We start from the raw sequence: 144179 nt of genomic DNA on the forward strand, positions 1-144179 counted from the left end.
AAAAAAAAAAAAAAAAAAAAGAATCTAGTGGCTACTTTAATCTAGTGCTTAAAGCTACTTTACCACAGTATTACAGAAAATCTAGAAGTAACATTTTGTTAAAACCAGGTCCCCAGTACATAAAACAGAGAGTAAACACAGTGCAGGATAAAGACTGACTTTAGGAAAAAGAGTTACTGCTGATGTCATTTCTCTAACAGTCGTCAGACTTTTCTATGAGAAGGCCAGAGGCTCACACTTGTATACACAACGTGCAGGTGCAGGGAAGACCAAGGAAAGCAGCTATCCAATTTTTTACAAAGCCATACAGAGACAAGTTCAAGGAAAAAGCTTTAAGAGTTATTTTCACAATCTGTATGTGAAGACAATTCGCAATGCTGCCACTCAACCCTACGTTGTTAACAACTGTTAACCTATGTTAACATCAAGGTTGGTTTTGTTTTTGTTTTCTACTTTTTTAAACAGAGTCTTGCACAGACTCTGTCGCCCAGGCTGGGAGTGCAGTGGCACGATCTCAGCTCACTGCAACCTTCACCTCCAGGCAGGGTTCAAGCTATTCTTCTGCCTCAGCCTCCTGAGTAGCTGGGATTACAGGCGTGCACCACCACACCTGGCTGGCTTTTTTGTATTTTTAGTAGAGACGGGGTTTCACCATATTGGCCAGGCTGGTCTCGAACTCCTGACCTTGTGATCCATCCACCTTGGCATCCCAAAGTCCTGGGATTACAATAGGCACAAGTCACTGCGCCCAGCCCAACATAAAGGTTTTTAAAAGACTTTGTCCTTTCACATTATAATGTGCTTCAGTAATTCCAACATAGAAACAGACAATTTTAAATGTATATATAATCTTCTTACCCTATTAAGGATTTTAGGTAGTTTGTGTGGTACATAAAGCTCTTAACTTTCCCCCCAGAAAGCATAAATTGAAAATAATGAGAAAGAGGATGGTAAAAGCAGAGCCAGGAGTAAGCCTATGCACTCACTGAACAGTCAATGTAAAAAAACAAATGCACAGCAAGGCCCGGTACTTTTGTGTCACCTCAGAGCTGGACAGGGACTGACGCACCACTTGGACCAGTGCCCTCACTAAAAAATTAAGTAGCAGCCGGGCGTGGTGGCTCACGCCTGTTAATCTCAGCACTTTGGGAGGCGGGAAGTGGGTGGATCACCTGAGGTCAGGAGTTTGAGACCAGCCTCAACATGGAGAAACCCTGTCTCTACTGAAAATACAAAACTAGCTGGGTGTGGTGGTGTATGCCTGTAATCCCAGCTACTCGGGAGGCTGAGGCAGGAGAATTGCTTGAACCTGGGATGCGGAGGATGCGGTGAGCCGAGATCGCGCCATTGCACTCCAGACTGGGCAACAAGAGTGAAACTCTGTCTCAAAAAAATAACAACAACAACAATAAACAAAAATAAATAAATAAGCAGAAAGAATGCCAATGTCATGTTTAGGCAAACTTATGTGCCATGACATTTTTCAAAAACCGCCTGCTACTTGGTTTACCAACATCAATCATAAGGGAAGACAGAGACTCTAGAAATGGCTGGAGAAGTAACTTAAAGACTCAAATTGATTCTCTCAACTCCACATGCTGCCTAAAAACTTACAAGTACATGACACAGAACAAACCAATTACTATAAAAATTAAGTATAAGATTGTAGATTATGAGCAAAAGAAATCTAGGCTTTTTAAGTCTCCTGTGTAAAAAAAATAGGTTTATGAAGATACTACTTTCATGATATATTGAAAGTGTCTTTAAAATATAAAGTTATCTAGCTAGGTGCCATGACTCACGCCTATAATCTCAGCACTTTGGGAGGCTGAGGAGGGTGGATCGCTTGAGCCCAGCAGTTCGAGACCAGCCTTGGCAACATGGCTGAAATCCTGTCTCTACCAAAAATACAAAGATTAGCCAGTCCCATAACCCAGTCTCAAAATAAATAAGCAAATGAATATACTTAAAAATTAAAGTATCTATATTCTTGTGATGAAAAATTTTTTAAATTTCTTCAGCATACTTTCTCTCCAAAAAGACATCGTTTATTTACTTTTTTTAGTTATGGAAAAAAATTTTTTTTAAGTTCCAGGATACATGAGCAGAACGTGCAGGTTTGTTACATAGGTATACATATGCTATGGTGGAGACATTTATTTTTTAAGCACAAAAACAATTTTGGGTTTTAATTCCTAGCATACAGAGACACAGATGCCTACATTCTAATGACTAATATAAAACCTTTTATTTGGCAATTTGGAAATAAACACTTTTTAGATATTAACTTATGAAATACGGTTACAGAAAATTATTCACAGAAAATATTACACTATAGATGGATTACTCAAATCACTCCAATGAAGTAATTTACTTGAGGTGTTCATAAAGCAGCTCAGAGTCTGGGCACAAAAGAGAGATCTGAGTCTTCATTCCTCTGTAATCCTGCATGAGATACTCAATCTCTGCCCCTTCCTCAGAAGACTGTTAAGAACAAAATAAAATAGCGTGGAAAGTGTTTGGCAAGGTACTTATTAAGCATTTATGAATGCTTTATTAGTATCAAATGCTTTTGTCATCACAGAGTTTAATTGTACCAAGAAACAAAAATTCTCCAACAGAGTGATGACTGCTTTAAATAGGGGAGTTGATTCATTCGTTTACAAATACTAGTCATCAACTTTCAAACTTAACTTTGTTATATTTTTGGAGCAATAGTTACAGAGCTGTACCCGTGACAGATACCACAGACAGACAATGAATAATCTACCTTCAGCAAGGAAGGTCAGAAAATCCAGACTCAAGAGGGGCACCTGTGCTTCTCAATGGCTCATCTCCTCCCTAAACTACAGACTTCTTCCACCAAAGCTGGAGTAGACCCTGTCTTCAGTCCACCTCAGTAACCTCCACGGTCTTGGGGCATAGACACTGCACTGACACAAACCTAGAAGGCCGGTGTCCCACAGCCCAAGTTTGCACTCATCTCTCACCAAGTATCAACCATTCTCCCAAAAGCAGGTAAATATCCTGGACTTAAGCACAAGATCCTTTGGCCAAAATGAATTGGGAAACATTAAAAAAAAACAAAAACAAAAAAACCACTAATTAAAACATGCCATAAATTCCACTTTTTACCTCATTGATTAAAATAATCAAGAAAGATAAAACATACATAGGTGTTAATATTAGGATGGTGCAAAAGCAACTGCATATTTTGCCATACAAGCAATGGTAAAACTGCTATTACTTTTGCACGAGCCTATATTACTTTCATTTTTTTATATCTTAGCATTGAGAAATAGTGATTTTTCACTATAGAATCCCATTGTTTATTATTTAAATATGAGTCAAAGCATTGTAAGAAATATTCAAAGCAAGAATAGATATGAAAGTATAAAATACACATTATTTAATTCTATTTAAAAGAATTTTCTTTAAGTTTAAGATCTTGTAAAGTTGAATTTTATCAATGTCAAACTGCAAACTTCAATATTTAATATATGTGTGATATTGATGATTGCCTCCTCTTCTTTCAGGTATTATTGAATGTTATCAATCAAATAAAAATTCTATTTCTTTCTGTTTCTATGCATATCTGACATTTACATGTGGTGAAAAGGTTACTTGGCCCAAAAACTTCTCAGAATCAAGTTTAACACATCACAATTTGCTCGTGAGCACAAACTTTACAGTCAGGAGTTGCACATAAAGGGTTTATTTTAAATGTTTTAAGGATAAGATAGAGTTACATCATAATTATAAAAATTACTTACAGAATTAACAGATTTATATTGTGTATACTTCTAAATGCAGAGAACAGGGAACTGTCTACACATTGTATAAAATAAAATTAAAATTAAAAATGAATTCAAGCTTGAAAGATGAGGTCATTTACCTAATTTTAAAATGTGAACACGAAGACCTCTGACCTGTACACATTCATTCCAACTGCACTAATGATGGAAAACACAAAGAGCGCAGCATTTCCAAGGAACCACAGACATTTCAACCATAATTATTTTGTTATAATAATTGTTCCTGTTTTGTCTTTGGAGAACTTTCATTTTTTTAAGACAATCAGCTTAAGAGTGTTTTCAGGCACTACAATTTGTGACAATCGGAACAGTCTTCTAATGGGTCTACAGTGTTCAGAGATTCAAGCCCAATGCACTTCGTGGTTTGGCACATAAAACGATAAAAGAAACGAAATCTGATTTAGAAGTAACTGTGATTTTTTTTTTAAGAAAACACAGTCCCTTCAAATGCTGCATGACATTTACAACTGGAAAATCACCTTCTGTTGGCACATTTGCTTCACCAGTGCATTTTTATCCTACAACCACTAAAACGGCACAGTAAGCAAATATACAGGAAACTGAAAACAAATAAAAATAAAGAAAACAAAAAAACCTAAATATCTTTAACATGCAATTTTAGTCAGTTACATTGAACATTCTACTTAGAATAGAGCATGCAAAAAAGGATGGTCTGCTTTTAAGATTTTTTTCTGAAGTTTACGTGGCAGCCTGACATCACACACGCACGCACACACAATACAATACTAGAGCAGGTAAATGAGAAAGGCCGATAAATTTTATACATAGATTCATGTCTTGTGTTGTCACAAGTCCCATGATACTTTTGGAAATTAATGTTGAATTCCTGGAACAAGGAACCAACATTCAGATACCAGAAAAATGCAAGCAATGCATGCAGATCTGACACGTGAGCCTAAAATGAAGCCCAAGATACAAGGGCTTGGGAGCAGAATTAGTCATAGCGTCATTAAGTGTGGTATAAGCCACCAAAAGAAAGACAGAACGGGGGAAAATGGGGAGAGAAAAAAAAAAATCTTCCCTTTCCCTCAGCCCTAAAGGCAATAAATGGAACAATGATTAAACTCATCGTCATCATCACCATCATCATGTTGCATTCATCTAGAAACTGGGAGACCATGTGGTATAAAAAAAGTCATTAAAGTTGCTTGCAGAAAAACCACAATGCAAGTCATTAAGTAATGCTAGAAATGTCTCAATTGACCCAACCCTCAAGATACTTCAAAATGAACTTTATTTTTCCACCCAAAGTGACCGAGCCAAGTTCTGCACAGTCCGTGCATGCTGGACACACTTGCAAACTCCTGCGCTGTAATGTCAGTCTGGACTCTGGGAGCCAGGCTCAGCTTCGAGATTTACATGCAGGGACTCGTAAAGTCAACAGGAAAACACATAGCAGATCTGCAGAATAATACCTGTTCACACACGAGAAGCACCTATGACTTGGGTATCACAACTGCTTTCAGAAGCTTGTCCCTGGCTGCCCACAGTGAAGCACCAGGGACAGAGCGACTGCAGCTGTGGACAGAAAACTGAGGTACTGTGTTTACATGGTGAGTGGTCGTTACCATCCAACAGCACAAGGCACAAAAAATGGGCATCAAGCAAACCATGCATAACGAGGCCTGGAAACCATCAAGAACAGCCACAAAAGAGGTCACTCGGACCTCTGATTCAAACTTTTGGTGTCTGAGTGATAAGCATGCACGTTTAGGCTCTGCCCAAATATCAGGGAGGATTTCCAATCTCCACAAGAGACTGGTTTCACATATGGCCTTTCTCCTGGTTGTCAAACCACCAGGGTTCCTCCAAAACAAAGTGAGAGCAGCTGTTTTGCTGATCAACCAATCACACTAGCAGTTCTATTTCAGTTTAAAACAACCTTGCAGGAATAAACCACATAAAGACTCCGTGGCTAAGGGCTGCTATTACTTACACCCACCAAGCGAACACAAACGGCTGGCTCTTTCTTCTATGGTAACGCATCACTGACATGCAAACCCCAAGGGGCCACTGAATGGAATGAATCCACATTAACAGCACACCTGGAGCAGGAACATGCACCCCACAAGGTGTCAGAAGACTAAGCTGCTATTTGTCTAGACATTCTTTGCGAGGAAAAGCCAGGGGGTAGGGGAAAGGGGTGGGTTGAAAGTTTCTGACCATAATCATACATTAGCAATAATAGTAATAAAAATTTAAAAGTCCCAGAGAGCTTGTTAGAAGGCAACAATGCCACTCAAAACTTATACTTCCAACATAAAAGCATTGTATTCTTCCAGAAACTTACCAAAAACACACAAACCAGTGATGTATTGTTGCCTTTTAAATTCACGTACTGAAATCCAGATTACTGATTTGTACACAATGTACCACATGTGCTGTCCAAAATACACCTACATTACACTGTGTGGAACAAGGACCTGGGCTTTGCTAAAAAGAATTTATGATTAAAATGTAACCAAAAAAAAAAATTCAAAGCTTAGAATTAAAGGTAGCCTTTTACCCAGATTTTTCACCAGATTGTAAAATTCTAATGAGTCATTAACTGTTCACAAGTAATTCATATTTGGACTTATGGTTTAAGGGCTCCAGATTGAAAAGGTGCTCTGAACTTCTGATTTTTTGAAACAAGCTGAAATGTTCCCATATGCTTCCTGTGCCCAAAGTTTAATTTGAAATAAAGAGCAGTAATATCATAACCATGACTGACTTGGGTAAAGCTCTCCTGTTAAACTCAAGAAAATTATGTCACCCCCATACTAATAATCCACAAAGAAAAGACTGCCAGTGGGGTGTGTGGGGTGTGTGTGTGTGTGTGTACACATGTATCTGTGTGTATATATTATATATGTATACACACATATAGATATAGGTAGATACAGATACATATATCTCAAAAAAGGCAATAACGAAAACATCAAACTATGCTTGCATTGTGGCGGCAGAATAACAGGGTTAAGGTGAGGGGGAAAATGGTTAAGATCTATTACAATTTTAAATGACTATGATACTAGCTTAACTTTTACCAAACTTGCCTGTAACTCCCCTCCAAATAGACAAGACTTCTTTTAAAAGAAAGGGGTTCTCCTTACACAAAATGCTTTGTGTTCACATCAATCTGTACTATTCAGAACAAAACCAGTTCTGCTGGCAGAGATTGTGGGTTCGCAGGGACATTTAAGCTTTCATTAAACTGGAAAGCAATCAAGTCTTTATGTCTACAAATAATACATTTCATAGTTCCACAAATTTGGCAGAGTTTGTGATGACATCTAGGATGTTTTCACCAAATCGTAGACATAAATATGGAAATCATCATCAAACTTGATGAAATAGACGGAGGGCTTGGCTTCTACTTGATGAATGACCATGCCAGTCCTTTTGGAGCCATCTTCTTTGGCATATTCCACTTGTTTGCCTACCAGGCTGTCCACAACTTCTCCTGGTTCCCTTTCTGCTGGAGGTGAATCATCTATATTTAAAAAAAAAAAAGAGAGAGAGAGAGAAAAAATTTCTAAATCAATTTTTAGATATAAATCAACTCACATATTTATTTTCATAACTTAAAAAAAAAAATTTAAATACTCTGAATTCAGGATTATCTAGACCAGGAGTCAGCAAACATTTTCGTAAAAGACAAGGCAGTAAATATTTCAGGGTTAGGGGCATATGGTCTCTGTCCCAAGTGCTGAACTCTGCCACTGCAGCACGAAAGCAGCCACGGATGATATGCATATACACAGATGTGGCTGTGTTTCAATACAACCTTTTCTCATAGTTTGCCGACCCCCATCTAGATATATGAACAATTTTAAAAATCATAACCAAAAATTCATTTGGTCCATGTTTAATTTGTAGCTGTAATTAAATGAAAATAAGTTTGAGTGGCTTTGAAATATAATTTGAAAGCAGACAATTCCTACAGGGATTACTGAGAATATGGTACATATTTAAAACGCCTAAGTACCATTGGTTTACTCTGAATCCTTAAAGCCTCTTCTCCCTCAACTTCACTGCATTTCACATCATCTTCCTAACTCAGTTCCAAAATTTAAGTTTTCCATGCTTTAAAATTGGTACTGAATGAACTTCAGCCCAGGACAAGTACAGGGGAATCTGAGGATGGCCCAGGCATCTGTACTGCCTAAAAGGTCCCCAAGATTAATGTACTGCTTCTGGCCTCTAAGAAAACACACAGCAACAGCAAATCATCACCACCAACAACAAAAAACAAAGTACAAGAAAAAAAGACAGGGGGCTTGCTAGGCAGTTACAATTCTATTTTAAGAAACTGCATGGGTTCTGAAAAACTCAAAGCTCTTTTCCTCACAGTAGCAGGTGGCCTTCAGGTAGGGAAACCAGAGGCTCCAGCTACATAAGAGAGTCCACGTTATCCTGGCACAATTGGTAGCAATGCCATTTTACTCTCACAGGTATCCTGGTGTGGACCACACAACGTACATGTATTAACAGTAGTCTGCCTCTTTGGTTACAATAAAATTCTCTCACTGAATGACAATCCAAAAACTGCTACTGTGATCTCTGGTACTAAGAGTCACAAGCAATAAAAATAAAACATCTGAGCATAATCAGTTCTTTATATAAGCTGAACTCTTTTCTTTAAAAATTATCTTCCCTTAAGCAGTATCATCATACTGTCATATTTTTATGGCACTTTCATGTTTACAAAGGAATTTCAAATACACGATCGCACATAAATTTTATAGTAACTGAGCTAATCAAGGGGGTCATGTAGAGGCCTGGTTTAGCATCAGAGTTGGTACTCGAACAAGACCCTTTCAGAACTCATTAGATCAGAGCACCACCACTGTTTCTAAAGGTAAATACGCTTCCACAGCATGTACACGCGCGCACACACACACACAAATGTAAGTTTGGAGAATTAACGGAGAGGGAAGATCAAAAAATGGTTAGGAAAAGTGATGGAGAACTGCAGACACCCTTGCATTTCCTATGATTAGGTTAACAGTACTTACTCTATCCATAGAAAATATTCAAGTTACCTCATAAAGGACAGAGAGATGCTTTTTAAAGAAATGTTCTCATGACAAATTCCTGAGTATATAATTTGAATTACCCCTGTATAACAAATGTACACAATTTTTTTTTTTTCTTTTTGAGACGGAGTCTTGCTCTTGTTGCCCAGGCTGGAGTGAAGCGGTATGATCTTGACTCACTGCAACCTCCACCTCCCGGGTTCAAGCGATTCTTCTGCCTCAACCTCCCAAGTAGCTGGGACTACAGGCGCCCGCCACCATACTCGGCTAATTTTTTTATTTTTAGTAGAAACCAGGTTTCACCATATTGACCAGGCTGGCCTCGAACTCCTGACCTCAGGTGATCTGCCCGCCTTGGCCTCCCAAAGTGCTGGGATTACAGGCATGAGCCACAATGCCCAGCCCCAAAATTTTAAAAATATGTATCAAAGAAGTAGAAATTCAAGGCCAGATGAGAAAATTAGTACATTAACTAACTTCTTCATGGGAAGAATTTTTTAAAAAAAAGAAATAGAAATGACTGACACATGGCTAATGTATGCAGAGGGCGTATCAGTTACATCTGTCCAAGGCCAGATATTCATGTGTTTGAAGAAAGGCCACTGAGTAGTTTTTAAAGGAACAAACTTATCCAAAAGCGAAATTAAGAAAACAATTCAATTCATATGTATAATAGCATCAAAAAGGATAAAATCCTTCGAAGTAAATTTAATAAAAGAAATGCGGGGCCAGGCGCAGTGGCTCACACCTGTAATCCCAGCATTTTGCAAGGCCGAGGCAGGAGGATCACAAGGTCAGGAGATTGAGACCATGCTGGCCAATATGGTGAAACCCCATCTCTACTAAAACTACAAAAATTAGATGGGTGTGGTGGTGCATGCCTGTAATCCCAGCTACTTGGGAGGCTAAGGCAGGAGAACTGCTTCAACCTGGGAGTCAGAGGTTGCAGTAAGCCAAGACTGTGCCACTGCTCACCAGCCTGGCGACAGAACAAGACTCCATCTCAAAATAAATAAATAAATAAAAAGTGGCCAGGCACGGTGGCTCAACCTGTAATCCCAGCACTTTGGGAGGCCGAGGTGGGTGGATCACCTGAGGTCAGGAGTTCAAGACCAGCCTGGTCAACATGGTGAAACCTCGTCTCTACTAAAAATACAAACATGAGCTAGGCGAGGTGGTGTGTGCCTGTAATCCCATCTACCCGGGAGGCTGAGGAAGGAGAATCGCTGGAACCTGAGAGGCAGAGGCGGCAGTAAGTGAGATCAAGCCACTGCACTTCCAGCCTGGCTGACAAGAAGACTCTGTCTCAGATAAAAGGAAAAAAGGGGAAAGCGCAAGTGAAAGGAAAGGAGAAAGGAAAAAGAAATGCAATGTTTTCAAAATATTGTTGAAATCAATCCACCAATCAATGAAAAAACACCCCATGCTCATGGATTAGAAGACTTGTAAAGTCTTGTTAACATTGTTAAGAGGGCAATACTCTTCAAACTGATCCACAGATTCAACACAGTCCCTATCAGAATCCCAGGGGACTTCTTTGTTCTGACAAGTTGATTCTAAAATTCATATGAAACTGCAAGGGACCCAGAATAGCCAAAACAATCCTGAAAAAGAAAGCAGGGGCCGGGTGTAGTGGCTTACACCTGTAATTCCAGCACTTTGGGAGACTGAGGCAGGCAGATCACTTCACTCCAGGAGTTCGAGACCAGCCTAGCCAACATGGCAAAACCCCATCTCTACAAAAAATACTAGAGTTCGCCAAATGTGGTGGCACATGTCTGTAATTCCAGTTCCTTGGGAGGCGGAGGTTGCAATGAGCTGAGATCGTGCCACTGTACTCCAGCCTGAGCAACAGAGTGCAACTGTCTCAAAAAAAAAAAAAAGGAGGAAAAAAAAAAGCAGGACTCAAACTCTGTCAACTGATTTTTTTTTTTTTTTTTTTGAGACGGAGTCTCGCTCTGTTGCCCAGGATGTAGCGCAATGGTGTGGTCTCGGCTCACTGCAACCTCCGCTTCCCAGGTTCAAGCGATTCTCCTGCCTCAGTCTCCCAAGTAGCTGGGATTACAGGTGCCTGCCACCATGCCTGGCTAATTTTTAGTAGAGATGGGGTTTCCCCGTGTTGCCCAGGCTGGTCTCGAACTCCTGACCTTGTCATCCACCCGCCTGGCGTCCCAAAGTGCGGGGATTACAGGAGTGAGCCACTGCGCAACAAGGATGCCAAAACCATTCAATGGGGGAAAGAATAGTCTTTGCAAAAAATAGTGCTTGGACAACTAGATAGGCAGTCACAAGCAAAAAAAAAAATGAAGTTGGACCCTTACCTTGAACCACAAACAAAAATTAACTTGAAAATGCATCAAAGGCCTGTAAGTAAGAGCTAAAACTATAAAAACTCTTAGAAGAAAACAAGGGTAAATCTTTATGACCCCAGATTTGGCAAATGATTCTTAGGACACAAAAAGCATACTCAGCAAGAGAAAATGTAACTTGGACTTCAAAGTTTAAAACTTCTGTGCAAAGATCATCATCAAGAAAGTAAAAACAGCCCATGGAATGGGAGAAAATATTTGCAACATGTATCTGATAAAGGTCTTATATTTTAAAAATTGTCACAATGCAATAATGAAAGACAGATAACTCAATTTAAAAATGGGCAGGGGATATGAATAGACACTTCACCACAGATGATATAAAAAGGGCCAATAGGGCCGGGCGTGGTGGCTCAAGCCTGTAATCCCAGCACTTTGGGAGGCCGAGACGGGCGGATCACAAGGTCAGGAGATCGAGACCATCCTGGCTAACACGGTGAAACCCCGTCTCTACTAAAAAATACAAAAAACTAGCCGGGCGAGGTGGCGGGCGCCTGTAGTCCCAGCTACCCGGGAGGCTAAGGCAGGAGAATGGCATGAACCGGGGAGATGGAGCTTGCAGTGAGCCAGGATCCGGCCACTGCACTACAGCCTGGGCGACAGAGTGAGACTCCGTCTCAAAAACAAACAAAAAAAAGGGCCAATAGGCCGGGCATGGTGGCTCACATCTGTAATTCCAGCCCTTTGGGAAGCCAAGGTGGGTGGATCCTTTGAGGCCAGGAGTTCGAGAGGAGCCTGGCCAATATGGTGAAACCCCATCTCTACTAAAAATACAAAAATTATCTGGGCATTGTGGCACGCACCTATAGTCCCAGCTACTTGGGAGGCTGAGGCAGGAGAATGGCTTGAACCCAGGAGGCGGAGGCTGCCAGTAAGCTGAGATCACGCCAATGCACTCCAGCCTGGGAAACAGAGCCAAGACTCTATCTCAAAAAAAAAAAAAAAAAAATTTTTTTTTTTTTTGTTTAAAGGGCCAATAAGCATAATGAAAGATGCTTAACATCATTACTCATCAGGCAAATGCAAATCAAAGCCACAATGAAATACCACTTCACATCCACTAGGATGGCAAGAATCAAAGTCAGGTAACAGTAAGAGTTGGTGAGAATGTGGATAAATCAGAACTCTCATAACACTGCTGTTGGAAATGTAAAATGGTCTTTTCGTTTTTAAAATTAGCCTTGCAGTTCCCCCAAACAATTAAACATAAAGTTACCATTACGACCCAGCGATTCCACTCCTAGGTATGTACCCAAAAGAAATAAAACATGTCCATACAGAAACTTGTACACACATGTTTACAGCAGCATTATTCATAAAAACCAAGAGGTGGGGAAACAACTCAGATGTCCTTTACTGGATGAATGGCTAATCAAAATGTAGTATACCCATACAATGCAATTGTATTTGGCCATGAAAAGGAATGAAGTACTGATATATGCTACAGCGTGAATGAAATCTCAAAACATGCTAAGGGAAAGAAGCTAGCACAAAGGACCTCACACCATATAGTCCATTCACAGGAAAGTCCGTCCTCTAACAGGGAAACTGACACATCAAGCATTACTGGTTGCTTAAGGCTAGGGGGTTGGAGGAATAAAGGACTGACAGCTAATAGATACAAGGTTTTTTTTTTTTTTTGAGACGGAGTCTCGCTCTGTCGCCCAAACTGGAGTGCAGTGGCCGGATCTCAGACCACTGCAACCTCCACCTTTCGGGTTCACGCCATTCTCCTGCCTCAGCCTCCAGAGTAGCTGGGACTACAGGCGCCCGCCACCTCGCCCGGCTAGTTTTTTGTATTTTTTAGTAGAGACGGGGTTTCACCGTGTTAGCCAGGATGGTCTCAATCTCCTGACCTTGTGATCCGCCTGGCTCGGCCTCCCAAAGTGCTGGGATTACAGGCTTGAGCCACCGCGCCCGGCCGATACAAGGTTTTCTTTTGAGGTGATGAAAATGTTCTAAAATCGACTGTGGTGAGGACTGTACATATCTGTGCATATATTAAAAAGTACAGAATTGTACATTTTAAATGGACTAATTATATGGACTAATATAGCCGTAATGGCTCACACCTGTAATCCTAATACTTTGGGAGACCAAGGCTGGCAGACTGCCTGAGCTCAGGAGTTTCAGACCACCCTGGCCAACATGGTGAAACCCATCTCTACTAAAATACAAAACAAAACAAACAAACAAACAAAAATTAGCCAGGTGTGGTGGCTGGTGCTTGTAGTCCCAGCCACTTAGGAGGCTGGGGCAGGAGACTCGCTTGAGCTGGGGTGGCAGAGGCTGCAGTGAGCCAAAACCACACCATTGCACTCCAGCCTGAGCAACAGGGCAAGACTCTGTCTCCAAATTAAATAAATAAATAAATAAACAAACAAACAAATAAATAAATAACACAATATAGCTTTTCTAGGCCTAACGAAATTAGCCCAGGTCACATCCTCTTCTACCTTACCTGTGCAAACGGACTAGTTGTGGAAATAGCTAATCATCTGTCTAAACACTGACTCTGTACTCCAGTTGCTACTGAAAAGTTCTCCCAATTAACTGTTTTCTGAAATCGATGTTCTCTAAATCAGGAGTCCCGGACACCTGGGCCACGCTGCACAGCAGATGGTGAGCAGTGGCCAAGAGAGCACTGCACCTGAGCTCTGCCTCCTGACAGACCAGCAGGGACATCAGATTCTCATAGGAGCATAAACCTTACTGTGAACTACGCATGTCAAGAATCTAGGTTGTGTGTTCCTTATGGGAAATCTAACGCCTTCAAAACCACCATCTCCACACCCAACACCCCCAATCCACGGAAAACTGTCTTCCACGAAACTGGTTCCTGGTGACAAAAAGGCTGAAGATTGCTGCTCTGAAGTTCAAGTATTTACAGATGAAATCATCAACGTCTTGGGGTTAGCTTCAAAATAATTGCATTGGGGGGATTAACAGATAAAACTAGACAAGCAATGAGACAATAACCGTTAAAGCTGAGCAGGGGTACACGGGGACGTATTTTACTGGTCCCTATTCCATCATGTTTTTAAATAAAAGCAATAAGTAATATGTAGTAGTGTTAATTATAAAAAAAACTTGTATCTTATTATAGAAGTCAAGCAGAACTGATTATCAAATATTTTCTTATCTAAAATTCATGACAACTGGATGAAAAATTTCAAAGGCTGTCTTTGTGCATGACTAAAAGAATAATCATATATCCAGAAATAAAAATGTATCTGCAAAAGAGCCAATCAAATATCTTGCACTAAAGTCCAAATCCCTTCTAATTACCAAAACTAAAAGTTGCCAATATATACTTACTGGAATCAGGCATAATGCGAAGGTCGCCTTCTTTGTAATCATCTAGGAGTTGGTACATGTACAAGACAGGGTCCTTCTCATAGGTAATGTAAAACCACGTGTTCATGACAGGTGCACGTGCTAAGACCATTCCCCTCCACTCATCTTTAGAACCATCCTCTGTCTCAAACATATGTTCCACTGCTTTGCCAATCATTGTGTCTGCCAAGTGTGCATCGCTGATTCGAGATGTTGCTGGGGATTTAAAAAAAAACAAAAAACAAAAAAAAAGTTGACAAAGCGTTTCACTGATTACCGACTATGAAGACTGAATCTACGAAAGGCGGCTACCTGAAATTTTGTCCATGCAATGTATTAGCAAGCATCAGAATCTGGGAAAGCTTTAAAAAGTACAAAAAACCAAAGACAAACTACTGGGCCCCAGCTCACAGATGGATTCAACAGGAATAGAAGTATTTTGTCCCAAGTTGGTTAATTGAAAAAAATATGATTTTTAAAAAAATTTTTCTGGACTCATCTGCTCTTGGTTCTGTACCCAAATCAAAAGTTTTAACTGTTCATTCAAGGTACAAAATATTTTTTGCTACTGTTTACTTAACAGTTAAATTTTGAGATAATTTCAGACTTACAGAAGAATTGCAAAAACAGTAGAGTTCCTGTATACAGTTCACTTTGCTTCTCCTGTATTAGCATCTTATGTAACCACAGAACGTTTATTTAAAACTTAGAAATTAACCTATTCAAGGCACAGAGGTTTTTTTTTTTTTTATTTTAAAGAAATTGGTGTTTGTTTTCCTTCAGTCTTATTTCCATTTTTTATTAAGGCATAGGTTTTTACTCTCTTGCTCCTACAATCTTATTCTTCGCTGCAACCAAAGTAATCACTGTGTCACTGATACCACATTGTGTGATTTAAAATGTTCCCATGCCTTTCCTTCATAATTTGAAAAACAACCAAACTGCTCACCATGGCCCCCAAGCCCTAAGCCATCACGCCTCTGCCCTCAAGTTTTCCCATCTTCCTCCTCATTGCTCATGCCTTCTCTACTCGGCTCTTCTTCCTCTCCCATTAGGACACACTCTCCTCTGCCTGACGGCTCTTCCCCACATCTTCAGAAGGCCGGTTACTTTTGGGGTTCTCCTCACCAACAAGGTAGCCCCACAAATCCCAGTCACATTACCCAATTTTACCTCTTAGTAACATTCACCATGATCTAAAGTTACCCCATTTTATGCATTTGTGTACTTGTTAGCTGCCTGTATATCTCAATGAAAGCAGAGACCTTCCCTTTCTTGTTTTATACCTAGATCATAGGAGGTCAGTATTTTGTATGATTTAATCAGATGCCCCATATTGGGAGCTCAGGTCTCTGAAATGATAGATTAACAGTCCTAGCCCTTAATACTTTTCTAATGAGGTGAAAATTATCACCTTCATCTTTTTAACACTGGAAAAACTATGAAGGATCCTATTGGTTTTAAGATTTCTCCAGTCCACAATTTTAGATAACTGTCTTTATACAAAATTAAAAGAATTTTCCTAAAAAAAAAAAAAACAAAAAGCAAAAAACAATTAGCGACAGGCACGGTGGCTCACACCTATAATCCTAGCACTTTGGGAGTCCAAGGCGGGCTAATCACTCAAGCCCAGAAGTTTGAGGCAAGCCTGGGCAACATGACCAAACCCCATCTCTACCAAAAAAACAAAAAGTGAGCCAGGTGTGGTGGTGCAGGCCCCTAGTCCCAGCTACTCAGGAGGCCCAGGTGATGAATCACCTAAACCCAGAAGTCCAGGCTGCAGTGAGACAAGGTGGCGCCACTGCACTCCAGCCTGGGCTACGGAAGTGAGGCCCGGTCTTAACAACAACAAAAAAAACCAGTTAGCACTCCTATTTTCCTCATTCAACGAGTTCTATTTCTGTTAAATCAAAAGAAACAAAAAAGTTAGATTTTATTGATAAATGTATCACTATTCAATTTTATCAGCATACCCTAAACACACATGCTTGGTTTTCTTTAAGTATGCAGTAATAATAAAAAATTACATAGAATTCCCCCCATGTACGATACTAAAAAACCCCCACTAGTTTCTTAGGGCCAGTAGATCTCAGACTACTAGATCTCAGAACTCCATTGCATTCTTAAAAATTACTGGCTGGGCACAGTGGCTCACACCTATAATCCCAGCACTTTGATTCCCAGGCAGGAGGACTGCTTGAGGCCAGGAGTTTGAGACCAGCCTGGGCAACATAATGAGATTTCATCTCTACAAAAAGTTAAAAATTAGCAGGGTACTGTGGTGCGCGCCTGTAGTCCCAGCAACTCGGGAGACTGAGGCAGGAGGACTGCTTGAGCCCAAGGTGTGGAGACAGCAGTGAGCCCTGATCATACCACTATACTCCAGCCTGGGTGACAAAGTGAGATCTTGTCTCTAAAAAAACAATTAAAACATAAATAGAAATTACTACACACCTAAAAAACCATCTGTTTACATAGATAATGCCTACCAATATTTACTACTTCAGAAAATAAAAAACATAGAAACATTTAAAAATACCTACATATCAATGTATTTTAAATTAAAAATAACTATTTCCTATCAAAAGATAGTAAGAAGAGTGGCTTAATTTTTACATTTTTGCAAATCTCCTAATGTCTAGGTTTTAAAAAGAACAAGCAGATTCTCATATCTGCTTTAGCACTCAATCTGTTATGATCTGCTCTTTCGGTTCATGTATAAAATCCAGCCTCTCAAAGATATGATACTGAAAAGAGTATTCTAATTGTCTTTCAGATAATTCTAAATATTCTTATATGAAACTACAAAAGTCAACAGTTAGCTCCTTAAAGGTTAGTTACAACGCAGAATCTGAAACCATTAATAAATTTGTCATACTGTTACATTAAAACTCATGTCTCCAGAACATATAAAGAACTCCCACAACTCAACAAAAATCAAATAACCTAATTAAAAAATGGTCAAAGGACGTGAGTATTTCCCCAAAGATGATTTACAAGTGGCCAACAAGCACATAAAAAGATGTTCAACATCACTAATCATCAGAGAAACAGAAATCAAAACAAAATGAGGTATCATATCACACCCATCAGGATGACCACTATGACAAAAACAGTAAATAACAACTGCTGACTAAGGGATGGAGAACTGAAAACCTTGTGTACTGTAGGCAGGACTGGAAAATAGTACAACTGCTGTGGAAAACAGTATGGTAGTTCCACCTAAGAAATTAGAATTACGACATTAAAATTAAAATTATAATTACCATATGATCCAGCAATCCCACTCCTGTGCCTATATCCAAAAAAACTGAAAGCAGGATCTCAAAGATATACCTGCATATCCATGTTTACAGTAGCGCTAGTCACCATTTTACATGGTACAATTTTACATTCTACCAAGAGGCAGAAACAATCCAAATGTCCATTAATGGGTGAACAGATAAACAAACTGTGGTATATAGATACAATGCAATGTTCTTTCCAGCCTTAAAAAGAAAGGAAATCCTGTCACACATTACAACATGAACGAACTTTGAGGACATTATGCTAAGTGAAATAAGTTATTCACAAAACAAATACTGTGTGATGCTACTTCTATGAGATATCTAGAGTAGTCAAATTCATAGAGACAGAGTGTAGAATAGTGGTTGCCAGGGGCTGGGAATGGGAGGAAAGGCATGTTGTTTTGTTTAATAGGTAGAGAGCTTCAGATTTGTAAGATGAAGAAGTTCTGGAGATCTGTTTCAACGATGTAAATGTACGTAACACACTACTGAACTGTACACTTAAAAATGGTTAGGACAATAAATTTTATGCTATGTGGTTTTTTTTACAATTAAAAAAAGTAGTTAGTCTTGTACTTAGAATAGCTCTTTCACCAGTGCATGATCTGGTACCATGCACTGTTCATAAAGAAAATACTGTGCTCACTAAGTTATGCAAATATTCCAAATATATAGTGGGAAACTCCACTGTGTAACTGAGAAATAAAAGAGAGTGAAAAGCATGAATTACAGCTTAACCATCTGAAAATATTTCTGACCTTGCAAATCTCCTGAATGGGCTTCAGAGAACCCAAGGGTCCCCAGACCTTGCTTTGGGAACCACTGCTCTGTGACATCACATGCATTCTGGCTGACTGACTTTTTCCTCCAACTTTAGCTTAAGAAAAACATAATTTTAATTATACTCTAATGTACTGTCTGAAGCAATTGCTTCCTATGTAAAACGTAAGTGAAGAGCAAGTAATTTTTTAGACTAAAGTAGGTTGACGCCAAAGTAACTGCTGTTTTCGCCATTACTTTCAATGTCAAAAACCGCAATTACTTTTGCACCAATCTAATACGATAAATACTAAAATCAATAGCAACTATTAGCTGAATGAGGCACATACATCGCTGATTTACATAAAAGCTCTTAGATTTCTTTTTATATTGCTTTACTGTTTACAAAATCACTATTGTTGGAAACTGAGATAATCCCAAACTATGAACAACATGGAACCCTTAGTCCCATCACCAGATACTTGTATAGTTTCTATCCTTCGATGACAAAAGGACCAACAATCACAGGTCACGCAGCAATATGCAGGAACCTTCAAGTGAGCTACCTGTCATCTCAGAGGGGCAGAGACTAAAATTCTGCTGTTAAGATTCTTAATATGTTAAAGTTTCTTATGTGGGAAATGGATTAATGCCATGATCAAAAAGAAATGTAGGATGTGCATCAAGAGGAAGAGCAGGGGTTCAGTTACACTTAAGAAGAGATGAGAATGTTGAAAATAACAAAGACTTAATATCACTTTTAGGAGTAATAAGAAATATTTACACTTAACGAAAGATTTCTTTGAAAACCGAACCATATTTATACAGATGAGTAAAGATTTAGCAGTTGATATCTAAAGAGAAGATTAACAAAATAACTTGCTACTAAGGCAGAATTAACTTCCTAAGGAAACTCATTATATCCCAGGGACACAATGGCACAGTCTGAAGAAAAACAAAGCGAGGAGACTGAACTAATTTCTTCCTGTGACAATTTGATCCCAAAATTCCTACCTAGATATGCTGAAGCTTTATTATTTAATGGTATAGACTTTTAAAGACAATTCTAAAACTACAAACCAATATTTTAAACAAGAGCAGCATCACTGTAATAAGAAAATATTTCAAAATAAATGCTTCAAAAAAAGTAGTATTAGTTTGGGTGTATCCCACCCTACTAATAAAATCAGTAATTTATTATTTACCTTAGACCTTATGCCTTAAGGAACACTTGCAAGGCAAAACTGACATTGCAAGACATTTAAAAAGAACCATTCATTTCCACAAACATTCTTCAGTCAAGTTCTGTGTATAATAAAGATCACGTTTTGGTTGCTTAAATTTTGGCTCAAAGTCCAATTATCATTTACATTGTAGACAATCAAAGATACACTTTCACAGAAAGATTCTAAAAGAAATGCACAGCATTCTCTTATCTTTTGTATCTGATGAGATTAACACACAGGATATTTGAGCTACTGATAACCTTACCCATCAGAGTCCAGAAAACAGTGAGCAAAAATGTTAAAAATAACCATATTATAAATTATTAGGTGGCAAACTTCTTGGGGGGAAAATACACATCTCTATATCCCTCACACAGTTCCTTGAACTGCTTTGGATCAATTTTTGTGGTTTTCAGTGATTTAATATAATGTTTATCAAGAGGGGTGCTTGTGTTCCAATAAAAGTGAAGTATTAATAATGTAAAATAATTAAAAAAGCATCCATTTCAATATCATTTTTAAAGCATAAAATGCACAAATTATAAAAAGAACTTACCAACTCTATCAGGGAGGACTTCAAGCGCAGAAACTCTTTCATCTTTATTAAGTTCTAGTCCATAAACACAGTCAAATCCATCGTATTTTATAAGATACAAAGAAGGATTTACAGGCACCTGGTCCAGAACGGTTCCTTTCCACTGGGTAACAGGGCCATTCCCCTCTTTCCACCCATGCTGAATCCTGCAGCCTACGATGTTCCGCCGGGGCTGGGAAACAGGTTTGCTCGGACCCACACTGCTCCGATGTTTTCTGTATTCACACATATACACACATAAGGTATTATCTCAAAAGTATGCATGCCTAGAGCTAACATAACCACTGGCTAGCATGATCTCATTACAGATGGTCCCAACATATGTACAAACTCATGTTTGCCACATTCCTGCTTCAGGTGACTCAAGGTGGTTATCTTCCAGCCCGTACCAGTGGTGGTGAGTGTGTAACATGGTATGTTAGTAATACGAGCTTGTTGTGCACTTCAACTGTGTATAGGCAGAAAAAACTACTAGTCAATAGCAACTTAAGCCCTACCATTAAGCATCAAGTTATCCGCTTTCTGAGTTTATTTTAATTCAATCAACTCATAATTACCCAAGTTAATTAAAGAAGGACTGATCCATGAAATACATGTTATCAATAATCACACAGGTATATAGCTTTATATAATATCCACTTCAAATTAAAAAGAAATGTATAACTATTCAATCTCACCCATTCCCATGCCCAAATAATTCTGCCTGTACAGGCTTAACTAATAAAAATAAACTAGACAATTTTCTATTAAACTGAGGTCCAGACTAGCTTATATCAATGCACTACAGAAACATTACTTGTCTAGGAAACACATAATCTTAAAACTGAAGTTTATAACAAACAATGTAATATTACAAATTATTGAAACATCAAACTACTTTTTTTCTGGTTTATTATTAGCAACTGAAAAATCTACAGAGAAGGTTTATAAATAATACACCTGGCTCTTGATACCAGGAAAAAATCTTCATTTCACCTTGAAACCTTGGATTCTTGGATGCAAGCTGAAGGCCAAAACCAAGACAACAGATGCTGATACATGCCGAGAATGAAAAGAGCTGAAAGGAATTCCGTTCCCACAGTTTTATGGGTATAAAGCTCTCATTTCGTACACTATGAATAAAAGTGACTAACATCTGATATATAACACAAACAAGTTTTAAGGAAACAATTTATTGTAGGTTGTAATAGTTAAAACTAAAATTACGTATTTTCTAAATAATTTACTCTAGACTGGTAACATAAAGTTAGCTAAGTCAGAGGGGAACAGGCTATGAGAGACAATAAGGAGTACTCGCCGCAGAAGGGAAGCTTCTCGCCTGGGGTGAAAAACTAAGCAAGGAGATCTGAACCTAACCAAGGAGACTGGGAAGGAGATTCACAAGGCTAAGTGCAAGACTGTAAGGCCAGAAAACTCAGGTCTGCCTAAGCCCCTCGGGACTGTGCGAAAACCCAGCAAATCTTCCTTCCAGAAAGACAAAGCCCCTCTGAGTACACAATCCTCACTGAGCAGGACAGGACCACAGGGTAAGGAAAGCAGGATTCAGGCAGAAATGAGGGTGGCAGGTCTCAGAAAGTATGACAGAGGTGGCTACATAGAGAGGTCTTAAGCTAGGAAAGCTTTCCTGGAATCCTCTCGTTTACACGGGTCTGGAAGCATCACAGTTGGACAACATACGAAAGTATTTTGAGGAGGAAAGAGACTAACAATGGGACAGATGTTCTGACAGGCGGGAGCAGGCCTCAAAAACAGGCTCGTGAAGTAGATGAAAACTACTATCCAACACTGAGCAAATGACAGAAGCCACAAAAGAGAAACTGTGATGATTAATTTTATGTGTCAACTTAACTGTGCCACAGAGTGCCCAGATGAAACCCTGTTCGCGGGTGTGTCCGTGCATTTATATCAGCAGACTGAACAAAGAAGATGTCCTCACCAATGTGGGTGGCCATAATCCATTCTGTCAAGGGCTTCAATAGAACAAAAGGTAGAGGAGGGAGGAATTTACCCCTTTTTCTTCCTGCTGGCCTGCCGGAGCTGGGACATCAGTCTTCTCCTGCCCTTGGACTGGAACTGACAGCACTGGGTCCCCTGGTTCTAGGCCTGCAGACTGAATTCCCCTTCCAGCTTTCCTGAGGCTTGGGTTACAGATAGCACTCCATGAGACTTCTCAGCTTTCAAAATAGCATAAGCCAATTTCCTCATAATAAATCTCCTTCATATTTTATCTATTTCCCAACGGTCCTATTTCCCTGAAGAACTCTAACATAAGAACATATATCAGAAACGGGAAAGATGAGAAATGAGATCGCTAGAAAAGATGAGAAATGAGATCGCTAGAAAAGATGAGAAATGAGATCGCTAGAAAAGATGAGAAATGAGATCGCTAGACAAGATGTGAGAACTACCAGACAAAGAATAATTTGAAAATTTTTTTTCAGAAATTAAGACTAGAAGAACATGAGAAGAAACAGACACCATGGGAGCATATGAGGAAAGTGGATGATGAAAAGGGGACAGATGTGGACAAAAGCAAAAAGAATTAAGAGATAGTAACAAATATTCCAACTTCTGTATAATAGAAGAGCCTAAAAACTAAAATCAAAGTTCACAGAAGAGAGTACTAAAAACCGTAATTCAAGAAAACTTTCCTGAAACAAAACACTTGAACATACAAATGCACCCCATAGGAAAACCCAGAATGACTGGCGCTAAGGCATACCCAAGTCAAATAAACGAATTTTAAAGAAAACAACACCCTTTGGGCATTTACACAAAAGGACCAAATCATGTGTAAGGGACAGACTCAGAATTTGACAGCAACACTCTATGCCAGAAGGCAACAGAGTAACAAACTTAAGGTTCTCAAGGAAAAGAAAATGTGAGCCAAGGATTTGTTCATCAGCCAAGAATGCACACTGACCTTCGAGTATGAAGGCCTCCAACAAAACTGTAATGAACATGTCAGAAGGCAGGGGATACTGTTTTTATCAAGTTACATGACAATGAGCTTCAGATAATCAAGGAACTCACAGAGAAGGTTCAGCACTGAGAGGAAGCAATGAACACATTTAACTGTACAACAAATGGTGACAAGGAGAGACAATAGTGTGTAACCGTTATCTGTTCTGATATTTCAAATTTAACACAACTCTCAAAAACAGGAGGAAAGAATATGTAAAGTAGAATAAGTATAGTGAGTGCCTTATAAAACTTAGATCAAAAAAATAATTTAAATTAGGATTGTAGAGAGAAAGGAGATGACAAAGAGCTAAATTCAGTATTGTTCACAGTAAGGAACATATATATATATATATATAACATAAAAATAAATAGTCTGTAACTTTACTACTCAGAGATAGAAGAAAGTTGATTTCTAGACAACTGCATAATCTCTAGGAATATACAATAACATCCAATTGGCCTCTTCAGGAAAACAGCTGGTGAAGGAGATTATATTTCCACTTTAGAATACAAGAATCTTTTGTAGTAATACTTTTTTTCTTAAACTGACAACCAGTTACATATCTTCTTTTGATTTCTAAGCAGAAAATCCAATGAGTTACTCTCTGTACAGGATCGGGCTTTCTTCATATTTAGCGCTAAGGTTAGTTCCCAAACCTCGCTAAGGATAGAATTCAGTCATGTGTCCTATTTTGTAATTTACACAGACATTCCATGATTACTACCAAAATTATAAACAAATACAGCATCTTCATTCATATGGTAGTTAACTTTGTGTGTCAAATTTGGTTACACCACAGTACTCAGATATGTGGTCAAACACTACTCTAGATGTCTCTGTGAAAGCATTTTTTAGCTGGAATGAACATTTGCATCGCAGACTATGAGCACCAGCAGACTGCCCTCATAATGTAGGTGGACCTCATCCAAGAAAAAAACTGGCCTCCCCAGAGAAGGGAGGAATTCTGCCTCCAGACTGGCTGTTCATGCTGCAGCTTCAACTCTTCCCTGGGTCTCTAGATGGCTGGCTATCCTGCAGATTTTGAACTTGTTCAGTCTCCCCAATTGCATTAGCCAATTCCTTAACATAAATCTTCCCTGCTTCCCTCCCCATGTGTTTCTTTCTCTCTCTCTCTCTCTCGAGGCATGAAATTTTCTACCCTTGATTTTCAAGAAAACCAACATAAACGTGACCTATGACAGCAGAATTTTTTGTTGCTGCTGCTCCCTCCTACACTTGTTAGCAGCATTCCTCTGCAAATGGGAATTATCTGCAGTCGCTTCTGATAATGGCTAGAATCACATGTCAGAATAAGCAGTTTTTGTACTAGACACCTCCAAGGAGCAAATAAGGTCTCCTCCCTCTTGAGCATTACACAAAGCGCTTGCATCTTGCCAGTCCCCCTCCTCAAACCGGACTGGGGTCCTTCAATTCTGAGGATGCATATTCCTCTTTTGAATTGATTTTATTTCCTCATCTTCTTATTAAGAGTTACCTTTTGCTGTAGTAAATGATACCATGAGTCTCATACTTAACATTTTGTTCTGTGTTGTCTACCTGTCTTCTGTTTTCCTCACTTTCCTCTCTTCCTATATCTGTGCCGCTAGAATGATTGAAGTTTCTTTTCACTAAAGCCTCTAATGCAAATGACGTATCTTATTTCTAGTCTTCCAGCAATTATCTTTAATGTTCCACACATTATACCTAAACTTTCATTTTTCTATTACAATCTGTGATTAATCAAAACCTATACTTTTCATCCCCCAACCAAAGCAACACTAAAACCAAACAAGAAAAAGTCCTTAGTAAAAGAAGAAAAACTTAAAACCTTACCTGGCTAATTCTACTGCATTGCTGAAATGTAGACTTTTCTTCCACACTGATATTTTTCATTTTGCTACTATAACTCTTTAATTTAGAAACAAGAAAGGTTTTTTGGTGGCTTTTGGCGTAGTATTTTCATTTTTTTCTCATGTATATTCTGTCTTTCTAGATACATCCTCTGGTAATTCTTTCAGGTAAAGTTCAGAAATACCAACTTGCTAGATTTTTTGCAAGCCTCAAATTATTATTTTGCCCTCATCCCTGAATTGCCTATGTATACAAATCAGGTTCAAAATCTTTTTCCCCTCAGTACTTTGAGAGACAAAAAAACTTTCACTGTCTTTTGTAATCCAGAATTACAGACGATAGAAACCAATATGATCCTTGTGTTCCTTTGAGGGGCAATTTTCTCTTCAAGGTATTTTATTGTTATTATTTTTGGAGGGAGTCTCACTCAGTCACCCAGGCTGGAGTATAGCGGCGCAATCTCAGCTCACTGCAACCTCCACCTCCCAGGTTCACATGATTCTCATGCCTCAGCCTCGCTCGTAGCTAGGATTACAGGTGTGCACCACCACACCCGGCTAATTTTTGCATTTTTAGTAAAGACAGGGTTTCACCATGTTGGTCAGGCTGGCTCAAACTCCTGGCCTCAAGTAATCCACCCCACCTCAGTATCCCAAAGTGCTGGGTCTTCAAAGAGTTTTAGAATTTTCTTTGTTCCTAGATTCGAAAATGTCACAAAGACTTGAGACGTGTTTGTAATCACCCCTCACAAGAAGTTGGTCAATCTAAAGACAGCAGAGCAAAATTTTCACCCATATGTAGTCTGGATTATTCTCCTCCTCCAACCCCTTTTGGACTGTCATTAGACAAATGCTAGCACTTTTAGATCAATCCTCCATGATTCAACTGCCCTCTCATATTTTTCATCTTGAAGAAATCTTTAGCTCAATTGTTAGTGAATTAAGTAAACTCTACTTTCAGCCTATTGAATATCTTGCATAGTATTTTTAACGTCTAAAACCTAGTTCTTTGTCATCATACCTCGAATGGTTTTTCTTCTCAATAAACATGCTTTCTGATATCTAAGTTTCATTTTTCCCTGATTCTTCTAGTAACTCTTTAGGACCAGGTCTCCTCTGTTTTCTACACATACATGGTGATTCCTGGCTTGTACTTCTGTTTTGACTAGTGACAGTCTTTTATGTGTTTCGTGCTCTAAGATGGCTCATGATTCTTGGTGTTCGTATTTGTAGATGCAAGTCAAGATGAAGTGGCATTTGTAGATACAACGTATGTCTTCAGGTCAAGTCAGACTCTCTGGCCTCTGAGCAGTAAATGCAGGTTCTGATGAGAGAAGCCACGACCCTCGTAGCTACACAGAGGCTAAGAAGTGACAGGTATCTTTAGGTCAGGAGGAGGTAAGCTGAGCATCTTCTGTTCTAATGTCAATTCTGTACAATCAATTTCCTTACCCTTTTAATATTTGGTGACTGTACCCAACCCATTCTATCTCTGATCCTGGCAGTAATCTGAACCTAGTTTATTTACTTTTTGGCACCAGAGTTCCTCAGTGGAGTCTTGACATAAATTTGTTGCTATCTGCTTGAGATCTAGAAACTTCTTAGTGCTCTGGTCTGCCAGCAGATGACCTTTTTATATTAACAGTAACAAAAACTTAGAATTTTGATAATTTCATCATAATTTTACTACAAATTATGATGAAGTACTATTTTCTATCTGTGTATAAAATGAATAAAACCTTTCTAGTGATTATTTTGGCAATATCTGTCCAAAGTCTTACCATTTGGAGTTTCCATTGTTCCAGTGAGTCCACATCTACAAACTTATCAAAAGAAAATAGTAACGGATGTGCACAAAGATATTACTAACGGGGGAAACTAAACATATAAAATGTTTAACAATAGGCCCCATTAATTTAAAAGTTCAGAGCGTATCTCTATGATGAACTATATACATATTAAAAATCATGAAAAAGAATTTAATTTTAAAGAAATGGGGTCTTGCTATGCTGCCCAAATTGTCCTCAAACTCCTGGGCTCAAGCAATCCTCTTGCTTTGGCCTCCCAACTAGCTGGAACTACGTAGGGGTGCCTGCCACCATGCCCAGCTAATTTTTAATTTTTTGTACAGACAGGGTCTCACTATGTTGCCCAGCCTGGTCTCAAACTCTGGGGCTCAAGCAATCCTCCCACATTGGCCTCCCAAAGTGCTGGGATTAGAAGTGTGAAACACTGTACCCAGTCTTAAAAACTTTTCATTTTAAAAACCCACAGGTGTAAAACATATGGCCACATGAAAAATTTTTATACACAATCCTTACAGGTATGTAGGAAGAAGTTTTTAAAAATATACATTAAATCATTAACAATCTCTGGGAGATGGCATTATAAATAAGTTTTCTTCCTCCCTGTTTACCTGTTTTCAAAATTTTCTACAACTTTTCACTTTTGCAGCCACATAAAACACAATTGTTTTTTCCGAGACGGCATTTCACTCTTGTTGCCCCAGCTGAAGTGCAATGGCGCGATCTCAGCTCACCACAACCTCTGTCTCCCGGGTTCAAGCAATTCTCCTGCCTCAGCCTCCCAAGCAGCTGGGATTACAGGCATGTGCCACCACGCCCGGCTAATTGTGTATTTTTAGTAGAGATGTCATGTTGATCAGGCTGGTCTCAAACTCCTGACCTCAGGTCATCCGCCAGCCCTGGCCTCCTGAAGTGCTGGGATTACAGGTGTGAGCCACCGTGCCCGGCAAATCACAATTTTTAATTACTGCTACATTCATGCAATGTGTATACTAATTCGGCAAGAAATTTATATAAAAACAGACTTGCATATTTTAAGGATGGCAATTTCTACATTTATTTCTATTGCCTTTTTGTGATTCAAGAGCAATTCTTCTTTCAGAATGTAACTTTTGTCGTTTCCAAAAGAAGGATTAAAGAATATCTGTTATAGATACTATTTCTGTCCAATTTTTTTAATGAATAACTACATTTGACTGAAAAGGCAAAGGAAACAAGGGTAATTTTCCCCTCAAGGCTGAAGGCAAAAAACGAGTTATTTAATAATATACTAATTGTTAAATCTGGAGTCCAGCTTTCCAATTATGGGACCTTGAACGCACAAGCTGTTGAGCAGCCAAAGTTCACAAGGCAGAGTGTTTAAACAAACCGAGACTGTGCTCACCGCTAAGAGCACTGAACTATGGAAGCCGTTAACAAATTTATTTCAGTTCTTCCAACTAGTACCTACTTGAAGACAGGTTTAGATACACTAACAATATCTGATATTTGATGTAGATTACTGAAGCTAGGTGAGGAATGCCAAGATTTATGATATACTACTATATATTTTTCTGTATATTTAAAATCTCCCACAGTAAAAAGTTATTTATATATGGAACAATTTCCTAAAAGATATTTTAATTTCTTATCACTTATTAGTTCTAAAAAATAATTTAAAAAAACTATTAATAACAAAAGTTAAAGCTTACTTACATGAGCTGAAATAGTGTATATAAAAGCAAACTACTAGGAATTACTAGAAAGGAAATAAAATGACCAAATACCCTTTGGTCATATCTGGATCATTCAGTCTAAGAATATCCCAAATAGAGTAAACTGATTAGCAACTTAAATGTGATTTAAAATGAAGGTTCTTTGAATATAGTGATTTTAATTTAAATACTCTCTGGATATATATATTGTTAAAAGCCCTTCAGTCTGTTATATTTTCTTGGAAAAGGTGTAAAATATTCTTACTCTCATTTATCAGTTACTAACATCCCCTCACAGGGCAATACTGTAAAACAAGTATCAAGATACTTCATTCAACCCGGGACATCTTGAAATGCAGTCAGAATTAAACATCTATAACCTCTTTTATTGTTTCATAACTCCAGAAGCTATTTCTTGAAACAATTCAAGAAAAAAATAAAGTGATTGAAAGGTATTTAGCATCATTAGGGATAAGCTGGTATCAGTGTAACGGCTAAAAACACTTTTCTTGTACTTTCAATGTGAGTAAATGGTGAATAATTACACAGCACTACAACCACCTTTCACTGCTATAATTTTGTGTACTAATTTCCAACCACAATTTAACTTAATTCTCCAACGTGCTTAAGATACCATTCCAGGGCGGGCACAGTGGCTCACGTTTGTAATCCCAGCACTTTGGAAGGCCGGGTGGGTGGATCACCTGAGGTTGTGGGTTCGAGACCAGCCTGACCAACATGGAAAAACCCTGTCTCTACTAAAAATATAAAATTAGCCGGGCGTGGTGACACATGCCTGTAATCCCAGCTACTCAGGAGGCTGACGCAGAAGAATCCCTTGAACCAGAAGGCGGAGGCTGCAGTGAGCCGAGATCATGCCATTGCACTCCAGTCTGGGCAACAAGAGCAAAACTCTGTCTCAGGGGGAAAAAAAAAAAAAAACCATTCCAACAACGATTTAGGCCAGTGCTTCTCAAATTTCAGCATGCATGTGAATCATCTGGAGATCCTCTAATGAGACTCTCCAAACCAGCCCCCAAAGCCTCTTGGATTCAGCAGCCTGAAGAGGAACCAAAGAATTCCTATAAGCTCCCAAGTGCCGAACTGATGCTGCAGTCAATTCACGAACCACACCTTGGGTAGCACTGATTTAGAACATATGTGTTCATGTTCCCAAAAAAGTAAACTGAGATTGTAGGAAACATTATGTACTCTTCTCAATACTTCAAAGTACCATCACTTTGTGCTGAAGTCTTGTGTTGAAAAACCTGTTTAGGAGTGCAAAAGGCTTACTGGGGAAAAAATAAGACAAATAAAGAAATGGAAAGGAAAGGAAAGAAAAAAGACCTTTCATCTTTTTACCTAGACTCCCTTAATGCCTTGAATTAATTCCTATTCCTAATCAGCATTTAAATATCTAATCTTGCTGGCCAATATTTACAGACATCATACATGTTAAATTTTCAACAATCACAATTCTACCACATACCTGTAAATGCCTGTCATACACTGTATACTAGGTTGTAAGAATTAATTACTGATACTCTTGGTCTATTTGGTATTGTTATAAAGCAATTCTCCTACTCTGGGCTACGGTAGATTTTAGAAGAAAAGACCGGTTAAATCAAGATAACTTTCTTTTTGCAAGATGCAAACCAGAAAGAGAGGGAAAAACCTGCTTTGCTGGTAACTGTTATTCAATAAAAGTTCTATGCCAAGTACTGACATTTCCCAGATTAAAATGTCAACAATAAAACAAGATAGATCCTAAAAAAGTCAGTTCTCCATCCACATTAGCATGGTTCCTTTCACTACTTTGTCTACACACTGTGTACTCTGGGAATACCAGAGATGTCCACGACAAACATTCCAACAGCTTTAGGGCCTCCAAGTGCTACTCTCATTGCTGGCATGAATGACTTACTGCAAGGAGATTAAAAAGCATTCAATGTTCTGACCAACTTAAGACTGTAAACACCATGGTGCACATAGATGCCCACACCAAGAGTTACCCAGTCTTCATGTTCACGACTGAAATAACCAATTTCTGAGAAGAGAAAGCAAAACGTGCAGTTCAGTAAATATGGCATGGTACTTAATAACATGGGCTCTGGAATCAGACTGTCCTATTTGAGTCCTAGCTCAATCACCTACTAGCTGCATGACCTTGGACAGGTTACTTAATGCCTTCATGCATCAGTCTCCTCATCTGCAATAAGGGGTCATAGTTCCTACTTGACAGGGCTATCATGAAAACTACATGAGAACACACCAGGGACAAGGTGGAGTACAACGACATTTTTGCCAGTGACTAGTATTTGTGTCTTATAAAATGGGAGGGAAAAAAATCCCTGGAAATACCTCTATTTAGTGTTTAGCAGATTCTAGTCCACTTTCTAAGTTGGTGAAAAATATACCAAAATCCAATCACCCCTTTCAACAGGTAGCATGGAATGGAAATCTATTCCCTATTCAAATTGCAGGATGGGGGAGGGAATTTACATTGGAAAACTGAAAAGAAGTAATAAATTTGTCTTAGACACTCCCCAACTATATTTTCCCTCCAAGATGTACTTTTAGGCTGGGCACAGTGGCTCACGCCTATAATCCCAGCCCTTTGGGAAGCTGAGGTAGGTGGATCACCTACCTGGCCAACACGGTGAAACCCCGTCTATACTAAAAATTCAAAAATTAGCTGGGCGTGATGTGGCTCGCCTGTGGTCTCAACTACTTAGGAAGCTAAGGCAGGAGAACCAGTTGAACCTAGGAGGTGGAGGTTGCAGTGAACCAAGATTGCAACATTGCACTCCAGCCTAAGCAACAGAGCAAGACTCCGTTTCAAAAAAAAAAAAAAAAAAAACCAGATGTACTTTTACTGCAAATGTTTGTCCCAAATCATGGACAGCCCAGAAAGGTGTATCCACCAGTTCCACCCAAAACACTGCAAGGTGCTCGGCCTATAGGAAAAAAACAAGATTGCTTCTATTTTCTTAAAAAACAAAAACCCAGCTACATAATGTTTCCTGTGTGGTCTCAGTACTTCACACCAGACTCCCTGAACCTTCCTAACACCTTCAGGGACAGGTGCTACTGCTCACTCAGTGCAGTTCTGTGACTCTTCCCTCAAGCAATCAGAGGTTCTTTCTCGGCCCCCCAATACTGACTTGAGAAGAGACAGAAGGGGTGGCCACCGTCACTGAGCCCCAGTGTCCCAGTGTCAAGCCAGGTGGCCCTTATTCCTTGCAACTCCCGTGAGTCAAAAGTGGAGAAAGTGAAGGGGAGAGGGATGCTATAGTTCTGTGTTTTTCTATATTTGATTTTCATAAAAATTGCATTTTAGAAAGGAATCTATGCTAAAAAGCTGCAAACCCCATTGTTCCAGTTCAATACCTTGATTTTAGACAGGATTAAGCCAACCTTAGATACATTAAGGAACTTCCACAGGCCTAACAGCCAAACTCCATCAGGCTTCCTAACTCGCCTGGGAGAGCCTGCCTCCCCACCAGGCAGCCTCTTCAAAGCTCCATGCAGCCATCCCTGCTCACTCCATGTGAAAAACATTAATAATCATCATTCATGAATGTGGAAACTTCTGTTTCAGCCTTTCCTTCTACCCATCTTCAGATTCACACTGAGAATAGGAAAACAGGACTCACAACTTTTCCTTTCAGTTTCTCCCTTTTGCTAGAGAGTAATATGCTCAAGGCTTCCAGTCTTCAAGACAAGTATGTATGCCTGTGAAAGCACTAAATCAAGGTCCCCATATGTGGAACATATAGGATGAGAGACTTTTTCAGTTACTATGCATATGAACTTCAGGTGTTTCGAATCAAACCTATGAATTAATGAACAGTATTGCCTATTAGGATGAGGCAGATGGAATCTTACTGCACAAATAACACGCCCAAGAGCTCAAACCTATTAATATCTGAAATCCTAAGTAAATGAACTTTTAATCATAGATGATTAGAAAATATGGAAAAATGATTAGAACGCACATTAATATTCTAAAAGCCTTTAACTTAATTTGCAAAATCTATTTTGAATGAACTGTTCTGGTCTTGCAAAGTTAAGGTTTAACTTGCCTTTGTTCCCATTGTATTTAAGTTTTTCATCATTACCTAATATTTATGGCTTACATTTGTTTTTATTGTTATGCTTTATTTGTGGCAAGACACAGCTTAGCATTTATAGTAATGACATGATAATGAGCAGAAACATATCACTGGATATGGCAAAACCATGAAGATGATGAGCACATGGATAAAATTCGAGAAACTATTAAACCTCAGAGATACAAGAACTTACATAGCTTACCTCCACATTTTTACTTTCCAGGTAGTTTCTTACGCTAAATATTACAAATATTTGTATTATGTATCATGTACACATTTTGGAGACTTTTGTTTGGTCCAATCACTAACAGTTACTGAAGGGCATTCATCTAGCCCTTCCCTGATAGCCAAGAGGCCTCACATCCTCCTCAGCTATTACAGTGTGGTGTCTAAGGGGCATACACTTTCAATACCAATATTTTGGGGAAAAAATGTTTTAAAGAGTGCCTCACATGGTGCTAGGGTCAAGGAGTGTCTTCTCCATATTTAATCATCTATGACTAAGAGTCTTACAATCAGAACAGATTGTTAGAGTGACATTTCCAGTTTGTAATGGCATAGTCACCAGTATAGGCTAGATAGTTGTGAAATCAATTATATATAATAAAGTAAAAGTGAATATTATAATTGAAGACATTAACAGAATCTTAATTTTCTTTTTTGGATGTAACTATGTCACACACAAAAAAAATTTAGGGAAAAAAGTGGCTTCTGTAAGCTGGTATTTATAGAATTTAGGATTGAGAACACATTGTCGGTTTAAATACATGGCTACTGCATTATCTTTTAACATGGATATGCTTTCCCTAAATTCATAAGCTTTTCCTTCATATAAAAATGCTATAAAACAGTGAGCGTGTGACCACACGTTAGGCAGGCGCTCCCAGCATAAGACATGGTCTCTGCCCAAAAGGAACTCCTTGTCAAACAGTGGACCAAGACCAGGAGAGAAAGCCTGCACACAAGGCCCACACAGGCATTACAAGGAGAGAAGAGGGAGAGGTTCACCATGCACCTGCCACATTTATTACAACAGTTTTCCTTCCATTGGCCCAGTTCCCATTAAACTGGAGATAGATCATGTCCCAAAGGCTTTTAAAGGCTGAAGGGTAGAAATGGCACACTTCAGCCAGACCAAGGGGAAGGGAACAGACAGAGAAGATGACTACATACTATTCCTCATCGCACACTACATCTCCTGTGAGCTAGGAAGCCCTCGATCACAGGGGAGGGGGCCTTACCTAGGTGATCTTGTATGCTGCGTAACAAAAGGTCACAAAACACTATTCTAGAACCAGTTTCAGAACTGCTTACTTGTGAGATGTCCTCTTCTTCATCATGTTGGCAGATACTCCAGCATGGCCTGTAAGAGAGATGCATATACAGTCGATGAAAACCAGATTTAAGAATACCTCAGAACGCAGGAAATCTTAACTTCTGAAAAACTGCTATACAGAACATGAAAAGACACCATTACCAGCAAACATGTAAGAAAGCCATTTGTTTACTGAACTTTTAAAAAGGAGATACACACAAGAGATTCTTGAAAGACAAAATAGCAGAGGCAACAGTTCTCTACCCCCTCAAATCAGCCATAAAAGCACAAAACCAGAATTGCATGGACAAGAACTACAAGAAAAACTAAGTGTCAGTCTGGTGTGGAGGCTCATCCCTGTAATCCCAGCACTCTGAGAGGCCAAGGCAAGAGGGTGGCTGAGGCCAGGAGTTTGAGACAGGCCTGGGTAACATAGCAAGACCTTGTCTCTACAAAAAAAAAAAAGAATGAGCCAGGTGTAGTGGTGCGCACCTGTGGTCTTAGACACTCAGGAGGCTGAGGTGTGGGGAACACTTGAGCCCAGGAAGTCGAGGTTGCAGTGAGCTGTGTTTGTGCCACTGCAGTCCAGTCTGGGTGACAGAGCAAGACCTTGTCTCAAAAAAACAAAAACAAACAAACAAAAAAACCTAACCGGGCACAGTGGCTCAGGCCTGTAATTCCAACACTTTGGGAGGCCAAGTTGGGTCGATTACCTGAAGTCAGGAGTTTGAGACCAGTCTGGCCAAGATGGTGAAACCCTGTCTCTCCTAAAAATACAAAAATTAGCCAGGCGTGGTGGTGTATGCCTGTAATCCAGCTACTTGGGAGGCTGAGGTGGGAGGACTGCTTAAAGCCAGGAGGCAGAGAGGTTGCAGTGAGCCAAGACTGCACTACTGCACTCCAGCCTGAGCAACAGAGTGAGACCCCGTCTCAAAAAAACAAAACAAGACTAACTGACAATCCTAGCCATAAAGTCCTAAATGGTACAGAACTGTCTTACTGTCATAAACAACTGAAAAACAGGATGAAATATATGAAACACCTGGTTTCAGATGCTGGCCGACAGGCAGCACAGATGTGTGGGATCTGGGAGCAGAAAACACACATGGGGAACCCTGCACAGGCCCTGACCTCATTCCTGGAAGCAATTTTTGGGCATGGTGTATGAAGGGGGAACCAAGAACACTACCCTTTTACCATGTCGTGAGTCAGTCTGGAGTTGGGAAGGGTGGGCTGGCTGGAATTTGTGGAACGACACGTGGGCAAGAAGGGATCTACTCAGAAGGGAAGCTCAAAAAGTCTGCATTTGAGGGTGGATGTCTTAAGTCTTTGGCTAACACAAATCTGCACATAATTCTGAGAAGTCACAAAGGGACAGTTGTCCAGATTCCATCGTCACCTCTTAACACTTGGGGCAATCAATAAAAATGGCAACCGATGGCCCTCACTAGGAACTATGAGGAAGCCTGGAACAAAACCTCAGCACCTGCTTACCAAAATAGACTCCAATACTCTCTAAAGGGCATCAACAAAGTCCCAACACTCAACAACACGAGGTTTCAAACGTTCAACACCAACAACAATTATTAGACACAAAAAAATTAGCAGATTGTAATTACATCATCGAGTTGGCTATGAGTGAAATAAAGTATTTAGCAGGCAAGGACATTGAGAACATTAATAAATATGTTAAAATATTTAAAGGAAAATAAAAATACTTAAAATACAAAATGGAAAATATAAAGAAAACAAATGAAATTAGTGAAAAACACACAATCTGAAATTAAAAACTCACTGAATGTGAGATACAAAGATCGGTGACTTTGACACACAGCAATACAAACTACTCAAAATAGCACACAAAGAAAAACCTGGAAGAAAATGAGCACAACCTCAGTGACCTTTAGGACAATATCAACTGGCCTAACACATAGGAAAGCAGAATCCAAGACAAAGAGTAGAGAGAGGAGTGAGGGGAAAATATAATGGTAGAAAGTTGTCCAGATGTGATAAAATGCATATAACCACAGGGCTAACAAGCTCAGCAAAGCCCAAGTAAGATCAAAAACAAAGGAAACCACACCAAGGCACTTCTTCATCAAATTTCTAAAAACCACTGATACAAATAATTTTTTTTAAATAGCTAAAGAACAGAAGATACATTAAATATAGGAAAACAAAAATAAAACTGGCTCCAAAATTGATGTCAGAAACAACGTAAGTCTGAAGACAGTGGAATAAATCTTTAAGGTACTAAAAAATAAGCAAACCAGGCTGGTGCAGTGGCTCACGCCTGTAATCCCAGTACTTTGGGAGACTGAGGGGGGCGAATCACATGAGGTCAGGAGTTCAAGACCAGCCTGGCTAACACAGTGAAACCCTGTTCTCTACTAAAAATACAAAAAATTAGCTGGGTGTGGTGGCGCACGCCTGTAATCCCACCTACTCGGGAGGCTGAGGCAGGAGAATCGCTTGAACCCAGGAGGCGGAGGTTGCAGTAAGCCAATATTGTGTCACTGCACTCCAGCTTGGGCAAGAAGAGCAAAACTCTGTCCAAAACAAAAAAGCAAACCAGCTTACCTATGGACTTAAAATGCTATATTCAGCAAAAAATACCTTCTACTTGCAACACATTGATAATTAAACTAAATGGAAAGGGAAAAGCCAAACAAATTAGCTTCAAGACAAACAATGTTACCACAAATCAAAGGACAATTCCAAATTCTAAAAGAGTGAATTAATTAAAAAGCCATAATAATCTTAAATGCATATGAACTCAATTACAGAGTACTGAAACACATGAAGTAAATCTGACAGAAAGACAAAGACATATCCATAATTATACTTAATTATACAACTCTCTTCTCTCAGCAGTTGATATAACAAGTGGATAGGAAAATCAGAAAGATTATCATGAATATGCCAATCAAAAAAATAGAAAAATTTAAAAGAAAATCAAAAGGAATATAGAAGACCTGAACAATCTGAACAACCAACCTTACTTAGTAAAGAATACTAAACCATTAACACCAAAATAGTTTTCCAAGTTCACATGGAAACATTCACTCAGATACATACTTCTGAATCATACAGGTCTCAGGCGGAGCATGGTGGCTCACATCTGTAATCCAGCACTTTAGGAGAGGCCAAGGTGGGCGGATCACTTGAGGTCAGGATTTTAAGACCAGCCTGGCCAACATGGTGAAACGCTGTCTCTACCAAAAATACAAGGGGGAAAAAAAGAAAAAAAAAAGCCAGGCATGGTGGTGGGCACCTGTAATTCCAGCTAAGGCAGGAGAATCGCTTGAAACTGAGACGTGGAGGTTGCAGTGAGCCAAGATCACGCCACTGCACTCCAGCCCAGAGCACGACTCCATCTCAAAACAACAATAACAACAACAACAATAATAATAATAATAAAAGTCTCAACATGTTTAAGACAATACAATCTGAAATCAAAGTTTATAGTTCTTCCATGGAGACTAAAACTGGGAGATGGGCTGACTGCCAAGAACCGCTCTGCCCACTTCACCCAGCATGTTCATACGCATTGAGACGTGGACAGAAGCTCAATAATAGCTAATGGGTGAAGAATTAAGCATGTGATGGCCTCAAACAGTGAAGACAAGATACAGACTGAAAGCAGGAGCAAGTCTACCTGAAGCATCCCTGGAACATGTCTAGTCTTAGAGTAGACAAGGATGGAAGGAGGTAAGAAATGAAAAAAAGAGAAGTAAAAGTAAAAAGTCTTTCAAGAGCTATTAGAATTGCACCAGGTGTCAAGAATCCTTTTCAATCCCCAACATACACACAACCCCACACTGGATGTACTGAGTGCTGGGTTCTAGGAAAGGGTGCCTCAAATGCTAAACATCCCCCTATGTCCCCAGAGTCAACACTTCCATTTAGAAGAAACGGAATTTTGCTATTTATCACTCAAGAAAAGGTAAGCCATTCATAATCAAAGAATTGAGAAAAATGAAAGTGAGCAGCACCACTATCCTTGAAATGATCTGAGATCTAAAATGATTATAAAGAATTGGCATCTCCAAGGAAACTGAAGATATTATAATAACAGAATGGGAACAAGAGTCTATGAAAAGGGAAAGCAGCTCCTAAAAATTAAAAAATAAATAAAGAGAATCTGGCATTTAAAAAGCTTGCAAGTTAACTAATTTGTCCATAAAAAGTTAAACAAACTAAAAAAAGCAACAACTTCTTAGACTAGTTAGCGAACTAAGGTCACAAGACAAACTGTCCGCAAAACTGGAGAGACAGGCAGAGACAGAGAATCACAACTTACTAGATCAGAAACCTCCACACAGGAACCAGGGCCATGGTAAGAAAAACCTAAACTGCAACTGACATTGCTGGAGAATCAGCATAGGCAAGTCTGACAAAAACTTCAGGGGTTGGGGGCTGTCTTAAGAGGACCCCACACTTTCCTGAATTTTTCCTCTACAAGCTGGAGAAGCTGGTCAAGCCATCCTGTCCCACAAGGGGTGGGGAGGGGGAGACTGAGAAGCACAAGCAAAGGTCACAACCCAGGGGTACAAGCCTCAAGAAAAGATTGACAGGCAATCATAGAGTCGACTCCAGACTGCTTCCCCTCCCCAGTACACCTCACCACCACCCTGCTAAAGACCTATTATTACCACAGCTCCTCTTACCCAGACATCATGTGCGCCTTTCAACAAGAAATCACAGGCTTATTGAAATGCAAAAAGTAGTATTAAGAGACAAAACTAGCATCAGAACCAGACTCAACTAGGCAGGGAATTACCAACTAGGTCTGTTAATTCCACCCAGACCAGGAATTTAAATGAACTATGATTAATATGCTCAAGTCACTAACGAGTAATATAGACAACATGAAAGAATAGATGGACAATATATACAGAAATGGAACTTCTAATAATCAAAGAAAGCTATGAATAAACACTTTAACAAAAGCCAAGAATGCCTTTCAGATACAGGCTTATTAGTAGACTGGACAGGACGAACCAAAGAACGTCTGAGTTTAAAGGCATGTTAATAGGAACTTCCAAAACTGAAAAGCAGAGAAAAACCCCTGAATATCCAAGAACTATGGGACAAGTACAAAAGGCATAACTTACACATTATGGAAATACAAGTAGGTAAAGGAAGAAAGGAACAGAAGCAATGTAAAGCAAAGACTGGGGTTTTTTTTTTTTTGAGTCTTGCTCTGTCGCCCAGCCTGGAGGGCAGTGGTACCATCTTGGCTCACTGCAACCTCTGCCTCCCAGGTTCAAGCGATTCTCCTGCCTCAGCCTCCCAAGTAGCTGGGACTACAGGCATGTGCCACCCCAGCTAATTTTTGTATTCTTAGAAGAGATGGGGTTTCACCATGGTGGTCAGGCTGGTCTCGGCCTCCCAAAGTGCTGGGATTACAGGCGTGAGCCACCACGCCCGGCCAAGACTGAGATTTCCCAGAAATTAATGCCAGACACCAAACCACAAATCCAGGAAGCTCAGAGAATGCCAAGCCGAATAAATGGCAGAAAAAAACTACACCAAAGAGTATCATATTCAAACTGCAGAAAAATCAAAGGTAAAGAAAAAAAAAAAAATCTTCGCTGGGCATGGTGGCTCACATCTGTAATCCCACTGCTTTGGGAGGCCGAGGTAGGTGGATCACTTGAGGTCAGGAGTTTGAGACCCACCTGGCCAAGAAGGTGAAAATCCATCTCTATAAAAATACAAAAATTAACCAGTACTTCCAGTTACTCAGGAGGCTACAGCAGGAGAACTGCTTGAACCAGGGAGGCAGAGGTTGCAGTGAGCTGGAATCAGGCCACTGCATTCCAGCCCAGGTGACAGAGCAAGACTGTCTCAAAAAAAAAAAAAAAAGAAAAGAAAAAGAAAAACATCTTGAAAGAAACCACCTTACCACAGAGGAATAAAGAATTATATAAGACTTCTCCTCAGAAGCCATGCAAAACAAGAAGATAGTAGAGGGAACTATTTAAAGTGTTGAGAGGAAAAAAACTACTAAACTACAGTTTTATATCCTGCAGTATATCCTGCAGAATTACTTCAAGGGAAGGAGAAATAAAATACTTTCTCAGACAAACAAAAAGTGATGAAATTTTTCACCAGCAGACCTGCCTTGTAAGAAATGTTAAAAAGAAGGTCTTTAGAAAGAAGGAGGCCTGGTGCGGTGGCTCAAGCCTGTAATCCCAGCACTTTGGGAGGCCGAGACGGGCGGATCACGAGGTCAGGAGATCAAGATGATCCTGGCTAACATGGTGAAACTCCATCTCTACTAAGAACACAAAAAATTTAGCCGGGTGTGGTGACAGGCGCTTGTAGTCCCAGCTACTCGGGAGGCTGAGGCAGGAGAATGGTTTGAACCCGGGAGGCAGAGCTTACAGTAAGCCCAGATGGCGCCACCGCACTCCAGCCTGGGCGAGGGAGCGAGACTCTGCCTCAAAGAAAAAAAAAACAGAAGGAAAATTTAGCTGGGTGTGGTGGCAAGCGCCTGTAATCCTAGCTACTTGGGAGGCTGACGCAGGAGAATTGCTTGAACCCGGGAGGCGGAGGTTGCAGTGAGCTGAGATCGCACCACTGCACTCCAGGCTGGGCAACAAAGCAAGACTCCATCACTCCATCTTTTAAAAAAAAAAAAAAGAAGGAAAATATAGGTCAGAAGCTCAGATCTATATAAAGGAAGGAAGAACATTAATGAAGAAATAAGTGAAAATAATATAATAACATACAATATACAATTACAATAAAAACATATTTATAATAAAAATAGAATATAAAAACATTTTTTCAGACAGGGTCTCACTACTCTGTCACCCAGGCTGGAGTGCACTGATGTGATTATGGCTCATTGCAACCTCAACCTCTCAAGACTCAAGTAGTCCTCCCACGTAGCTGGGACTATAGGAATGCACCATCATGCCTAGCCAAATTTTTTTTATTTTTCGTAGAAATGGTGTCTCACTATATTGCCCAGACTGGTCTCGAACTCCTGGGCTCAAGTGATCCTCCCACTTAGGCCTTCCAAAAGGCTGGGATTATAGGCATGAGCCACAGAACACTGGCCTGGCCTATTTTTCTTAATCGAGCAACAATGTACGTACACACACACACACACACACGCGCGCGCGCGCACAAAATGAATGGCAGTGATGATGATACAACCAGACTAGAGAGAGAATTAGGAATACAGCCATCCCTCGGTATCTATGGGGGACTGGTACTAGGACCCCCTTCGACACCAAACTCCAAGGATGCCCAAGTCCCTTATATAAAATGGTGTAGTATTTGCATCTAACATAGGCACATCCCCTCCCATATACTTTAAATCATCTCCAGATTACTAATAATGCCAAATACAAAAGCTATGTAAATCATTGTTACAATGCATCATTTAGAAAAAAATGACAATAATGTACTTGTTTACAGTATAGGCATAATGATATTTTTCTGGATATTTTCAATGTGTGTTTGGTTAAATCCACAGATGTAAAACCCACAGATGCAGAGGGCCAACTAAATTTTATCATTATAAGGTACAAGGCACTACCCCTAAAGCAATATAATGTTATTTCAAAGTAGGTTTGGGGAGGGGGAGTTTTGTTTTGTTTTGTTTTTTTAAGAAAAAAAAAAACGGGGAGAGGAGGGGAGGGAAAAGGGAAGAAAGGGAGGGAGAAAGAAATGGAGAGGCCAGGCGCGGTGTCATGCCTGTAATCTCAGCACTTTGGGAGGCCGAAGCAGGTGGATTACCTGAGGTTGGGAGTTCAAGACCAGCCTGGCCAACATGGTGAAACCCCATCTCTACAAAAATACAGAAAGTAGCTGGGCATGGTGGCGTGCACCCTATAGTCCCAGCTACTGGGGAGGCTGAGGCAAGAGAATTGCTTGAACCCGGGTGGTGGAGGTTGCAGTGAGCTGAGACCACGCCACTGCACTCCAGCCTGGGCGACAGAGCGAGACTCCATCTCAGGTAAAAAAAAAAAAAAAAGACAGGTAGAAAGGAAGTGAGAGAGAAAAAGAGACACAGAGAAAGAAAAGAAAGAAAGTAGACTTGGATTACTTGTAAATGTATATTGTGAACTACAAGGCAATCACTAAAAAAGTTTAAAAACTTAACTGGCTGGGCACGGTGGCTCACGCCCGTAATCCCAGCGCTTTGGGAGACCAAGGTGGATGGATCGCTTGAGCTCAGGAGTCCAAGACCAGCCTTTGTAACATGATGAAACTCTGTCTCTATTTTTAAAAAAATTTTTTAAATTAACAAAAAAATCCTTGATATGCTAAGAAATGGAAAAAAAGTGGAATAATATAAAACGCTCAATTAAAACCACAGAAGGCAAAAAAAGGAAAAAAGGACAAGGGCAAAGAATAGACAACAGTATCATAAATATGACACGGTATTACTCCACCTACATAAATAATCATTTTCTATGTTACTGATCTAAATATACCAATTAAGACAGACTCAGAGTGGATCAAAAACAAGATGCAACTTCATGCTAGATACAAGACATCCACTTTAACTATAAATACACACACATTTAAAGTAAATGGATGAAGAAAAGATACAGCTTGCTACCAATAATCAAAAGGAAGTGGGAAGGTATATTAATTTTAGAGAAAGCAGAGTTTGGAGGAAGAAAAGTTATCAAAGATAAAGAGGGGCATTACATAAAACAAAGGTGTCAACTCTCCAAGAAAACAGAACAATCCTTAACGTGCATGTGCCTAAAAATGGGGCATCAAAATATGTGAGGAAGAAAACTGACAGAACCATAGGAAGAGACAGATTAACTCCACTAAAGGTTGAGTATCTCTTATTCAAAATGCTTGGGGCCAGAAGTGTTTCACATTTCAGAATATCTGCATATGAAATGAGGTATCTTGGGAATGGGACCCAAGTTTAAACACAAAATTTGTTTCATATAAACCTTCTATATACCCCTTGAAAATAATTCTATGTAATATTTTAAATAATTTTGTGCATGAAACAAAGTTTATACTCATTAAAGTATCAACCAAAGGTGTCACTAGCTCAACCCATGTGGACAATCTGTTTGTTATCATCATCATTCCTGACACTGAATTTATATGCTACCAACAGCAACCATTCTCTTACACTAATTCACATACAAGTTCTTAACAGGAAAAAATATAGCACTCCATTAACACAGTGAAAAAATAATGTGTTCAGGATACCTAAGCAGCACAGTAGCAGCGCCAGAATACCTATGTCAGCTATTAACAGCAACAACAAACAACAGCTTGCCTTTACTCTCCACCTACAACACTGTGTTTTGTGTGTTTTATTTTTTTAGGTGAGAAAAAATATTAGAAGCAGTTGAGGCACCAGAAAGTGGGTCCTTAGGAATGAGCAAGCATTCTACTGGATGGTTTTTCAAAGTGTTTCCTCTAGTCAGCTGCCTCATGAACAAGTTTTTATCTTAAGTTTCTCTTTGATAGTATAAATTGACATGGTTTCTTGCTGTATTACAAATGCACCCTGCTTCTAGTCCTCCAATAAGCCCATCACACGTTTTCCCCATGTCGTCAACAGGCACTTTTTCTTTAGTATTAATGTCATCTTCATCATCCAATTGTGGAATCATGTGAGTTACTCAAAAAGTTTCAGATTTTGAAGTATTCTGGATATTAGGTTTTTGGATTAGGGATGCCCAATCTATATTATGGTTATGGACTTCAACATCCTTCATCAATAATGGACAGATCCAGAAGACATAAAATCAGTAAGAATATGGATGAACTCAACAAGCACCATCAAATCTGACTACAGATCAAATCTAATCTATATATTTGATCTATAGTCAAATCTAGAGACTACTTCACACCCAACTGCAGCAGAATACAAACTCTCTCAAGTTCACATGGAAAAAACACACCAAAACAGACCACATTATGAACTGTAAAACACAGCTTCACAAATTTTTAAAAATACAAATCATATAGTATATGCTGTCATACGACGATGGAATTAATCTAGAAATCAGTAACAGAGAGATGCCTGAAAAATCTCAAAATACATGGAGATTAAACAACACATTTCTAAGCACATGGGTCAAAGAAGAAACTGCAAGAGAAATTTAAATATATTTTGAAGTAAGTGAAAATGAAAACATAACTTAACCAACATTCAGCAAAAGCAGTGCTTACAGAGAAATTTACAGCAATTAATGCATTAATTTATAGCAATTAATAATCTTTTCTTTTTTTTGAGACAGTGTCTCGCTCTGTGGCCCAGGCTGGAGTGCAGTGGCATGATGTTGATGCGCTGCAACTTCCACCTCCCAGATTCAAGTGATTCTCCTTCCTCAGCCTCCTGAGTAGCTGGGATTACAGGTGCACATCACCACGCCCAGCTAATTTTTCTATTTTTAGTAGAGACAAGGTTTCACCATGTTGGCCAGGCTGGTCTTGAACTCACCTCTGTCTCCCTTAGCCTCCCAAAGTGCTGGGATTACAGGCTTGAGTCACCATGCCCAGCCAAAGAAAGATCTAAAGTCAATAATCTAAGCTTCTTAGGAAGCTAGAAAAAGAATCCACGGTGAGGAGAGGAAAATCAAATTATAAAATTATAAAATCAATTTTTTAATAAATAAAATTACAAAAATTAGAGCAGAAATCACTACAGTTGAAAATCAAAATCAACAGAGAAAAATCAATGAAACCAAAAGTTAGTTGCTTGTGGAAATGCAAAATGGTACAGCTGCTCTGGAAGACAGTTTGGCAATTTCTTGCAAAGTAAACATACTTTTAACCGTAAACCAGGAGTTGTGCTCCTTGATATTTATCCAAGCATTGAAAATATCCCTACACAAAAATCTGCACAAAGATATATATAGCAGCTTCATTGATTTTGTTGTGTTGGTTCCTTTTTTTTTTTCTTGAGACAGGGTCTCACTCTGTTGCCCAGGCTGGATGAAGTGTGGTAGCATGATCAGTGCTCACTACAGCTTCTCCCTCCTTGGCTCAAGCCATCCTCCCGCCTCAGCCTTCCAACTGGCTGGGACCACAGGTGTGAGCCATGGTGCCCCACGACTTTTTGTATTTTTTGTACAGATAGGGTTTTGCCATGTTGCCCAGGCTGATCTAGAATTCCCAGGCTCAACAGATCAGCCTACCTCGACCTCCCAAAATACTAGGATTACAGGTGTGAGCCACCACCCCAGGCCTATAGCAGCTTTATTCATAACTGCCACAATTTGGAAGCAACCAAGATGTTTCTTCAGTAGGTGAATGGATAAACTGGTGCATCCAAACAGTAAAATATTATTTGGTGCTAAAAAGAAATGAACTATCAAGTCATAAAAAGACACAGAGTAAATTTATGTACATATTAATTACTAAGTGAACAAATCCAATCTAAAAAGACTCCATACTGTATGATTCCAACTGTATGCCGTTATTCTGGAAAAGACAAAACCAGGGAAACAATAAAAAATCAGCACTTGCCAGGGGTTAAAGGTGAGAGAGAAGAACAATGGGAAAACAAGGGATTTTCAGGGTAGTGAAACACCAAGAATGAACCTTAATGTAAACTATGGACTTTGGGTGATAATGACACATCAATGGAGGTTCATCAACTTTAACAAATATACCACTCTGTGGGAGGTGGGGCGGGGATGGGGGAGGGTATGCTGCAAATTTGTGAGGGAAAGGAATATATGGGAACTCTGTTATTTTCCTGAGTACTTAAAACTGCTCTAAAAAAAAAAAAGTCCGTTATCTCTTTGCAACTCTAAAACTGTATCAAGCAAGATCATAAGTTTAAAAACTGTTAGTCTAGACTTATTCTTCTGTCATCAACGCTGAGCTAGAAAGTCAGGCGCTGTGGGGCACATCTGTGGTCCCAAGCTACTCAGGTGGCTGAGACAGGAGGATCACCTGAACCCAGGAGCTTAAGTCCAGCCTGGGCAATACAGTTAGACTCCTTCTCTTTAAAACAAACAAAACTGGGCCAGAAAACAATAAGACAAGAGAGTAGTATTGTCAATATTGAAGCAAAATGATTTTGAACTCTGAACTTCATACCTGGTTATTAACTGACAGTATACACATTTCTATACACATATGGGCTAAAAATTATATTTCATATACATCTTCTTTGGAAGTTACTGAAGGATACATTTCAGGAAATAAGAAAAGTAACATAAACACATAGGATCTGAGAAACCATAGATATAACCTAGAAGAGCAGAAGGTTCCAGCAAGACTTATGTGATATAGGCTGACAGACCCATTCAGGTGGGAGAGAGACACCAGGGACTCGAGACAGGCTGTTTCCAAGAAACTGATTCCACGCAACGTAAGTGTAAGAAGGTAAATGACCCCTATCACAGATTAAAGGTTAATAACTGATGTAAAAAAAGTTTATGCAAGTAATGAAGAAAAATAGATGTAATATCAGAGAAAGAAAGGCCAAGTAGGCCCTTACAAGCCAAGATCACAAATAAAACTGTACAGAGACATCGTTTCTCACCCACAAGACAGACAAAACCACATATTTGACAACATATGTCACTGGCAAGACTGTGAGAAGACAGAAACTCTTTACATATTTTATTACTGGTAAGAATGCAAAATGGGCCTGGCACCACGGCCCACAAAGCTCAGGAGCTCAAGAACAGCCTAGTCAACATGGTAAAACCCCATCTCTACAAAAAATACAAAAATTAGCAGGGCGTGGTGGCACATGCCTGTAGTCCCAGCTACTTGGAGGCTGACGTTGAAGAATCGCTTGAGCCCAGGAGGTTGAGGCTGCAGTGAACCCTGACCATGCCACTGCTCTCCAGCCTGGGTGACAGAATGAGATCCCATCTCCAAAAAAGAAAAAAAAAAAGAATGCAAAATAATACAGAATTGATGGAGGAGAATCTGGTGAGCTCTCACAAAATTATACATGAATTGAAGATTTGACTCAATTCTATTTCCAGAAATTTATCCAGTGACACAACACCAAGACACACTGACAAAGGTAAGCTTTTTTTTTTTTTTTTGAGCTGGAGTCTCACACTTCACCCAGGCTGCAGTGCAGTGGTGCGATCTTGGCTCACTGCAACCTCCACCTCCCAGGTTCAGGTGATTCTCCTGCCTAGCCTTCCAAGTAGCTGGGATTACAGGCACCCACCACCATGCCCAGCTAATTTTTGCATTTTCAGTAGTCATGGGGTTTTGTCATGTTGGCCAGGCTGGTCTCAAACTCCTGACCTCAAGTGATCCACCCGCCTCAGCCTCCCAGCGTATTGGGATTACAGGTGTGAGCCACTCCGCCCAGCCCATTGTAGCTATTATCTGTAAGAGCGGAAGAGTAGAAACAACTCACATGTCCAGTAATAACGGATACCAAATGAATATGGTACAGCCACACAATGAAGTACTATTCATCTGTAAAAAACAATGAGGAAGAGCTCTACATACTGCTAGAGTGGTCACCAACACACACTGTTAAGCAGAAAAAGTAAAGAACAGTAAGTTAATGGGTACTTATTAACTGGATACTGTTATCAGTTTGTCACTAAAAGGGGAGTTATATCACCCATCATTGACTTCCCAGTGGAAAACAGAAGATCTTTTAATATATAGCTTTATTATATCTATTTGTTAAAGAAAACAGAATCGTAATTTATAAAATAAACTATTCTATGACTCTAAAACAGTTAAACGATACTAAACCATAATATGCAAGAAACAAAATACAACCAAAACTGTTTAACAGAGACTTACTCAGGCACATGTTCCAAAATAAGACCAACTGTTTTAAATGAACTTTGTGTACACTCAGATGCTCCAATGATAAAGACCAATGTCTGATCCAGCAGCTCATCTGGATCAGAAATTCTAAACCAATCCCCATCTATATCATACTTCCTGACTTCCAACCCTATGACTCACTCCTCCCCTTGAGTTCTCACTTAACTATTGATAAGTTCTTGGAAACTGAAACTTTACACAAAACAACATAAAGCAGGTCCTCGAACACTGTCAGTTCAATGTTCAAAGCTGTTTCCTTGTAACACTGGAAAAACTGGTTTTGTTTTCCTTAAAGTCACAGTTTGCAAGAACTTATGGACAACATTAAGTGAGGACTTACCATATCTTTCTTTCTTTGAAAATTTCACTGAGAGTCCACCAAGGTGATACTCTCCTTGTTGCTCACTCAGCTTTGTATGACAGACAGTCGTCTCTGGGGATGCAACAGGTAAAGAAATATGACTACATAAACTTAAAAGAGAAATAAGAAAATATGAGAGATGAGTGATCATCATCTATGGAGGACATGTGATAATCCATCTCCAAAGAAAACACTTCACAGACTCCCCAGTAAGGCAGGAGAGGTCCAGGCAACAAGAGCCATTTCCTCGCAGACAGCTTGCCATCATCCTGGTGCCTTCCTAGAGGAACATCCTAGGATCAATAGACTCAAGGAAAGCCTCCAAATGAAACAGAAACTAATAGCAGAGACACAAAGAAACTCATAAGCAACAAGGCTAATACTAGAAAGGCTATTTAAAAAGCAATTTATCAGCAGGCACAGTGATTCATGCCTGTAGTTGCAGTACTTAGGGAGACCAAGGCCAGTGGATCACTTGAGCTCATGAGTTCAAGACCAGCCTGCACAACATGGCAAAACCCCATCTGTACAAAAAATACAAAAATTAGCAGGGTGTGGGGGCACTCACGCCTGTAGTCCCAGCTACTCAGGAGACTGAGGTGGGAGGATCTCTTGAGCCTCAGAGGTTGAGGCTGCAATGAGCCAAGATCATGCTACTGTGCTCCAGACTGGGTGACACAGCGAGACCCTCTCTCAAAACAAACAAAAAATAATTTATATCCCCAGAAACATAAGCTACTTGTATCTATGAAATAAACAAGTATGAGAATAAAAAAGCTGGGTGCAGTGGTACATGTGCCTATATTCCCAGCTACTTGAAAAGCTGAGATGGGATGATCTCTTGAGCCCAACAGTTTGAAACCAGCCTAGGTAAAAGCAAAAGGGGGAGGAAGAGGGAAGGCATTTAGAAATTAAGTTGCTGACTGAAATAAAAACACAAAACAAAACAGAAAAGGTGGGAAAATATAAAGTCAATAAGCTTCCTCAGAGAATGGGAAAACGTGCCGGGTGCAGTGGTTCACGCCTGTAATCCCAACACTTTGGGAAGCCAAGGCAGATGGATCACAAGGTCAGGAGTTTGAGACCAGCCTGGTCAACATAGTGAAACCCCAACTCTACTGAAATAAAAAAAAAATAACAAAAAAACAGCTGGGCATGGTGGCATGCACCTGTAATCCCAGTTACTCAGGAGGCTAAGGCAGGAGAACAACTTAACGGGGGAGGCAGAGGTTACAGTGAGCCAAGATCGTACCACTGCACTCCAGCCTGGGTGACAGAACAAGACTCTGTCTCAAAGAAAAAAGGGGGAAAAAAAACAAAAAAGAAAAAAGGAGCCAGGGTGGCTCAAGCCTGTAATCCCAGCACTTTGGGAGGCAGAGGCGGATGGATCATCTGAGGTCAGGAGTTCGAGACCAGCCTGGGCAACATGGTGAAACCCTGTACTCTACTAAAAACACAAAAAAGTTAGCCGGGTGTGGTGGTGCATGCCTATAATCCCAGCTACTCGGGAGACTGAGGCAGCAGAATCGCTTGATCCTGGGTTTCGGTGAGCCAAGATCGTGCCATTGCACTCCAGCCTGGGCAACAAAAGCAAAACTCCATCTCAAAAAAACAAAAAAAGAAAGAAAAAATGTATCATAAAAGGAAAATACTGCAACCTTTGCTAAAATACTAAAAATGGAGGTTAACACCAGTGGAAAACATGTGAAAAGAATTTTTTACCATATACCTGAATAGTACTTGTTACCCAATGTCATTAGGCATAAACTGCGACTTAGCAACCAATTAAATTTCAACATAATTATAGATAAACATAAGTTATTTTCAAAATAGAAATTCCTGATATGGTGAATGAGATAAAGAAAATATAAAATTATTACTTTCAAATGTTTCCTCAATCATTCACTCTCTATGTTAAAGACAGGTACTGGGGGTCATGGCAGATGTTGGAAGTTGCCTACCCAATCTATTTACCACTGTAGCAGTTTTAAAACACAGCCACAAATTCTTTGCTACTTCTCCCATCAAGTATAGTGCCTATGCTCCCTCCCTGGAAACCTGGTGAGCCTTTGTGACTGCCTCAATGAATAGAATGCAGTAGAAGTGAACCTGTGTAAGTTCCAATACCAGATTAAGGCCATACAGCTATAACAGTTTCTCTTAGGGATACTATCTGGAAGCCTCCTTTAAAGGTCCCCGCAAGAAAAGAGATGCCCCAGGAGGCCAGGCGGCTAAAGCTCCAGGCTATTTAAGTTCTATCAGCCTATGTGGGTGAAGAAACCTGCCTGAGGGCATAGCTGAGTCACCTAATCAACTCTAAAATGCCTACCTGGGCTTCTTGTTGCCTGAGATAAAACCATTTCATTTGCAAACAGACACATTGGTAACTGATACAGGGACTTAAAAGCAGCAGAGCATTTGCCTATGCTAACAGGAAGAATTATTAAGACTCTATTTTACAAACAATACGGATCCCAGGGTCAGCAATCTCTCCAAAATAGGGTATACTTCTGTAATACTGTGAAATATATATATTTGGCCTTCCTCCTCCTCTTGACTTACAGCTTCCAATACCCTTGGAAACTCCAGAGTGGTAAGTGTCTTCCGTTTGCTAATGGGATAACCAGAGACAGCTTCAGGATGGCAACTGGTCTCTAGTAGGACCAAGGAATGACTTGAGGATCAGAACTTTCAACCACCCATTGTTACAGGACAGGGGCTGAAGGCTGAGTTGATCATCAATGACCACTGATGTAATCAATCATGCCTACACAATGAAGCTTCCATAAAAACCCCAAAAGACAGGGTTTAGAAGAGCTTCCAGATGGCGCAACACTATCTGGAGGTTCCTGGAGGGTGGTAGATGCGCCAATGCCCCTTTCTGCATGCCTTGCCCTGTGCATCTCTCCTCCTTCCATCTGGCTGTTCATCTGTATCCTTCGTAATATCCTTTATAATAAACTGGTAAAAGTTAAGTGTTTCACTGAGTTCTGTGACTTGCTCTAGCAAATTAATTGAGCCCAGGAACAGGGCTGTGGAAACTCCAATTTACAGCTGTTCAGTCCAGAAGTTCCAGAGGCCCAGATATGCACTTGAACTGGCATCAGAAGGAAGGAGCGGTCTTGTGGAACTGAGCCCTCAACCTGTGAGATTTGATGCTGTCTCCAGGTGGACAGTATCAGAACTGGATTGACGTGAAATGGTCTGCTGCAGAATTGCCTGGTTGCTGATGGGAAGCAACTCTTCCCCTTCGCACATATGGGTGACCAGAGGTACTGTGTTGTATTGAATTACATAAGAGAATAGGTGGAGGTCGGGCACAGTGGCTCATAAGTGTAATCCCAACACTATGGGAGGCTGAGGCAGGAGGACCGCTTGAGCCCAGGAGTTCAAGACCAGCCTGGGCAACACTGCGAAACCCCGTCTCTACAAAAAAATCAGCCAGGCTTGATGGCACACACCTGTGGTCCCAGCCAGTCGGGAGGCTGATGCAGAAGGACCGCCTGAGCTCAGGAGTTCAAGGCCACAGTGAGCTCTAATCGAACCACCATACTCCAGCCCATGTGAGAGAGAGGGACCCTGTCTCTTAAAAAAAGAGAGAGAGAATAGATAGGAAAAAGCACTTTGGTTTGTTTTTCTTTATCTTCTTACACAACATTAAAAAATAAACTCACGGTCTCTTATGCTAAAATATCTAACACGCCAACTAGGATTTACACAGAACCTATTTTGTCTTTACGCCTATGCCATATGCTATTTAAAAAAAACTAAACAATAAGAAAATTTCAGATCAAAGTACTTGTTAGGATGAACAATCTCCCCCTTAAAAAAATAAAGTCTCTTGGTTTAGTTCCTTCAGTTACTTCTACCATACTACACTTCACTTTACTCAGCCTGCTAGGTTTCTCACAAGATGACTTCAATATCGATAAAGAAAATAGCAATGTTCACAGCCATGAAGAACGATGAAATCATGTCTTTTGCAGCAACAAGGATGCAGCTAGAGGCCATTATCCTAAGTGAACTAATGTAGAAAGAGAAAATCAAATATTGCATATTCTCACTCATAAGTTGGAGCTAAATCTTGGGTTCATGTGGACATAAATATGGAAACTATCAATACTGGGGACTCCAAAGGGAAGGAGGGATGTAGTAAGGGCTGAAAAACTTCCTGCTGGAACTAATGTATATTCACTATCTGGGTGACAGGATCAATAGAAGCCCAAACCCCAGCACCATACAATATACCCTTGTAATAAACCTGAACACGGACCTCCGAATCTAAAATAAAAATGGAAATTTAAAAAAAGAAAGAATGTTGAATCTCGAATGCTGTATGCTTACATAATATGAACTTTGGAAAAGGAATTACTATTTCAAATGACAGAGACCTAGGAGGTTTCACAAGTCAATAAACACCTGACAGCAATGTTTTCAATTAATGAGAAGAAATAAAAGTATCTTATTCTAAACATTATGATCAATAATAATACTATTAAAAGTGCCAGGCAACTACCTAAACATTTGACTCACATCTCATTTAGTCCTTAACCCCAATAGGTACATTAATAGTCCTATTTTTTGGCCAGGCGCGGTGGCTCACGCCTGTAATCCCTGCACTTTGGGAGGCCAAGGCAGGAGAATTACTTGAGGTCAGGAGTTCAAGACTGGCCTGGCCAACATGGTGAAACCCCATCTCTACTAAAAATACAAAAAATTGGCCAGGCATGGAGGTGCATGCCTGTAATCCCAGCTACTGGGGAGACCGAGGCAGCAGAATCGCTTGAACCCAGGAGGCAGAGGTTGCAGATCGCCTGGAGCCAACATTGCCTAAGCGACAGAGCGAGACTCCATCTCAAAAAAAAGCAAAAGAAAAAAAAAGTCCCATTTTTTTAGATGAGAAAAACTAAGGCTCAAGAAGACTAAGAAATGTATCCATCTTTATACAGCTAATAAGGGCTAGGATTCTGAATAAGCTCTCATATACCTTAAACGTCAGTCATCACCAACCCAAATTAATCTTACTGACAAATATTAAATACTTAAATTAATATTATCTTTGTAAAACAGAATCTAAAATAAAGACAAGGGGTACTTAGAGATCTTAATTCTTGTGGTTTTTCTACAATGGAACTCCCAATACTATAGTAAATAAATAGAAGAAATTGTTCTAAATCACTTACGTTTGTGCTATTAATAATAATTTTTATTTATTTATTTATTTTTTTTTATTTTTTTTTCTGAGACGGAGTCCCACTCTGTCGCCCAGGCTGGAGTGCAGTGGCCGGATCTCAGCTCACTGCAAGCTCCGCCTCCCGGATTCCCGCCATTCTCCTGCCTCAGCCTCCTGAGTAGCTGGGACTACAGGCGCCCGCCACCTCGCCCGGCTAGTTTTTTGTATTTTTTAGTAGAGACAGGGTTTCACCGTGTTAGCCAGGATGGTCTCGATCTCCTGACCTCGTGATCCGCCCGTCTCGGCCTCCCAAAGTGCTGGGATTACAGGCTTGAGCCACCGCGCCCGGCCAATAATAATTTTTATAGAATAATTCTGATTCATTTGTCAAAGAACCCTAAAACGTTACGACAGACTTTTTTCAACATTCAAATGTATGTCTGAAATGAAGAAGAATGCTTTTCAAGTCCCAAAGAAAGTGTGACTTAGCTATTTTACAGGGTATCCTATAAGATTTTGTTTATCTTTATTGGGGGGGTACACTAAAAATCAGGCAAAGACTAACTTCTATTCGAGTTATACTAGCTATGTGCCACAAAAATAAGATTAATGTAATTTTTATTAAAATTTCCATACCAGTAAACTTCTTTCAAATAAACACAAGAACTTCCAAGTTTATCTTTCTTCCTTAAAGCTGCTCCAACTCATGTCACCTCACTTTAACTCTTTCGAAAAGAACTCCTTTTACTATAATCCTATTAACAGATATTTACAATTCACTTGCTAAATTTACTAGACATTTACAACCTGCTAGAAGATTATACAGAAATTTCATGTGACTACTTCCCTTTCAAGAAACTTAAATCTGCTTAATATATGCATATGTGTATAACATACTAGAAATGAGTTTTTCACTAGCTATTATGTGAAAGTACCCAATTTTACACTTGTCTGAAATGTATTATATTAAAATATCTATTTAAGTATGTGTAGAACCGCAATGCCTACCTGCATCAGCTCTGGACCGCTGGCCAGGTGTCTTTCCGAATGGGGTCTTCATTCATCTGTATTTAAGTGAGCAGCAGAGCTGCTGGACTAGGGTGAAAATTCAATATTCTCCAATTTGAAACTTTTCACAGAATGTTAGTGTTTTCGTTAATCCACCATCCAAGTGTCTCTTTTACAAGTCCAGCAAAAATACGTGAAATCACAAGCACTCTGTAAAATAGTGAAACAGTTCATTACTAGAGTATCAAGAGAGCAAAATTATGCCTAGTGAGCCATTAAACATAAAATTGTAAGCAAAAGTATTAGCTAAAGTGCATTTTGTCCCAAAGCAATTAACTTTATTTCCTAAGACCTGGGTTCTTAGGACATGACAAAGTAGAAAGGAGAAAAAGAGGTTGATAAACTCTTTAAAAAAAGAAGCCTGGGACATGTGCAAGACCCAAAAGTGAAGTTCTTCCAAGATCAACTGGAATACAATACAGCTGCTGTCTGGCATCCCCATTATTATCCTAAAGCATCCTGCTGCTAGAAACCAGAAAAGGGTGGATGCCGGGATTTCACAGAAGATTTAGACAGCATGGCCCACCTCTCTAACGGAACACCAAGAACCAGAGTATGGGGGTGGGAGACGGGGGTGTGAGGTCACTGGGCAGGCAGAGTAGAAGGACAGCATAGGGGCAGCACAGGAAATCATGTTCAAGACAGAGTAACAGCAAGGCTGAAGATCAGTAGGCCAGGGTCTTGGGCAAGAGAAAGAATTCTAGCCAAACACGTCTCTACGTTTCCCTTTCCGCTCACAAGCTTCCAGAAACTAAAGAAGATCCAGGAATTTCAGAGGAGTCTCAAAGAAAGTTTCTCACCCATGCAAATGCCAAAGTCATTTTATGGAAGCAGTGTTATCTTTGATTTATTTTTATTATTATTTTTTTGAGACTGAATCTCGCTCTGTCGCCAGACTGGGATCAATCTTGGCTCACTGCAACCTCTGCCTCCCGGGTTCAAGCAATTCTCCTGCCTCAGCCTCCGAAGTAGCTGGGACTACAGGCATGCACCACCACGCCCAAATAATTTTTGTATTTTTAGTAGAGATGGGATTTCACCATGTTGGTCAGGATGGTCTCGATCTCCAGACCTCGTCATCCACCCACCTCGGCCTCCCAAAGTGCTGGCATTACAGACATGAGCCACTGCGCCCGGCCAGTAGCAGTGTATCTTTTTAACCAAATTTAGTTCCTAGAGATATAGCAGGTCTGTCTCAACACTCAATGATCTAGAGAGACTAGGCCTAAGATGAAGGCTATCAGGACAACTGGTTGCTTACTTGCCTTTCCCTGAGAGCATATCCAGCTGCCACATCAAATCTCATATCCCTCTTTTCCCTCATTCAACTCTCTTCCCACTCAGACCTGTCGAATGGGCCCCTATCACTCTCTTCCCCCAGCCTATCCAAACCTCTCCAGAAGGTAAAGTCGTTCTTCAGTAAAGTGCAGTCTACTTTGACCTACCACCAATAGCTCCCCCAAAAGACGGTTGTATTTCTCAACGCATACCCTGGCACAATCTCTCCTACTCCAATCCTCACCCTAGAAGCACATGTCGTAACACTAGTCATAATAGTTATTCCTTTTTGTTACTTTTCTACCCGTTAATCTTCCACCAGTCATCTGCACACATTTGTTGAAGATTATGTTATCGGCTTTACTTCTTTTTTTTTTTTTTTTTTTTTTTGAGACGGAGTCTCGCGCTGTCACCCAGGCTGGAGTGCTGTGGCCGGATCTCAGCTCACTGCAAGCTCTATCGGCTTTACTTCTTTTCCTCCATAATTCTCATCAACATTCTTGGCAACCTCAACGTCCACACATGTGATTCATTCAACCTCCCCTCTGGCTCTTAGACACCCTCCCTTTAAACCACTTACCCTGCACTTCATCTATGCTCACAGTCCCAACATAGACCTTTTTATCAACAGTAACTGCAATAACCCCAAAACCTTTATTTCAAGTATCTCATACTCAAAACCATCTCTGATCATTCCAGTTTTCTTACACTGACACTCCCATTCCAACAATTCTTTGATGCAACCAGTACCAATCTACAGCTTTACTGTTTTTCCAGTATAGCATTACCTCCCTCAGGGACTAACTTCCCTCATTACTCTGCTTAGATTTTCATGGATGGTCAATCACATTATGATGATTATTATTCCACTGCTTTTCTCAATTCTCTTACCCTTCTCTTCTTGTCACTGTAGTATGGCAAAACCCTAACCCACATCCCCTGCTAGAGTGATTACAACGTAAAGTGGTTAAATGTGGATGAAAAACATACACAAATTTCACTTCAAATTTGTAATCTCATATCTCAAGTGAGCATTCAACAATACTAACCACAGCCTCAGCAGATAGGCTTGCTACTGGCTAAGAAAACAGAAGCAAAGAGAACTACTCAACTACTCATAACCTCCCCACCAAATTGACTGATCAGTACCCTTTGTCTCCGTAATAAAAGATGCACTATCTCTGAGCCATGTTCAACCATGTTACTTGCCTAATCAATCCCATCCTTTTTCTCTGTATACATTTACCACTAGCATAGTTCCATCAGCATACAACACATGATGTAAAGGCCAGGCGCAGTGACACCTGTAAACACAACACGTTGGGAGGCCAAAGTAGGCAGATCAACTGGAGCTCAAGAGTTCGAGACCAGCCTGGCCAACATGGTGAAATCCTGTCTCTACAAAAAACAAACAAAAAAAATTAGCCAAACGTGGTGGCGTATGCCCTTAGTCCCAGCTACTCAAGACGTTGAGGCAGGAGAATCACTTGAACCCGGGAGGCAGAGGTTGTAGTGAGCCAAGATTACACCACTGCACTCCAGCCTGGGTGACAGAGTGAGACCCCATCTCAAAAAATTACAATAGATAAGATCAAGAGCTTTTTATAAAAAAAAAAAAAAAAAAAATCATGATGTAGGCTGGGCACAGTGGTTCACGCCTGTAATCCCAGCACTTTGGGAGACCAAGGCGGGCGGATCCGGATCACCTGAGGCCAGGAGTTTGAGACCCGCTCTCTACTAAAAATAAAAAAATGAGCCAGGTTTGGCGGTGCACACTTTTAATCCCAGCTACTTAGGAGGCTGAGGGAGGAGAACCGCTTGAACTCAGGAGGCAGAGGTTAGAGTGAGCCAAGAATGTATCACTGCACTACAGCCTGGGTGACAGAGCAAGGCTCTGTCCCAAAAACAAAAAAAAAACCCATAATGTAGTATTTCCCAATTTTAAAAAACCATGACTCCCTTTCTGTGCTCTTTAGAGAACGACTTCAAAGATTAAGAAAAAAAAATTTGTTTGAGATTACAGGCATGAGCCACTGCGCCTGGCCAAATTAAAGAAATTTTTAAACTACATAAAATCAATTTATCCTAACAAATTTATTCAATCAAATGAGAATTTTAACTTACTGATATTCTGAAGTGTGCACCTTTCCATCAGATTTAAGCTTATCTTAGCAATATTTTCTGCTGCTTTCCACTTCATTAAAATTTCAAGTTGAACTTAATAAACTAAAAATTTAAGACAGGAGTTGAAGGAAGAGTTGCAGTGGGGGAATGATACAAGGTGGCTATTTAAATAACATTAGAATGCAAAACTCCAGATAAGAGCCCTTCCCTCGGCTGGGTGTGGTGGCTCACGCATGCAATCCCAGCATTTTGGGAGGCTGAGGTGGACGATCACCTGAGGTCAGGAGTTCAAGACCAGCCGGGCCAACATAGTAAAACTCAGTCTCCTCTAAAAATACAAAAATTAGCCGAGAATGGTAGTGGGCACCTGTAATCCCAGCTACTCAGGAGGCTGAGGCAGGAGAATCGCCTGAACCCGGGAGGTGGAGGTTGCAGTGAGCTAAAATGGTGCCACTGCACTCCAGCCTGGGCGACAGAGCAAGACTTCATTTCAAAAAAAAGGTCCTTCCCTCATGATGAGAGGTAGTCTAAAAAATAATAATAAAATAATGACCCTGGTTTTGTTTTAACAGCTGCCACGTAAGGCTTTCAAAATTCAGATGAACTAGAGCTTTCCTAAAACAAATCCCACTCTCCTTTGACTGGAAAAGGCTAAACTTAATTTGCTCAGGTTTGTTTAAAGGTATACCATATCTTTACCTCAAGTTATTCTACTAAGTGATTAACTTCGTAGATGAAAACTGAAGGAAACAAAAAAAATTTAGGCTCAGAGTTAGCATTATTTCTAGGTTAGCAGAACCTTCAAGTGTTATGGAAAATATTGTCAAATGGTGCTTAATTATAAGACCATTAAGAAGAAGGTCTTGCATTCAGAGAGACCCATCAATAGTTACTAAAACCATCAGGAGAAAGGCTGCTGGAGAACAATAACTGTATGGTATCAAAGGATCGCTCCATAAGTTACCTGTTAATTATAAAGGGGAAAATGTTGTTGCTTTACAATAGAGCAATGTTGACCCTTCACTACAATAGAATGGAAAGATAAAACAATTTGGCATCATTAAAAGGGAATCAACTTCCCTTTATCCACTTCGTAATGTGGTATGACAAAGCAGACTACATCACTTATAAAATACTCTTGTTTTACCTCCAGGTGAAGTGTGGCAATATATTAAAAAAAAAATCTAGTCAAGCTTTTAGATCGAATTTCTAGTTTATATGAAATACAGGTGATGCAGAAGCAACTTAGACCAACACCATGAGGAAACAGACAAATTAGTAAAGTGGACTTTGCACATGAAAAGTGGGCCATACTCTTCAAAAAGTCAGTGTCAAAAAAGAAAAATGGTAGACATACTGCCCTAGACTAAAAGAGACTAAAGCCTCAACAATAAGACACAATGAATAAACCACATGGTTTGGTTGGGGGTTGGGGGGATGGCAAAAGCTACAAAAGACACTTAAGGCCAGGCACAATGGCTCCCGCCTGTAATCCTAATCCTTTGGAAGGCTGAGTGGTGGATCACTTGAACCCAGGAGTTCAAGTGATCAACACAGTAAAGATAGCGGGGTGTGGTGATGCACATCTGTAGTACCAGTTACCAGCTACTCAGGAGGCTGAGGTAGGAGGATCACATGAGACCAGGAAGTCAAGGCTGCAGTGAGCCATGATCGAGCCCAGGCAACTGAGGCCCTGTATCCAAAAAAACAACAACAACAACAACACACACACACACACATTTAAGACAACTGGGGAAATTTAAATGCAGACTAAATATTAGATATTGTAAGATTATCGTTGAATTTTAAAAGCACAAGGACATTGTGGTTATGCCTGAGAATGTATTCTTTGGAAACACATGCTGAAATGCCTATAAGAGGTAGACTTGCAATTTCTGTAAGTTAACTTCAAATAATTCAGGGAAAGAAAAGAGTACATACATGAGGGTTAACATAAGTATCAAAAGACAAAATTACAATAATGTGGTTTAAGGATCTTAAACAGCTTTATTTGCAATTCTAGAATCAAGCAACGCTTTGTTCCATAAAATAGAATGAGCATTCCAGTGAGCAGAGTAGAGGCTACATGTACCGACACAACAGGCCTGAAGAAAGCATGAACAAAGAACTGTGAAAATAATTGAAAATCAAATCTGCTGGAAGTTTTTTAATTATTTTCAGCCTTAAAGAAATGTGATAATGGGACCTGAGTCACATGACAGGCAGCTTGAGTCCTCTGATTATAGATCAGCCTTTTACCTACACTGTTTTGTAAAATGTTGGAAAAGACTAATGGGCTCCAGAGAAGACCCCCATCCCTCTAAACTTAATCTTCACTGTAGATTAACTTCCTTCTCTTACACAAAGACACTAAGATGGAATGTTAAATAAACTCTTTTAATTTGGAAAAGGAAAAGAACTGTAACTAATCAAATTGCTATAACTCATAAACCAACCTTGTATGGAAAATGTGGCAATCCTGTTAAACTTGTTTTCTGCCTAAATAAGCAAGACCTTCAACTTTTCGGCTTCAGAGGACTGGCTGGCTCTATTCCTCTGGATTCTGTGTTACCCAGTTGGCTGCTCTCAGTTTTGCATTTGAGTAAAACTCTTGTTTGTTTTTTTGTTTTGTATTGCTTTGTTTTTTTGAGACGGGGTCTTGCTCTGTTGCTCAGGCTGGAGTGCAATGGCACGATCTCAGCTCACTGCAACCTCTGCGTCCCGGATTCAAGCTCTTCTCCTGCCTCAGCCTTCCGAGTAGCTGGGATTACAGGCATGCACCACCACATCTGGATAATTGTGTAATTTTAGTAGAGACGAGGCTTCTCCATGTTAGTCAGGCTGGTCTCAAACTCCCGACCTCAGGTGATCCGCCCACCTCAGCCTCCCAAAATGCTGGGATTACAGGCATGAGCCATCGTGCCCAGCCTGAATAAAACTCTTTTAAACTTGACTGTGATCCTTTTGATTATTTCAGGACGGCAGAACAAAAAGCAGATTGGTCATTTCAAAGTTACTTTCCTTGTAAGGAAGGAATGAAAAAACAGGACAATAGAGAAATAACTGATTGGGAACTGCATTATCATGCCAACTGGAACTGTCTGGTTTGAGAAATTAAGGCTATTCCTCTCTCCTGATTTCTGGGAAGGTCCAATAACACCTCAGTTTGGTAGTCTGGAACCATGAGTGGCTCCATTTAGATTTTAGTCTGGTCTATTGTGGCCTAGTGCAGGAGATTAGCTCAAAATAATGGCACCACCTACAATTTTTAACCAACACGAACATGGCAAAATCTTTTTTAATGTAGGTGAAGAGCATATTAGTGTTCACTAATGTTATTCTTTGTACTTTTATTTCAGTTCAAACTTCTTAGAAATTAAGAGAAAAAAGATGCTGGATTTTCCTTTGCTAAGTCTATCTTCATTAAATATAGTTAAGTACTGTTATAAAGTTTCAATGCCGCAAAATAAATAGCACTCGAATCTAAAATTTTCTTTTTCTTCTTCTCAGCAAGGCAATTTACTCCCATAGAAGGGTGCGCCCTCACAGATGGAGCAATGGCAAGCATGCTACCCGGACAAGGGAGGGGAAGGGGTTCTTATTCCTCATGTACGTGGCCCCTCCTGCTGTGTCGTTCCCCTATTGGCTAGGGTTAGACCACACAGGCTAAACTATTTCCAATTGGTTAATTTAAAGAGAGTGACGGGGTGAGTGGTTTGTCAGGAAAAATGGTTATGGCAGAGCAGGAAATCAGAACGAGTCAGGGCAGAGAATGAGTCAGGGCAGAGAATGAGTCAAGGCAGAGAATGAGTCAGGGTGGAGCAGGTAATCAGAATGAGGGTGGGAAAGGTTGCTTTAAGAGGAAGTTAATTTTAAAAGCAGAAGGCTGGCCGGGCGCGGTGGCTCAAGCCTGTAATCCCAGCACTTTGGGAGGCCGAGACGGGCGGATCACGAGGTCAGAAGATCAGACCATCCTGGCTAACATGGTGAAACCCCGTCTCTACTAAAAATACAAAAAACTAGCCGGGCGACGTGGCGGGCGCTGTAGTCCCAGCTACTCGGGAGGCTGAGGCAGGAGAATGGCGTGAACCGGGGAGGTGGAGCTTGCAGTGAGCTGAGATCCGGCCACTGCACTCCAGCCTGGGCGGCAGAGCGAGACTCCGTCTCAAAAAAATAAATAAATAAATAAAAGCAGAAGGCAAAGAACTGAACATACTGACATTGATTCTTTGAGGAGAAATTCAGAACTCCTATCTAACAGTATCCAGGCCTGTAATTTTTCTAATCTTAAATATGTGTCATGAACTTAAATTCTGACACTCAAAATTCTCATTCTATAATAATCTCAAAGGAGATCAAAAAATTCTCCAACTACTTACCAGAAAAATGACCGTTCACTGAGCACTCTCTATGTGCCATGCACTCCTCACAACCGTGAGGAGGATACGTACTATAACTATTCTATCTTGGAAACTGAAAAACTGCAGCACAGACATTAAAGTAACTTGGTCAAGGTCACACAGACTGCAACTAGCATTGTCAGGATACACTTCCTATTTAAAAAGAAACAGATTGCTTCAATAAAGGAATATGGTATCACGAAATCAATGACCATGTATTGTCTCCAAAAAGGCTAAAACATCAACATTTCAACATTTCAGATATAAAAGCAGTAATCTCAGGAAGTAGAGTCATATCAAAGTATTTGTTGCCTGTTGCTATCACTGAACAGTGTTATTTATAAAGAAAATAGATTCCTAAAACTATTTACGCAAAAATACTAACTTCCCAAAGCTTAACACCAGGACCACTAATGAAAAAGTATACAGGAGCACTAATAGTGAAACATGTCAAGCCCAAACTGAAGCTTGGGCTGTCAACAAGTTGTCTTAAAACTGCTGTCTCGATATGTAACAAGATCTAAAAAAAAAGAAAAAAATGGTTGTCACGCAAGGTTAAACATGTGAAGAAACATATACTTTGTTCTTCCATTTCCTGGCACCCAAATTCCTAAAACTCTAGGAATACCAGTGTCTTTTTTATGCTAATGAGATGAATGATGTCTGATGGCTTCTGGACAGCCTCAGGAAGTGGCTTGATTGCCAGGGGAACCTGCCAGTGGTGAGAGGGCTGGAACTTTCAGCCCTACCCTGGGAAGGGAGGCGGGTAGCGCAGAGGGCTAAAAGCTAAGTTGATCACTAGTGGGCAATGACATAATCAATCATGCCGGCTTACTGAAGATTACCAAAAAACCCTAAAGGACAGGTGCAGAGAAACTTAAGGTTAGTGAACACATGGAAGTACTGGGAGGGTGATGAGCCCAGAGTAGGCAGGGGAGTTCCACACTCCTCCTTTGCCTTATGTATCTCTCTTCCATCTGGCTGTTCCTGAGTTGTATTCTTTATTATAAAATGGTAATCTAGCAAATACACTGTTTTCCTGAGTTCTGTGAGTGATTCTAGCAAACCTGAAGGAGGAATCACAGGAGCCTCCAATTTATAGCTAGTGTGTCAGAAGCACATAATATAACCTGGACTTGGCTGGGGCATGGTGGCTCATGCCTGTAATCCCAGCACTTTGCAGGCCAAGGCCAGCAGAACACTTGAGGTCAGGAGTTCAAGACCAGCCTGGCCAACACGGTGAAACCCTGTCTCTACTAAAAATACAAAAATTAGCTGGGTGTGGTGGCACACACCTGTAGTCTCAGCTGCTGGGGAGGCTGAGAGGAAAACTGCTTGAACCCAGGAGGCGGAGGTTGCAGTGGACCGAGACGAGACCACACCACTGTACTCCAGCCTGGGCAACAGAGTGAGAACTCCATCTCACAAAAAATAAGTAAGTAAATAAATAAAATGAATAACCTGGACTTGGGATTGGCATGAGAAGTGGGAGCAGTCTGGTGGGATGTGATGCTATTTCCCAGTGGATACTCTCAGAATTAAGTTAAACTGTAGGACAACCCACTGGAGTCATCAGAGAAAATGAGACATAGACAATGTAGAGAAAACCCACACACATTTGATCACAGAAGTGTTGTGCTAAATACGAGTATAGAGAATAAGAATTTGTTTTTCCTTTAAAACATAGTGGGGATTACATGTATTATCACAAACATACAAAAAAATTAGCTAAAATCTGAATACAGGACATAGATATTAGATATGAAGGGCTAATTAGCTTTCTTAAATATGGTATGCAGTTACAAAGAATAAAAACCTTACTCTAAGAAGTGTCATGATGTTTGCAATTTAATGAGACTTTCAAATGGTTCAATAGCAAAAAACAGAGCAAAATGTAAGCAAATTAAAATATTGATATTGGGTATACAGGTTGGGTCACTGTGCTATAGTTCCAACTTTTCTATTTGTAGAAAATTTCATTTACAGCCAGGTGCAGTGGCTCACACGTGTAATCCCAGCATTTTGGGAGGCCGAGGCAGGCAGATCACCTGAAGTTGGGAGTTCGAGACTAGCCTGACCAACATGAAAAAACCCCGTCTCTATTAAAATACAAAATTAGCCAGGTGTGGTGACGCACGTGTAATCCCAGATACTCAGGAGGCTGAGGCAGAAGAATCTCTTGAACTCAGGAGGCAGAGGTTGCAGCGAGCCGAGATCACGCCACTGCACTCCAACCTGGGCAACAAAAGCGAAACGCCATCTCAAAAAATAAAAAAAGAAAAAGAAAGAAAATTTCATTTAAAAAGCTTGGGGAAAAAACAGCAGGGGAAAGGACTAAGTTTAGACCTAGCAGCAGCATCACAAGAGTTTACCAGTTAAGTTTGTAACTAAGACATCATTATTAAAAGTAGACAAATGCCAGATGTGGTGGTATGCATCTGTAGTTCCAGTTTGGGAGGCTGAGGTGGGAAGATCCCATGAACCAAAGAATTTGATGCTGCAGAGAGCTATGATCAAGCCACACTGCACTCCAGCCTAGATGACAGAATGAGACCCCATCTCTAAAAATAAACAAATAAAACAAAAATAGGGTAAGAAAGGATGGTTTAGCAGAAAAGGAATTTAAAAACATAAAGAGGAAAAGACAGCAAAATATCTGCAATTCCTGAATGTAGATGCTGAGTACAGGTATTAACTGCCTGTTTCAACTTTTCTACGTTTGAAACGTTTCACAACAAAAATTTAAGGGTCAATGGTTTTAGGTTTCATAGTTCTGGAAAGAAAAAACACTCAAAGCACAACTCAAAACCTTCCTAGGTAACTACAAGAATGTATTAGATATTCTTGGGCCGGGCGCAGTGGCTCATGCCTGTAATCGCAGTACTTTGGAAGGCCAAGGCGGGCAGATCACAAGGTCAGGAGATCAAGACCATCCTGGCTAATGTGGTGAAACCCCATCTCTACTAAAAAAAAAAAAAAAAAAATTAGCCAGGCATGGTGGCGGGCACCTGCAGTCCCAGCTACTCAGGAGACTGAGGCAGGAGAATGGCGTGAACCCGGGAGGCAGCGCTTTCAGTGAGCTGAGGATGCGCCACTGCACTCCGGCCTGGGCGACAGAGCGAGACTCTGTCTCAAAAAAAAAAAAAAGTTATTAGATATTCTCATTTAAAATGTTACAATGGGCAGGGAGGGGCTCACACCTGTAATCCCAACTTTGTAAGACCAAAGTGGGAAGGTCATTTGAGCCCAGGAATTCCAGACCTTCCTGGGCTACACAGTGAGACCTCATCTCTGTAAAAAATTTTTTAAAAAATTAGCCAAGTGAGGTGGTGCACGCCTGTAGTCCCAGCTAACTGGGAGGCTGGGGTGGGAGGATCACTTAAGCCTGAGAAACAGAGGTTGCAGTGAGCCAGGATGGCACCACTGCACCGGGTGACAGAGCAAGACCTTTCTCAAAAAAGAAATGTTACAATGGATGAAACCTAAGGATGATGTTCTAGGGGCCTATGGTGTAGGTTCTGCCTTTAGCTGAAACTTCAAAGATTAAAATAAAGGGCTCAATCCTTACAAAGTATTGCTAATTACACAATGTTCAGCAACTTAAGGATCCTGGCAAAGCAGCTATCATATATACCAAGTAGATATCTTAAGGCCTTCAGAGCCCAAATTCTCCTATCAATATAAAAATTATTAGGCCAGGCGCGGTGGCTCACACCTGTAATCCCAGCACTTTGGGAGGCTGAGGCAGGCGGATCACAAGGTCAGGAGATCGAGACCATCCTGGCTAACATGGTGAAACCCCGTCTCTACTAAAAATACAAAAAATTAGCCAGGTGGCCGGGCGTGGTGGCTCAAGCCTGTAATCCCAGCACTTTGGGAGGCCGAGACGGGTGGATCACGAGGTCAGGAGATCGAGACCATCCTGGCTAACCTGGTGAAACCCCGTCTCTACTAAAAAATACAAAAAATTAGCCGGGCGAGGTGGAGGGCGCCTGTAGTCCCAGCTACTCGGGAGGCTGAGGCAGGAGAATGGCGTAAACCTGGGAGGCGGAGCTTGCAGTGAGCTGAGATCCGGCCACTGCACTCCAGCCTGGGTGACAGAGCGAGACTCCGTCTCAAAAAAAAAAAAAAAAATTAGCCAGGTGTGGTGGCGGACGCCTGTAGTCCCAGCTACTCAGGAGGCTAAGGCAGGAAAATTGCCTGAACCCAGGTGGTGGAGGTTGCAGTGAGCCGAGATCACGCCACTGCACTTCATTCAGCCTGGGTGACAGAGCGAGAATCCATCTCAAAAAAAAAATTATTAAACACCCTAAACCACTAAACATCTAAACACCAAGTTTTAATACAAGTGTAATACATGGTCAACATTTATAAGGACCATGGATTTGGACAGGAGAAAAATTTTATCTTCATCTTTCCTAACCTCTACCTGAAGTACAGCAGTTCCTTCTATCATGAATGTAAACAAACCACAGTATCAGTAGTACTTCCAACTTCTCAACAATAGAAATCACATATATTTCCATCCCATTGAATTTGTTGTAGCTCAAAACACCATTTAAGCTCATCAACTGACACTTGACTAGACTTGCCACCAGAACAGACAGAGCACAGACTCTTCTCATGCAGGCGCTCAGGCACAGCTCAGGTCAGCCATGTGCTTATCACTAGGCCTGGTCCTTACGCATCAAATTGAAAGCAGAATTGCTGACTGTGGTATAACAAAGAGCTTGGATGGCCTTTGTCCCAGCTCCAGTTGGTGCCCTTTAAATCCCTGAAATGTCCTGAGAGGGACAGGGCATCTCTGTGATTCACGGTGAGCACCTAGTTTATACTTAACAAGATGTCTCAGGATGTGGGGCTGGGGAGCTGGCCAAACCAGAAAGACCAATCATGGCATCAGAAGGCTGGGGCTCTGAGCCCCAGGATGGCAGCCCCAAGTCCAGAGAAGGGAGCTAGAAATTGAGTTCAAGTTCAAGGCCAATGATTCAATGGATCATGCTGATGTAATTAAGCACCAATAACTCTGGACACAGAGGCTCATGTGAGCTTTCCTGGTTAATACTCTGTGTGTATAGTCACACATGGAGACACCGAGATGATCCACCCTGTCTCCATAGGAGGATATGAACACTTCACATCTGGGACGTTCCCAGACACCATCCTATATGTCACTTCTGATGGTTGGTCCTAAGTTGCATTTTTTTTGCTACAATAAACTGTCAGTACTGGACTTTCTTGAGTTTTGTGAGTCATCCTAAGTGAATTATCAAGCTTGAGTGTGACAGAAACCTCCACATTTGTACTCAGTCAGAAATAAAAGTAACACAGGAGCCCCTCAAATTTGCAGCTGGTGTCCAAAGTGAGAGGGCAGTCTTGTGGAAACCTATTAACTTTGATCTAAGTCGAAATGTATTGCAATGATACATTCCCCATCAACAATTATTTGTTGATGAATATATAAAAGGAGATAAGCCAAAGACCACCACACAACTGATTTTTATTAAACATCAAAACCTTAATTTTGGCCCAGTGCAGTGGCTCACACCTGTAGAGTGTGAGGCCTTGGGAGGCCAACACTTTAGGAGGCCAAGGCAGGCAGACTGCTTGAGGTCAGGAGTTTGAGACCAGCCTGGCCAAAATGGTGAAACCCCGTCTCTACTAAAAAATTAGCCAGATGTGGTGGTGCACACCTGTAGTCCCAGCTACTCGGGAGGCTGAGGTACAAGAATCGCTTGAACCTGGGAGGCTGAGGTTGCAGTATGCCAAAATCGCACCACTGCACTCCAGCCTGGGCAACACAGGGAGACTGCCTTTAAAAAAAAAAAATACGGCCGGGCGCAGTGGCTCATGCCTGTAATCTTAGCACTTTGCAAGGCCAAGGCGGGCGAATCACGAGATCAGGAGATTGAGACCATCCTGGCTAACACGGTGAAACCCCGTCTCTACTAAAAACACAAAAAATTAGCCGGGCATGGTGGCGGGCGCCTGTAGTCCCAGCTACTCGGGAGGCTGAGGCAGGAGAATGGCGTTAAGTAAACCCAGGAGGCGGAGCTTGCAGTGAGCTGAGGCTGTGCCACTGCACTCCAGCCTGGGCGACAGAGTGATACTCCATCTCCAAAAAAAAACCACCTTGGCCAGACAAGTGGCTCACGCCTGTAATTCCAAGACTTTAGGAGGCCAAGGCAGATCACCTGATATCAGGAGTTTGAGACTAGCCTGGCCAACATGGTAAAACCCCATCTCTACAAAAATTAGCCAGATGTGGTGGTGTGCACCTATAGAGCCAGCTACTTAGGAGGCGGAGGCAGGACGCTTGAACCTGGGAGCCTGAGGCTGCAGTGAGCCAAGATCACACTACTGCACTCTAGCCTGAGAGACAGAGCAAAACTCCATCTCAAAAAAAAAACAAAAAAACCCTTAATTTTAATATCTTAAAAAACAAAATCTGAATTATCTATGTATCAACAATATTGTCTTGTCACTTCAATTACTGACAAAGAGGCCTGGTGCGGTGGCTCACGCCTGTAATCCCAGGCTGAGGCAGGCGGATCACGAGGTCAGGAGTTCGAGACCAGCCTGGCCAACACAGTGAAACCCCATCTCTACTAAAAATATAAAAATTACCCAGGTGTGGTGGCATGCACCTGTAGGCCCAGCCACTAGGGAGGCTGAAGCGGGAGAATCACTTGAACCCGGGAGGTGGAGGTTGCAGTGAGCTGAGACTGTCCCATCTGAACTCCAGCCTGGGTGACAGAGCGAGACTGTCTTTAAAAAAAAAAAAAAAATTACTGACAAAGACGTCAGTCTTCTGTTTAACAGGGTAATAATATTTGTATAACTGTTTAAGTATAATTGGTTTCTGTTGTGATCCTGTGTATTTCATTCATTGTGTTCAGAAAGATTCTGAAAAGGCATCGATAGGTTTCATAAAACTGGCAAACGGTCCATGGCACAACCCTAAGTGCCCAAAACTATGGACAACAAGCAGTCTCTCTGGGTCTCTGATGGGTTTCTGAAGGTCACCCGCAAGGATCAATGTAAATGGCCAACTCTTGGTAATAATGGACTGGTAATTTAAACAATCCTCCCAACACAGCTACAAAATTAAAGTAAAATTTACACGGACATCCCTTGTAAAAACTATCAGAAACCAGAGTTTCTTAGAGAAACAGCCGATGCCAGATGAAGAGAAGGATATTAGAGGAGCTTGAAATATCCTGTCATACCAGAAGCAAGAAAGCTCTATCAGCGACTGCTGGAATTATGTTAAGGAAACAAACGGGGTTGTTTTGAACTATTTTCTTGGCTTCTGCATGTAACTGAAAGCTACCATGAGAAAAAGTTGAAAACAGGCCAGGCACAGTGGTTCACACCTGTAATCCCAGCACTTTGGAAGGCAAGGGAGGGAAGATTGCTTGAGCCCAGGCATTCAAGACCAGCCTCAGGAACATAGGGTGATCTCATCTCCACTAAAATTTTAAAAAATTAGGCACGGCCATGCATGCCTGTAGCCCCAGCTACTAGGGAGGCTGACACAGAAGGACAGCTTGAGCCCAGGAGGCCAAGGCTGCAGTAAGCCAAGATCATGCAACTGCACTCTAGCCTGGGTGACAAAATGCGATCTTGTCTCCAAAAAAAAAGCTTTCTGCCCATGGATGACACTGAAGCATCATTCAAGTCTCTCTTCTCCATGCCATCATGTCTAAGTTACAGTCTCCTAAAGAGCCCCAACAGCTGAGGAAGCTCTTCACTGGAGGGCTGAGCTTTGAAACAACGGATGAGAGTCTGAGGAGCCATTCTGAGCAATGGGGGATGCTCACGGGCGTGTGGTAATGAGAGATTCCAAACACCAAGCTCTCCAGGGGCTTTGGGTTTGTCATATGTGCCACTGTGGAGGAGGTGGATGCAGCCACGAATGCAAGGCCACACAAGGTGGATGGAAGAGTTGTGGAACCAAAGAGACCTGTCTCAAGAGAAGATTCTCAAAGATCAGGTGCCCACTTAACTGTGAAAAAGACATTTGTTGGTGGCATTAAAGAGGACACTAAAAAACATCACCTAAGAGATCATTTTGAACAGTTCTGAAAAACTGAAGTGACTGAAATCATGACTGACCGAGGCAGTGGCAAAAAAAGGGACTCTGCCTTCGTAACCTTTGGCGACCATGACCCCGAGGATAAGGCTGTCATTCAGAAACACCACACTGTGAATGGCCACAGCTGTGAAGTTAGGAAAGCCCTGTCAAAGCAAGAGATGGCTAGGGCTTCATCCAGCCAAAGAAGCGAAGTGGTTCTGGAAACTTTGGTGGTGGTCATGGAGGTGGTTTCGGTGGGAAGGACAACTTTGGTCATGGAGGAAACTTCAGTGGTCGTGGTGGTTTTGGTGGCAGTGGGGATGGCTATAATGGATTTGGTCATGATGGAAGCAATTTTGGAGGTGGTGGAAGCTACAATGATTTTGGCAATTACAACAATCAGTCTTCAAATGTTGGACCCGTGAAGGGAAGAAACGTTGGAGGCAGAAGCTCTGGCCCCTATGGTGGTGGAGGCCAATACTTTGCCAAACCACGAAACCAAGGTGGCTATGGCGGTTCCAGTAGCAGCAGGAGCTATGGCCGTGGCAGAAGATTTTAAGTAGGAAACAAAGCTTGGCAAGGAAGGAGAGTCAGAGAAGTGACAGGGAAGCTACAGGTTACAACAGATTTGTGAATTCAGCAAAGCACAGTGGTGGCAGGGCCTAGATGCTACAAAGAAGACATGTTTTAGACAAATACTCGTGTATGGGCAAAAAACTCGAAGACTGTATTTGTGACTAATTGTATAACAGGTGATTTTAGTTTCTGTTCTGTGGAAAGTGTAAAGCATTCCAACAGAGGGTTTTAATGAAGTTGTTTTGTTTGTTTGTTTGCACCCATGCTGTTGATTGCTAAATGTAATAGTGTGATCGTGATGCTGAATAAATGTCTTTAAAAAACAAAAAAGTTGCACACACACACTAAATATATGCATGAAAGCATCAAATAACTTGGAAGATAGTAAGGTAAGAGAGAGGCAGGATCTAAAAAGGCAAACCCTACATTTATAACCACTTTGGTCACTGAGAGCAACTGCCAAGGACCAGCTGAGAACCTGACAGCTTGGTAAGATTAGGAGAAAAGAATTAAAATTCAGAAAATACCACAGGGGTTTACAGGGGGACTGGTAAACTCATCTCCCTTTGAGTTGGAATCCTGAATAGCTGCACTTAGGAAGTGAGGGAAAGGGAAGCAGCCAGGCTCTAAGACGTGTAGCTCAACTGCAACTTATCTTTATCCCCAAAACTGAACCAAGGTGATCCCAAACTGCCTATTCCCTAAGATGCCTGAGGTAGAAAGAAGCATAAATCTTCTCTAGATATATCATCCTAGACCCCATATTATTCAAATGATATTTAACATGTTATCTACTAGATGTGCACATGTGTGTACGTGTACACACACACACACACACACACAGAGCCAACAAGGAGAAAAAAATGAAAAACCAGCAGGAAAAAAAAAGAAAAAAGAAAAGCAGGCCGGGCACAGTGGCTCACGCCTGTAACCCCAGCACTTTGGGAGGCCGAGGTGGGCAGATCACCTGAGGCCAAGAGTTAGAGACCAGCCTGACCAACATGGAAAAACCTCATTTCTTTTTTTTTTTTTTTTGAGACGGAGTCTCGCTCTGTCGCCCAGGCTGGAGTGCAGTGGCCGGATCTCAGCTCACTGCAAGCTCCGCCTCCCGGGTTTACGCCATTCTCTCGCCTCAGCCTCCCGAGTAGCTGGGACTACAGGCGCCCGCCACCACGCCCGGCTAGTTTTTTTTTTGTATTTTTTAGTAGAGACGGGGTTTCACAGTGTTAGCCAGGATGGTCTTGATCTCCTGACCTCGTGATCCGCCCGTCTCGGCCTCCCAAAGTGCTGGGATTACAGGCTTGAGCCACCGCGCCCGGCCGAAAAACCCCATTTCTACTAAAAATACAAAATTAGCAAAAAATTAGCTGGGCTTGGTGGCACATGCCTGTAATCCCAGTTGCTTGAGAGGCTGAATCAGGAGAACCTCTTGGACCCGGGAGGCGGAGGATGCGGTGAGCCGAGATCACGCCATTGCACTCCAGCCTGGGCAACAAGAGCAAAAATCCCTCTCAAAACACAAACACAAACACACACACACACACACAAAAGGGCTGGGCACGATGGCCATGCCTGTAATCCCAGCACTTTCGGAGGCCAAGGCAGGTGGATCACAAGGTTGGGAGTTCAAGACCAGTCTGCCCAACATGGTGAAACCCTGCCTGTCTGTATAAAAGCTACAAAACATAGCCAGGCATCGGGTGGCCCGGGCCTGTGGTACCAGCTGCTCAAGAGGCTGAGGTAGGAGGATCATTTGAGCCTGGGAGGTCGAGGCTGCAGTGAGTCGAGGTCGTACAACTGCACTCCAGCCTGGGTGACAGAGTAAGACTCTTGTCTCAAAAAAAAAAAGAAAGAGAGAGGGAATGATTCCAGTCACAGGAATGAATTTTAAAACTGACAGTGTACGTCTTACATAAAAAAAAAAAAAAAAAAAGGAAAACTGAAGATACAATTCAATAGCTTCTTTTTAATTAAAAAAAATTAGAGATGAGGTCTCACTATGTTGCCCAGAGTGGTCTCGAACTCCTGAGCTCAAGTAATCCTCTCGCCGTGGCCATCCAAAGTGCTGGGATTATAGATGTGAGCCACTGCACCTGGCCACAATTCAATAGCTTATTTTAACACTTAGAAGAAAACTGACAACTTAGAATTCCGTACACACCAAAAGTATCCTTCAAAGGGGAAGATCGGGCCGGTGGCTCACACCTGTAATCCCAGGACTTTGGGAGGTCGAGCGGATGGATCACTAGGGATCAAGAGTTCAACACCAGCCTGGGCAATATGACAAAACCCTGTCTATACTAAAAATACCAAAAAAATTAGCCAAGCATGGTGGCACACACCTGTAGTCCCAGCTATTCGGGAGGCTGAGGCAGGTGAATGGCTTGAACTGGGAGGCAGAGTTTGCAGCGAGCCGAGATCACGCCACTGCACTCAAGCCTGGGCAACAGAATGAGACTCCATCTTTTTTTTTTTTTTTTAAAGGAAGATCAATTTGAGGCATGTCTAGACTAACACATACTCAGGAAATTCACTACCAGAAGTTACACAAAAGGTGGGAAGCATAAAGGATGTTCTTCAGGCAGAAGAAAATGTTCCAAGATGGAGGATCTAGTTAGGAAATGAAAAAGATAAATTCTGTGGGTAAATCTAAATGGTTATTGAAAACACAAATTAATCACATCAAGATAAAATACAGACAGAATTAAAACCACAATAATGACAATGTGAATAAAAATGAGCTCAACAGACTATCCAGGAGAGGAGGAGAATATCAAATAATATTAGACTTTGATAGTAAAAGATTCATGTTTAAGTAACTTCCAAGTTAGAACAGCAGAACAAACATAAAAAAATAGCATCTAAAACAAGGCAAGAAAGGACAGGAAAAGGTACAAAACAGGCTTGACAGGTAGAAAGTACTTACTAAGAGATTTGAACCTAAATGTCGGTTACTTTGTCAAATGCCAATAGACAGATGCTGTAATCACAAGAAACACACAAGATTTTTAAAAATTCTAGTATATACTGACTGGGCATGGTGGCTCACGCCTGAAATCCCAGCACTCTGGGAGGCCGAGGCAGGTGGATCACAAGGTCAGGAGATGGAGACCATCCTGGCTAACACAGTAAAACCCCGTCTCTACTAAAAATACCAAAAAAATTAGCCAGGCATGTGGCGGGCACCTGTAGTCCCAGCTACTCGGGAGGCTGAGGTGGGAGAATGGCGTTGACACGGGAGGTGGAGCTTGCAGTGAGCTGAGATTGCACCACTGAACTCCAGCCTGGGCGACAGAGCGAGACTCCAACTCAAGAAAAAAAATAATAATAATTCTAGTATGTATTGTTGGCAAGAGAATCTTTCAAGACGTAAGTACAGTCATGCCCCATACAGTATCGTTTCAGTCAACAATGGATCACATATACAACGGTAGTCCCATAAGATTATAACAGAGCCAAGCACAATGGCTCACACCTGTAACCCCAGCACTTTGGGAGGCCAAGGTGGGCAAATCACTTCAGTCCAAGGGATGGAGACCAGACTAGGCAACGTGGCAAAAACCCATCTCTACACACACACACACACATGCCAGGCATAGTGGCAGACACCTGTAGTCACAATTACTAGGGAGACCGTGAGGATCACTTAAACCCAGGAGGCAGAGGCTACAGTTAGCCAAGATCGCACCACTGCACTCCAGCCTTGGCCACAGAGTGAGACCCTGTTTCAAAAAAAAAAAAATTATAATGGAGCTAAAAAATTCCTATTGTCTAGTATTTCATAGCCATTTGTGGTGATGCTGGTGTAAACAAACCCACTGTGCTGCAAACAAAACTACTGTGTTCAAAATCATATTACAGTACAGGCCAGGCATGGTGGCTCACGCTTGTAATCCCAGCACTTTGGGAAGCTGAGGTGGATGGATCGCCTGAGGTCAGGAGTTCAAGTCCAGCCTGGCCAACATGGCAAAACCCTGTCTCTATTTAAAAAAAAAAAAAAATGAGCCAGGCATGGTGGCAGGCGCCTATAATCCCAGCTACTCAGGAGGCTGAGGCAGGAGAATCGCTTGAACCCGGGAGGTGGAGGCTGCAGTGAGACGAGGTCACGCCATTGCACTCCAGCCTGGGTAATGAGGGCGAAACTCCATCTTGGTGTGAGGGGTAGGGGGAGTACAGTACAGGGCGGCCACGGTGGCTCACGTCTGTAATCCCAGCACTTTGGGAGGCCAAGGTGGGTGGATCACGAGGTCAGGAGTTCAAGACCAGCCTGACCAACATAGTGAAAACCCATCTCTACTAAAAATACAAAATAGCCGGGGATGGTGGCACATACCTGTAATCCCAGCTACTTGGGAGGCTGAGGCAGGAGAATTGCTTGAACCCAGGAGGTACAGGTTGCTGTGAGCCTAGATCGTGCCACTGCACTCCAGCCTGGGAGACAGAGCGAGACCCCGTCTCAAAAAAAAAAAGTATAGTACAATTATGTACAGTACATAGTACTTGACAATAAACAACTATGTCACTGGTTTATGTATTAACTATATGTTTAATCATTAGTTTAGACTGTACTCATACTTACTTAAAAAAAAAAAAGTTCAGTGTAAAACAGCCTCTGGCAGGTCCTTCAGGAGGTACTCCAGAAGAAAGCACTGTTATCACAGATGACAACTCCAAATGTGTTATTGCACCTGAAGACCTTTCACTGTGACAAGGTGCCGAGCTGGAAGACAGTGATACAGACGATCTTGAGTATTCGTTTTCTTTTTTTTTTTTTTGAGACAAAGTCTTACTCTCTTGTCCCCCAGGCTGGAGCGCAATGGCACGATCTCGGCTTACTGAAACCTCTGCCTTCCGGGTTCAAGCGATTCTCCTGCCTCAGCCTCCCGAGTACCTGGGATTACAGGTGCCTGCCACCACACCCGGTTACTTTTTGTATTTTTAGTAGAGATGGGGTTTCACCATGTTGGCCAGGATGGTCTCGAACTCCTGACCTCAGGTGATCCGCCTGCCTCGGCCTCCTGAAGTGCTGGGATTACAGGCATGAACCACCATGCCCGGCAAAGTATCTTAGCTTTTAACAAAAAGTTTAAAAAGTAAAAACAAAAGTAATACATTTTTAAAATAGAAAAGGCTTACAAAATAACAATACAGAGGAAGAATTTCTATACATCTGTACAATATGTTTGTGTTTTAAGCTAAGTACTGTAAGAATCAAGAAATTTAAAAATTATGAAGTTAATAAAGTAAAAAAGCTACACAGTTTCTAATATAGATGCAAGAAAAAAGTGTCTTCGCTGTCTGAGTGCAGTAGCAAAGACTAGATTGAAGAACTGGGGGGGTAGGCCGGGTGCAGTGGCTCACACCTGTGATCTCAGCACTTTGTGAGGCCGAGGCGGGTGGATCACGAGGTCAGGAGATTGAGACCATCCTGGCTAACATGGTGAAACCCCGTCTCTACTAAAAACACAAAACTTAGCCAGGCATGGTGGCGGGCACCTGTAGTCCCAGCTACTGGGGAAGCTGAGGCAGGAGAACTGTGTGAACCCAGGAGGCGGAGCTTGCAGTGAGCCGAGATAGCGCCACTGCACTCCAGCCCGGGCGACAGAGCAAGACTTCGTCTCAAAAAAAAAAAAAAAAGAATTGCGGGGATAGGGAAGAGTAAGCTAACGTTAATTTATTATTGAAGAAAATTTTTTTCTATAAATTTAATGTAGCCTAACTGTACAGGGTTTATACACCGTCTACAATAGTGCACAATAATGTCCTAGGCCTTCACATTCACTCACCACTCACTCACCCAGAGCAACTTACAATCCTGCAAGCTCCATTCATGGTAAGTGGTCTATACAGTTGTACCATTTCTGTATCTTTTATACCATGTTTTCACTGTACTTTCTCTGTGTTTACATACATAATTACTTACACCATTGTGTTCCAACTGTCTACAATATTCAGTTCAGTCACATACTATACAGGTTTGTAACCTAGGAGCAAATAGGCTTATACCATTTAGCCTAAGTGTGTCAAAGGCTACACCATCTAAGTTTTGTGCAAATACATGCTCTAATGCTCACCTAATAATGCATTTCTCAGAACATACTCTCATCATTAAGCAACACATGCTTGAAAAATAAGTAAGACTGAAATTAAAGAGTAAAAAAGGATATACCCTGCACATACTAACCAAAGGAAAACTCTACAGCAACATTAATATCAAGCTAAATAAACTTTACCTCTAATAATACTTCTCCCTTAAAAAGAACGCTTAATAGTGGTTTTCTATTTTTTCCCCGCTTTGGAGACAGGGTCTTACTCTGTCACCCAGGCTAAGTGCAGTAGTAAGATCAGGGCTTCTGAGTGCATCCTTCATCTCCCAGGCTCAAGTGATCCACCCACATCACCTTCTCGAGTGGCTGGGACTACAGGTGTGTGCCACCACACACAGCTAATTTTTTTTTTAATTTTCTGTAGAGATGACGTCTTGCTATGTTGCCCAGGCTGGTCTCAAACTCAAGACTCAACTGATCCTCCCGCCTCAAGCCTCCCAAACTGCTAGGATTACAGGCATTAGCCATCACACCCAGCCAATAGCGATTTTAAAAGACCTGGTTGATATACAGCTCTAAATACCAATGCATCTAAGAACATACCCTCATACTATGACAATGTATAAAGCACAAAGTATTGGAGCTAAGGAGAAACTGACAAATGCAAAATCAAAGTATTTATATATCTCTTTCAATAACCAATAGAACAAGCTGAAAAGCTTCTGCACAACAAAGCAAACAAATGACAGAGTGAAGAGACAACCTGTTGAATGGGAAATGATGTGTGCAAACTATTCATGACAAAGGACTAAAATCCATAATATGCAACGAGCTCAAATAATCAACAATTTAAAAAAAACAAATAGGCCAGGAGCGGTGGCTCAAGCCTGTAATCCCAGCACTTTGGGAGGCCGAGACGGGCGGATCACGAGGTCAGGAGATCGAGACCATTCTGGCTAACCTGGTGAAACCCCGTCTCCACTAAAAAATACAAAAAATTAGCCGTGCGAGGTGGCAGGCGCCTGTAGTCCCAGCTACTCGGGAGGCTGAGGCAGGAGAATGGCGTGAACCCGGGAGGCGGAGCTTGCAGTGAGCTGAGATCTGGCCACTGCACTCCAGCCCGGGCGACAGAGCGAGACTCCGTCTCAAAAAAAAAACAAAAAACAAAAAACAAAAACAAATAATCCCACTAAAAAGTGGGCAAAGGCCATCAAAAAACATACAAATGGCCAAATGATATACGAAAAAATGCTCACATCAGTAATCACCAGGTAAATGCAAATCAAAACTACAATGAGATAGCACCTTATCAATTAGGATAACTATTATCAAAAACACTAACAACAGACGCTGGCAAGGATGTGGAGAAAAGGGAATTCTTACACATTGGGAATGGAAATTAGTAAACCTATTACGAAAAACAGTACAGAAATTTCTCAAAACACTAAAAATAGAACTACTACATGATCCAGCAATCCCACTATTGGCTACTTATCCAAAGGAAAAGAAATTAGTATATCAAAGGGATACGAACACTCACCTGTTTATCACAGCACTATTTACAAAAGCAAAGATACAGAATCAACCCAAGTATCCATCGATGAGCAGAGAGATAAAGAAAACGTGGCATATAAACACAATGGAATGCTATTCAGCCAGAAAGAAAAATGAAATCATGTTTGCAGCAACATGGATGAAGCTGGAGGTCATTATGTTAAGTGAAATAAGCCAGGCCAGGCATAGAAAGACAAATACCATATGTTCTCACAAATACATGGGAGCTAAAAAAAAAAAAGTTAACCTCATGGAAATAGAGAAAACAATGACAGGTATCAGAGGCTGGGAAGGGATGGGGGGTGAGGAAGACAGGTTGGTTAATGGGTACAAACATACAGTTAGAAAGTTCTAATGTTCTATAGCAGAGTAGGGTCACCATAGTTAGCAAATATATACCGTATATTTCAAAGTAGCTGAAAGAGAAGGCTTGAAATGTTACCAGCACACAGAAATTATATATACTCAGCCAGGCACAGTAGTTCACACCTGCAATCCCAGCACTTTGGGAGGCTGAGGCAGGTGGATCACTGAGGTCAGGGGATCCAGACCAGCCTGGCCAACATGGTGAAACCCTGTCTCTACTAAAAATACAAAAATTAGCCCAGCATGGTGGCACACACCTGTAATCCCAGCTTACTCAGGAGGCTGAGGCGGGAGAATTGCTTGAACCCAGGAGCCAGGAGGTTCCAGCAAGCCGAGATCGCACCACCACACTCCAGCCTGGGCAACAGAGTGAGACTCCGTCTCAAAAACAAAAAAAGATAAATACTCAAGGTGATGGATGCTCCAGGTACCCTGACTTGATCATTATACATTCTATGCATGTAACAAGTATTCATATGTATCCCATAAAGATGTAAAATATTACGCAATAAAAGGAAAAGATAGGAATTTAGCAATGTATTTCTATGCAAAGGCTTAAAACATATAACATTTCAACATAAGCGAGAACGTACAGTTCCACAATTTGTGTCTCTCGTTAAATGTTACATTTTTCGTGTAATAAAGTAGGCCCTTGGCCCTCTTATCCCTTGAATTCCACATCTGTGGATTCAACTAACCTCAGATTTTAAAAATCTGGGGGAAAAATGGTTTCATCTGTACCAAACACAAACTTTTTTCCTTGTAGTTATTCCCTGAACAATACAGTATAACCATTTGTATAGCATTTACACTGTATTACATACTGTGAGTAATTCAGAGATTAAAGTATACAGAAAGATGTGCATAGATTATATGCAAATACTACACCATTTTATATAAGAAACTTGAGCATCCATGGATTTTGGTATCCAAGCGGGGCGGGGGGTGGGGGGTGAGGAGTAGGTCCTGGAACCAATTCCCTAATATGGAGGGATGGCTGTATGAATTTTTTTTTCCTATCAAACTCTTATTGTTAACAGTGGCAGAATATTCCAGTGTATGTATATGATGGTCATTTACTCTGTCTTAACTCCATTATTGGACAGTTGTTTCTGATTTTTCTCAATTACAAACACTGATACAATGAAAAACCTTACACATACATATTTGTATACTGTCCAAGTTTACCTATACAATAAAATCCTAGCAGTGCAACTGCTGGATCAAAAGAGTACATACATTTTAAATTCTGTTTTAGTGTAGCTATCCTCCAAAGAGGTCCTAGCAAAGTACAGTTTCACCAAAGATGCAAGTTATTTATTTAAGGGCTATGCATTTAGGTGAACCTTTCCTTATGAACTAATATTTTATTAGTCTCGCTCTGCTGCCCAGGCTGGCTCACTGCATTTAGGTGAACCTTTCCTTATGAACTAATATTTTATTAGTCTTGCTTTGTTGCCCAGGCTGGCTCACTGCAGCCTCAACTTTCCCAGCTCAACTGATCCTCCCACTTCAGCCTCCCACGTAAATGAAACTACAGGCACAAGCCACCACATCCAGCTAATTATTCTTTTTTTTTTCTTGAGGCGGAGTCTCACTCTGTCACCCCAGCTGGAATGCAGTGGCGCGATCTTCGCTCACTGCAACCTCTGCCTCCTGGGCTCAAGCAATTCTCCTGCTTCAGCCTGCCAAGTAGCTGGGATTAAGGCATGGGCCATGATGTCCGGTTAATTTTTATATTTTTAGTAGAGATGGGGTATCGCCATGTTGGCCAGGCTGGTCTCAAATTCCTGACCTCAGGTGATCCGCCTGCCTTGGCCTCCCAAAGTGCTGGGATTACAGGTATTAGCCACCATGCCAGGCCAAATATACACTCTCATACAAGGTGAGTGCCTGTTTCTCGTTAGGTGGGAAAAAATCTAATTGAGGCATCACGCCTTGTGGGATGGGCCTCAGCCAATCAATCCAACTGTTAAGAGCCCTTTCTAACCCCTTGAACTATAACACTGAATCCAGAACCTCTACTTAGTGAGCCCGTATCAATAAATTCTGCCTGACCCAACTTAATGTTCCTTCCTCTAAAATACTACATTCCTAAGCTCCATTGCCACAAATACTCCTCCAGGCTCCTGACTATATAGTGGCAAAACCACACAGTCTTTCGGAGTGTAGCATACCTTTCTCATGGGTCACCTCACTCTCCGGGGCCTGCTGCCAACTAAAGTCCAGTCACAGATCCACAAGAAAGAAGGATTACAGGGCAGATTATCAGAAAGACAGTACCGTGCAGAGCAACTACCCAAAGGGAGGCCAATTACAGGTTTTTCAGGCAAACGGAGATTAAGTTCCTCTGAAAAGGGTTGGAAACGCTGCTTCTCTGGCAAAGGTAGCAGAGCAGCATTTAAGGATTGAAGGTTTCCAGCTTAAACAGACTCTGACCATATGCCTCCAATCCAATTTTCAGGATTCCATTCCTACCAATCAATGATCTCACCCACAAATTGGGAATTACATTTGCATTTTTAGAGCAGCCACAGAAAACTTTAGGTCCCTTGCATGCAACCCGAGCTAAAAATTCAAAAGCCTGAGCTCATCATTCTGTTTTGTCTGGTTTGAACTTGGCTAAGCTGAACTATATTCCCCCAAATTTCCCTTCCGTCTCCTTGCATGGCTCACAGAGATTCTTGTGCAGCAGGTGAAGGGTGCAGGAGATGAAGCAACCACCCTGCAGCCTGCACACACTGTTGCTGCTCATCTTCTGACTCACCCCATTCATGTGAGGCAGTGGTTGGCCAAGAATCACAGCTGCATCCACTCCACCTTCCTCTGGGTTCTCCTTAAGCTTCTCTGCTCCTGGGCTACATGTACCAAGGATCCAACTCTTACAGGGCACCCACACAAGCAGGAACAAAGGCAACTAGAACTAGCATGGTTTCCATGTACCTTGCCTGTGGCTTCCTGTGTCATCTTCTTCCCCACTTCACATCCGTCGTTCTTTCTCAAACGACTGCCCTGTGGACTTCAAACTCCAGCATCAAGCACAAAGACAACAGCCTAATAGAAACTGCTTAGCCAGCTTCTACACTGTGTGAACTCAAGTCACTGTAACACATGCCTTAATACATACACAGACATATTTCATATATGTTTTTCTTTATCCATCCTAGTGGTTTCATTTTTCTAAACCTTATGAGGTCCTGAAAAAAAATTACAATTGCAAATCAACAAGGCCAGGTTCAGTGGCTCACGCCTGTAATCCTAGCACTTTGGGAGGCCAAGGCAGGTGGATCACCTGAGGTCAGGAGTTTGAGACCAGCCTGACCAACATGGAGAAACTCCGTCTCTACTAAAAATACAAAATTAGCCGGTGTGGTGGTACATGCCTGTAGTCCCAGCTACTCAGGAGGCTGACGCAGGAGAATCGCTTGATCCCAGGAGGCGGAGGTTGTAGTGAGCCAACAATGCGCCACTGCACTCCAGCCTGGGCAACAAGAGCGAAACTCCCTCTCAAAATAAATAAATAAAAGTCAACAAACTGTTACTTAATAATCACTGTATGACAAATACCTGTGCAGCAGACAAGACATTTAACCAACTGGACAGCCTTAATTTCCTTATGATTGAATTCTAGCTACTGCACAGGGTAGCTTGAGTCCTTACAATCCAGACATTGAGCTAGATACCAGAAAAGTAATTACGGGCAAAAACAGGAACGGTTCTGCTTTCATGAAACTCAGCCTTTGTGGGAAAACTAAAATTAATTAAATCACACAAACTAATATAACACTGTAATTCTGATAAGCACCAAAAGGACTTGACTGCAGAAGGGTCAAGAAAAAACTTCAAGAACTTCCGATAGCCGGGCACGGTGGCTCATGCCTGTAATCCCAGCACTTTGGGAGGCTGAGGCAGGTAGATAGCTTGAGTCCAGGAGCTCAAGACCAGCCTGGGCAACAAGGCAAAATCCTGTCTCTACTAAAAATACCACAATAAACTAGCCAGGCATGGTGGCACATGCCATAGTCTCAGCTATTCAGGAGGCTGAGATGGGAAGATCACCTGAGCCCAGGGAGGTCGAGGCTGCAATGAGCCAAAACTGTGCCACCGCACTATAGCCTAAGCAATAGGAGTGAGACCTTGTCTCAAAAAAACAACTTCAGGCCGGGCACGGTGGCTCACACCTGTAATCTCAGCACTTTGGGAGGCAGAGGAGGGCAGATCACTTGAGGTCAGGAGATGGAAACCAGCCTGGCCAACACGGTGAAACCCTCTCTACTAAAAATACAAAAAATTAGCCGGGCGCCGTGGCAGGCACCTGTGGTCCCAGCTACTCAGGAAGCTGAGGCAGAAGAATCGCTTTAACCGGGAGGTGGAGGTTGCAGTGAGCCGAGATCGCACCACTGCACTCCAGCCTGGGCAACAGACTCCATCTCAAAAAAAAAAAAAAAATTAGCCAGGCGTGGTGGCACACACCTGTAGTCCCAGCTACTTGGGAGACTGAGGACGGAGAATCGCTAGAACCTGGGAAGCGGAGGCTGCAGTGAGCTGAGATCACACCACTGCACTTCAGCGTGGGCAACAGAGCAAGACTCTGTCTAGAAAAAGAAAAAAGAAAACTTCAGGCAACCGATGCTTGTTGGAGTGGGTGATGAATATCAGTATACTCCAATCTCTTTATCTTACGAAAATTTGCAAGCATGCACACAGAAAATTTCATTAAAAAGTGATGCTTGAGCCAAACTCTAAAGACCAAGAATAACTGTTAACAAAGAAAGGCATTCCAGGCAGAAGAAAAGAACAAGTGCCAAGATTCCTGGTGGAGAAGATGGAGGAGAAGATTCCAGGAGAAAGAAGGAGGCCCCATACAGCTGGAGCAAAGAAAGCAAGGGGGAAACTAGTACAAGATGAGGCTGAGGCCCAAAAGTAATTAGTCATGCACCACCTAATGACATTTCTGTCAACAACAGACCCATAAATCAGTGGATCCATATCATGAGGCTGTTTTAAGCTAAGTGCTATTTAAAAAGACAAAAAGTTAAAAAAAAAAAAAAGTTTAAAAACTTGTTAAAAACTTACAGTAAGCCAGGGTCAATTACTGAAGAAACTGTTTTTATAAATTTAGTGTAGACTAACTGTAGTGTTTACATACAGTCTACAGTAGTGAACAGTAATATTCTAGGCCTTCACATTCACTCACCACTCACTCACAGACTCAACCCAGTGCAACTTCCAGTCCTGCCAGCTCCATTCATGCTAAACGCCCTACACAGGCATTCCATTTATCTTTTATACCATGTTTCTACTGTACTTTCTCTGTGCTTAGATATGTTTAGATATATAAATACTTACCACTGTGTTCCAACAGTCTATAGTATTCAGTTCAGTCACATAATGTACAGGTTTGTAGCCTAGGAGCATTAAGCCGTACTATATAGCCTAGGTGCCAGTAGGTTGTCCCATATAGGTCTCTGTAAGTACACTCTATGAGGTACACAATGAGGTTCTCTGAATGTATCCCCATTGTTAAGGGATGTAAAACTATATGTACACCAAATATATGTATACTCTTGAGGCTACTTTATAAATTTTTGTCCTTAAGGCACTGGAAAGCCATTCGGAGTTTTGTTTTGTTTTGTTTTCTGACACGGAGTCTCACTCTGTTGACCAGTCTGGAGAGCAGGGGCGTGATCTCAGCTCATTGCAGCCTCCACCTCCCAGGTTCAAGCAATTCTCCTGCCTCAGCCTCCTGAGTAACTGAGATTATAGGCATGCACTACCACGCCTGGCTAATTTTTGTATTTTTAGTAGAGATGGAGTTTCACCATGTTGGCCAGGCTGGTCTCAAACTTCTGGCTTCAGGTAATCCGCCCACCTCAGCCTCCCAAAGTGCTGGCATTACAGGTGTGAACCACCATGCCTGCCCGGCCACCATTTAGAGTTTTAAGTAAAAGGCTGACATGGTAAGATCTGCCTTTTAAAATGTAATTTTTTTTTTTTTTTTGAGATGGAGTCTCACTCTGTCACCCAGGCTGGAGTACAACAGGGTGATCTTGGCTCACTGCAAGCTCCGCCTCCCAAGGTTCAAGTGATTCTCATCAGGAGTAGCTGGGATTACAGGCGCATGCCACCATGCCTGGCTAATTTTTGTATTCTTAGTAGAGATGGGTTTTTGTTGTTGTTGTTGTTTTTGAGATGGAGTCTCCCTCTGTCGCCCAGGCTGGAGTGCAGTGGCGCAATCTCAGCTCACAGTCTCTGCATCCCGGTTTAAGCGGTTTTCTTGCCTCAGCCTCCCGAGTAGCTGGGATTACAGGCACGCGCCACCACATCCGGCTAATTTTTGTATTTTTAGTAGAGATGGGGTATCACCATGTTGGTCAGGCTGTTCTCGAACTCCTGACCTCATGATCCACCCACCTCAGCCTCCCAAAGTGCTGGGATTACAGGCATGAGCCACCACACCCAGCCTGAAAATGTTATTTTTTAAGGCTGTATTGGTGCCTGACGCCTGTAATCCCAAGATTTTGGGAAGCCCAGGTGAAAGGACTGCTTGGGGTCAGGAGTTCAAGATCATCCTGGGCAACACTGTGAGACCTCATCTCTACAAAAAAAAAGTTTTAAAAAGAAAATATAACTGTTTTGCCACTAACAAAATCACAAATGTGTTTACCTTTCACCCCACAATCTATCTAAAAGCTGTAAGTGCACAAATACAAAACATTATACCCACAAGGTTATTCATTGCTGCAATATTTATAACAGCCAAGAGAACATAAACAACCCAAATGTTCATCAATAGGAGATGAGTTGCAAGCACAAAAGAATGCACTTCTACGAAGCGATCTCCAGAATATATTAAAATAAAGCAGAGCAGTGTGCATAGAATGCTGCCTATTGTGTAAGAAAGGGAAATAAAAATATACACATACACTTACATTTGCAAAAATGAAATATCATAAGAATAAAGCAGAAACAACTGGGGCAGGAGAGAAATTAGTGGAGAGACAGAATTAAAATGAAGCTGTGAACATAATTTTTTAACACTGATCGGATTTTTTAACTACATAAATATTCACATAAATGTTCTACATGTTAAAAAATAACATTAAATGAAAAACTAAAGCAATTCTTAAAGGAAGAATTTCAGGCAAACAAACCAAATTAATTATCAAACACAGAATCAGAGAAATGCTTTTCAAATGGCCTTACAAATCAGAATGTCAACTGTACATGCTTATGTGGATACATTTTAAGAACAAAAAGAACCATAACCAAACATAAACCTAGAGTTGCTTGTTATTAGTGTTATTTTCAAACTACTAACAACTCTGTGATGTTAAATTCGAACTGGAAATACCAATATAAAAATCAAAATCTGTATGTTTTCCATGGCTGTCCTATAAAAGCATGGGCATCCTAACAGCAAGAACATATAACAATTTAGATTTTTGTATCTAAATTCTACTGCTCAATAAAACAAGCTGCAAGAAACGGCTGATAGGTATTTGGCAGGAAAAGCACAAAGTGAACCTCAGACTTCTCGTTTCAGAAAGCAAGAAAAGCTTCAGAGATTACGTGTCACATCAAAGCAAAGAGAACTAGGTTGAAAGGACCTCAACACGTCCAAGTTGTGACAAGTTACGGAAAAACAGTGAGTATCTGATTAAAACACATTGGATAAGGCCAGATGTGGTGGCTCACGCCTATAATCCCAGCACTTTGGGAGGCTGAGGTGGGAGGATTACTTGAGATCAGGAGTTTGAGACCAGGTGGACCAACAAGGTAAAACCCCGTCTTATGAAAAACACAAAAAATTAGCCAGGTATGGTGGTGCATGCCTGTAATCCCAGCTGCTTGGGAGGCTGAGCCAGGAGAATAGCTTGAACCCAGGAGGCGGAGGTTATAGTAAGCCAAGGTCCCACCACTGCACTCCAGCCTGGGTGACAGAGCAAGACTCTCTCTCAAAACTAAAAACACAAAAACACACACTGCATGCATAAAAACTCATGGGTCTACAATGACGCTCAAGAGAGAAAGAAAAAAGAAAGTAATTCAAACCCCTACCTCCAAAAAAAAAAAAAAAAATCAGGCCAGGCGAAGTGACTGACACCCGTAATCCCAGCACTTTGGGAGGCCGAGGTGGGCGCATCACGATGTCAAGACATCGAGGCCATCCTGGCCAACATGGTGAAACCCCCATCCATACTAAAAATACAAAAATTAGCTGGTTGTGGTGGCGCATGCCTGTAGATCCAGCTATTAAGAGGCTGAGGCAGGAGAATCGCTTGAATCCAGGAGGCGGAGGTTGCAGTGAGCCAAGATTGCTCCACTGCACTCCAGCCTGGCGACAGAGCGAGATTTCGCCTCAAAAAAAAAAAAACCCCAAAGTACGAAAAAGGACATTCTTTTCTCTCCTTGTGGCCTGTGTCAGGTTAAGTAATAGTAATTCACACATATGATGTGTTAAATAATTTAAAGACAGGCCCAAGCATAAACAACTACAAAGAAACATAATCTAGTTTTTAAAAAAAATCTGCCTATTTTGTTAACATGCTACTATAATCTAACATCTCAAATGGTATAAAGATGCCTTACTAGTCTTTTCATCTATTCTCTCAACCTTTGGATAAAATATTCACATTGAATAAATCCTTCCTCCTCCCCTCCCTTCAGGGGGAAAAAAAAAAGCACATTTAACAGAACATTAAATATTCTGAGTTCAGACCAATACCCCATGTCTCAAATGACTTCACCAGCTTCTCTAACAGACTAGACTCTGGAGATTAAAGATCCTACGCAGGCAAATTCCTCTAACTCACCTTTCAAACTGTTCTAAAACACAGGTCCAATCCTGTCCCTGCCTTTCAATGGCTTCCCCCTACCTATAAATTCAACACCAACCACCTTAATGTTATATGCAGAATTTAAAATGTGGCCCCCAAATTCACCCCTAGACAGATCAGCCGTAGGAAAGAAACTACAGGTGGTGTAGGCAGTGGTGACATCATCATCAATATCAACTGGGCATTTACTGTATACCAGGAGCCTATGAATCATTTTACTTCATTTAAGCTCACCCCAATGAGATAGGTGTTCTCGGCCCCTGCTATTCGTAAACACACTCACAAAAGAGGATAGAAGATAGATAGTAGGTAGGTAGGTAGGAAGGAAATAGAAAAAGAAAGATGAGGGAGGGAGGGAGGGAGGGAAGGGAGGGAGGGAGGGAGGGAAGGAAGGAAGGAAGGAAGAAGGAAGGAAGGAAGGAAGGAAGGAAGGAAGGAAAAAAGATTAGAGAAAAGAAGGGGCTAACTTTTGGCTGGGAATGAAATCCCCGATGGCCATCTTTAACTCCTAGCCTCTGCTTCTGCTTTCCTGTCCATCCAGATGTCTTTCCTCTCCCATTCTGATATTCTGTAGAATCACCTTCTCTTCCCAGATACCCTTCAGCACAGAATTCCCTCATTATATGCATGTGTATCTCCTCTATCAGACTATAAAGTCTGTAAGGATACATCTGTGTTTATATATTTAGCCAAACATGACTTGTTCTATAAAAGGGTTTATGGCAATTTTAAGGTCATGAATAGGTTCCCAGTAAAGGTGTAATTTAAAATTAAATTGGACTGAATACTGATGCACAACTAAGCCAACTGTTTACTTCACATTAAAAAAAATGCTAACAACTACAGCAAAGTTCAAAAGCAGAAAGGAGAAGGAAATCAACATCTACTGGCGTCAGCTGCTGTATTTCAGGAACTGTACTGAAAACTCTATAAATCCATTTCACGTAATTCTCAGAACAGACTTACACCATAGGTTTTATCCCAGTTTATAGTTAAGGAATTGAAGGTTTTAAAAGGCTTTGCGGGTTGGCTCTTTCACCATTATTTGCTGGAGTTTGGGTTTGCAGGCTTTCTGGATCATATATTTCTTTCCAGGCTACCTTGCAGCAATTTGTGAACTGGCATCACTTTCCGCTGGGTCCCAAAGATCCAGGAAGAGCTTAGTGCTGTTGACTAGACCTCGGATGGACCCACCACAAAAGTTTAACCCAACCTTGACCCCAGAATCTTCACAAATGCTCACTGAAGAAAATTCCCAGGACGACTCAGGGGCCTTTCTTCTGCTCAGAGATGTCAATAAAGAACTTTAGTAACATGACTTTCAACCCTAGGACCTTCCCTTCTACCAGAAGATTCATTCCAAAAACTGGATAGGAGAGAAACAACCTTCCAGCACACCAGAGATGGCTTGCCTTAGGAGGAGAAGAACACCGCTATCTACGCAGAAAGAACTTCCAGGACACCAGAGATGGCTTGCCTTAGGAGGAGAAGAACACCGCTATCTACGCAGAAAGAACTTCCAGGACACCAGAGATGGCTTGCCTTAGGAGGAGAAGAACACCGCTATCTACGCAGAAAGAACTTCCAGCACACCAGAGATGGCTTGCCTTAGGAGGAGAAGAACACCGCTATCTACGCAGAAAGAACTTCCAGCACACCAGAGATGGCTTGCCTTAGGAGGAGAAGAACACCGCTATCTACGCAGAAAGAACTTCCAGCACACCAGAGATGGCTTGCCTTAGGAGGAGAAGAACACTGCTATCTATGCAGAAAGAAAGTATGGTAAAATTGAGATACCTGTTACTCAACAGATGTTCTTGGCTTGAAAAACAACTAGACACCGGGCCAAAGGGAGAATTCAGAATGAATCAAGAAGGCAACCATTCAAATGAGCTGCAGTTTCTGTATCACAGATAGCCTGAGAATGCTAGAACAGGGAATCATGACACCAAGCCAATTCAACCATAAACTGTCATTCTTGTACTTTTTTTCTTGCTGATAATTCTATGCATTCGGTTGAGAAACCTACACTATGCTAGAACAGCCTGTATACCAGTAATTTTGATGAAGAGTTCTGTAATTTTTTTGGTGTATTTTCATTTCTGCCATGATACCAGTAATTTATAAGAGATCCATGTAGCTTGAATGCATTTGAGTAACTTCAACATACTTTAGCTCTCCTCTCTGATGTGACCCAAAGAGCCAGTAGGTCCTAAATGTCCTTTGTGTGTCAGAAGCCTGAAGTCAGTGAGATGAAGTCCAACATCAAGAATTTAGGTAAAGCAATTTGTGGGGCAAGAATGTAAAGAAAACACTGGGTAGTTTGGCAAGAGCATAATTATTGAATTTTCTGGTTTTCAAAAATGTGAACTCCAATAAAAGGATCTTCAATGTGCTATTTTTGCAATTTTCAGTAACAAATGTGTGTATAGAGAAAATAAAACTGACATATTCGAGTAGCTTTAAAAAAAAACTTTTTTTTAAAAAAAGGCTGCACGATGAATCAGTTATGTGGCTTTGGACCAGTAAGGAGTCAATTTCAACCCAGATTGTTCTGACTTGGAAGGCCATTGTGACTCCATGTCGAACTCCAGACTACACTGTTTTCACAATACCATAATATCTTCTAAACTGAACAAAATACTTGCACGAAATAGTTGATTCTCTTCTTCCAGTTTCTTTTCATTCATGGAAAGGGAAAGAAGACACACTGAATTAAACGTCCAGCAAATGTAAATACAGTATTAACATTTAAATGCTTTCTCAGCAAATATTTTAAAGGATAAACCAAAAGAATTGTATATCGAACATACTAGAAAAAAGATGCTAGCAATTAAGGAGTGCAACCAGTAACGTTATAACTAAGTGCAATCAGGTAAGTCACTCGGAAGTGAAAACCACCTAAATTTCTGTCAATAAAAACCAAATTAATAACTCTCATCAATATGATAGCCAAATTTGAGACACTACCCACAAAATGCAGAGGGGCACACATTAGCCACATCAATATTGTGATCCCTCAGTCCACAAGGCAGACATACAATTATCTGAGATACACTGTAAGGACACCAATGACCAACATATGGCATCGCAATGGCTGTTCCAGGGAACATCCATTTTCACTGTTCCCTGGATTTCAGGCATAAAAAGATGACTGAAGACATATACTGGCCCTTTTGCCTTGACCCAATTCATAACCATTGTAAAAGTAACCATTTCGCTACTCAAAAGATTATAAAGAAATTCTATTTTTCGTAAGAATCTACGATCTACTAGCATACACATACTGTACCTTAATATATAATTATCAAATCTGATAACGAACGTTCTGCAAATTACCAGCTACTACAATATTTTGGTGTTTGCCTTTTAACTAAAGCTGGGGGGGAGTAGGGAGGTTGGAAGAACACTCATTTTACTTGCCCTTTCCAAAATTTCACTTCAAAAGAGTGTTTAAAAACTCAGTATGTCCAGATATAAATCTCCAAGCTTAATTTTCACTGCTTAACAAAAGCGATGTAGAAAGCAATTACTGTACCCTCCATCAATCCTTTCGGATTGCATAGAATTCCTTCCAGAAAATTCCAAAAGAAAAAAAGTTAGACAGGTATTTGCGTTTTGGTGCGTAAGTCGTCTTTGGCACACGTCACGTAGCGTGAAATCCTTTAAGACGTTTAAATGTTCCTGGTATTGTTTTGTGATGAACGTGATAAAATAGTCAAACAATCCATATTTACCAAGAGTAAAAACACTTCCACCACGCACGGAAAATCTCTCCAAAACACAAAATCTGATTCAAAAATTATAAATAAAAAGAGAATAAATGTAAAAGCAAATGCATAAACAAACTTCGAAATGCGTATGCGATGACATTACTGAAGCCATTACTCAAAACGAACCTCTGTAAAATCGAGAACGCACAATCAATGCAATAAGATGCTCGAGAAAGCCAAACCCGAGGCGCTGCGCAGTTCCCGCATCACACAATTCATTTCAACACATTCCTTGACGAATACATCCAAGGTCACTCACGATGCCTCGAGAGGAGAGTGCCTGTCTCTCTCCAGAGCACGCAACCCATTCGCCGCGCCCCCACGGAGGGCGGCGAGGAGACGGGCGCATCAGGAAAGGGGCTGCGCGGGCGCGAGGACTGGCCGGTGGGCGTTCCGGCGCCGCGGAAACCCGCGCATCCGCGGAGCCTGCAACTTGCAAGGTCCGCGGCCATCCCCCCGGGCCTGGGAGGGGTGGCCCGAAGGCAGGCCCGCGTCCCCGGGGTGACCCGACCCGCCGCGCCGGGGTCCCGCCCCTCCCCCCGCCCCGCCTCCGTCGCCGGCCCGGGATTATGCAACGCTCCCCCTCCCCGCCCGCATTCTGGCGCAGCGCCCCCTCCCCGCGCCCGACTGCGCAGCGCCGCCGCCCCCCGCCCGCGGGCCTCCCCGCCCGGCTCCAAACAAAGCGCGCGCTAAGGGGCCAGCGGCGGCCGGGAAACTGGGGACGGGAGGGTGGCGGCCATGTTGGCGGGGGGCGGCGGAGATGGGGGGACTGAGGAGTGGGGGCCGGCGAACAAAGGAGCGCGCGCCCGCCCGGAGGCCCAGGCCCGCCCCGCCCGGGTCCCCGCCGTGGCCCGGCCGGCAGGGGGCGCTGTGCGGGCGCCGCCCGCTGGACAATGCTCCGCCGGGCCCCGCGCGGGCCGCGCTCACCTGCGCCCCCGGGCAGGCCGCCGCACCCCTGGCCCGCCGGCAGCCCGCACCCCCTCACGACCCACGCCCGCCCTGCGCGGGCCTCACCTGCTGGCCGCCTAGGCTGCAGTCCACAGGCCCACAGGTTCCGTCGTCTCTCGTTCGCGCTCCCGCCGGCCCCAGCCCGAGCCAGACGGCGCCTCCCCGCCCCCGCTCCCTCGCCGCGGATGCCGCCCGCCCCCCAGCAGCCAGGGCGCACGCGCACTGCGCCCGCCGAACTGCGACGGCCGCGCCGCCCCGGCGCCTGGCGCCGACGGCGGACTGCGCAGGCGCAGTGGGGCGAGGCGGGGCCGGCGGGGGCGGGGCCCGGTCCCTCTCACCTGGCTGGCGGCAGGGCGGGGCCCGAGACCGGGAATGCCAGGTGCGCGAGGTGAATGGGCGGTGGCAGGCGCGCGGAGCCCAGGCGCCTGAGGGGGCGCAACTTCTCCCGGAAGGCACGCAGCCTCAGAAGGACTTCGTTTTTGCGCAGTAGGACGTTGAAGAAAGGACAAGCCCCCTTTGTCCTGGCACGTAAGCCGCAAGTGGTCCTGAGTAGTGCACACCGCGAAGACTGAGGAAGCTGGATCACAGGGCTGGGCCGTGAGCCCTGAACCTTGGAGAACGCCGCATTACTGCTCCAGCGCGCCGGTTCAGGACCGCGGGACGCGAGCCCTTTAAAAGGATGGATTTGCTTCCTGTGACTCCCTGGAAGAGATGTCTTCACCACCGCACTGCGTAGAGGCCGGCGTCGTCGCCCGCTCACCTCGCTTGCTGCCTCCCCGCACAAAGCCCAGCCCAGGTAGCTCAGGTTAGCTGGAGCCCCGGAGCCTCACCTACAAATACCTGGCCTGGCCTAGGTTGTGTGGGGACGGGATGTGGCTTCTGCAAGCCCAGAAACCTGTTTCCACTCCCCCACCAGAAATGGAAGTCACCCAGCTCTACTCGCAAGGTTAGGAGCCAAAAATTCCCATGATCGCACGCGAATTCATTTGACTTCCGTTTCAGTTAAGATGCTTTTTCAGCATTTTGTTGCTTGTTTGCAGGAGAAGGGAGAGAGGTAGCGTCAAGAATAGTTTTTACTCCTGCAGAGTCGAGTGCAGGACTTGAAGGCTGAGTTCAGGCGCTCTCCCCTCCCCGCTAGCCCCGTGTCCTGGAGCAGGTCACTGACCCGGTTCCTCGAGTGCGACAGCGCAGCCTCATCGTAATAAACCGCCTCCCAAAGCGTTGTCAGATCAAATTTCAGAACATGTTATTGGAAAGCACCTTAAACACTCTAAACTGCAGCACAATTACTAGCAATACTCTTTGGGGTTTGACTGGCACCTTTTCTTCCAAATAAGATTGATAGATGCCTACTCAAACAAATTGAAGTGCTTGTCTCAGATGACACACTTGGCAGGCATGGGACGTTCACAGGCCAACTAGAGGGCTAATTTCAATACTGAGATATAAAAGTGTATCGCTGTACTTACAGTTCCCAAGTGTTGAGAAATTACTCATTTGTGTATTTAATGTCTTTTTTGTGTGTTTGTTTAGACGGAGTTTCGCTCTGTTTCCAAGGCTACGGTGCAGTGGCATGATCTCGGCCCACTGCAACCTCTGCTTCTTGGGTTCAAGCAATCCTCATACCTCAGCCTCTCGAGTTGCTGGGATTACAGGCGCGCACCACCATATCCAGCTAATTTTTAAAAATATTTTTAGTAGAGACGGTATTTTGCCATGTTGGCCAGGCTGGTCTCAAACTCCTGGCCTCAAGCAATCCGCTGGCCACAGCCTCCTAAAGTGCTAGGATTACAGGCGTGAGCCACCATGCCAGGCCTGTTGAATGTCTTATAGTGGGATTATCTCAGAAACAGAGGGATGGGAAGAAGGTAGGTGCCAAAAAGTCTGCTGGTTGGAAGAGTTCATCTCGTTGGTGAGACCCCTGGGTTTCTCCACCTCAGCACTGTTGGCTTTGGGGATGGGGTAATCCTTTCGTGTGGGGTCGGTTCCATGCTTTGTAGGATGTTTTAGGGCATCCCTGGCCTCCACACGCTCCTCCAAAATTTACAGAAAACGTCTTCAAAGTCAAATATGTTGCCCCACCTCCATCTCCATCCCCCAACCCCTGATTTAAAATGTGCCACTAGTAATGATCACATTGGGAGCTGTTGAGAATACGCAGGACTGTGGCTTACACCTGTAATCCCAACACTTTGGGAGACTGAGGCTGGAGGATGGCTTGAGCCCAGGAGTTCGAGACCAGCCTGGGCAACATAGCAAGACCTCAACTCTAAATTAAAGTAAATAAAATTTTAAAAAATTTTACAAAGGCTAAGAACAGTGGCTCACACCTGTAATCCCAGCACTTTGGGAGGCTGAGGCAAGTGGATCACTTGAGGTCAGGTGTTTGAGACCAGCCTGGCCAACACAGTGAAACCCTATCTCAGCTAAAAAGACAAAAATTAGCCAGGTGTGGTGGTGCATGACTGTAATCCCAGCTGCTCCAGAGGCTGAGGCAGGAGAATTGCTTGAACCCAGGAGGCAGGGGTTGCAGTGAGCCGAGACTGTGCCACTGCACTCCAGCCTGGGTGACAGAGTCAGACTCCATCTCAAAAAAAAAAAAAGAGAGAATACACAGCATTGTGGCTTATGCCTGTAGTCCCAGCACTTTGGGAGGCCAAGGTTGGGAGGATGGCTTGAGCCCAGGAGTTCAAGACCAGCCTGGGCAACATAGCAAGACCCCAACTCTACAATAAGTAAATAAAATGTTTTAAAATTTTAAAAAGGCCAGCCGGGTGCGATGGCTCACGCTTGTAATCCCAACACTTTGCGGGGGGCCGAGGCAGGCAGATCACTTGAGGTCAGGAGTTCAAGACCAGCCTGGCCAATGTGGTGAAACCCCATTTCTACTAAAAATAAAAAAATTAGCCAGCCATGGTGGCAGGCACCAGTAATCCCAGCTACCTGGGAGGCTGAGGCAGGAGAATTGCTTGAACCCAGGATGCAGGGGTTGCAGTGAGCCGAGATTACACCGCTGCACTCCAGCCTGGGCATCAGAGTGAGACTCTGTCTCAAAAAAAAATTTAAAGTAAAAAAAAAAGAATGCACAGTCCAGTAATGTCACCCAGACCTATATCAGCCAAGGTCATACTCCAGAGGAGTACTTATCTCAACTGCATCTAAGGCCTTGCTAATTAGCTCATTAGAATGTCACAAATGGGTTTTTATATTACCCATGTATAACTGCCAAAAATGTTTAAGTGAATCAAGTTGGGAAAAAAAATAAGAAAAATCCAGGTTGGAAGACACTCAGCAAAACAATTTCCCTGCACTGCAGTCTTCAAAAATTCAAGCTAGGGAATTGATCTAGACAAATAACAACTGGGTCAGTCCATCGAGTGACCCCTGATGCAGCACTGCATTGAAGGCAAAAAAGTTGTGAGAGAGATTTGAGGGACAACTGAGAAACTTTGTTGTTATATATGGACTATATAGTAGGCAGTATTGTGTCATCATTAGATTTTTCGGTGTGATAATGCCTGTTTACAAGAATGTCCTAGTTCTTAGGATGTTAGTGCTGAATCATTAGGTAAGAGTCCTGATGGCTACAGCTGACATATAAATGCCTCAGAGACTGATGTATTTTATATGGAGGTAAAGCAAATGTAACAAACTGTTAATAGTTGGTGGATCTAAGTGATGAGTCTAGGTGGGTTCACTGTGCAGTTTTTTTCAACTTTTCTGGAAAACAAACTTGAAAATAAAAAATTGGAAAAATAGAATTCAAGTTAATTTATGAATTTCTAGGATACTAAGACACATTGATTCAACTTGCCAGGCAGCTCCTGCTGTCCTCCAACTTGCTAATGAAATATTTTGAGAACTTACATGTATAGCAAATTTCTTTCATTTTGCTTTTGTTATATTTTGGAGAAGGGGTCTTGCTATTTCGCCCAGGTCTGCTTGAACTCTCCATCATTCACCTTGGCTTCCTGAATAGCTGGAGCTGCAAGCATGCACCACCAGCCCTGGCATATAGCTAATCTCTTTACAGTTTCTCAACCATACTCAACTTCTAAGATTGGATCAGAGGTTCTACATACGTTTTTCCTCCTATAGCAAGCTTATTAAATACAAATTGGCATGTTAAAAACCTTGGCCGGCTGGGCGCAGTGGCTGATGCCTGTAATCCCAACACTTTGGGAGGCAGAGGTGGGCAGATCACCTGAGGTCAGGAGTTAGAGAGACCAGCCTGGCCAACGTGGTGAAACCCCTTCTCTACTAAAAATACAAAAAAATTAGCTAGGTGTGGTAGCGGGTGCCTGTAATCCCAGCCACTCAGGAGACAGAAGAATCGCTTGAACCTGGGAGGCAGAGGTTGCAGTGAGCCGAGATTGCGCCATTGCACTCCAGCCTGGGCAACAAGAGCGAAACTCCATCTCAAAAATAAATAAATAAATAAAAGCCTTGGCCTATACTAGGTGTATGTCTCTTTTACTTCTGGGTTCCTGGGCTCCTACTTGGGAGGATTTCTGCCCTGAGTATGAGTATACTTGTGATTTGGAGTGGAAGAAGGAAGAGATACCAAAGGCATGAGGGGTGGTTAATATCTACAGTGAACCTTGATATGTTCACCCCACTGGCATTGATGTAATAATTGGGAACTGACCCTAGGGATCCTTTTCAAATTAGTATATTTATTATAGAATTATTCAACACAGCAAAAAGTATTCAGTATCCAGTATATACCCCAAGCCCATGGATAATTATTTGATTGGCTTAACGTCTAGGTGGGTGAGCTTGAAGATCCACCTTTAGGAAAGGATGCTGTCTCCCCAGTGCTTGCGTGTGTCATACGCAGATTGGTCAGGCAGCGGTCATCCAGCTAGGACTGCTCAGGTTCTCCCACTGAGTGAATAGTAACATGTTGGCCCTCAATATGAGGGCTTGAGGTTCATGCTGGCTCTCCCACTCACACTCGTAGCTATAGATTTATGGATGTGCTGATTAGGCAACTCTAAATGCTATGGTTTGAATGTTTACCTCCTCCAAACTCATGTTGAAATTCAGTCCCCAATGTGGCAATATTGAGAGGTGGGGCTTTTAAGAGGAATAGTCCATACATGGATTAGTGGATTAATGGGTTGTTGTGAAAGTGGAACTGATGGTTTTATAAGAGGAAGAGAGACCTGAGCTAGCAAGTGAGCTCACTCAGCCCCTTCTCCATGTGATGCCCTGCACAGCCTCAGGACTCTGCAGAGAGTCCCCACTAGCAAGAAGGCCCTCTTGAGCTTGGACTTCCCAGCCTCCATAACTGTAAGAAATAAATTTCCCTTGTGGCTGGGCATGGTGTCTCATGCCTATAATACCAGCACTTTGGGAGGCAAAGGAGGGCGGATCACCTGAAGTCAGGGGTTAGAGACTAACCTGGCCAACACGGTGAAGCCCCGTCTCTACTGAAAATATAAAAATTATCTGGGCATGGTGGCACGTGCCTGTAGTCCCAGCTATTTGGGAGTCTGAGGCACAAGAATTGCTTGAACGTGGGAGGTGGAGGTTGCAGTGAGTCAAGATCATGCCACTGCACTCCAGCCTAGGCAGCAAAGTGAAACTGTATCTCAAAAAAAAAAGAAATTCCCTTTCTTTATAATTACCCAGTTTCAAGCAACAGATAATACACTAAGACACCTAACATGTGAATCCTGATAAGATGGTGGCCTCACTGAGACAGAGGCAGCTCTTCTGTGTTGGATGTGATGAGGCACTGGGGCCGAATCTCTGAGAGCCACAACTGATACAGGCTCTACATGAGGAAGTGTGGAGTCCATCCAGGCTGTCGGGCAGAACCGAAGTGACCAGCACCTGCCTAGATGGTCAGCATTAGGACCAGAGGAGGGGAACAAACAAGGAAAGCACAGAGATGGGGCAGAAACAAACTGAGCACACACAGCCCTGCTGGGAGCCTCTCCGGGTGTTGCCTGCTCACCTGGGTTCCAGGAGGCTGGCAAGGATGGGAGCATGCTCCATGCCTCCTCTAGTGCTCTATCACATATCATAGTCTTGTAAGCTCCCAGAGCATACATCCTTTCCTCTATTCTGTGCTGTATCTCCACTGCCTGGACAAAAGTCTGGTGAGAGTAGGGGGTCAATAAAGACACTAAAGGGTGGGCACTGTGGCTCACCCCTGTAATCCCACCACTTTGGGAGGCCTAGGCAGGAGGATTGCTTGAACCCAGGAGTTCCATACCAGCTTGGGCAAGTTCCAGAACGGCTCAGGGCTTATTGACAGTTTAGAGCCTGCGGATGGCTTCCCCATGTTCGTGCTACAACTTCAATACAGAAGTTATTCTTCCATGGGAAGTAATTGGTTTAAAAAAAAATAAAACTGGGTGGTCTCTGAAGGAGCCACCCCCAGTCCTAGGTCCAGCCCCATCCTCTGACCCTTTCTCCCACCATCCTGTCACCTTGCTAGAGTGTGAGTCTTGAATGGTGGGGGCCTGTTTAGTTTACTTCTCAGGAACCCTCAGACTACTGGACTCCACACCAAAGCTTCTTCCTGATAAAGAAAAATATCAGACAAGATAAGTTTAACGGAGTTTCTTTGACCAAAGAACAATTCACCATCATGCAACCCTCAGAACAAGAAGAGATTTCAAGCGCTCGTCTCTGCAATGTGGGCAGTGAGTATTTTGGATGGATATGTTGAGAGTAAACCTTTAAGAGATTTATTCTTAGCCAAATATGAGTGACCATGGCCTGTGACACCGCCCTCAGATGGTCCTGATGTTAGATATGAATTCTAAATTTATTTTCAAACAATCAGTATGTCAGTATGTTCAATTCTTTGCCTTCTACTTTTAAAATTAACTTTCTCATAAATCAACCTTTTTGGATTACCTGCTCCACCCTGACTCATTCCGTTTACCTGCTCTGTCATAACCATTTTTCCTGCCAAACCCCTCACCCCGTCACTCTCTTTAAATTAGCCAGTCAGAATTAATTTATCCTGTGCCCTCTAACCCTAGCCAATAAAGGAACGACACAGCAGCAGAGGCCATGTGCGTCAGGGATAAGAACCCCTTCCCCTCCCTTGTCCAAGTGTGCGCTCACCATTGCTCCATCTGTGAGGGTGCACCCTTCTATAGAAGTATCTTGCCTTGCTGAGAATTAAAAGAAAATTTTATATTCGAGTGCTATTTTTTTTGTGGCACCAAAACTTTATTTATAACACTGAGAACATGCGCCCAAGGTGGTCGGGGCACAGCTTGATTTTATATTATTTTATGGAGGCCTGAGACATCAATCAAATACATTTAAGAAATACATTGGTTTGGTTCTGAAAGACAGGAGAACTCAAAGAGGGGGCTACCAGGCTATAGGTAAATTTAAACATTTTCTGATGAACAATTGGTTGAGTTTATCTGAAGACCTGGGATCAGTAGAAGGGAAATGGTCAGGTTAAGATAAAGGATTGTGGAGACCAAGTTTTATTGTGCAGAGGAAGCTCTCAGATAGTAGACTTCAGAGAGAGCAGATTGTGAAATGTTTCTTATTGGACCTAAAAGGGTGCCTGGTACTTAGTTGATTTATCTCCTGGATCTGGAAAGGGAGAAAGGTTAAAAATAAATAAATAAATGGGGGAAAGGGGATTCTCTGTAGAATGTGGATGTTTCCCCTAAGACATGGCTTTGCAGGGCCATTTCAAGATACGGCCGAGAAACATGATTTGGGGTAAAGTATTTTGATTTTCTTCCATGTTACGCCGGAGTCAGATTGGAAAGTAAGTCACAATATACAAGGTTAAATAAAACCTATCTGATATGATTTGTAGGGCATGATTCCCCAGACCCCTTAGATAGGAATTTTGGCAAGATAAAAAAAAAAAATCAGAGCTTAGTCCTTAGGTAAAAGGATGAAGAAAGCAGAAACAAAGAACAAAAAAGCAAATTGGTAGGTTCAAAGTTGCTTTCCGTATAAGGGTTAAAGCAGAAGAGACTCCCTTATCAAGCCAGCTAAAGCTGGCCTGTTTGGGAATTTGACTTTTCTCTCTCTCTCTCTCTATTTTCTCTCTCTCTTTCCAACCCCCCCCTCCCGATTTCTCAGGTCAGCTAACTTAGTTTCAGTTTGGTGACATCAAACTTTAACAGGAGGGACTCCATCTTGGATTGGTTTGTTAGCGCTGGTGCAGGAGCTCAGTGGAGATCAATGGCCTCCTAGGAATGTTATTTACATTCCTATTAAAGGGAGAATTAAAGGGAGAGGAAGCCAATGGTGGAGTTCAGCACACGCCACCTCAAAACATGTCTGTAGGAGACCAGTATATGCCATTCCAAATATGCCTCTTTGACATAAGATTACTTTAAACTGATTATTTTGGGAAACAACAGACACAGGAGAAACTGAAAACAGTCAACAGTTATCCTTTTGTAAGGGAAACTTATTCTGTAAAGAAAATCTGCGGCCGGGCGCGGTGGCTCAAGCCTGTAATCCCAGCACTTTGGGAGGCCGAGACGGGCGGATCACGAGGTCAGGAGATGGAGACCATCCTGGCTAACACGGTGAAACCCCGTCTCTACTAAAAATACAAAAAATTAGCCGGGCGAGGTGGCGGGCGCCTGTAGTCCCAGCTACTCGGGGGGCTGAGGCAGGAGAATGGCGTAAACCCGGGAGGCGGAGCTTGCAGTGAGCTGAGATCCGGCCACTGCACTCCAGTCCGGGCGGCAGAGCGAGACTCCGCCTCAAAAGAAAAAAAAAAAAAAAAGAAAATCTGCATTTGTAATGGTGCTTTCCTCTCTGTACCAGGAAGACAAGGATGACTAAATCATTGCAAATCTTTTTTTTTTTTTTTTTTTGAGATGGAGTCTTGCTCATCACCCAGGCTGGAGTGCGGTGGCGTGATCTCGGCTCACTGCAACCTCCACCTCCCGGGTTCACGCCATTCTCCTGTCTCAGCCTCCCAAGTAGCTGGGACTACAGATGCCTGCCAACGCGCCCGGCTAATTTTTTGTATTTTTAGCAGAGATGGGGTTTCACCGTCTTAGCCAGGATAGTCTCGATCTCCTGACCTTGTGATCCACCCGCCTCGGCCTCCCAAAGTGCTGGGATTACAGGCGTGAGCCACCGCGCCCGGCCAGCAAATTCTTATTTTATTTTATTTTATGTTTTTGAGACAGAGTTTCGCTCTTGTTGCCCAGGCTGTAGTGCAGTGGCGCTATCTTGGCTCACCGCAACCTCCCCTTCCTGGGTTCAAGTGATTCTCCTGCCTCAGCCTCCCGAGTAGCTGGGCTTACAGGCATGTGCCACCACACCCAGCTAATTTTGTGTTTCATTTTGTTTTTTTTTTTAAGTAGAGACAGGGTTTCTCCATGTTGGTCAGGGTGATCTCAAACTCCCGACCTCAGGTGGGCCACCCGCCTCAGCCTCCCAAAGTGCTGGGATTACATGTGTGAGCCACCATGCCCAGCCTTGGAAACTCTTATTAATGCAAAAAACACAAGCTCAATCTGCATCACAAACCTGGCTTTTGTTTACCCTGTACCTCTTGGCCAGGTGGTCCTAGCAGAGGATGAGGGTGGTCTGGCCCACACCTTTCATTATTTGTGTCAGGGAATGATGGTAGGGAAGTCTGAAGCTACCTCTTTGAGATCTACTCTTGAGATTGTCTCATTTCTCTGAGTTATCTCCCATGTATTTATAAGGTAGTCATGTCAATAAAGTTGTTTGCTTTTCTCTTGTTAATCTGTCTTTTGTTCTAGCAGTCCATCTCAGCGAAGAACTCAGAGAGGGTTGAGGGAAAATATTTTTTTTTTTCTCCCCCAAACTAGCCTGCCACTGGAAGCCAGACAGCAGTGGGACTACAAGGGGCAAAGAGAACCCAGGAACTGTGTCTCTTGGAAGGCATCCCCTCTCCAGACTAATTTATACTGTGGCTTCATGCCATGCTCCTGGAGCCTCAGCAAAATCACAAATTGTAGTGCCATGCCCTTCCAGGCTTCTCTCAAACCACTGTCCCTGTCTGTATAAAGAAAACCAGAGGCCGGGCACGGTGGCTCACGCCTGTAATCCCAGCACTTTGGGAGGCCGAGGAGGGCGGATCACCTGAGGTCAGGAGTTCGAGACCAGCCTAACCAACACGGAGAAACCTCGTCTCTACTAAAAGTACAAAGTTAGCCGGGTGTGGTGGCGCATGCCTGTAATCCCAGCTACTCGGGAGGCTGAAGCAGGAGAATCGCTTGAACCCAGGAGGCGAAGGTTGCAGTGAGCCGAGATCGCGCCATTGTACTCCAGCCTGGGTGACAAGAGCAACACTCCACGTCAAAAAAAAAAAAAGAAAGAAAGAAAAGAAAACCAAAACAGCCCTTCCATTCCCTAGTTCAGCAGATACCATTGTTCATTAGCCTCTGGAGGGGGCACAAAGTCTGTATCCACAAGAACATTTACACATCACAGGGTTGGGGAGCAGGGAGACATCACATGGTACTCAGGAAATGTTTACTCAGTGGAGGACTTGAAGAGAGAAACAGCAGGAGCAGAGTTCAGCCATCTGGTCAACTTACCAGGCTTCTTTCCATTTCCCTTGGCTGATTCCCCACCTCCCTATAGGTCATTTTCTGCACAGCAGGCAAATAAATGCTTTTGAATATCACCTCCTCAGAGAAGCCTCCCCTGACCACCTGCACAAGTAGATTGCCCACTATTACTCTCTTTTACTTACACCTTTGTTGTTTCCACTTGTAGCATAGATCCCTTTTTGTAATTGCATAGATATCAATTTGTTTACTTGTGTATCCTCTGTTCTCCTAGCCCATTATAAAGTCCAGAGGGAACAACAAACTCTGTTTTCATTATCAGTATACTCCTAGAGCACAGTAAGGGTTCAACAACTGTTAATTATGAATAAATGCATGACATGGTCTGGGAATACCTGGTCATGTGGATTTATTAGGACACGGGTTGTGAAGCGCCAGGATATTGCGGAAATTTAAACTCTCATTGCCCATTCTTACAGAGTTATGTCAAGGATCAAAATAAGTTATATACAGAACTACACTTTTATAAAGGAGTTTCACCATACAGTTGGAAACCATTTAAGTTGTTCGGTCAGGTTTGTGGGGTAAACTTTGCTGAGTTAATCTGGTGCTATCTAGAGAAAATGGAGAGGAGGAATTTTGAGATATAGGAGACCATGTAGAAGACTGTAATAAACTTTTGGGGACAGGATTTGACCTGATGGAGTGCTCATGAAAAGGATAGTATAATAATTGTCAGGCTGGGTGCAATGTTTCACCCATTTAAGATGGTGAAACCCCGTCTCTACTACAAATACAAAAATTAGCCAGGTGTGGTGGCGGGTGCCTGCAATTCCAGCCACTCAGGAGGCTGAGGCAGGAGAATCCCTTGAACTCAGGAGGCAGAGGTTGCATTAAGCCGAGATAGCGCCACTGCACTCCAGCCTGGGTGTCAACAGTGAAACTCCGTCCCAATAATAATAATAATAATAATTGGCAACAGCAAGTATACTGGGTACTTGAAGATCACAGATAATTATTTTATTGGGGAGTGGGATGATGGTGACATTATGGTTATGTTGAGAAGGAAGGTATTTTATAAATGTATAACCACCTAAAAGGTTCACCTTGCCTGCTGGCTAGACAGAGCCAATTTAAAGAGTAATTCGCACAGAGCCATACGGAGATGGGAATTTTATTATTACTCAAATCGGTCTCCCCAGGCATTCGGGGATCAGAGTGGGGTTTTTTTGTTTGTTTTTAAGACGGAGTTTCGCTCTTGTCATCCAGGTTGGAGTGCAATGGTGCGATCTCGGCTCACCGCAACCTCCGCCTCCCAGGTTCAAGCTATTCTTCCGCCTCAGCCTCCCAAGTTGCTGGGACTACAGGTGTGCACCACCACACCCGACTAATTTTTGTATTTTTAGTAGAGATGGGGTTTCACCATCTTGGCCAGGCTGATCTCTAACTCCTGACCTCGTTATCCACCCGCCTTGGCCTCCCAAAGTGCTGGGATTACAGGTGTGAGCTATCGTGCCTGGCCAGGGATCAGAGTTTTTAAGGATAATTTGATGAGTGAGGGGTGGCGCCAGTGATTCGGGAGTGCTGATTGGGTCGGAGATGAAATCATAAGCTGTCCTCTTGTGCTGAGTCAGTTTCTGAATGGAGGCCACAAAATCAGATGAGCCAGTTGATCAATTTGGGTAGTGCCAGCTGGTCCATCAAGTGCAGAGTATACAAAATGTCTCAAGCAGTGATCTTAGGTTTTACAATGGTGTTGTTATCCCCAGCAGCAATTTGCGGAGGATCAGAATCTTGTAGACTCCAGCTGCATGACTCCTAAACCATAATTTCTAATCTTTTGAATAATTTGTTAGTTCTACGAAGACAGTCTAGTTCCCAGGCAAGAAGGGAGTTTGTTTTGGGAAAGAGCTGTTAACATCTTTGCTTTGTAGGCCGGGCGCGGTGGCTCAAGCCTGTAATCCCAGCACTTTGGGAGGCCGAGACCATTCTGGCTAACATGGTGAAACCCCGTCTCTACTAAAAAAAAAAAAAAATGCAAAAAACTAGCCGGGCGAGGTGGCGGGCGCCTGTAGTCCCAGCTACTCGGGAGGCTGAGGCAGGAGAATGGCGTAAACCCGGGAGGCGGAGCTTGCAGTGAGCAGAGATGGCGCCACCGCACTCCAGCCTGGGCAACAGAGCAAGACTCTGTCTCAAAAAAAAAAAAAAAAAAAAATCTTTGCTTCAAACTCTAAACTAAGTTATTCCCAAAGTTAGTTCAGCCTACCCCCAGGGATGAACAAGGACAGCTTGGAAGTTAGAACCATTAGGTTAGATCTCTTTTACTGCCTCAGTTATACTTTTGCAATGGTGGTTTCAGAATTCTGAAGAAAAGGTATGAGTATTTGTCTTAATAGATACCACACCTACACAATGATATCATCTACACAATGATATCAAAATTTTAGATCTTTGCCAATTTAGTAGGTGAATTTATCATATCCTGTGGTAATCTGGATTTGCATTTATCTTATTATTATAGGAGAAGTTGATCTCTTTTCATATATTTAAAAGTAATTTGTTCCTAAGGAATCCACTAAAAAAACTCTTAGAACTAACAGTCTGGGCACAGTGGCTCATGCCTGTAATCCCAGCACTTTCGGAGGCCAAGGCAGGTGAATCACCTGAGGTCAGGAGTTTGAAACCAGCCTGACTGACATGGAGAAACCGTGTCTCTACTAAAAATACAAAATTAGCTGTGTGTGGTGGCGCATGCCTGTAATCCCAGCTACTCAGGAGGCTGAAGCAGGAGAATGGCTTGAACCCAGGAGGTGGAGGTTGTGGTGAGCCAAGATAGTGCCATTGCACTCCAGCCTGGGCAAGAAGAGCGAAACTCTGTCTCAAAAACAAAACAAAACAAAACCTCTTAGAACTAATAAATGAGTTCAACAAGGTTTTAGGATATATGATCAATATACAAAAATCAGTTGTATTTCTATACAGTAGCAATGAACAAACTGAAAATGAAATTAAGAATTCTACTTATAACAGATTCCAAAAGAATAAAATAATGTTGAAGGCAATTAAAGGCCAAAATAAGTTAAAAAGCATCCTATGTTCATGAATTGAAAGACAAATTCATGGAGACAAATTATATTGACACCTAGGACTGGGGGGAATGGGGAATTGAGGGGTGATGGCTAAGGAGTGCGCGATTTCTGAAACTGCTTTTGCAAAATCACTTAAATGGTTATCCGACATTAATCCAGAGGTCACAAGATTAGCAACTTCCCCAATTATTCCTGTAAATAACATCACTATTGTAGAGCCTAAGATTGGCCTTTTGAAATGTCTTTCCAGGGTTCGCATTTTTTACTACTAGATGGCCCCACCCAGGCCCATGACTCAGCCAGTCCTGGGACACCCACCAAGAAGCCGACTCAGACATAAGGATCCATTTTCCATACCCCTATGGTTGAATCCTCAACTAATCATCAGCACCTATACCCTAACTCCCTGCCCACCGAACTATCTTTAAAACACCCCTAACCTTTAAGCCTTTGGTAATATTGATTCGAGTAGTAACTCCGTCTCTCATGTGGTGTGACCAGCCTCACATCAATTAAAGTCTTTCTTTACTGCAATTTCGTGTTCTCAGTGAAGTATGATAATTTCGTCTTTGCAATTGAAACCACCTTTGTAAAATTATGACTGAGACAGTGAAAGAGATCTAACTTAACCAACTCCATCTTGCTTCTAATCTCCAAGCTGTGAGCCACCACACCTGGACAGCAATTTTACTATATTGTGCTTTGGTGTGATTTTCTTCATTTTCCTTCTGCTTGTGGTTGTTGGGTTTTCTTGTTTGTTTGAGCTGTGGGTTTATAGTTTCATCAAATTTGAAAACACAGGCCATTATTTCTTCAAATGTTTTTGGCCATCCCTCCTTCCACCCCATCCCGATACATCTGGGCCTCAAATTACAAATATATTAGGCCATTTGATGTTATCACACAGCTCACCGATTCATTTTTCAGTTTATTCTTCTTTTGAGTCTTTCCCTCAAAGACTATTTCTTTGTCTCACACATTGTATTTGTTCATTTGTTTTTTTCTTTTTCTTTCTTTCTTTTGAGACAGTCGTGCTCTGTTGCCCAGGCTGGAGTGAAGGGGTGTGATCTCAGCTCACTGCAACCTTCACCTCCCCGGTTCAAGTGATTCTCATGCCTCAGCCACCCAAGTAGCTGGGATTACAGGCACCAGCCACCATGCCTGATTAATTTTTGTATTTTTAGTAGAGATGGGGTTTTACCAATATGTATTCCTCCCTGAACATTGGGAGGATCTTTCTTTTCTTTTCTTTTCTTTCTTTCTTTCTTTTTCTTTTCTTTCTTTCTTTCCCTTCCTTCCTTTTCTTTCTTTCTTTCTTTTCCTTCCTTCCTTTTCTTTCCTTTCTCTTTCTTTCTTTTCCTTCCTTCCTTCCTTTTCTTTCTCTTTCTTTCCTTCCTTCCTTCTTTTTCTTTCTTTCTTTCCCTTCCTTCCTTCCTTCTTTCCTTCCTTCCTTTCCTCCTTCCTTCCTTCCTTCCTTTCTTCTCTTTTTTTCTTTTTTTTTGTTTGAGATGCAGTCTTGCTCTGTCACCCAGGCTGGAGTGCAGTGTCGCAATCTCGACTCACTGCAAGCTCCACCTCCCGGGTTCATGCCATTCTCCTGCCTCAACCTCCCATCTTCTCTTGTTTTCTTTCTTGCCTTTTTTTGTTGTTGTTGTTCTTTTTTTTTTTTTTTTTTTTGAGACAGAGTCTCGCTCTGTCGCCCAGGCTGGAGTGCAGTGGCGCGATCTCGGCTCACTGCAAGCTCCGCCTCCCGGGTTCATGCCATTCTCCTGCCTCAGCCTCCCGAGTAGCTGAGACTACAGGCGCTCGCCACCTCACCCGGCTAGTTTTTCATATTTTTTAGTAGAGACGGGGTTTCACTGTGTTAGCCAGGATGGTTTCGATCTCCTGACCTCATGATCCGCCCGTCTCGGCCTCCCAAAGTGCTGGGATTACAGGCTTGAGCCACCGCGCCCAGCCTATTTTGTTGTTGTTTTCTTTTCTTTCTTTCTTTTTATTTTTTGAGTCAGAGTCTCACTCTGTCGCCCAGGCTGGAGTGCAATGGCGCAATCTTGGCTCACTACAACTTCTGCCTCCCGGGATCAAGCAAGTCTCTGCCTCAGCCTTCCAAGTAGCTGGGATTACAGGCATCCACCACCACACCTGGCTAATTTTTGTATTTTTAGTTGAGACAGGGTTTCACCATCTTTTCCAGGCTGGTCTTGATCCTGATCTCATGATCCACTCACGTCAGCCTTCCAAAGTGCTGGAATTACAGGTGTGAGCCACTGCACCAGGCCCTTGAGTTTTTCTATAAAGTATGAGACTTGGCTGAGATTTATTTTTTTGCTTTTTAATGTCCAATTGTTCCAGTACCATCTTTTGAAGAGGCTGTCTTTCCTCTGTTGAATTGCTTTTGCCCAATCGGTTGGGCATATTTATGTGGATCTATTCCTGGGTCTATGTTATGTTATGTTATGTTATGTTATGTTATGTTAATCTATGTGTCTATCCCTCTACCAATACCAAACTACTTGATTACTGTAGCTATATTATGAGTCTTGAAATCAAGTGAACTGATTGCTCCTACTTTATTCTTTTTCAAAATTGCTTTAGCTATTCTAGTTCCTTTGCCTTTCCACACACATTTTAGAATAATATTACATCTATATCTACAGATAATCTTGCTGCAGCTTTGATAGGAATTGCATTATACCTGTATATCAACTTGGAAAGAATTGCCATTTTTACTATGTTCAGTCTTTTAGTCCATCAGCATAGTGTGTCTCCTTATTTATTTAGAGATTCTTTGATGTCTTTCCTGAAATTTGTGTAGTTTTTAGCAGGTAAGTCATGTACATATTTTGCTATGTTTATACCTGAGTACTTTTTGAGTGATTTTAAATGGTACTCCATTGTTAATCTTGATGCCTTCATGTTCATGCTAGTATGTAGAAATACAATTGACTTTTTTTTTTTTACTTTGAGATTTTCTACATAGGAAATTATGATATCTGGCCAGGCACAGTGGCTCACCCCTGTCAGCACACTGTGGGAGGGTGAGGTGGGTGGATCGACTGAGCTCAGGAGTTCAAGACCAGCCTGGGCAACATTGTAAAACTCCATCTCCAATAAAATGTTAAAAATATATATGCTGGGGCAGATCACGACGTCAGGAGATTGAGACCATCCTAGCTAACACGGTGAAACCCCGTTTCTACTAAAAATACAAAAAAAAAACACAAAATTAGGGCGTGGTGGCAGGTGTCTGTAGTCCCAGCTTGGGAGGCTGAGGCAGGAGAATGGTGTGAACCCAGGAGGCGGAGCTTGCAGTGAGCCGAGACTGTTTCACTGCACTCCAGCCTGGGTGACAGAGCGAGACTCTGTCTCAAAAAATATATATATGTATATATATAATGTATATATTTATATGTACATATATGTATATATAAGTATACTTATATATAAGTATATATACACATATATAGATATGTATATCTATATATCTTATATATGAAGACATGTAATTATAATATAATTAATTATATGTGATTAATTATAATATAATTATATATTATAATTGTAAAACATATTTAAATATGTGTATATATGTATATATAAATATATAAGTATATATACATATATTTAAATATATTATATATATATATGCTATCTGCAAATAGGGACAATTTTGTTATTGTTGTTGTTGTTATTTTGAGATGGAGTCCTGCTCTGTTGCCCAGGCTGGAGTGCAATGGTGTGACCTTGGCTCACTGCAACCTCTGCCTCCTGGGTTCAAGTGATTCTTGTGCCTCAGCCTCTTGAATTGCTGGATTACAGGCATGTGCCACCATTTCCAGCTAATTTTTGTATTTTTAGTAGAGATGGGGTTTCACCATGTTGCTCAGACTGGTCTTGAACTCCTGACCTCAGGAGATCCACCCACCTCAGCCTTCCAAAGTGCAGGGATTACAGGGGTGAGCCACCATACCCGGAAATTTTTTTTTTTTTTTTTCAGATGGAGTCTGGCTCTGTTGCCCAGGCTGGGGTACAGTGGTGCCATCTGGGCTTACTGCCACCTCTGCCTCCCAGGTTCAAGTGATTCTCGTGCCCCAGCCTCCTGAATACCTGGGACTACAGATGTGTGCCACCACACCCAGCTAATTTTTTGTATTTTTAGTAGAGATGGGTTTTACCATGTTGGCCAGGCTGTACTTGAACTCCTGAACTCAAGTGATCCTCCCATTTTGGCCTCCCAAAGTGCTGGGATTATAGGGGTGACCCACTGCGCCCAGCCATGGACAAGTTTACTTCTTCCTTTCTGATCCATATGGTTTGTATGCCTTTCATTTCCTTTTCTTGCTGTATACACTGCATACAACTTTCAGCATTATGTTGAATAAGACTGATAAGAGTTGGCCGGGCGCGGTGGCTCAAGCCTGTAATCCCAGCACTTTGGGAGGCCGAGACGGGCGGATCACGAGGTCAGGAGATCATAGACCATCCTGGCTAACACGGTGAAACCCCGTCTGTACTAAAAAATACAAAATCTAGCCAGGCGAGGTGGCGGGCGCCTGTAGTTCCAGCTACTCGGGAGGCTGAGGCAGGAGAATGACGTAAACTCGGGAGGCGGAGCTTGCAGTGAGCTGAGATCCGGCCACTGCACTCCAGCCTGGGCGACAGAGCAAGACTCCGTCTCAAAAAAAAAAAAAAAAAAAAAAGACTGATAAGAGGTGATACCCTTTCCTTGTTCCTGATCTTATTTTTTTTTCCTTGTCGCTGGTCTTAAAGGGAAAACGTTACGTCTTTCACCATCAAGTATGTTAGCTGTTGGTTGGTTGGTTTGTTTGTTTTGGAGACAGGGTCTCACTCACTTTGTCACCCAGGCTGGAGTGCAATGGTATGATCACAGCTCACCACAGCCTTGCCTCCCAGGCTCAAGTGATCCTCATGCCTTGCAAAGCTACCATGCCCAGTTAATTTTTTTAATTTTGTTTTTTGTAGACACAGGATCTCTCTGTGTTGCCCAGTCTGGTCTTGAGCCCCTGGGCTCAAGAGATCCTCAAAGTGTTGCAATTACAGCCATGAGTCACCGTGCCTGGCAGCTGTAGGTTTTTTGTAGATGGAAGAAGTATTTTTCTCTATTACTTTTTTTTTTTTTAAGTTGTTATCATTAATGGCTCTTGAATTTTGTCAAAAGCTTTTTCTGCATCTATGGACAGGATCATGTGATTTGCTTCTCTTTACGCTGCTAATATGATAGATTACACTGATTTTCAAATATTAAACCATGCTGGCATCCTTGGAATCAACCCTACTCAGACAAGTTGTATAATTTCTAAAGATATATTGTTGAATTCTATTTACTAATATTTTATTAAGGAGTTTTGCATCTCTACTCATGAGGGATATAGGTTTATAGTTTTTTGTTTTAATTAATTAATTTTTAAATAGAGATGGGACCGCACCAGGTTACCAACATTAGTCTCTGGAACTCCTGGGCTCAAGCAGCCCTTCTACCTCAGCCTCCCCAAATGCTGGGATTATCGATGTGAGCCACTGTGCCTGGCCTGTGTTTTTCATACTTTCTTTGATTTTGGCATTAGGCGGATATTAACTTCATAAAATGTGTTAGGAAATATTCCCTTCTCCCCTATTTTCTAAAAGAGATTGTGTACAACTGGTGTTAACTTTTTAAGCATTTGGCAGGAGTCTGCAATGAAACCATCTGGCCCTGAATTTTTCCTTTTTGAGAGTTTTAAAATTATGAATTCAATTTCTTTAATAGTTACGCAGCTATTCAAATTATCTGTTTCATATGTGTGAGTTGTGGTAGTTTCCTTATTCCTCATACTGAGTACAACTAACAGTCCTGGGTATTATGTATGAAACAAACATCACAAGATTTGAAGGACAGAAGACAGCCGACTGACCAGGAACCTCAGGACCACAGGGATGACTGGGTGGTGAGTTCCCTGGATTTTCTTTTTGCCTCATAGTCAACAAACTATTATTTAATATTTAAATTTATCCAAACTTTCTTAATTTTTTTGATACAATATTATATCCAAGAAAAGTATGTCTTTGTGTTTAGTTTAATCACATTTAAATAACTCTTCTGGGCTTATGTACCATGCCAGGTATACACACTATACAATCTCGAAACTACGTTTGCAAAATTATGACTGAGACAGTGAAAAAGATCTAATTTAACCGACTCCATCTTGCTTCTAACCTCTAAACTGTCCTTGTTCATTCCTGAGTGTAGGCTGAGCTAACTTTGGGAGAAATTTATAGTTTAAAACAAAGATGAAAACAACCGTTTTGCAAAGCAAACCTCCTTCTTGCCTGAGGACTAGGTTGCCTCTTAGGACTAACATTAGCCACAAGATTTGAAATTACGATTTAGGAGTCAGGCAGCTGGAGGCTACAAGATTTTGACCCTTCCTAAACTGCTCCTAAGATCAGTGATTGAGACATTTTGCAGATCCTGTACTTGACGGATCAGCTGGTTCATCTGATCTTGTGGCCTCCACTCAGGAACAGATTCAGTCCAAGAAGATAGCTCGGATTCCCTATGATTTCACCCCTGACCAATCAGCACTCCTGGCTTACTGGCTTTCCCCCACCCACCAAGTTGACCTTAAAAACTCTGATTCATGGGCTGGGTGCGGTGGCTCATGCCTGTAATCCCAGCACTGTGGGAGGCCAAGGCGGGCAGATCACGAGGTCAGGAGTTCAAGACTAGCCTGGCCAACATAGTGTCTCTACTAAAAATACAAAAAAATTAGGTGGGCGTGGTGGCTCACGCCTGTAATCCCAACACTTTGGGAGGCTGAGGTGCGTGGATCACCTGAGGTCAGGAGTTTGAGACCAGCTTGGCCAACATGGTGAAACCCCATCTCTACTAAAAATACAAAATTAGCCAGGCGTGGTGGTGCGCACCTGTAATCCCAGCTACTCAAGAGGCTGAGGCAGGAGAATCACTTGAACCTGGCAGGCGGAGGTTGCAGTGAGCTGAGATTGCACCATTGCACTCCAGCCTGGGCAAAAAGAGTGAAACTCCATTAAAAAAAAAAAGAAGAAAAGTTTCAACTGAATTATTAGGCAACCTGCTCGGGTCCCCTTGCATGCTGTGGAAGCTTTGTTTTTTCACTCTTCACAATAAATCTTGCTGCTGCTAAAACAAACAAACAAAAAATTGCATAATGTAAGTGGCCCCTGGGGCTTAGGGGCTGTCTCTTAGTTGTCTAGTACCTGGCTCTGGGATGATTAGGGCAGGAGTGTGGTAGCCCAGAGGGTGAAAACCCCATAGAGGAGGTGATTGGGACTGTCAAGCGGCTGGTTTTGTCTACCAAAGTTGAGGCTGTTGAGACAGAAATAATTTTACAAGGGATTATTGAAAGCTGAACATGAGAATTGGCCCAGGAAGACCCACCAACAAACTTGCAGTTGTTCTGGAGTCTGTCACTAGGTGAAAGGTTTTGTTTGTTTTTGTTTTGTCTTTTTATTTTTTTTGAGACGGAGTCTTGCTTTGTTGCCCAGGCAGGTCTCAAACTTCTGACCTTAAGTGATCCTCCTGCCTTGGCCTCTCAAAGTGCTGGGATTAACAGGTATGAGCTGCCACGCCCCACCATGGGGAAAAGTTGTTTTTTATTTTTTGTTTTTTTTCTGAGACGGAGGCTTGTTCTGTCACCCAGACTGGAGTGCAATGGTGCAGCCTTGGCTCACGGCAACCTCTGCCTCCTGGGTTCAAGTGATTCTCCTGCCCCAGCCTCCCAAGTAGCTGGGATTACAGGTGCCCACCACCAAGCCCAGCTACTTTTTGTATTTTTATTAGATATGGGGTTTCACCATGTTGGTCAGGCTGGTCTCCAACTCCTAAAGAGTTTTTTATAGGAAAGTTTAAAAGAAAGGAGGAGGACTTCTCAAACTGGTGTTGATCTCTTTTCATAGGCGGGTACAATACAGAAGTCGCGATCATTAGCTACAGATTACATCATGCGGGCTAAAAAATGCCTACATGCAAGACAATCAGTAGAACTTCATGCTTCAGCTAATCTTAAAATAAATCAGCGTCGTATTCAGTGTCAGCAGGCTATGCATTCATCAGTACATCAACAATTTGCAGTACTTTCGATAAGATTCTTTACTCAGAGACAGAATGTCACCATCAAGTCACAAGATCTTCCCCAGGGGGATTAATTTGTAAGCCTGCTTATTTCTAAGGTAAACTGTCAAATACAACCAGAAGGTTATCAGTTTTTATTTGAAAAGTGTGGTCGGCCGGGTGCAGGGTGGCTTATGCATATAATCCCAATACTTTGGAGGCCGAGGCGGGTGGATCACTTGAGGTCAGGAGTTTGAGACCAGCCTGGCCAACATGGTGAAACCCTGTCTCTACTAAAAATACACAAAATTAGCTGCGCATGGTGGCGCATGCCTGTAATCCCAGCTGCTGAGGAGGCTGATGCAGGAGAATCGCTTGAACCTGGGAGGCAGAGATTGCAGTGAGCAGAGATCCATTGCACTCCAGCCTGGCCTGGGTGACAAAGCGAGACTGTCTCAAAAAAAAAAAAAAAAAAGAGACTGAGTGCAGTCGCTCACGCCTGTAATCCCAGCACTTTGGGAGGCTGAGATGGGTGGATCCCCTGAGGTTGGGAGTTTGAGACCAGCCGGAGACCAGCCGGACCAACATGGAGAAACCCTGTCTCTACTAAAAATACAAAAAGTAGCCGGGTGTGGAGGCACATGCCTGTAATCCCAGCTACTTGGGAGGCTGAGGCAGAAGAATCGCTTGAACCCGGGAGTGGGAGGTTGCCATGAGCCAAGATTGCACCATTGCACTCCAGCCTGGGCAACAAGAGCAAAACTCCATCTCAAAAAAAGAAAAAAAAAAGAAAAATGTGGTCACAGGAGGATAGGAGGTGGACTCCTCCTGTAAGGGGCTTGGGGACAATAAGAGAGGTAGGAGGCCAAGGCAAGGTGACTCACACATAATAACAGGTTGTCCAGAACAATGCATATCTGACATATGCAGATGTTAAATACAGATTTACAGACACTAGAAACATGGCTGATACATGTACACATATTATCACTACAAATGACAAGTGTTGTGTTCCTCTGTTTTCATTCTGCTGATAAAAACATACCTGATACTGGGAAGAAAAAGATATTTAAATGGACTTAGAGTTCCACATAGCTCGGAGGCCTCTGAATCATGGCAGAAGACAAAAGATACTTCTCACACAGTGGCTGCAAGAGAAAATGAGGAAGAAGCAAAAGTGGAAATCCTGATAAACCCATCAGATCTTGTGAGATTTATTCACTATCATGAGAATAGCACATGAAAGACCAGATCCCATGATTCAATTACCTCCCTCTGGGTCCCTCCCACAACACATGAGAATTCTGAGAGATACAATTCAAGTTGAGATTTGGGTGGGGACACAGTCAAACCATATCATTCCACCTTTGGCCCCTTCAAATCTCATGTCCTCACATTTCAAAACCAGTCATGCCTTCCCAACAGTTCCCTAAAGTCTTAACTCATTTCAGCATTAACCCAAAAGTCCACAGTCCAAAGTCTCATCTGAGACAAGGCAAGTCCCTTCTACCTATGAGCCTGTAAAATCAAAAGCAAGCTAGTTACTTTCTACATACAATGGGGGTACAAGTATTGGGTAAATACAGCCATTCCAAATGGGAGAAATCAGCCAAAACAAAGGGGTTACAGGGCCCACGCAAGTCCAAAAATCCTGCAGGGCAGTCAAATTTTAAAGCTTCAAAATGATCTCCTTTAATTCCAGGTCTCACATCCAGGTCATGCTGATGCAACAGGTGGGTTCCCATGGTCTTGGGCAGCTCTGCTGCTATGGCTTTGCAGGGTACAACCTCCTTCCTGGCTGCTTTCACAGGCTGGCATTGAGTGTCTGTGGCATTTCCAGGTGCATGGTGCAACCTGTCAGTGAAACTACCATTGTGGGGTCTGGAGGATGATGGCCCTCTTCTGACAGCTCCACTAGGCAGTGCCCCACTAGGGACTCTATGTTGGGGCTCCAACTCCACATTTCTGCGCTGCCCTAGCAGAGATTCTCCATGAGGGCTCCACCCCTGTAGCAAACTTCTGCCTGGGCATCCAGACATTTCCATACATCTTCTGAAATCTAGGTAGAGGTTCCCAAACCTCAATTCTTGATTTCTGTGCACCCACAGGCTCAACACCATGTGGAAGCTGCCAAGGCTTGGGGCTTCTACCCTGTGAAGCCATAGCCCATGCTCTACGCTGGCCTGTTTTTTCCATGTTTGGAGCAGCTGGGACCCAGGGCAACAAGTCCCTAGGCTGCACACGGCATGGGGACTCTGGGCCTGGCTCACGAAACCACTTTTTCCTTCTGGGCTTCTGGGCCTGTGATGGGAGGGGCTGCCATGAAGGTGTCTGACATGGCCTGGAGACATTTTCCCAGTGGTCTTGGAGATTAACATTAGGCTCCTCGCTACATATGCAAATTTCTGCAGCTGGCTTGAATTTCTCCTCAAAAAATGGGTTTTTCTCTTTTACTACATCGTAAGGCTGCAAATTTTCTGAACTTTTATGCTCTGTTTTCCTTTTAAAACAGAATGCTTTTAACAGCACTCAAATCACTTTTTGAATGCTTTGTTGCTTAGAAACTTCTTCCATCAGATACCCCAATTCATCTCTCACACGTTCAAACTTCCACAGATCTCTAGGGCAGGGTAAAAATCCTACCAGTCTCTTTTCTGTTTTTTTTTCTTTTTTGAGATGGAGTCTTGCTCTGTCACCCCAGCTGGAGTGCAGTGGTGCTATCTTGGCTCACTGAAAGCTCCGCCTCCCAGGTTCATGCCATTCTTCTGCCTCAGCCTCCCGAGTAGCTGGGACTACAGGTGCCTGCCACCACATCTGGCTAATTTTTTTTTGTATTTTTAGTAGAGATGGGGTTTCACCATGTTAGCCAGGATGATCTCAATCTCCTGACCTCATGATCCGCCTGCCTCGGCCTCCCAAAGTGCTGGGATTACAGGTGTGAGCCACTGCGCCCAGCCCACCAGTCTCTTTTCTAAAACATAACGAGTCACCTTTGCTCCAGTTCCCAACAAGTTCCTTATCTCCATCTGAGACTACATCAGCCTAGACCTTATTGTTCATATTTCTATTATCATTTTTGTCAAAGCCATTCAACAAGTCTCTAGGAGATTCCAAACTTTCCCACATTTTCTTGGCTGCTTCTGAGCCCTCCAAAGTGTTCCAACCTCTGTCTGTTACCCAGTTCTAAAGTTGCTTCCACATGTTTGGGTATCTTTTCAGCAACACCCTACTCCCAGTACCAGTTTACGACATTCGTCCATTTTCATGCTGCTGGTAAAGACATATCTGAGACTGGGAAGAACAAGAGGTGTTTTTTGTTTTTTTTTTTTTTTTTGAGATGGAGTTTCCCTCTTGTTGCCCAGGCTGGAGTGCAATGGCGTGATCTGAGCTCACCACAACCTCCGCCTCTCGGGTCAAGTGATTCTCCTGCCTCAGCCTCCCGAGTAGCTGTGTCACCACTCCAGATAAGTTTGTATTTTTAGTAGAGACGGAGTTTCTCCATGTTGGTCAGGCTGGTCTCGACCTCCTGGCCTCAGGTGATCCGCCCACCTTGGCCTCCCAAAGTGCTGAGATTACAGGAGTGAGCCACCGCCCCTGGCCCAGAACAAGAGGTTTGATTGGACTTGCAGTTCCACATGGCTGGGAGGCCTCAGGATCATGGCAGGAGGTGAAAGACACTTCTTACATGGTGGCAGCAAGAGAAAATGAGGAGGCCAAAGTGGAAACTCCCGATAAACTCATCAGATCTCGTGAGACTTATTCACTGTCATGGGAATAGCATGGGAAAGACCAGCCCCCATGATTCAATTACCTCCCCCTGGGTCCCTCCCACAACAGGTGGGAGTTCTGAGAGATACAATTCAAGTTGAGATTGGGATGGGGACACAGACAAACCATATCAAGTGCTAAGTCAACTGTAGATATGGCAGCCATGTATTGGCACTGAGCCCAAACTGATAGTGTCTGAGTTAGCTTTTCTCTTTTTCTGATATGTTAACTCCAGGATTTTTGCAGATGGTATTTATCGAGTTGAGGATGATCCCCTCTATTCCTAGTTTGCTGAGATTTTTATCCTGAATGGGTGTTTAATTCTGTCAAAAGATTTTTATATATTAACTGAAATGATCACGTTTTTCTTCTTTTTTCAATATAATATAGAGAATTATAATAATTGACTTTTGAATGCTAAACCTTCTTATTTCTAGAATAAGCCCACTTGGCCATGATAAACCCAATCCTACAAATGTATTGCCAAAGTAGATCTGCTAATATTTTATCAAAGAGTTTTGCATCTATATTTGTGAGATCTATAATTTTCTTGTAATGTAATGTCCTTTTTTTGTTTGGTTGGTTGGGTTTTTGTTTTGTTTTGTTTTGAGATGCAGTCTTGCTCTGTCACCCAGGCTGGAGTGCAGTGGCGCTATCACAGCTCACTGTAGCCTTTAGTTCCTGGGTACAAGCAGTTTTCTTGCCTCAGCCACCTGAGTTGGCTGGGATTACAGATGTGTGCCACCACAACTGGCTAATTTTTGTATTCTTAGTAGAGACGGGATTTTGCTATGTTGGGCAGGCTGGTCTCAAACTCCTGACCTCAAATTATCCATGTGCCTCGGCCTCCCAAAGTTCTAGGATTACAGGCACGAGCCACCACTCCTGCACTTAAAAAAATATATATATATACATGTGTGTATATAGATATATGTATGTGTGTATATGTGTGTGTGTATATATATGTGTGTGTATATATACGTGTGTGTGTGTATATATATATATATATAGTCTCTGCTTTGTCACCCAGCTGGAGTATAGTGGCATGGCATGATCATGGCTCACTGTAACCTCAAACTTCTGCTCTCATGTGACCCACCTGCCTCAGCCTCCTGAGTAGAGGGAACTACAGGAGTGCAGCACCACACCCAACTTTTCTTGTCTTAATCAAATTTTTGTTCCAGAATCACACAGGCCTCCTAAATAAAGCTGTGAAGCATTTCCTCCTCCTGTATCTTCAGAAAGAGCTTGTCTAGTATTAAAATGATTTCTTCCTTATTTGACAGAATTCACTAGTAAAATCCTTTCTATAGGGGGAAGATTTTTTATTGTGAATTAAGTTTCTTTATAGATATAGGACTCTTTACATATTCTATTTCATTGGGTCAGCTTTGCTAATTGTATGTTTCAAGGAATCTGTCTAAGTTTAGTACATTTTGAAAGTGAGTTGTAGGCCAGGCATGGTGGTTCTTGCCTGTAATCCCAGCACTTTGGGAGGCTGAGGTGGGCGGATCACCTGAGGTCAAGAGTTCAAGACCATCCTGGCCAACATGGTGAAACCCCATCTCTACTAAAAACACAAAACTTTAAACTTAGCCAGGTGTGGTGGTGGGTGCCTATAATCCCAGCTACTCAGGAGACTTGAACCTGGGAGGTGGAGGGTGCAGTGAGCTGACATCACGCCACTGCACTCCAGCCTGGGCGACAAGAGTGAAACTCCATCTAAAAAAAAAAAAAAAAGAAAGAAAGAAAGTGAGTTGTAGACTAAAAGACAGAAAAATAACCATGTGGTCAAAGATGTGGCATGCAGTTGTGTGTGTACACACAAGCTATTTGTTGCAAGAGCATAAAGGGTGAAAAGTGGTAGCAACAAAGATCGGAGGCTAGGCCGGGCGCGATGGCTCAAGCCTGTAATCCTAGCACTTTGGGAGGCCGAGACGGGCGGATCACGAGGTCAGGAGATCGAGACCATCCTGGCTAATATGGTGAAACCCCGTCTCTACTAAAAAATACAAAAAACTAGCCGGGTGAGGTGGCGGGCGCCTGTAGTCCCAGCTACTCGGGAGGCTGAGGCAGGAGAATGGCGTAAACCCGGGAGGCGGAGCTTGCAGTGAGCTGAGATCCGGCCACAGCACTCCAGCCTGGGTGACAGAGCCAGACTCCGTCTCAAGAAAAAAAAAAAAAAAAAAAAAAAGATCGGAGGCTGAACCTGAGTCAGGCACCTCTGAATCATCTTTTCGTCTAGGCCTCATTCTGGGTCCTCTCTTTAGCCGGACAACTCCAGTGGAAGCTGTTGAGGCCAAGGGAAAACTTCCCTTTCACTCTCTGAATGTAACTGCCCCATGGGTTCACCTTGCCCACTGCCTAGACAGAGCCAATTGATCAAGACAGGGGAATTGCAATAGAGAAAGAATAATTCACACAGAGCCAGCTGTGCGGGAGACCAGAGTTTTATTATTACTCAAATCAGTCTCCCTGAGCATTCAGAGAGCAGAGTTTTTAAAGACAATTTGGTGGATGTGGGGAAGCCAGTGAGCCAGGAGTGCTGACTGGTCAGGAATGAAATCTTAGGGAGTCAAAGCTGTCTTCTTGAGCTGAGTCAGTTCCTGGGTGGGGGCCACAAGATCAGATGAGACAGTTTATTAATCTGGGTGGTGCCAGCTGATCCATCAAGTGCAGGGACTGCAAAATATCTCAATCACTGATCTGAGAAGCAGTTTAAGGAGTGCCAGAATCTTGTAGCCTCCAGCTGCTTGACTCCTAAACCATAATTTCTAATCTTGTGGCTAATTTGTTAGTCCTACAAAGGCAGTCTAGTCCCCAGTTGAGAAGGAGGTTTGTTTTGGGAAAGGGTTGTTATCATCTTTGTTTAAAACTATAAACTAAGTTCTTCCCAAAGTTAGTTCAGCCTATGCCCAGGAATAAACAAGGATAGCTTGGAGATTAAAAGAAAGATGGAGTTGGTTAAGTTAGATCTCTTTCACTGTCTCAGTCATAATTTTGCAAAGGCGGTTTCATGAAGGTTTGCTGAAAATCACTGACAAGATGCAGATTAACAGGAGAATAGGCATACAAATTTATTTGATCATAGCTTTATGCGACATGTGAGTCTTCAGAATGAGGACCCAAGGATACAGGGGAAAGTGTCCATTTTTATGCTTAGGTTCCTCAGAATGCACAACCATGCAGAAATATGATAGGACAGAAAGAGTATGGTCTATTGCTATTAGACGGAGTGGGGAAATCCAGCAAGGCCTGTCTATCTAGACTCTTCTTGCCTTCTCTGAGCAGCCTTCCTTCCTTCTGCATGTGGGGCAGGATGCTCTCTGGAAAAAGGGTCTTATGACATACAGTCAAATAAGGTAGGTCACATAATTTATTTTTTAAAAATCGTTTTAATTGGCTGGACGCGGTGGCTCAAGCCTGTAATCCCAGCACTTTGGGAGGCCGAGATGGGTAGATCACGAGATCAGGAGATCGAGACCATCCTGGCTAACATGGTGAAACCCCATCTCTACTAAAAAATACAAAAAAACTAGCCAGGCAAGGTGGCGGGCACCTGTAGTCCCATCTACTCTGGAAGCTGAGGCAGGAGAATGGCATAAACCCGGGAGGCGGAGCTTGCAGTGAGCTGAGATCCAGCCACTGCACTCCAGCCTGGGCGACAGAGCAAGACTCCGTCTCAAAAAAAAAAATCTTTTTAATTAAAATAAATATTTTAAAGAGACAGGGTCTCACTGTGTTGCCCAGGTTCAATTGGAACTCCTGGGCTCAACCAGTCCTCCTGCCTCTGAGGAGTAGAAAAATACTGAATATCAGAGGTCAGAAAAGTCAGGAAACTCCCCTTAATGCTAGAACAACAAGGTTATCTGGAAAGCCCCTAGCAGGGCAAACGGCCGTTTGTGGTTTGGTCAAAGGGCGGGACCCAATGAACAACTGACTAATGTTTAACTTTAAATGTCAGCCAATTGTAAACCTACAACTGTAAAAATCCCCAGTGACTCTGTAACTTGCTGTAACTTGTTTGTGTCTGACTATAAAAGACGGCTGAGCACTGAGCTCAGGGTCTCTCCCTAGGATCTGACGCCTGGCCGGAGAGATCCGAGTTTGAACTCGTAATAAAGCGATCCCTGCCGCTTGGCTTTGTCCCTGGACTCTGGTGGTTGCTTTTGGGTCATCACGGGTCTGGGCATTACACCTCTGCTCCCCAAAGTGCCAGGATTACAGGCATGAGCCACCACCCCCAGGCCCAGATAATTTCCTTCTAACCAGTTTTTACACAGAAACGTGGGTTGGTGGGAGAGTTAGAATAATATTCTTAGGTTTTATGACTGGCTTTGGAGAAACAGGGTTCAGGTTTCTACGACCCCCTTGGGGAAGATGGAGTTTTTTTCTATGGCTAGCCTTGGGGGAGAGGGAAAATGAGAAAAAGAGGGAAGGAGAAGGTCAGAGAAAAACTTGCTTCTGAAGCCTTCATTTTGGGGAATTGATTTCTGAGTCTCAATATAGCAAAAATACTACCACACCAGTTGGGAAGGAATTAATCGTTCGCTCTAGATATCTGATTCTCTGGCCTGCCTTCAGCTAAAATCTTAGTAAATCAATTTAGCAAGAATTCCGGCCCCCCCACCCACTCCAGTTCCCCTCTTAAGTAATTTTCCATCCTTTGACCCCCTCACTCTGCTCCTTAGCTTTTCTTGTTTTTGCTGTATTGAGAGTTTTTTGTTGTTGTTTATTTTTACTTTTTTTTTGAGACGGAGTCTTGCTCTGTCGCCCAGGCTGGAGGGCAGTGGCACAATCTCGGCTCACTGCAACCTCCACCTCCCAGGTTCAAGCAATTCTCCTGCCTCAGCCTCCCAACGAGTAGCTGGGACTACAGGCATGTGCCACCATGCCCAGCTAATTTTTGTATTTTTATTAGAGGTAGGGTTTCACCATATTGGCCAGGCTGGTTTCGAACTCCTGACCTTGTGATCCACCTGCCTCGGCCTCCCAAAGTGCTGGGATTATAGGAATGAGCCACCATGCCCGAACAGAGTCTGTTTAATTTTTACTATTATTTTTTTTGAGACAGGGTTTCGCTCTTGTTGCCCAGGCTGGAGTGCAATGGCATGATCTTGGCTCACTGCAACCTCTGCCTCCCAGGTTCAAGCAATTCTCCTGCCTCAGCCTCCTGAGTAGCTGGGATTACAGGCTTGCACCACCATGCGCAGCTAATTTTGTGTATTTTTAGTAGAGACAGGGTTTCTCCATGTTGGTCAGGCTGATCTCCAACTCCCAACCTCAGGTGATCCGTCCACCTCGGCCTCCCAAAGTGCTGGGATTACAGGTGTGAGCCATTGTGCCCGGCCAGTTATTTTTATTTATTTATTTATTTTGAGATGGAGTTTCACTCTTGTTTCCCAGGCTGGAGTGCAGTGGTGTGATCTTGACTCACTACAACCTCCCCTCCCAGGTTCAAGTAATTATCCTGCATCAGCCTGCTGAGTGGATGGGATTACAGGTGTGAACCACCACACCCCACTAATTTTTGTATTTTTTGTAGACACAGGGTTTCTCCATGTTGACCAGGCTGGTCTTGAACTCCTGACCTCAGGTGATCCACCCGCCTCGGCCTCCCAAAGTGCTGAAATTACAGGTGTATTCAGAGTTAAACTTAATCTCTCTCCCTAATTGCGGCCATCTTGACACCAATATCAATAGTCCTGAATAGTCTTTCTTCCTGTTTTAACAAGTGTCTGAATAATTTTTCACTTAATGAGGCTGCAGTCCTAAGAAATTTGGATTGGATTTTCTATGCTTTCAGAGCTTAAAAAAAATCTAAGGCATGATTAGATTTTTCAGTATGAGACTTAACTTAATAATGACTTTCTTAGGATAAATATATTGAGTTTTTTAAATTGTAGTCTAACTTACACAAAAGGATTTTCTTTTTTTTTGAGATGAGGTCTTGCTGTTTCACCCAGGCTGGAGTGCAGTAATGCCATCTTGACTCACTGCATCCTCCACCTCTGGAGCTCTAGTGATCTTCCCACCTCAGCCTCCTGAGTAGCTGGAACTATAGGCACGTGCCACCACACTTGGCTAATTTTTGTATTTTTGGTAGAGATGGCATCTCGCCATGTTGCTCTGGCTGGTCTTGAACTCCTGGGCTCAAGCAATCCTCCCACCTTGGCCTCCCAAAATGCTGGGATTACAGGTATGATATGGGTTGTCTGTGTCCCCATCGAAATCTCAACTTGAATTGTATCTCCCAGAATTCCCATGTGTTGTAGGAGGGACCCAGGGGGAGGTAATTGAATCGTGGGGGCTGGTCTTTCCCATGCTATTCTCGTGATAGTGAATAAGTCTCACGAGATCTGATGGGTTTATCAGGGGTTCCTGCTTTTGCTTCTTCCTCATTCTCTCTTGCTGCCACCATGTAAGAAGTGTCTTTCACCTCCTGCCATGATTCTGAGGCCTCGCCAGCCATGTGGAACTGTAAGTCCAATTAAATGCCTTTTTCTTCCCAGTCTCAGATATGTCTTTATCGGCAGTGTGAAAACAAACTAATACAAGGTGTGAGCCGCTGCTCCTGGCCACAAAAGGAAATTTAGTGGCCGTATGTTGTTCCCAAAATGAAAGGATTAGAGAACCGGGCTTAGAAAGGATGAGGAAGGAGGCAAGCCTCAAGGGACCTGGAGCAGGAAGATGGGAAGTCTATTAAAGGTGAAGTCGGGGGCCATTTTTTTTTGGTGTCTTTATAGTTCTGCACAAGGCTCCAGTTCCATCGGCAGTGGGTTTGTCTGTTAGTTTCTTTGGTCCTCCCAGAGTGGCAAACCCCAGCTATGCCTGCACACTGGAATCACCTGGAGAGTTTAAACATTTTTTTTTTTTTTTTTTTTTTTTGAGGCGGAGTCTCGCTCTGTCTCCCGGACTGGAGTGCAGTGGCCGGATCTCAGCTCACTGCAAGCTCCGCCTCCCGGGTTTACGCCATTCTCCTGCCTCAGCCTCCCGAGTAGCTGGGACTACAGGCGCCCGCCACCTCGCCCAGCTAGTTTTTGTATTTTTAGTAGAGACGGGGTTTCACCGTGTTAGCCAGGATGGTCTCGATCTCCTGACCTCGTGATCCGCCCGTCTCGGCCTCCCAAAGTGCTGGGATTACAGGCTTGAGCCACCGCGCCCGGCCTAAACATTTTTTAATTTCCCAGCCCTACTCCCAGAAATTCTGACTGAGGGTAATTGGCCTGGGGCCCCTCTGGGTCTTGTTTTTTTCTTTTTTTTTTTTTTGGAGATGAAGTTTCTGTTGCTCAGGCTGGTGGGCAGTGTTACAGTCTTGGCTTACTGAAATCTCTGCCTCCCGGGTTCAAGAAATTCTCCTGCCTCAGCCTCCTGAGTAGCTGGGACTACAGGTGCACTCCACCATGCTCGGCTAATTGTATTTTATTTTTTCACCGTGTTGCCCAGGCTGGTTTTGAACTCCTGAGCTCAGGCAATCCGCCCACCTCGGCCTCCCAAAGTGCTGGGATTACAGGCATGAGCCACTGTGCCTGGACGGTCTTGGTCTTTTCTGGAGCTCCTAGGTGCTTCCAGGACACGAGAGGAAAAACAGCCCACCCCCGGGGCCGGAAAAAAGTGCACTGGGGGCTGCTCCGGGCTTGTGCTTTGAAGATGGAATTAAAAACAAAATCCCCTTCTAAGCTAGAAAACCTCTCCACAAAATAGAAGAGAAAGAAAACAATTTTATTATCGAATAAGCATCAAAAGAGTGATGTCCATCACAGGCAATCTGCTAAAAGATTGCAAAGACTGAAAGAAATTTCCCTGTTTTGTACAGGCAAGTGGCTGCAACACATTGCAGTAAGTAGGTTTGCAGTGTGGAGTCAGGTGGCAAGTAAGGCCCATCTCCTCTCTGCATACTGGGAGACAGGGCCATTCTCTTCCTTGATGGTTACATTTCAGACTGGGAGACAGGGCCATTCTCTTCCTTAATGATTACATTTCAAACTGGGAGACAGGGCCATTCTCTTCCTTAATGATTACGTTTCAAACTGGGAGACAGGGGCATTCTCTTCCTTGATGACTACATCTCAAGGAGATGTCTCTTGGGTCCTTGCGGAAATATTCCTGGCATTGGGAGGCAGGAAAGAGGCTTGTTTGGCCATTAGTAGATTTACATACATTTGAAAAGGACAGAGATGCTGGGGGTGGTGGCTCACGCCTGTTATCCCAACACTTAATGGGAGGCCAAGGCAGGCAGATCACCTGAATTTGAGACCAGCCTGACCAACATGGAGAAATCTCATCTCTACTAAAAATACAAAATTAGCTGGGCGTGTTGGTGCATGCTTGTAATCCCAGCTACTCGGGAGGCTGAGGCAGGAGAATCACTTGAACCTGGAAGGCAGAGGTTGCAGTGAGCTGAGATTGTGCCATTGCACTCCAGCCTGGGCAACAAGGGTGAAACTCTGTCTCAAAAAAAAAAAAAAAAAAAAGAGAAAGAAAAGGTAGCAGGGGTGTGGTGGCTCAAGCCTGTAATCCCAACCCAGCCTTTTTTTTTTTTTTTTTTTTTTTTTGAGACGAAGTCTTGCTCTGTCATGCAGTGGCGCAATCTCAGCTCACTGCAACCTCGGACCTCTGCTTCCCAGGTTCAAGCAATCCTCCTGCTCCCAAGTAGGTAGGAGAACAGGCATGAGCTGCCACACCTGGCCAATCCCAACACTTTGGGAGGCCAAGGTAGGCAGATTGCTTTGAGCCCAGGAGTTCCAGACCAGCCATGGCCGACATGACAAAACCCCATCTCAGCTGGGCATGGTGGCTCACTCACGCCTGTAATCCCAGCACCTTGGGAAGCCGAGGTAGGTAAATCACTTGAGGTCAGGAGATCAAGACCAGCCTGGCCAACATGGTGAAACCCTGTCTCTACTAAAAATACAAAAAAAAAAATTAGCTGGATGTGGTGCATACCTGTAGTCTCAGTTATTCAGGAGGCTGAGGTGGGAGGATGGCTTGGGCCCAGGAGGCGGAGGTTGCAGTGAAAAGGTAGAAAGAAAGAAAAGGTGAGAAAAAGAAAAGGTGGCTGAATATGGTGAGAGGCTCACACCTGTAATCACAAAGCTTTGGGAGGCCAAAGTGGGAGTTCGAGAGCAGCCTGGGCAAACATAGTGAGCTCCCAGCTCTATTTTTATTTTTTATTTTTTTGACACAGGGTCTTACTCTATCACCCAGGCTGGAGTGCAGTGGCATGATTACAGCTCACTGTAGCCTTGAACTCCTGGACTCGGGCAATCCTCCCACCTCAACCTCCCAAATAACTAGGACTACAGATGCATGTCACCAAGGCTAGTTAACGTTTTTGCATTTCTTGTAGAGATGAGGTCTCTCTGTCACCCAGGGTGATCTTGAACTCCTGGTCTCAAGTAATCCTCCCACTTTGGCCTCCCAAAGTGCTGGGATTACAGATATGAGCCATTGAGCCTAGCAAGACCCTCATCTCCACAAAAGATTTAAAAATTAGCCAGTCATGGTGGTGTGTGCCTGTGGTCCCAGTTACTTGAGAGGTCAAGGTGGAAGGATTGCTTGAGCCCAGGAGTTCAAGGTTACAGTGACTTTTGATTGCTCCACTGCACTCCAGCCCAGGCCACACAGCGAGATGAAAGAAAAGAAGAGAGGAGGAGAAAAGAAAAAAGGCTGCAGGAGTCTCTTATTTTCTAGGGGAATATTAAGCCTCCTTATTTCTCCTTGTATGTGCTTTTGCACTGGGAGCCAGGACCCTCATGTGCCTGTCATTGGAGCTGCTCGGTAGGTTCCTGCTGTGCAGATTCCTGTCCTGTTGGACACAGGCTCACTCACCAGCCTTCCCTGGAGAGGCTCCATTCTAGAGACACCAGCAAAGGGCCACAGTGGAAATGTTCCCACCGGAACCATTGGGTTGATACATTATTGGAATGCAAGGCTCATCCCTGTCGTCAGAGGACTGCTGTCTCCCTAGGGTTTGACACAGCAGGACCCTGGAGCCACAGCTCTCACTGTGGCCTAATGTTGGGATATATGAGGCACCAGTGCCCTATCTGATGCCCTCTGGGACTGAGGGGAGCTTCTGAACTTCTTTACTTTTAGTAAGAGCATAGATAACTTTTTTTTTTTTTGAGACAGGGTCTCATTCTGTTGCCTAGGCTGGAGTACAGTGGCCTGATCCCTGCCCTCCGCAGCCTCAACTTTCCTGACTCAACTGATCCTCCCACCTCAGTCTCCCTAGTAACTAAAACTACAGGCACAAGCCGCCACCACACCCAGCTTTTTTTTTTTGAGATGGAATCTTGCTCTGTCAAAGAGCCTGGAGTGCAGTGCTACAATCTTGACTCACTGCAACCTTTGCCTCCTGGGTTGAAGCAATTCTCCTGCCTCAGCCACCCCAGTAGCTGGGATTACTGGCATGGGCCACCATGCCAGGTTGATGTTTGTGTTTTTAGTAGAGACGGGGTTTCACCATGCTGGCCAGGCTGGTCTGGAACACCTGACCTCAGGTCATCTGCCTGCCTTGACCTCCCAAAGTGCTAAGATTACAGGTGTGAACCACCACACCTAGTCTAATTTTTTATTTTTTTGTAGAGATGGCATCTCCCTGTGGGTTTGAGCCCCAGGCTCATCTTGAACTCCTGGGCTCAAGCAATCCTCCTGCCTTGGACTCCCCAAGTGTTGGGATTCTAGGCATGAGCCACTGCCCTTGGCCAGCTGAGAACTTTGGAAGCCAGCAGTGTGCTTTGTGAACGAAGGCTGTTTTCAGTGGTTTACGGCTGTACTTCAGGATTCAGATGTTCTTATCCACCGACTGCTTGTGAGCTCCCCTGCCCTGGCGGGGAAAGTCGTGAGTGGCAATGGACAGGCACTATCTAAGGTTTCCACATTTGGCCTTTGATAAGGGCAGACATTTTGTCTCCTGTAATGGAAGAACTTGACAAGGAAGAAAACCCCCAAGTGCTCCTGAGAAACATCCTCCTATCCTTAAGAAAAATATCTTGGCCGGACGCACTGGCTCACACCTGTAATCCCAGCACTTTGGGAGGCCGAGGCGAGTGGATCACGAGGTCAGAAGACTGAGACCATCCTGGCTAACATGGTGAAACCCCGTCTCTACTAAAAATACAAAAAATTAGCTGGGCATGGTGGCGGGCGCCTGTAGTCCCAGCTACTCGGGAGGCTGACGCAGGAGAATCTCTTGAACCCGGGAGGCAGAGCTTGCAGTGAGCCGAGATCGCGCCACTGCACTCCAGCCTGGGCGACAGAGCCAGACTCTGTCTCAAGAAAAAAAAAAAAAAGAAAACTATCTTCACACAAGTAAAGCGGCACCAACTTCTTTCACCTTATAAACCCTTTTCCTTTCAATTTACCCATTCAATAAGCACCAGACCTGGTTTTCAGAGACTCAGAGAAATTTAGAACAACATACCAATGGTAGGAGATGTATGGGGAAAGAAATAGCCTTTTTGGCTTGGCTCAATGGCTCATGCTCACAATCCAAGCACTTTGGAGGCCAAGGGGGGAAGATCATTTGAGCCCACAAGTTCAAGATCAGCCTGGGGAGCATAATGGGGCCAGTCTCTTCGAGAATTTTAAAATTCACCAGTCGTGGTAGTATGCACCTATGGTCCCAGCTACTCAGGAGGCTAAGATGAGAGAATCGCTTGAGTCCAGAAGGTGGAGGTTGCAGTAAGCCGAGATTACACCATTGCACTCAAGCCTGCGGGACAGATCAAGACCCTACCTCAAAAAAAAGGAAACCCAACCACCTTTTCTTCCCCATCAGTCAGTTCATATCTGAAGCCCCTATAACAAAAGACAGATTAAGAAGAGAAAAGCATACACATTTATTTTACGTAAGTTTTATGAAACACTGGAGGCTTCAGAAATGAAGACCCAATGAAACAGGGAAACCTATGTGTTCTTTTTTGAGAGGGAGTCTGACTGTGCCACCCAGGCTGGAGTGCAGTAGCACAATCTCGGCTAAATGCAACCTCCACCTCTCACGTTCAAGTGATTCTCCTGCCTCGGCCTCCCAAGGAGCTGAGATTACAGGTGTCCGCCACCGTGCCTTGTGAAACCTATGTATTTTAATGCTAAGTTTGATGAAGACTGGACAGGCGTGCAGAAGTGTGATTGAACAGAGGGACATGATCTAATCGTAATAGACAGGGGATTTGCAAGACATGTTTGTTCAGATTCTTCTCTGTGTGCTTGTGTCTTCAGAGATAAGGACATTCCTTTCCTCCGAGTGTAGAGAGGACACCTAAAAAATGAGGATTTAATGACCTGCTCCAGGGGAAAAGGGTGAAGGGGAGGGTAAGGGTCACTTTCCTGCCTGGGCTGTTTTCTCAAATGTCAAGGGGCCACAATTTGGGGTAGCATGTCCTGACCCCTATGAGAGACTTAAAGGAAGATATTCAGTATGCTCTTGTTATCACCTCATCTCTTGGCATCTGAATAACCAACAACCAGAAAGGTCTTGCATGCTTATGGTGGATTGCCCAGATGGTCACTGTCTACACGGAGTGCTGTTGACAGGATTCAGGGTCTTCCCACGAGAGCATATGGTGAAGCCTTGCTCCATGCCATCTAATGTTCAAACCAGGGTAGAGGACAATGAAACAGCAGTTTCTTTGTGAGGAGATGGACCCCCAAGAGGGTAGCTCTGATAGGTACTGATATAGTTTGGTTCTGTGTCCCCACGCAAATCGTGTCTGGAATTGTCATCCCAGTGTGTCCAGGGAGGGACCTGTAATCCCCACGTGTTGAGGAAGGGAAGTGATTGGATCATGGGAGCGGTTTCCCCTGTGCTGTTCTCGTGATAGTGAGTTCTCACGAGATCTGATGATTTTATAAGAATCTGGTATTTCCTCTGCTTTCACTTCCCTTTCCTGCCGCCATGTGAAGAAGGTCCTTGTTTCCCCTTCACCTTCTGCCACGATTGTAAGTAACCTGAGGCCTCCCCAGCCTCAGGGGAACTGTGTGTCAATGAAATCTCTTTTCTTTAGAAATTACCCAGTCTCAGGTAGTGTATATATATATAATAAAATAATAATATATATTTATATATATATATATTTTTGAGATGGAGTCTTGCTCTATCACCCAGGCTGGAGTGCAGTGCCATGATCTTGCCTCACTGCAACCTCCACCTCCCAGGTTCAAGTGATCCTTCTGCCTCAGCCCCCTGAGAAGCTGGGACTTCAGGCATGTACCACCACGCCTGGCTAATTTTTGTGTTTTCAGTAGAGATGGGGTTTCACTATGTTGCCCAGGCTGGCCTCAAACTTCTGGCCTCAAGTCATTCCCCAACCTCAGCCTCCCAATGTGCTGGGATTTCTATGTGAGCCACTGTGCTTGGCCAAAATGTGAGATTATTAAAAGCTAATAATACTGCTATAGTCTGTTTGTGTCCCCCCCACATTTATAAGTAGAAATCCCTAAGGTGATAGTTTCAGGTGGTGGAGCCTTTGGGAGGTGGTTAGATCATGAGTGCCTTTATTATTGATTGATTGATTGATTGATTGATTGAGATGGAGTTTCACTCTTGTTCCCCAGGCTGGAGTACAATGGCATGATCTCAGCTCACTGCAACCTCTGCCTCCCATGTTCAAGGGATTGCCCTGCCTCAGCCTCCCGAGTAGCTGGGATTACAGGCATGGGCCACCATGCCCAGCTAATTTTGTATTTTTAGTAGAGCCAGGGTTTCTCCATGTTGGTCAGGCTGGTCTTGAACTTCTGACCTCAGGTGATCCATCCACCTCGGCCTCCCAAAGTGCTGGGATTATAGGTGTGAGCCACCACGCCTGGCATGGGTGCCTTTATTAAAGAGACCTCTGGGAGTCAGTTTGTGAGAATCCCTCTTCCTTGAAATCTGGTCACCCTTGATATGAAGTCTGATCATCCTCCACCTTTGATAAGGTGATGCTTTCTAAGTCTAAGTCCCTCGACTGCCTTTAGCAAGAGTCCCACTAGGCTGGGTTAGCCAGAATCTCCTGGCCCTTGATGCCTCCTCTTAGTAATTTTCCACCTACTGACCCCACCCTGCTCTTTGGCTATCAGTCCCAGCTGTCTCTCCTGCCTTTGGGGTTCAAGCCTGATCTCTCTCTCTTCTGTTGTGGTAATCTTGGATAAAGCCTTCCCAATCATTTTAACAAGAGTCAGAATAATTTTTCTTTAACATGGTTGAGAAGGAAATAGAGAAGTAGTCTGGTGGCTGTTTCTGGTTCTGTTCCTACAAGTAACTGGACTATGGCTAGTGTGACTTTGGGGAAAGAGTTACCAGTTTCTTGATGTGAATGAACGAGTGGGCAGTGTTTTCAGATTCTTGTCATCGCTTACTCCCTGGCCACAGAAGTACACAGTGCAGGGAAAGAATGTGCTCAGGCGAGCAGATGTGGTTATTCCCTGGGGGGCTGGTAGGAAAGTGTAAAGTTGAGAATGAAATCTATTGTTTATCTCTTCATTCTCAGAGTTAAGGGAGAACTGCCATGCACTATCAACCAGTCTCTGGTATTGGAGGGAAGAGGGGTGGGGACTTCCAAACCAGGAAGAAAGCCTCAGAGGGGGCATCTGCACAGCACATCTCCGAATTTAAGTAGCACATTAGTGGATACTGTAAGATCACTCCATTTATCTCAGCTAATTTTTATTTTTTTATTTTTTATTTTTTTGAGATGGAGTCTCGCTTTGTCGCCAGGCTGGAGTGCAGTGGCATGATCTCAGCTCACTACGATCTCTGCCTCCTGGGTTCAAGTGATTCTCCTGCCTCAGCCTCCCAAGTAGCTGGGTCTACAGGTGCGTACCACCCTACCCAGCTAATTTTTGTATTTTTAGTAGAGATGGGGTTTCATCATGTTGGCCAGGATGGTCTCGCTCTCTTGACCTCGTGATCCACCTGGCTTGGCCTCCCGGATTGCTGGGATTATAGACATGAGCCACCGCACTTGACTTATTATTATTTTTTTTTCTTGAGACAGAGTCTCACTCTGTTGCCCGGACTGGAGTGTGATAGCTTGATCTCAGCTTACTGCAACCTCCGCCTTCTGGGTTCAAGCAATTCTCCCTCGCTCAAGTGATTCTCCCACTTCAGCCTCCCAGTAGCTAGGACTACAGGTGCACGCTACCACAGCCAGCTACTTTCTGTGTTTTTTGTTAGTCACTTCTCAAAAATGAAAGAGGGCTGGATACAGTGTCTCACGCCTATAATCCCAATGTCTTGGGAGGCCGAGGTGGGAGGATTGCTTGAGTCCAGGAGTTTGAGACCAGTCTGAGCAACATAAGGAGACATGTCTTCATAAAAAAAAAAAAAAAAATTAGCCAGGCGTGGTGGTGCATGCCTGTAGTCCCAGCCACCCAGGAGGCTGAGGTGTGAGGTGTGAGGATTGATTGAGCCCTGGAGGTTGAGGTTGCAGTGAGCCATGATCTCGCCACTGTGCTCCAGCCTGGGCAACAGAGTAAGATCCTGTCTGGAAAAAGTAAAAATACATAATAAAATAGTAAATGAAAGTGCTTTTGATATATACTGCTGACTTTTTTTTTTTTTTTTAGACAGAGTCTAAAGAGACAGGCTTTCACCATACTGGCCAGGCTGGTCTCAAACTCGTGACCTCGTGATTCACCTGCCTCAGGTTCAAGTGATTCTCCTGCCTCAGCCTCCCAAGTAGCTGGGATTATAGGCACCTGCCACCATGCTGGCTAATTTTTGTATTTTTAGTAGAGACGAGGTTTCACCATGTTAGCCAGGCTGGTCTCAAACTCCTGACTTCAGGTGCTCCACCTGCCTCAGCCTCTCAAACCACTGGGATTACAGGTATGAGGCACCATGTCCAGCCGTCAAATACAATTTATAGGAAAAAGATTAATCAAAGTGTCTATCCAAGTCAACACAATTTTCATTATTGTTTTTAAAAGTTCTATATGAAACCCAGAATAGAAAATGTATAAAATTTTACATTAAGTAGATCCGCTTACTGGATCCGCTTAGTAGAATATGATTTCTTTTCCACCTATAGACTGGAGAAAAGGGGCAATTGTCAAGGAAAAAGAGAAAGAGAAGGGAAGTAATAGTAGATGTGGGAAGGGGAGTGGCCCTTAAAACCACAGCCCTCATTAGGGAGAGACCGTTAGAACTATAAATACCAGATCAGTTCACAACAAAGAAAACAAAGCACAGTTAAGCATCCACATTTGGGGATGGGGAGTGCAATGATAGTGAATGTGTAGTTATCTGGGAAGAATATCAAATTATCCATTTTCCTTTTAGACATTAAGAGCATTCCAAGCATGAATTTTTTTTTCCGAGACAGTTTCACTCTTGTTGCCCAGGCTGGAGTGCAATGGCATGATCTTGGCTCACTGCAACCTCCGCCTCCTGGGTCCTGGTTCAAGCAGTTCTCCTGCCTTAGCCTCCTGGGTAGCTGGGATTACAGGCACACGCCACCACACCCAGCTAATTTTTGCATTTTTAGTAGAGACAGGATTTCACCACGTTGGCCAGGCTGGTCTCAAACTCCTGACCTCGTGATCCACCTGCCTCGGCCTCCCAAAGTGCTGGGATTACAGGCATGAGCCACCGCGCCCGGCTCAAGCATGAATTTAAGTTCCCAAATTAGTTGCCAAATATTTAGCTTTTCCAGCCCCAAGCTTTTGATCTCGAAAATGAGAGTGGACAGGCAACTTGAGTATTCGTTCTGTGCTCCTATGACCTGTGTACTTCTATGACCTTAATAGTTTTTTGTTTGTTCGTTTTTTGAGACGGAGCCTCGCTCTGTCCCAGGCTGGAGTGCAGTGGTGTTATCTTGACTCACTGCAACCTCCGCCTTCTGGGTTCAAGAATTCTCTTGCCTCAGCCTCCCAAGTAGCTGGGATTACAGGCAAGCACCACTATGCCTGGCTAATATTTGTATTTTTGGTAGAGACGGGCTTTCACCATACTGGCCAGGCTGGTCTCAAACTCGTGACCTCGTGATCCACCTGCCGTGGCCTCTCAAAGTGCTGGGATTACAAGCATGAGCCTCCGCACCTGGCTGCTTTTTTTTTTTTTTTTGAGATGGAGTCTTGCTCTGTCACTCAGGCTGGAGTACAATGGCCCGATCTTGGCCCACTGCAACTTCCACCTCCCGGGTTCCAGCAATTCTCCTGCCTCAGCCTCCTGAGTTGCTAGGATTACAGGTGCGTGCCACCATGCCTGGCTACTTTTTGTATTTTTAGGAGAGCAGGGGTTTTACATGTTGGTCAGCCTGGTCTCGAACTCCTGACCTCATGATCCACCCACCTTGGCCTCCGAAAGTCCTGGGATTACAGGCATGAGCCACCGTGCCTGCGTGGTTTAATAGTCTTTTTAATGAGGAGGGCTAAGAATTATCTTGTTTCCTGTAGTATAAGTGATTGTTATTGACTACCAAGAATAAAGAGAAATAATTATCTAGTCTTCATTAAGTGCCCCCGTTGCAGGAGAGGATGTGAGGGGTTAACACCTCTCTCTCCCTGAGAGCTGAGGCATTCTGGCTTCTGTTATAATGAGCAGGCGATGATTTGTCACCTGCTCCTTGCCACCAATGCCCACAAGTTGATTGGCTTCAGGCAGTTTACCTCCCAAGGGGCTGAAGCACATAAATTCACAGTGGAGACTCTGTCTTATTACCTCATCTGCCGGGATGTCATCTATCCACTTTCCTCCTTAGACAAGGCTGATGGAAGTTTCCTTAGCATTTGGAGTTGTTAGTTCTTCGTGTTCCTCCCTGGGGAAGGCTTCTGTTTTCCTTTATGAGGTCTTCAGGGCACCAGTGCATTTGGTGGTGCTGTTCTCTGTTTGACATAAGTTATAACAATCCTGAGTTAATTTCTTTTGCCCAACAAGTCTTTGTAAAAAGGCAGCTCTGCAAAGGTTTCTGCTAGGTGCTGCCAGGAACACGAAATAGGAGTAGGATATAACAAGAATGCATCAGTTAGGGATTGCCTTTGGCTGCATATAACAGCAAGCACAAAATATATGGTGACTTGGCCGGGCGCGGTGGCTCAAGCCTGTAATCCCAGCACTTTGGGAGGCCGAGGTGGGCGGATCACGAGGTCAGGAGATCGAGACCATCCTGGCTAACGGTGAAATCCCGTTTCTACTAAAAATACAAAAAATTAGCCAGGTGTGGTGGCACACACCTGTAGTCCCAGCTACTCGGGAGGGTCAGGCAGGAGAATCGCTTGAACCTGGGAGGTGCAGGTTGCAGTGAGTGGAGATCATGCCACTGCACTCCAGCCTGGGCAACAGAGCAAGACTCTGTCTCAAAATAATAATAATAGTAGTAAATAATAATAGTGACTCAAACTCAAAGGGTTTATGAAAAAGTAACACGGGACTGGTGGTTTTTGGAGTTTCCCAGCTGGATGCCATGGTTGAGGTCTCAGTGACTCCTGCCTGCCTTCCCTCTGGTCCCAAGATAGCTGCCGGAGCCACAGTCATGCCACTACAGACAGGAGGGGAAGGGAAGCATGGGGGGCACAGCCGAGTGTGTACTACCCACGTCCCCCACTGGTTTTTTTTCTTTTTGAGACAGAGTTGTCTTCTGTTCCGCAGGCTGGAGTGCAGTGGTGAAATCTCAGCTCACTGCAACCTCTACCTCCAGGGCTCAAGTGATTTTCCTGTTTTGGTCCCCCAAGTAGCTGGAACTACAGGCGTACACCACCACACACAGCTAATTTTTGTATTTTTTGTAGAGATGGAGTTTTGCTATGTTGCCCAGGATGGTCTTGAACTCCTGAGCTCAAGCAATCCTACCAGCTCAGCCTCCGAAAGTGCTGAGATTACAGACATGAGCCACCATACCCAGCCCACAGAACTTTTATCATCTTGCAGACCTGTGTAGGGGAGGGAAAAAATCTTCCCCCCTACCCTTTCAGGTTTACCAGCTGGGGCCCTGGAAATTAAACTGACAAAAGACAGATTAACAAGAGAAAAACAAACGTAAATTTGTTACCATGTGCACTGTGCATACACAAGTAGCACTCAGGAATGAGTAACTCAAAGGGGTGGTTAGACAGGAGCTTGTATTGCATCTTGACAAAGGACAATATGTTTGTAGAGAAGTGATGAGACAGAGGAAGCGATGTCTAGGCTTTTCTAAACAGCAATCCCTGGGAAGGTGAAGATGTGCAGGGAAACTTGGAAAGGAAGATTGTTGTTTTGGCAAGGTTGGTTACCTAGATTCCCCTTGGGTGCTGTCTCTGGGCCAAAAAGAGTTTCAGGTGATTGTCTAAGCCTGCTTTTAGGCAAATGATGGGGGAGGACAGAGAGCTTTTTTGGCATCTGCTGCTTCTCAATTATTATATAATCTTTGGCTCAAAATAATAATGTCATAGAGACATGTTTTGGGATAACACTTTATTTATTTATTTATTTATTTATTTATTTATTTATTTATTTATTTATTTATTTATTTTAGACAGCGTCTCACTTTGTCGTCCAGGCTGGAGTGCAGTGGCGCAGTCTCGGCTCACTGCAAGCTCCCCCTCCCAGGTTCACGCCATTCTCCTGCCTCAGCCTCCTGAGTAGCTGGGACTACAGGCGCCCGCCGCCATGCCCAGCTAACTTTTTGTGTTTTTTTTAGTCGAGACTAGGTTTCACCATGTTGGCCAGGATGGTCTCGATCTCCTGACCTCATGATCCACCCACTTTGGCCTCCCAAAGTGCTGGGATTACAGGCGTGAGCCACCGCACCCGGCCAACACTTTTTTTGTTTTTTTTGAAATGGAGTCTTGCTCTGTTGCCCAGGCTGGAGTGCAGTGGCTTGACCATGCCTCACTGCAGCTTCAACCTCCTGGGCTTAGGTGATCCTTCCACTTCAGCCTCCAGATTAGCTGGTACTGCAGGCATGTAATCTGCCCGCCTCCACCTCCCAAAGTGATGCGATTACAGGCATGAGCCACTGCACCTGTCCGGGATAGCACATTCTGATGCCCTATAAGTGAAACCCTGTACCCATCAAACAATAACCCCCCTTTTTCCTGGCTTTATTTTGTGGTTAAAAAATATATAGATATTCGGCCAGGCGCAGTAGCTCACACCTGTAATCCCAGCACTTTGGGAGGCCAAGGCAGGCGGATCACAGGGTCAGGAGATCGAGACCATCCTGGCCAACATATGAAACCCCGTCTCTCCTAAAACTGCAAAACTTAGCTGGGTATGGTGGTGCGCACCTGTAATCCCAGCTGCTCAGGAGGCTGAGGCAGGAGAATTGCTTGAACCTGGGAGGCGAAGATTGCAGTGAGCCGAGATCGTGCCACTGCAAACACAAACCAAATATATATATTCTATGTGAGAGACTTTTAAATGTGTCTCTTGTTCTCTTGAATTACCCTTTGTGGGGGTGAGGAGTAAGCGAGGGACCCAACCCAAGCAGTTAATTCTCCCCATTTACCCCAATCCTGGCTTCTGTCCTCCATCCTACCTACTTGCTCGAGTTCACCACGCTTACATAATGTTCATAATTAGGTGAACGTGCGCTCCACTGGCATGTGTTTCCCGCAAGTGTACTGAAATTTCTCGTCTGTTGGCCACCACTTTCTCCTGCACCACCACTTCATTCTTGCTTTATTTGGATTTATTCACTCCTGTGCCTCTGAATTCTGTATCATGAGGCCTCATCAGGTGAGAGGTAGGTATGTATGATTGGTCTGCCATCCTGAATTGAAGTTCCTTATTTTTTTAAAACCACTACTTAGTTTTCTGTATTAAAAAGGTGCCATGGTTTATGTAAGTTTCCCTTTTGATGGATATTTAGGTTGTTTTCATTTTTCCATTGTGGTAAACAATGCTTCTGTAAACACATGTATACATGCATGAACGTTTCTATGGGACAGCTTTTTGGAAATGTAATTGTTGTCATAAAGTGTATGCATACTGTAAATGTTGATGCTTGAAAGAGTTCACCTGGCCGGGCGCGGTGGCTCAATCCTGTAATCCCAGCACTTTGGGAGGCCGAGGCGGGCGGATCACAAGGTCAGGAGATCGAGACCATCCTGGCTAACACGGTGAAACCCCGTCTCTACTAAAAAATACAAAAAAAAACTAGCCGGGCGAGGTGGCGGGCGCCTGTAGTCCCAGCTCCTCGGGAGGCTGAGGCAGGAGAATGGCGTGAACCCGGGAGGCGGAGCTTGCAGTGAGCTGAGATCCGGCCACTGGACTCCAGCCTGGGCGGAAGAGCGAGACTCCGTCTCAAAAAAAAAAAAAAAAAAAAAAAAGAAAGAGTTCACCTAAAAACTATACAAATTTTCTACCAAAATTGTATGGGGATATGGTCTTCCTCCCCTTTCCATATATGTACATATGCATTGGTCTGTGCTGTATGTTATTAATCTTTAATATTTATGCCCATCTAAATAGTTTAAATGATATCTCACTGTTTTACTTCACATTTTCTGATAACTATTAAGAGAAAGCATCTTTTATTGACCATCCATTTATATATATTTTGTTTGTTTGTTTGTTTTTTTGAGATGGTATCTTGCTCTGTTGCCCAGGCTGGAGTATAATGGTGCAATCTTGGCTCACTGCAACCTCTGCCTCCCAGATTCAAGCAATTCTCCTGCCTCAGACTCCCAAGTAGCGGGGATTACAGGTGCCTGCCACCACACCTGGCTATTTTTTGCATTTTTAGTAGAGACAAGGTTTCACCAACATGTTGGCCAGACTGGTCCCGAACTCCTGACCTCAGGTGATCTGCCCACCTTGGCCTCTCAAAAGTGCTGCGATTACAGGTGTGAGCCACAGCACCCAGCCAGTTTATTTTCTTTATAACGTGTGTATTTCATGTCCTAATTAGTAAATACTTTACCATCCAAGACTTATAGAAGTATATTCCCTTGGGGCCAGGAACTGTGGCTCACGCCTGTAATCCTAGCACTTTGGGAGGCTTAGGCAGGTAGATCATGAGGTCAAGAAATCGAGACCATCCTGGCCAACATGGTGAAACCCCGTCTTTACTAAAAATACAAAAATTAGCTGGGCATGGTGGCATGTGTCTGTAGTCCCAGCTATTCAGGAGGCTGAGGCAGGAGAATCACTTGAACCTGGGAGGCGGAGGTTGCAATGAGCTGAGATCGCACCACTGCACTCCAGCCTGGGTGACAGAGCAAGACTCCATTTCAAAAAAAAAAAAAAAAAAAGAAAACTATACTCTCTTGGTTTCTTTCAGCATATGATTCTTTTATAATATGCTTACATCTAGGACCTTAGTCAATAAAATAAATTTTAAGGATGTGTGATCTGAGGAAAATATTGCAGTTTTTCCACAGAGATCATTGTCTCAACATTACTATTTTAAAAATAATCCATTCTGTGCTGGCTCATGCCTATGATCCCAGTGCTTTGGGAGAGTGAGGTGGGAGGATCCCTTGAGCTCAGGCATTCGAGACCAGCTTGGGCAACATAGTGAGACCCTGTCTCTATAAGAAATAAAATTAGTTGGGCATGGTGGTGTGCACCTGTAATCTACTCAGTGGCTGAGGTGGGAGATTTGCTTGAGCACAGGAGGTCAAGGCCTGGGCAACAGAGCAAGAGCCTGGCTTTAAACCAACCGTTAATAAAAAATAACTGTGACCTTTGTCATGTACTAAACTCCCATTTGTTGAATTGCCGCCATCAGTGCCAAAGCCACACAATTTTCATTTCAATGCCATGGGCTACTTGGACTTGTGATAGGATTGTGTGCTCTCATTCTTCCTCTCCTTCAACATTTTCCTGGCAGATTTTCTTTCTTTCATTTTCTTTTTTCTTTTCTTTTTCTTTTTTTTTTTTTTTTTTTTGGAAACAGGTCTTACCCAGGCTGGAGGGCAGGGTCTTGCCCGGGCTGGAGGGCAGGGTCTTGCCTGGGCTGGAGGGCAGGGTCTTGCCTGGGCTGGAGTGTAGTGGTGTGATTTTGGCTGACTGCAGCCGTGACCTCCCAGGTTCAAGCAATCCTCCCACTTCAGCTTCCTGAGTTTCTGGGACCACAGGTGAGGTGCATGCCACTATGCCTGGCTAATTTTTAAAATTTTTTGTAGAGGGAGGGGCCTCACTATGTTGCCCAGCCTGGTCTCGAACTCCTAGACTCAAGCGATTAGCCTGCCTCGGCCTCCCAAAGTGCTGGGATTACATACATGAGCCACTGCACCAGGCCTATTTTCTTTTCTTTTCTTTTCTTTTTTTTTTTTTTGAGACAGAGTTTTGTTCTTGTCGCCCAGGCTGGAAAGCAGAGGTGAGATCTCGGCTCACTGCAACCTCTGCCTCCCAGGTTCAGGCAATTCTGCCTCAGCCTCCAGAGTAGCTGGGATTACAGGCACGTGCTACCACGCCCGGCTAATTGTTGTTTTTGTTTTTGAGACAGTCTTGCACTGTTGCCCAGGCTGGAGTGCAATGGCACAATATTGGCTAACTGCAACTTGTGTGTCCCAGGTTAAAGAGATTATTGTGCCTCAGCCTCCCGAGTATCTGGGATTAGAAGTGCCCACCACCACACCCAGCTAATTTTTGTATTTTTAGTAGAGGCAGGGGTTTCACCATGTTGGCCAGGCTGATCTCGAACTCCTGACCTCAGGTGATCCATCCACCTAGGTCTCCCAAAGTGTTGGGATTAGAGGCATGAGCCACTGCGCCTGGCACTATTTTCTTTTTTAGAAGAATTCTAGGTTTAACTTTCCAAGTTCCATTAGGCTTAGGATTGGTTGAATTTGTAGTTCAAATTTGATAAAAATTTTCTAGTTTTGGTTGGGATTCTTAGGCATTTCATTTTCTAACCAAATGTTCCTTCACTATAAAAAAAGCTAGTGGTTATTGGCCAGGTGGGGTGGCTTGCACTTGTAATCCCAGCACTTTGGGAGGCCGAGGTGGGCGGATCACAAGGTCAGAGTTCGAGACCATCCTGGCCAACATGCTGAAACCTCGTTTCTACTAAAAATACAAACATTAGCCAGGTGTGGTGGTGGGCGCCTGTAGTCCCAGCCACTGGGGGGGCTGAGGTAGGAGAATGGCGTGAACCCAGGAGGTGGAGATTGCAGTGAGCTGAGATGGGGCCACTGCACTCTAGCCTGGGCGACTGAGCAAGACTCCGTCTCAAAATAAAATAAAATAATAAAACAAAATAAAATAACAAAAATTAGCCAGGCATTGTGGCGGGCGCCTGTAGTCCCAGTTACTCAAGAGGCTGAGACAGGAGAATCTCTTGAACCTGGGAGGCGGAGGTTGCAGTGAGCCGGGATCGCACCATTGTACTCCAGCCTAGGTGACAGAGCGAGACTCTGTCTCAAAAAAAAAAAAAAAAAAAAAGCTAGTGGTTACTGTTTGTTCAAACTGTACCTGTCCATCTTATGGAACTTTCCTGTTAGTTCCACTAGTTTTTCCATTAACCGTTATGCATTTTGTGTGTAAGACAGTCATCCATTTTGTTATTCATACTCCCTGGTTTTTTCCCTTCTGTTGCATTAGCCAGGACCTCAACCACCTGGTTTTCTTATTTTATTTGAAAATTCCATATTTTTAAATTTATGAAATTTATGTAGACAATTACATTTTTCACAAAGTCTTCAAAATAAAATTTGTGATTTTTGCCGGGCGCGGTGGCTCAAGCCTGTAATCCCAGCACTTTGGGAGGCCGAGACGGGCGGATCACGAGATCAGGAGATCGAGACCATCCTGGCTAACACGGTGAAACCCCGTCTCTACTAAAAAATACAAAAAACTAGCCGGGCGAGGTGGCGGGCGCCTGTAGTCTCAGCTACTCGGGAGGCTGAGTCAGGAGAATGGCGTGAACCCGGGAGGCCGAGCTTGCAGTGAGCTGAGATCCGGCCACTGCACTCCAGCCTGGGCGACAGAGCAAAACTCCGTCTCAAAAAATAAAAAATAAAAATAAAAAATTTGTGATTTTTATTTGTTTTCTCTTACTATTATCTTGTTCACTTTATCTTATTTAATTTTCTATTTGTTTATTGTTAGGTTGGTGCAAAAGTAATTGCAGTTTTTGCCATTATAATGTCTTGTTTATTTATTTTTATTGGTTTATTTTCTAATTATAAATGTTTTTCGTGAAAGGGGGGGTCTTGCTATGTTACCCAGGCTGTTGTTACTCCTGGCTTCAGGTGATCCTCCCTCTCCAACCTCCCATAGGGCTGGGATTACAGGCTTGAACCACTGTGTCTGGCCTTGTTCTTCATTTTTTTTTTTTTTTTTTTTTTTTTTTGAGACGGAGTCTCGCTCTGCCGCCCAGGCTGGAGTGCAGTGGCCGGGTCTCAGCTCACTGCAAGCTCCGCCTCCTGGGTTACGCCATTCTCCTGCCTCAGCCTCCCAAGCAGCTGGGACTACAGGCGCCCGCCATGTCGCCCGGCTAGTTTTTTGTATTTTTTAGTAGAGACGGGGTTTCACCATGTTAGCCAGGATGGTCTCGATCTCCTGACCTCGTGATCCGCCCGTCTCGGCCTCCCAAAGTGCTGGGATTACAGGCTTGAGCCACCGCGCCCGGCCTGTTCTTCATTTTTAAAATGGACACAGAATAACTGTACATATTTATGGGGCACATCGTGATGTTGTGATACATATAATGTAAGTCATCAGATCAGGTAATTAGCGTATTCATCATCTCAAATATTTATCATTATATTGGGAGCATTCAATATCCTTCTGCTAGCTATCTGAAACTACATAATATAGTATTATTAACTGTAGTCATTCCATAGTGCTATGGAACACTAGAACTTATTCCTCCTATCTAAGCTGTAAAAATGTATAATTTTTGGCCGGGTGCAGTGGCTCACGCCTGTAATCCCAGCACTTTGGGAGGCGGAGGCAGGCGGATCACGAGGTCAGGAGATCAAGACCATCCTGGCTAACAAGGTGAAACCCTGTCTCTACTAAAAATACAAAAAGTTAGCTGGACGCGGTGGCAGGTGCCTGTAGTCCCAGCTACTCAGAAGGCTGAGGCAGGAGAATGGTGTGACCCTGGGAGGTGGAGCTTGCAGTGAGCTGAGATGGCGCCACTGCACTCCAGCCCGGGTGACAGAGCAAGACTCCGTCTCAAAAAAAAAAAAGAATTATAATTTTGTACTCTGAAATACTCGTCACTGTAAACAGCAAAAATCAAATGGACACATCTGTAATAAAATAATACATTCAAATAGAAGATATTATAAAATATTTCCTTGCCAATAAAAAGATTCTAACTTCTCC

General features: G+C 42.9%; 1 protein-coding gene and 1 pseudogene across 7 annotated transcripts; one reads left to right on the forward strand and one right to left on the reverse strand.

Annotated features, from left to right (window-relative positions):
* Nucleotides 1-3699: 3699 nt before the first annotated feature.
* SPIN1 (spindlin 1) lies at nt 3700-94028 on the reverse strand. 7 transcript variants are annotated; one of them, XM_033236874.1, is made up of 7 exons: nt 92601-92736; nt 75586-75726; nt 54492-54701; nt 34173-34221; nt 20391-20644; nt 14545-14778; nt 6511-7311 (listed from the first exon to the last, which is right to left on the reverse strand). In XM_033236874.1, exons 3-7 carry the CDS (start codon nt 54541-54543, stop codon nt 7112-7114), a joined length of 789 nt encoding a protein of 262 aa, XP_033092765.1. In that variant the 5' UTR covers nt 54544-54701; nt 75586-75726; nt 92601-92736; the 3' UTR covers nt 6511-7111. The 7 variants fall into 7 exon arrangements, with proteins under 7 accessions (XP_033092764.1, XP_033092765.1, XP_033092767.1 ...); XM_033236877.1 differs by lacking the exon at nt 75586-75726 and adding an exon at nt 47522-47583 and having other exon boundaries at nt 7028-7311; nt 92601-92748; XM_033236878.1 differs by lacking the exon at nt 75586-75726 and adding an exon at nt 47522-47640 and having other exon boundaries at nt 7028-7311; nt 92601-92748.
* On the forward strand, nt 69980-71079 carry LOC117098376 (annotated as a pseudogene).
* Nucleotides 94029-144179: the final 50151 nt, after the last annotated feature.

This window comes from Trachypithecus francoisi, unplaced genomic scaffold, assembly GCF_009764315.1.
Source record: "Trachypithecus francoisi isolate TF-2019V2 unplaced genomic scaffold, Tfra_2.0 Lachesis_group16, whole genome shotgun sequence".
Taxonomy (NCBI): Eukaryota; Metazoa; Chordata; class Mammalia; order Primates; family Cercopithecidae; genus Trachypithecus; species Trachypithecus francoisi.

What these genes read in the sequence shown, in the direction of transcription:
- SPIN1 (XM_033236873.1), bottom strand. Translation starts at nt 54,543, where the DNA reads ATGAAGACCCCATTCGGAAAGACACCTGGCCAGCGGTCCAGAGCTGAT. An exon ending in GCGGTCCAGAGCTGATGCAG is followed by an intron (nt 34,222 to 54,491) that starts GTAGGCATTGCG and finishes TCTCTCTTACAG; the next exon opens with GCCATGCTGGAGTATCTGCC. An exon ending in TCGCATTATGCCTGATTCCA is followed by an intron (nt 7,312 to 14,544) that starts GTAAGTATATAT and finishes TTTTAAATATAG; the next exon opens with ATGATTCACCTCCAGCAGAA.